At 43.4% G+C, this 144179-nt stretch overlaps 5 long non-coding RNA genes across 6 annotated transcripts; all 5 read right to left on the bottom strand.

Moving 5' to 3' along the window:
* Positions 1–4284: 4284 nt before the first annotated feature.
* LOC140695083 (uncharacterized) lies at positions 4285–29982 on the bottom strand. The gene is made up of 4 exons (XR_012070771.1): positions 29708–29982; positions 6989–7174; positions 6294–6437; positions 4285–4509 (listed from the first exon to the last, which is right to left on the bottom strand). It is a non-coding gene; the product is annotated as an uncharacterized lncRNA (long non-coding RNA).
* A 17015-nt stretch (positions 29983–46997) lies between these two features.
* On the bottom strand, positions 46998–65940 carry LOC140695085 (uncharacterized). The gene is made up of 4 exons (XR_012070773.1): positions 65837–65940; positions 59597–59793; positions 59167–59293; positions 46998–47245 (listed from the first exon to the last, which is right to left on the bottom strand). It is a non-coding gene; the product is annotated as an uncharacterized lncRNA (long non-coding RNA).
* A 39-nt stretch (positions 65941–65979) lies between these two features.
* On the bottom strand, positions 65980–68183 carry LOC140695087 (uncharacterized). 2 transcript variants are annotated; one of them, XR_012070775.1, is made up of 3 exons: positions 67092–67117; positions 66339–66436; positions 65980–66061 (listed from the first exon to the last, which is right to left on the bottom strand). It is a non-coding gene; the product is annotated as an uncharacterized lncRNA (long non-coding RNA). The 2 variants fall into 2 exon arrangements; XR_012070776.1 differs by lacking the exons at positions 65980–66061; positions 66339–66436 and adding exons at positions 66592–66655; positions 67935–68183 and having other exon boundaries at positions 67092–67213.
* Positions 68184–90435: 22252 nt separating this feature from the next.
* On the bottom strand, positions 90436–95888 carry LOC140695086 (uncharacterized). Its single transcript, XR_012070774.1, has 3 exons — positions 95682–95888; positions 95092–95229; positions 90436–90654 (listed from the first exon to the last, which is right to left on the bottom strand). It is a non-coding gene; the product is annotated as an uncharacterized lncRNA (long non-coding RNA).
* Positions 95889–98363: 2475 nt separating this feature from the next.
* On the bottom strand, positions 98364–106744 carry LOC140695084 (uncharacterized). The gene is made up of 3 exons (XR_012070772.1): positions 106471–106744; positions 99042–99201; positions 98364–98637 (listed from the first exon to the last, which is right to left on the bottom strand). It is a non-coding gene; the product is annotated as an uncharacterized lncRNA (long non-coding RNA).
* Positions 106745–144179: the final 37435 nt, after the last annotated feature.

Genomic DNA, 144179 nt, shown 5'->3' on the forward strand with positions numbered 1-144179 from the left:
TGGACACAAAAAAGTACAGTTTCTCCCCCAAGACACAAAGATAATAATTGGTAAAGGCAAGATTTGAACTAATCTGCCTGATTCTAAAAGCTAAGGTGGAAATCCCCTTTGACTTTGGAGGTAAAGCAGCACAACCTATCACCCTATCATTGTTCAGATCTAACTTTAGACAGCATGAGACAGCACCTCATTCCCTTGGAACTCGAGGGCAAACAATAACAATAAGGATTTTATATTCAGTATTTTCTTAAGTCTCAATTATATAAAGTGTCAGAAGATCAGCAGAAAACTCTGGGAAATATGAGTGGGTCCAGAGCTTTTTGCTGATAAGAAACTCATTCTATCAGGACAGAGTGACCTTCCCATGTGAGGCCTCATGTACATAAACTAAAGGCAGCTGAGCAATGAAAACTAGCAAGAACATGGAACTCAAGCAAGAAGGATGCCTGCCATCCCCTGCCCAGTTGCCTCTTCACCCACGTGGACAAGATGGCAGAAGATCCAGGTTCTTGTCCAAGTGACAACATAATGGATTCTCACCCATGAAATGTTATGACTCTATGCTGTCTTAAGTCCGTTCCAACTAAAATATGATAACACCAATATCTCAGCAGAATGTCTATGTCTCCACTTTCTCTCTTCTATTAGGAGACTATATCTATGGCTACAAAGCCAAAATTCAATTAAAAACACCATGCACGAAGCCTGGTGAAAGTCTGTGTAAGAGACATTGTTCTCACGCTCAGTGAGTGAAAACTCAGAAAAAGTGGTCCTTCTCCCTCTGCAAGTGGGAGGTAGCCTGATTGTGTGTGTGTGTGTGTGTGTGTGCACACGTGTGTGTGTGTAAATCAAATACAACGTATTCTGGGATGTGCACAGATTTTTTTTATGTTACTATTATTTCGTGAGAATGAGCCTACCTTTAAATTAATTTGAATCTATTATTCTGAGAGAGTCTCAGGCTCTTTTGGTGGAGGATGGGAAAGAGGAAAGGAAAGTAGGAAAGATGTAAATGAAGCAAAGCTGTAAGAGTACTGCTAGGGAAAGGCAAGGCATTATTTTTGTTCCTACTTGCATCACACACAAATTACGGACTGGCTTTCCCCCATGTCTTGTCAAGCACTGAGTTGCAGAAGAACAGGCAACAGCCCTTTTCTCACTGAGCTTGTGACTGTACGTGACATCTTATAGACACAAATTATTTAACCTGATCAAACACTCTAGCAGCAGGCTGTAATTCTCCTACTTTGAGAGACAAGGAAACAGGAAGTGAAAGACGGTATATAGCTTGACCAAAGTCAGAGGACAAGTAAACTAAAGAGGATGAATTCAAACTCAGATCTGAATGCAGAGTCTGAACTTCCCACTCCGAGGGCTGGAAAATCCTTAACACACAGGGTCCCCAGCTCCTCTGCATTGTTCCTGGCACCAAGCATTTCCCATGGCGATGGTCTCCAGTTCTCAGACACAGCGCTCTGTGCAGCCAATAACCTCCATTCGACCTTGATCATCTACCTGCCACGCCCACCAGGCTTCACCATACAGGCAGGAAAGCTGGCTTTCAAGTGCATACAAAGCCACCCCTGGTCTAACCTGGACTCTTCAGCAGCTTTTCCAGCATAAAGGCAGCCATGAAAGTGCTCACAGTTTGTACATGAGCCACACTACCTCTCTCCATCTCTCTCCCCACCTATACTACTTAGCTATGACCATTTTGAGAATCTTGGAAACAAATTTTTAAAAACAGAAAAGAAAGGATTGTGTATCGAGTACTTAACACTTACAATTTTAAATGAGAAGTTACAAAGTGAGTATTTACAAACCGAATCTGCCTTCCTAGGTGTCAGTTTTAACAGTTAAAAAATATAATAGCAAAAATTTCTCACTTAAAAAATTAACAAAAACATCAACAATAATCTGGAATAAACTCAAAAACAATGCCCATGTTGTATATGGAGGAAGTACAGGACTGTACTGAGGGGTAAAGTAAGAAGTGTGAAAGTAGAGACATCAACCTTTGTATGGAGGAAAACAGTTTTGTAAAGATTTACGTTCTCCTAAAGATAATTCAAAATTACTAAAAAATCCCATGACAACACTTATCCTTTTTTTTAACTTGAAAAAATTATATTAGAATTCTTCAGGAAAAATGAAGTCATAATACTAGCAAAGAAAAATAGGGATTGAAAAGCAAATCAAAAACTTTGCACTGTCAGATATTAAATAAATTTTTACAATATGTAAGATATAGTGCTAGTGTAGGAAAGTAAGATTGACAGAAATAAATCATGAGCTCAAAAAGAGACTCTAGTGTACATAAGTATTTTTACAGGTGGGATTTCAAATTAAAGAGCAAAGTAGGAATTCAATAATTGTCTTGGGACAATCACAGAATCCCCTTGAAAAAACAAATTCTATTCCGGTCAAAATGACCGCAAGAAAAATTACAGAAAGTGATGTAAATATTAGAAAGTACTAATAAGAGCAAATACAACTCTTTGCTCATATCAATTCAGCTTCTCCTCACTATGACAAGCACTATTATCATCTCCATCTTAGAGATTAAGGAAACCTACAGAAGAAATTTATACCATTATAAGAAAGCATTTCTAAGAATAATATCAAGAATAAAACCGAAAAAGAAGACATTTACTATCTAAAGTTTATTTTGGGCCATAACAAAAATGAACCTACTGAACAAAATGAAAGGCAAAAAATGACAAGGGAAAGCTCTGTGATACATGTTGATGAAGACAAGGGGCTAATGTTCATAATATACATAGAGCTGTCACAAAGCAACAAGAAGCTCCCTCACTTAAATATTTGCAAAGGACAAAAGGGATCATTCACTTTTTAAAAGTCAGATGGCTAATGAGTGAAAAATGCTCAATACCTCACTGGTCATAAAGTGCAAACTAAAACAATGAAAATCATTTTGCTCGTCATATTGGCAAATATTTTTAAAAGATATTCTAGCTAGTGTCCATCTTTGAGACAACAAACTGTGAGCGATCTTTTGGAGGACGACATGTCAATGGATATGTAAACCCTGGAAAACGTGTGTACACACAGGCTGAACTTCACTTTTAGGAATCGTTTCATTTACAAAAAGAATCAGTTCAAATAGATGTACTCATCAGAGAATTTACACAGCACTGTTTACATTGGTGGGAAGAAAAGCTGAAGTGGAATCATACCCACGGATAGAGAATTGGTTACATAAGTTATTCTACATCTTTTCATTCCCCACAGGAGAAGGAATTTCTAGATTCACTTTAAAGGAGCCTGTGATTTATGTAGTTGTCACATCCAAGGACTAAATTTCCAGAAACCTTAACTAAAGGAATACTTATACAAGATCACAGGAATGTTTGTACAAGAAGGATGCCAGTCAGACACCCTTTCTGACAGTGGAAAATGGAGAAAACTTAAGTGTCCACCATCAAGACAATGATGCGGTAAATCACGGTGAGCTGTGGCCACTAAAGTTCCGGTGTTTCGGCGTGGTCCAAGGCCTTGTCCACTGTTCTCTCCCACGAAAGGTGTCCTTACACAAGAGACCAAACCTGCACATCAGGAGACCACTCTACTCTATCTGAAAGGACCGGGTGAGTCTGGAGGGAGAGGACGTCTGTGATATATACCTGAGTGAATAAACCGAGCTGCAGAAAACATATAGTATGGCCTTATTTTTCAATAAAGCATATATACACACACATATACATAGATTTCTCATATACGTTTATGTATGTGTATATATATATGACATAGGCATAAAGGTCATGAAATATATACTCCACATTGTCAGCAGTTTTTACTCTCAGGAAAAAAGGGGAAGGGAAGTAGGGGACTTTCGGTACCACCACAGTTCTCTTTTCAGAATTTCAATTAAGTATACTTGGAATATAAAAGTTTACTTAAGTCCAAAGTAAAATGGACGAGGACTCCACAAGACAGAATGCTATAATGGTCATTAAAAATCATGCCAGCAGAGATAGAATACTGTAAAAAAATTGTCATAAGCTGAATGGAAAATGGAGGTCTCCACACAGCAAACAGGCACACAGTGCTTGCTGGTTTTTATGACAGAGGTAATACACACTGATGAAAAGAACAGAAAATAGATTTTAAAGTGTTAATTATTATCTCTGAATACTGGGAACAGGATAGACCCTTTTGACCCTTTTTTCAGAATTTTATATTAAATACACATTATTTTTCATCTGAAAAATGCATTTTTAGATGTCTAGTAACACACATTGGAAAAAATACATGAGTACTTACAGAAATAAATAACTAGGAGACACCGAAGCACCGTCACACAGTGCAGAATGGGTGATCCTGAATAACACTGCGCAGTTACATAAGGACTCAAAAATTGAAAGCACCCGCTGTAACAGGGCGCGTCCCCCTTCCATTTGTCAGTTGTGTCTTCAGGGCTGAGGCAGTTCTGAGCACGGCCAGTGTCAGTGCTGGTGTCTGGATGGATGCCACTGGAGGTGAAGGCACCTGCAAGCCGAGAGGAAGAACAGAAATCATCCTCTGCTTTTTCTGTCTTGTTTCTTTGTTACTTTTAAAGAGAGGCGGAAATAAGATAAACTGAATCTTCCCTACTGAAATTTCAGTATTGAAACAGTTTTTATATTGTTCACAACTTATATTCTGCCTATAACTGTCTTTTCAACAAAGCATTATATTTATTAAATGTTAATTAACTCAGTTAATTAACTACCTGTTGAAACCTATTAAAGAACATGAAATGCACTACGTGAAAGCACCACACCTGCAGTGACTAGCACAGCTGTTTTGACGGCAGTGCAGTCAGCCCCCACCATCACGTGGCCCTGAGCTCCTGATGCTGGGAAGAGAGCACGCTGCTTCCTCAGGCGGAGAGAAATGGTAAAAGTATTTTCTGAAATCTACAGCACTGACAAAACATAACTGCTTAATCCCAGGCTCCTTTGAGGCTGTCATTTTCCGTTTCTGGCCAACACCCGTCAATGAGCAGAACCACCCCATTCCCGAGTCATGGGACTCACGTGGGCAGCAGTTTTGGAGATATTTCCAGGTATAGAATGTAAACCAACTATACATAAAACTCTGAAAAAGAAAAGATGCAATAATCTGATTTTGGAAGACACTCAATATATTCTCCTAAGCCTTAGTAGTTGGAAAGTCTGGGCTTCTCCTAAGCCACTTATTTATTTCACAGACAGTAAGCATCTCCCACAAACCCTGTTTCCCTGTGTCTGCTGGGAGCCTCAGGCATATTGATGCTGTCTGTCTTATAAGGCACAAGGCAGAGGCGTGTGTCTCACGCCTGCAAATCTCACACAGGCTCAACTGCAAGCCTCACTGTCTGAAATTGGCCCCATTTTCTCACCTGTTTATTTGGTATCTGTTCTTCTTTAAGCTGCCTGAAATGCTTATTGAAACAAGTCAGAAGAATGAGTGGGTAGAGAAATGGACAGATGGACAGGTGAGAGATGGGCAGACAAACAGGGAGACTCCAAGAGAAGGGGAGCAAACAAAATTTCCTATGCAAAACCCTCTTCTAGTCAGGGAAGAAAACCACCACAAAGAAGTGTGAAGAGGCAGGTGGCTTAGGACTGTTTCCTGGATTCCATGAAATGTCACACCAAGAGATGAGAGGGTAGAAGTATAAATAATAAAAGATAAAAAGCATGCATGTTTGAAAAATATATCTACATTATGTACTTTCTAAAGAATAGATTCAAATCAGCAAGGCCCAATAACCCAATTCTTGGGTATTTACAGAAGTGAGAATCCCATCTCCAATCCACAAGGCATCCCTTCGGAGCACTGAGAGTCTACACGGTGTGGTCATAAAGGCATCACCGCAAAAGCTGTGCTATCCTGCACTTACGAGGAACGAGCAGGTGTGCTCGGGCTGCCCACTCACGTCATTTACACCCCACAGCACCTCTACGGGGTAGGGATGCCTAGCGAACCCCATCTCTACAGGACAGAAAACAAGTCCAAGAGAGGCTAAGCCGATCTACCATTTCTCCATCTCACAGGACTTGTCACTCCAGAGCAGGAATCGAACTCGGACCCACGTTTGTAACCACAGTACTACCGTAATTTATGTGCTTTTTGTGTGTATAATACATTTGTTTCTGGCATGAAAGGATATTTAATAAATGATCGGTTGTCTTGTCTATCTCATTAGCTCACAATCTTTATATTTTTGAATTGTACCCTTCCCCTGGAGAAATGAACGGAAAGAGCGGTGGTCAGAATGAGGTGGGGCTCCATTCTTTATCTGTTACCTCATCTCATCCAAGTCCCCAACCAGGGAGAAGGAGCAAAGGTTTTCTTCATCTTTTAATGAGAGGGCTCCAGTGATGGTGACTTACTCAACTCCAAAACCGAGTCTGGGGGAAGGGCACATGCAGCAACGAGAGCAGTATCACCTGTAGGAAGGCGAAAAGAGCTCAGGGGATGGCTCAATGTTTCAGCCTGATTTAATTTCAATCGATAATACAATAACACACTCTAAAAAATCTAGCATGCAATGGATTTGCTCTTTCTTGACATCTAGCAAGTTTCCACAGCCCACATGTAACATTATCATGAACTAGTGAAAGGATGAGTCCACAGACAAGAAAAATCAATGCCACAGGCACGCTGAAACCCAGGCTGGAAGAAAGGAAGGGAAAGGGCATAGTTAAGAAGAGAGGAAAGTCTGGGAAAAAGACATCATCACAAGGACTCTCAAGCATCATCCAGCAATCATATAATCATTCTTTCAAGAGAGAGTTACTTAGGTCCTATTTTGTGCGAGATTTTACAAAGGGCAAAGAGAGACCGCAGCGTCCATGGTGGCAGCAAGTTGCGGGGCTATAATACAATTCTAATCCTGGTACCTTGCACACTTGTCCTCAGTATAAAGGCAAAAAATAAATAAAATAATACTATGTAAACCATACACATTGCTGAAAAAAATTAAAGAATACCTAAATACCTGGAAAGACACACCACGCAGATTCCTGGATCAGATGACAGAATTCTTGGGATGGCAGTGCTCTCCAGAGCGATGCATACATACAACGTGGTCTCGATCACAATCCCAGCGGGCTCCTCTGCAGTAACTGACTAGCTGCTGCTACAATTCATATGGGAATTCGAGGGTCTCAGTAACCAAAACGTACTTGAAAGAGAAGTACAACATGAGAGGACTTGTAATTCTCAATTTCAAACCTTACATCTATATCTCCAAGTGAGATTAGAGGCCATTTTTAAGTTATTATTTTGTTTATCCTTATTTTCTAAATTCTGTACAACAAATATACCTGTTAGAATAAGAAAAATAAAAAGTAAGTTATCTTTTAAAACATGAACACCGATTCATTCATTGGGAAAAAATTATTTTAACTCTAAAGAAGTAAACAAATATCTAGTGAAAAAGGACTACTTAAAAACAAGTGTGCATTTACAATTTTCATAAATTGAAAACTGAAAAGCACAAACACATCAAGTTTCTAGGGAGACTGGTGAAACATATTAACAATTATTTTAAAAATTCTTATTGAAAAATGAAAACTCAATAAAGGGAAATTCGTGATTTACAGCCAACTGCAAACACATGGAAAGCAAAGGCCTAGAAATCACAGTTCCTTTAACTCTGCTACTAACGGAATAGGAGAGGAAATTCCTCACTGAGGGGACAGTGGAATCCCATCCATAAGATAGAATACACAGTACAAACTGCAGTAATATCGGGAGTGAATAACTTAGAAGAATTCTGAAGTTATAACATTGCTGAAAAACTATAAAAAACACTGACAGGCAGATTAAAACACACAGTCATATATATTATATAGAAACATATGCAGTCTGCTCCCATGTTGCATAGAAATACAAACATATTTGTTCATTTATGGGCACTTATGACTTTATCCCTGGTAGAATATTTCAACTAAATCAAATAATCAATATAACACTCCTCTTGTCAAATCTACTTGATAAGTTACTCTGCTATGTAACCATAAAGTGTCTAAGATAGATCTAAAATTAGTGAAAAAGAGCTTTGTATGGCTTCTTGAATTCTTCTCAAATTTCCAAGCTTAATTTTAAAATAGATCTGAGCAGTATTTCTATATTATCTTTTCCCTTGTGAAATGAACAGCACAGTCTGTTGTCAAAATTCTGTGCTTACAAATATTCACGAGCACAGTATCCTCACAAAACTGCTGGACAGCAAAGCACTATCCAGACACTGTGACCAAATAAATGAAACACAAGGAAGACAGTGACCCTATTCTGGAGGGCTTATAGTCTGTGTCAACACTGGGGTTTTTACTTGATTGGTTTGATTGGGTAGCAAAATAAAATCAATCAAGTACTTTCTTCTTTGAGCGTTCTGTAAGTCATGACTGTTTTTAGTGTCATGAGCAGGAAAGACTTAAGCATGACTTGATTAGGTCAACTAGCAACAATCATCACTGGAGAGTGAGTAATATAGAAGTTAACTGATAGCAATGCTTCTGCCTACATGAGCCCTATAATAAATCTACACTGACATCCGAAAGGAAAATAAGGAGATGAGGTCCCCAATGAGAAAACAAACTAACAAGAAATCAAAAAAGGAAAGATGTTTTCATTAATGATTCCAGGCAGTAGTGGAGCATGGTGGTGAAGATCACATATTCTGGGGAAAAACATGAGGGGTCTGAACTCCCACAGCACTGGGTAGCTGTGACACTGATATTTCAGTGAAATTTTCTGCACCTCAGTCTCCTATCCAAAGACGGGGGAAAACAACCGCACCCATCTCCTAGACTGTTTCTACAAATTTAGATATTTTATACATAAAAGCTTAAATAAAATACTTCAGATTTAAAATAATACCCCAAAACAAATGGAACAAAGAAAACAGAGATAAATTGGAGTTCATCAAAATTTAAAACTTTGCTTCAAAGGGCACCATTCAGAAAGTGAAAAAACAACACACTAGAGAAAATTTTTTCAAATCATTTATCTCATAAGGAATTTGTATCTCCAAATGAAGAAAAAAAACCCCTACAACTCAACAATAAAAAGGCAACTCAATTAAAAAATTAATAAATGTTCTGAAAAGGTATTTTTCAAGAAAAACATAGAAATGTCCAATAAGCACAATGAAATGATGTTCAATAGCATTAGCTGTAAGGAAAATCAAGTGAAAACCACTAGGAGAAGCCGCTTCACACTCACAACAATAGGTTATAATAAAAAAAAATGGTAACAAGCACTAATGAGGACACAGAGGAAGTGGAGCGCACAGCCCTTGCTGGTGAGGACGTAACACAGCGTGGCCACTTTGGAAAACAGCCTGGCAGGGCCTCAGAGAGTTGAACATTTCGTTTCTGACTTACCCAGCAATTCTGCTCTCTGGGCACACACGAAAGAGAAGTGAAAACAGATATCCACATAAAAAATCCCACATGAGTGTCCACGGCGACATTACTCATCACAGCCAAAAAGCAGAAACAACCCAAATTCCTATCACCTGGTGAATGGGTAAACAGAGGGGCCCAGCCATACAGTGGAATGTTATTCAGCAATAGCAAAGCATAGAATAGTGACTCAGGCCACAAAATGGACAAACATTGAAAACGTTACTCAGTGTGAAAGTAGTCGGTCACAATAGACGGTTCCACTTACATGAAGTGACTCGATTTACATTAAATGTCCAGCACAGGCAAATCCACAGAGAGAAAAGTGGCTCCTTGGGGCTGGGGGAGGATGGGGAAGATGGGAATGTCTGCTTATGCATACGGGGCATCCTGTTGGGGGGATGAAAATGTTCTAAGATTGAATGGGATGCACAATTCTGGGCATAGAGTAAAAACCGATGTACATTTTAATGGGTGAATTGTATTAAAACTGTTAAGAACAAAAGCATCTCGGGGCAGTACCTTCCAGAGTAAATGCAAATTGCTAACTTTTATTAGAGGAAAAAGAAACTGCCCTCAGCATGAAAGCAGGAGATCAGCAAATGTGAGTTAACCGAAATTGGACAAGAGCATTTCACTTGAAACAGTTGCTGAGTGTACACGAAATATTCAGAAATAGGAGAATCACCTTGACATCACGAAGAAGCATTCTGCTTCAAATGCAGATCAAGGATTCGGCAAGCCCTGCTGCCAGAAATGAGCAGAGAAGAATCCTGATTCATAAAACTAGCACCAGAGCCAACAAGGAAATGGTGGTGAGGAAAGCAGGCGGCGAATATCTGGAAGAGTTTGCTACAAATATTTTCTCCACCGAAAATTTAAAAATAAAATGAAAGTGATGAAATGCTGTGTTGACATCACGTGAATGGGCTTCCTTCAGTGCTCGACTGTTCTGTAACCCAGATTGATAGACTCAGGAGAATCAGCATGGCTCCTGGGGGTCCCCAAAGGACTGCCCACCAGCACGCTGACCACCATCACATCTGCCAGGGTTGAATTGCAGGGAAGAGACCAAGTTCTGAAAGGTACCGGAAATGTTGGCAAGGGAAGAAAAGGATGAGTTTAGTCCTGGGACAGAGGCAGTGTGAGCAGAGGCCAGAAGGCTGCAGGTGAACTGCAGTAGACCTGGGGCAGGAAGGGATCACGGGGGAGCATATCTCAATTCTCTTCTGTCTCTGCCTCCGGTAGGAGAGATAAAGCCTGCATCCTTCTCACCTGGAACTGTGGGTTCTGGCTGGCAGAAGTCTTACCGACACGGAATGATTATTCAAGACTCTGTGGAAAAAGTCAAGAAATCGAGAGGGAGTAGGGAGCCATCTCCATGAGCCTCTCAAATGTTCCCATATTTATTGTGTATAATCAAAGGAAAAATTCGTTAACAGTTGTGAGATAGTAAGGAGGAAATTCGGGAAAGACAGGATGAGGCAGAGATTGTAGAATATACAATGAGTACAAAGGATTAGTGTATGTTTAGGGAAGTCATGGGGTGAGGGGAACAAGATACACTTTTAGATATGTTCATTACAAAGCACACCACCAGACCAGCCAGGTCTTTGTTTTGAGGATAATAGACTAACAACACACAAGCCCAGCGTTTATAGCTGAGGGTCTCGGTCCTTGCTTTGCAACCAGCAGAGTGCTACCTAAAACCTCAACTACACAAGCAAAGCATTGTCTCTGCTTTTTAAGGAAAGGAGACTGGAGTGAAGATGCACAGGAACTTGCTTGCAAAGCAGTACCAAAGCATATTTTTTCTTCTTAAATTTCAGAGGCGACTGTGCTGTGTTATAATTTGTTAACCCAATCATGGGCTCCCACATGGAACCATTATGGAGGACACCCTAGGATGACTAATCCTGGATGTGGGTCTCTTCCTGCCATCTTCAGCCACTCTAGCAGGGTCTACGCACATCCGAGAATAACGATCCTACGGAACCACCCACTCTCTTAACCCCTGATGCTTGAAACTTAATTTTAGCTCTACACAACTTTCCGTAGAAAAGTTTCAGAAATAAAAGATATAATATTCCTTTTATATCTCATCATATTACTGATTTTTCTGATTGCTCTCTGCTGCTTCTACTTGGTAAAGCACCTCATTCTGCAGCTGAATTCAGTAATTTCCGTTGTGCATTTCTAGCCAGTTTGGGCTCGCTAAATTCTATTGGTCAAATATCGATATACTTAATTGATTTCTTTGTTCATCAATTTCAGCCAGGAGGAGAGGGAGTGTCACTCTTTTCCTCAGCCCACCCTCAACACTTTTCTCATCAACTCAGGCCTCCTGAAAACAAAACAAAGCATTTTTTTCCCTTCTACTCTTTCCACAAACCCAACAGGAAACATCAGTCTGGAGAAAGTATTCAACACAAATTTTAAAACAAAAATCTATAAACCTGAAGCAACTCCATCTCCGAATCATGATACACAATGACATGAGAGTAATTGTGTCAGGCACAAAGCATGAGGGAGCCTGACTACCTGATTTCTATTCTTCAAAGGAAGGAAGATTTTCGTATTTTTTATTATCATTCTTGGTCATTGTTTCTGATTATGCCAAAAAATAGTTTATGAAATAATTATGCACTGCAATAACAGATTTTTAATGTATCAATTTTAGAAGGCATTCAGAGGGGATAGGAAAACCCACCTCTGTAAAAAATGCAAAATTTCTTCCCCTGTTAAGAACACGTATACAAAATGCAACAGAGAATTCAAATTCTTGTGGAGAGGATCAAAACCACAGAATCAAAGCAAAGTCATTACAATGAGTCAATTTAAATTTCACTGGACAAACATGCTCAATGCATACAAATAATTTTAAAGGCACACTGCAAACCATTCACTTAATGATCTGCAGGCTAGAGGAAGAATTTCCCTCTTGAACAGACAACAGAAATCAGTAGGTTGTCCCACCAAACCAGGAGCAGAGAACAATCAGGTTTTTAACAGTTTTGATAAATCAGCATGTTCTAAAGATCAAAATCCAGAAATTTTAAACATTCATTCAAACCACAATGAAACAAGCACTTAAAGAAAAAAAAAACACAAAGAATCTAAGCACAGAGGTCATTTAGATAGATCAATGAGAATTTCTTGTACCGCTGGAAGAAAGAACAGGCTATAACCTTTTACTTGAAAAATAAAACTTCTTTTAAAGATAAATGCTAAAACATATTTCATCTTTCATGTTGCCTTAAAAAATCTGAGGTACTTGTATCTGATCAGAAAAGCAATTCTGAGTAATATTATGTTACAATTCAGTGCCAGTTTGCTCTAGAAGAAAAGAGAAAAGTTACTATTTCTCATTCTGCACAGTTTAAAGAACCTCCCTGTCTCTATATCCTCCCATTTCCTAAGCTCAACCTCCCTAACCCTTCTGAAACAAGTATGAGAAAGTCTTATTCCCAACATGCCAAATGACAAAAGAATATCAATTTATTTATGTAAATATATGCCTACACTTTGAAATGGAGGAGAAAGTTATCAGAAGTCTATATGGAACTTCTTTCTATCTTCCTGATATCACACACACAAACGTTCACACAGACACAGACACATACCCCCTGGATTACTGAGCACTTCACAAGCTTAGTACTTACAACTTGTAGAAGATAACTTTGTAGTTAATTTAAAATACAAAACTTTCAGCTTTTGAAAGTCTTCATCATCTGCTAAACCATCCAAATATCAAAGAGACCCAATTAGCCTTCTCTGTAGAATGTAATTTCCCTTGATGGCAAAACAGACCCTAAGAAGTACTGGATCAAAGATTCGTGTTTATCACTACCTATGATCGTTTTTAAGCACATTAACAGATTCAGAAATGTATGTCTCATCAACATTTATTCCTATTGAATTAGCATACGTGTTCAATTGTCTATACAGTGACTAGGTCCCATGATGCTGTTTAAGAGCTATTTTGTGTATAGCAATATTTATATTCAAGTGCAGAAAAGGAGGGTGTGTTTTACTCAGTTGTAGAGCACCTGCATAGCATGCACAATGTCCTGGCTTCAGTCCCCAGTACCTCCAAAAAAATAAATAAACTAAGTGCATATTTAAAAATAAGAATAGTGCAGCCACTATGGAAGACAGTGTGGAGATTCCTCAAAAGACTAGGAATAGACTTACCATATGACCCAGGAATCCCACTCCTGGGCTTGTACCCAGAAGGAAAACTACTTCAGGATGACACCTGCACCCCAATGTTCATAGCAGCACTATTTACAATAGCCAAAACATGGAAACTACCTAAATGTCCATCAACAGGTGACTGGATAAAGAAGATGTGGTATATTTATACAATGGAATACTTCTCAGCCATAAAAACTGACAACATAATGCCATTTGCAGCAACATGGATGCTCCTAGAGAATGTCATTCTAAGTGAAGTAAGCCAGAAAGAGAAATAAAAATACCATATGAGATCGCTCATATGCGGAATCTAAAAAACAAAAACAAACAAAAACAAAGCATAAATACAGGACAGAAATAGACTCATGGACCGAGAATACAGACTTGTGGTTACCGGGGGGGTGGTAGAGGGTGGGAAGGGATAGACTGGGATGTCAAAATTGTAGAATAAATAAACAAGATTACACTGTATAGCACTGGGAAATATACACAAAATGTTATGATAAATCACAGAGAAAAAAATGTGACAATGAGTGTGTATATTTCCATGAATGACTGAAAAATTGTGCTGAACACTGGAATTTGACACAACACTGTAAAATGATTATAAATCAATAAAAAATGTTAAAAAATAAAAATAAAAATAAATAAACAAAGTTGCAAAACAAAAAAAATAAGAATAAAGTTATAAAAAAACGCAGACTAAAAACTACTGCAACCTAGGTACTACAATTATACTAAAAAAACAAGTGTTTCTATCAAATATTCACTATATGCCAATCACAGAGACAACCCCAAGTCACCCCTGAAGCTTCACGTGTGATTCTCAACAACCCTACTAAGTAGACACGGATGAGAAACCCGGCTCTGCGGATGAGGAGACGGAGCTCAGAGGAGCCGGGGACGCTGACCGTCCTACTCCGTGTGACACCGCGTCAGCCCAGGGCAAGCGCTGACAGTGCTGCACTGAGGGGACACCCAGCTGCATGGAACCTTGGGGTACTGGGGAGTCCCAGAAAACACTAAAAATTTTTCAGTGAAAAACCAGCTCAAATATATTACACTGTGCCGCATCCCTTAAACAGGGAACGTGAACGAGACCTTTTTGATGCGTCCATGTTCTTTCTGCCATCATCAGTTACTTGCCCTCACTGCGTCACCAGTGATGATCTGGACCCCATATGAAGTGCACTCAGATGGAAGAGCTTTTAATGCTGTTTTATGAAGTTTGTAAAACTCTGTCTATGCCTCACACTGGTGGCCATCCATCACTTCTCACCAGTGTGGACGAACCACCTGAAATCATTCCTTTCTGCTTTTTAAAATCCCTTCATCTACTCCAGACTTTTCAATAGCAAAGAAGCAGCTAAACCACAGACAGTGGACAGCTTTTCACCAAATGGACTCGAACAGCCCATCTGACTACCTGGAAGCCCTTTTCTTCTATTAAACCCACTTCCAGGTATTTCATCATTTTCTGATTGGTTAACTGGGCCTCTGACTGGCCTACTCAGAGAGCTCCCAACCTCACATCCAGGGGTGGGAGAGGACCCTGCTGTTGGGGGAAATCAGTGAGGAAGGTGGACATCCTTCAGCCACGTCTACATGGGTAGAAGTGCCACAGCGTGCTCAGAAATTATACCGTCATCACCCCTGGGCTCCCATGGACTGGTTTCACATTAACCAAAGTCATGAGACACTGATGCAAGAAAACCAGAAACTTAGCTTATTAATGTAACAGAAGACGTGAATCTATGAACCAGACTGAAATATCAGAGTTCAACCATGAGTACATTTTCTCCTCCACTGCCCGATAACGGGCAGGCAGTCACATGGCAAGCATGGACAGAAACGGAGCAGGAAGGGTTTCTAGATTAACTCAATGAACTAAATTTCTATTATACGAACAGATCTACTGCCCAGAAGACAATTAACGCCAATCACGGTGCACTCTCCATGGACAGCGGCAAGACATGACTATGAGCACCCATGTAACTCTCCTTTCCCTGTCCTTTATAGGCTAACTGATGCACAGAGGTACAAAGATTCAGGGATGCTGATAACGCTAAACACAAAAAGCCCATCTCTGGGAGCCTCAAAACCAGACAGCCAGGGTTTAAATACCAGCTCTGCCAATTACTAGTTCTGTGATTTTGCCAACTTAATTACCCTCTGTGTGCCTCAATTTCCACACTGTAAAACTGGGATAACAATCAAACCTTCCTTACTCGCTTGTTGAGAAGATTGAAGGATTCATTTCTGTAAAATGCTCAGAAAAGAATGTAGCACATTTTGGGTGTTCAACAAATGTCAACTTAATATCAAAGTGATTTACAAGTCTCCCCTCTAATCATCTTATGTGTTTCCTGGCTAGCCTAAGTCCCAAAGAACATCCTTATTTCTCCTTTTATAAACAATTGGGGAGTAACCTTATGTTCCACCCCACCACCTGTTTAAACTGAGGGAGGGGATGCCTCCTAACCACTCTTTTGGGCCATGGAGGATGCTTCTCCCTTCACACCCCTGGCCCCTGGCCCACAGCTAGCACTCATCACACTAACAGAGTGAGGTGTGAGTCCGGGGAGACAAGCGGGGCATGTGAAACCCTTCCTTTCACTCCAGTGTTGGTCACCATTGGGAAGCACCTGGGATGCTCAGCTCCATGGCAGGAAAGCCCTGTGCAGGAAAGGGGCAGGTCCTCTCAAGGGAAGGCTCGCTGTGGCCCAGAGCTACATGGGACAGGGTGAGTCTGTATTTCTGGGACACAGTATCATGACACGCATTTTCCCACAGCCTTGAAGTTCATGGAGAACGTGGCTTCATCAGTAACAAAGAAGACATTTATCGCCTGTCTACTCTTTTGTGTCATCTCTCAGTTGGCTGCTGGAGACAACATGTGTATAAGTATTGGATCTCCTTAAGCCCCAAAATATATGAAGCAACAAATAATTCTGTGGCTTAACATTGGTTCAGGGCGACTGTGTAACTGTCCTGACTCTGCTGATGCTAAATTATGGGTATAGGAACTATGGAACCTCCTCAAATATCTTTCATCATAAAAACAGCTCTTCTTATTTTCCTGTTTCTTAGTAATTGCCAAAGACTCCCAAATGATGGCTTCACACAAAACAGCAGCTAAAGTTTAAGAGCCCTCTTGACATACTCACTGTGGTAAACACTGCACATAATTTCTAATTCTCACAATTCTACAATTCATATATGAATGTCCCCATCTCACAGACGAGGGAAAAACTCAAAACGAACTGTCTCAGGCTCACGTGGCTCAGTGGCAGCACGTGCAACCAAACCCAAGTCAAAAAACTACACCCCTTCGTATATGTACCAAATCTCCTACCACCAATTAACACACAGCGGCGGGGTCAAAACTCAGGGAACTCAATACACTTTTCACCTTTAACGTCGTCCAGATGCCGCTTCTAGCTGTTTTATAAAATCCCGGCTCACTGGTTTCTAACACTAGAAGAAAAGCCCGATTTTCCCATTGCTTGCACAGCAAGTCTGAAATGTTCACAGTGAGATGACAGAATAAATCTAAGATATAAGCAGAATAACTTTTCCAGGTAGACACACATAAAAGACATTGGGCTCTTCTGAAGCATTAAGTAAAGAAATCAAAATAAAATAAAGTTATTTAAGCCTTCTTTTACAAACAGGAATGTTAAGACTGTAAGAAGGTGCAACAGTGCCACCTATGGCTAAAATGACCTTCCAGGTTGCCGGGAAAGATGCAACACAAAAATTGCCTGTAGGATCAGAAAGGAGAATCAGATAACTAAAAGCTAATGTAGCATATACTGCACTTTGATTCGGGGGAAGGGAGGGATATTCAGTATTTAATTTGATACTGCTAATACTCCTGAATATAAACAGAAGACATAGGCTCATGGAAACTCATCTTAGAAGAGGAAAGAATCCAGTTCAGCCACTTCATTTTACAGGAGGGGAAACTGAGACATGGAATGTGTCCTCCTGGCAATCGGCAGCAAAGGCATCCTAGGCCTCATGTCTTGCACTATAGCAAAAACCAACAGATCTGTACTACGCCTATGTTCATAAAAGTCACGTTTGTATTTTTCCAACAGTAGGTTATCTAATATCTTGCAAAATACTTCTCAAAGATCCAGGATATCATACAAGTTTGTCGACATACAAAAATATTTATTTACATAATAAAACAGCATGAGCTTTATTCTCTCTATTAAAAAAGTAATGTGTCAAATCAATGTTTTGATATTTTAAACCTGTTAAGAGTGTAGAAAAAAATCAAAATTTTCTTTAATCACAAAAGAGAGGAGCTTATTCCCTGAAAATGATCAATGTGGATTTTTCTAAACTTAATTGATCTGGTCAGAATCCCACGAATTTAAATATCTGAGTGGATGGTTACACGGCAACATAAATTCTGATTTGTAACAATACATATTCTGTGTAAATAATCTTCAAGGTCATCTGATTAAGGCAATTTAACTAGTCCCTGTCTCACTAGAATGATACAGATTTCATTAAAACTTCATACTACACCAAAAAAAAAATGAATCCTTGTTACTTTAAACCATATTCAAATATATCATACATATACATATTAAATATGCATCAGAAATAAGCGACACTCTTTAGTATTCAGAGTTGATCAATCTAAAATATCTGTCATTGTGACAGCACTTTTATTAAGCACCTCTTGTGTTCTTTGTATACAAGGCGTCTAACTCTCACAGTCAGACAAATTAAACAATATTACTAAAATTTCACAAATGAGGAAATGTACTTAAGCCATGAAAACAACTTACATATTCATCAACAGGAAAGAAAAGAGTAAAGACTTTACTTACAATATTCACTGACAATCTTTTCTTCCATATTAAGACTACATAAAACCAATTCAGTCTTTGTAATTATTTCTGTCAATAAGGGCCACTAGAGAAAAACAAGTAACATCAATAGCAGTGGTTGGACTTTCAGAGCCCACTTCTCTTTTGCACTATAATTATTTTTAATGTTATGTTTTTAGTGCTTACAAAGCACTAAAATATAAAATTAACTTTTTAAGTAATTACCTGAGAATTATAAATTTGTGAAAATAAACAATTGTAATTTCTGCCACTCTGTCTCACCTTCTCAATGGTGTCTCTCCTTTGAAGGCATCATCAAGCTGAGATCACTAAACTCGGCCATTTATGGAGTCACAGGTGTTTGGGTAACCACTTAACGGGAGGCTGATTAGAGGAGCAATTAAGAAAGCATCCTGTGCAGCCTGGGTTCCAGCACCGAGCTAGCCACAGCCTGCTGCATGTAATTTGGGACAAGCTGCTCCATCTCTCAATCCCTCAGCTGCAAAAAAGGAGACACTGATACCTACAATCAAACACCTGCTATGAACTAAAACATGAGGAAAGCATTTTAGCCTTAGGTAGGTGTCCACTCACAGCGAGTTTGGTCATTATGATGATGAGGATGCCTGTTAATAAATTAAGCTAGACCACAAAGGAGAAATCACCTTAAAGGAGAAGCATTTTAAGTCAATGAGCATTTCTTTTTGGATGGATTGAACAATATTCTATTGATTTTTTTAATAAACCAAATTTTGTCCATTAATTATAGATTTACAGGTTCATGGACAAGTCTCCAGAAAAAGAATTAGAGGCCTCTAAACTCCGTAAATTAAGAAAGTAAATTAAAAAAAAATCAGGGAGGAGGTTATACCTCATGTGGGAGAGTATGTGCTCAGCATACATGAGGCACTCAGTTCAGTCCCCAGTAACTCCATTTAAAAACTTTGTTTTTTAAGAAATGGGGAATTAAAGCAAAAAGATGGAGGAATACAGACTTTTTTAGAGACTCATCTCAGATTTAAGATGGGGAAGATACCATCTATTTCTCAGAGGAAATTTTGAGGACTATGTAAACTGGATCTGAGATATCTAGTTCTTTAACATTATTCATGAATTCATATTACCAAGTCATAAACTACCTGATAATCAACAGTGGTGATACTGATCATAACAGCTGCCATCACGGATCGAGCTCCGGCTAGGACTGCTCTGTTCTGACATCTCTGCCCCTGAGGCCTCACCAGACTGACAGCACTAAACTAGGTCATTCATGAGCACCTCGTGTAAGTCCTCCATTTGTGCTTCTGACTCTCCCCTCACCAGCTCCTCTGAGGGAAGCACTGTTATCATCTTACCCACTCACAGATAAGGTGACTGAGGCACAGAGGCTAATCCCATTCCAGGTCACATTGGCATTAAAGGACGTCTGTATTTCTGCTGTTTTGCTTTTGACAAAGGAATCTGAGATATCAATTCAAGGCAGACTGTTAAATAATCAAGTCTGTCAGGTCTTCACCTCAAAGAGCAGATACTATAAATTCCTGATGTAGGATGAGGCTGCCGCCACAAACTGACTCAGCTTGAAATTAATATCCAAGATGAAACAGCGGATACACGTAAATATTCACGATTGTCAAGTCTGCTCACGGGTCTGGGCCCTTCACTGCCTGAACGGGGGTGCAATCCCCACCCGTGTCTGGGAGAGATGCACGGTGCTTCCCGGGCTCAAACAGGCTTCACGGGCTATTTCCTCCCACAGACTGGCCTCAACGATTAAAAGCTCTCAAGGTTTTTACATCATGCAAAACAAAAAGACATTTCTGCAGATGGAGCACTTTCTTAGGCTTAAATCTTTTTTTGCCTACACTCACCCAGGGGGAAAAAAGAAACATGACTCTGCAAAGTCTCTGACCCTCACCACTCACAGGAGTAGAACAGCCACAGCAGAAGATGGCTCTTCACATTGCAGGATGAGAACAAAATAAAGATGCCCCAACAACAGGCACTCCCAGACACAGCGCTCAGCAGTCTTCTGCACAATCACGGTTGTGTAGCACCCATCACCTTCTATTTCCAGAACACTTCATCACCCCTAAAGAATCCGCCTATCACTAGCAGTCACTCCCTAATCCCCCTCCAACCAGCCCCTTCCAGCCATCACCTGCTCTCTGCCTCTGCATGTGCCTTTTCTGGGCATTTCAGATCACTGAAATCAACAATATTTGACCGTTTGTGTCTGCTTCCTTTCAATTAACAAGCTGTTATCAAGGCTTGTATATTTTGAAGTGGTATCAGCATCTCTTTCTTTTTTTTTTTTTGAAAACGTTAAAGATTATTAGAAGGTGGTAAGCACTATCAAAAAGAGTAGAGTGGAGCATAAGTGATTGGGTTTCAAAGGGAAAAGTGTGGGTTGAACAGTCAGGGTGGACTTCCAAAAACAGGTGGCCTTTTTCATTTTCCTCTTTTTTTTTTTCTTTTTTATTCACTCTTACGTGTGAATAATCTTCCACTACATGGAGATACTACATTCTGTTCATCCATTCAGCAGCTATTTATGGACGAGTTCCAGAAAAATGAGTGTAAGGGTTGACTAGCATGGATGGCATTTAAGCAAAGGGCAAAATGTGCTTTCAAAAAAAAGCCAACAAACAGAGGCACAAGGAAATTCAGTGCGTTTCTGAGCAAAGTGCTTGCTTGCTTCGGCAGGACTACCGTGCAGGACTGTGGCGGATATTGGCAGGAGTCACGGTGTGGGAGAAACATGAGAAGACTCCCCACTGCAAGTAGCTCAGACAATTCTCCTCCCTCATCCTGTATTGTTAGAGCAATGTTTCTAGGTTACTCTTATTTCAAGTAATAGCACTTTAACTGCACATCTGATCATCTCCATCAGACCACCTTTCCTCCAAGCAACAGAAAAGCATTCAATGACCTGAGCAGCTCCAGGACATAATGGTGATGGATTAGGGAGTCCTGCAGCATTCCAGCCTGCAGGCACAAACCCCACATGTGCCCTGGTGATGTCCAGAAAATAAAATGCATGGAAATATCTCACTGTTTTTACACGACATCTGCCCTCAATTTGCCCCAAAATCATGCTCGCAAAGCACTAATCAACCCTCTCAATACAAAAATAAAAAAGCTAAGAAGACAAATTTAGGCTCTTTCATTGAAAACCAGCAACCATCACTGCCAGTATCTGAGCTGGAATGCTCCTGACTTTGAAAACCACTGCGCAGTTACTTTTCAAGCGTAAAACTCATATATGTATTCCATGTAGATGATATTGCAGTAGGATTTTTCTTTTCAAAATTTCCAGTTGCAACATTAGCACAAGAAAGTTTATGTATAGGCTTTAAAAAAATCAATTATCCTCCACTTTCTTAATTTTGAACTAATTATTATTTTATAAATGTGGCTATGCTGCGTATTATAAACCGTTTGATTTCTGAAAACAAGACCTTTATGACCTCACTATTTCAGAGAAAACTTTAACGATTCTTTGAGAGGTGGGGCCTGGGGCGCCCACTATCAGCTCTTTAAATACTGACAAGGATGTGCTATTAAGTAATGCAAAGGCTCTAACTCCACATTAGCTCAGAAAGCAAAGAAACTACACCAAAGACTTCCTTAAATATTTTATATATTTCTATTCTTTTGAATATTAAAGTTCTTAAATGATATGATTTTTTTGAAAAAGACAACAGCTGTATTAAATTTCCTCTCACCAAGAAAGCAATCTTTATGAAGTAAAAAACCCCTATGGAAATCGAAATGACAGGACGTTTCTAGCTAAGTGAACATCCAGATCTGAACACAAACCTAAATCCTATCAGATCTCACTCGAAGGAGCTCTACAAAGTCCTGGCAACCCTGGAAATTAGCTCTTTTGTTCCAAATGTTGGCTGAGCTAAGATCATCACACTAGGCAGGGAAGGAGAGAAGAGGAAAATCCACCTGGCGGCCTCCATCAGTTTTCTTCCAGCCACAAAATGCCTCTAGGTCGGCCCGCTAACAAGTCCCCCAATAAGGAAAGCCGGCATCCACACTGCCCCTGCCATCCCCAAGTAGCCCCGATGCCCATATCCCAGCCTGTGAATGGTCTTCTAATGATCCCCCAGTTGGTGGCACCCACCCCCTCTTCCCCGCTATACAAACACAGAGAGCCACGGCAGCCTTCCCAAATCACAAATTTGATTACATCAACCCCCACTTCAAACCCTTTAGAGGCTCCCTGTTAGAGTTCTAGCCCCACCCCAGACCCTGCTCGCCCATCCTCACCTAAGTACACAGGTCCCCAGTGACCACAGGGGCCCCTGACCTGCTCCTACTTCCCACTTGCTCCAGTCTCATTTTGACTGTTTCCCAAGGAAGCCTTCCCTCCCTCCAACTTCCACAATTTGTTCCTCTCTTCCTAGAACATTCTAGGCTAAGTCAACTTCTGACAATGCTAAGCTCTCAAGAAGCAAATACATTTTGCTTACTAATGTGGCTACACGCTCTCTCCCCTAGACTCACAGAAGTGCACGTGTAATGTATAAATGAATGACCGGTTGGGTCTCAAAGGGACAGACATAACTGCTCTCGCCCGTCCCGATCCTTCGGTCTGTAGAATATCAGAAGCAAAACCAGAAGTACCTTTCCTGAGGGTCACTTCTGTTGACACCCTTCACTGCCTACTGTGTCAGTTCTAGTAAAACTCAAATTCTTCCAAAGCCCTACATCCCGGACTCTCTCCAGTGTCCTCCCCAGCAGGGGCTCCCTCCACCCTGGACCGCACAGGGCACTCTCCACGGGTGCCCACGCCAAAAGCCTCCAGGCCTCTGCCCGGGCTGCACCTGCGATCTGAGACACATTCTTGACTCCTTCTCCTGGCTGACTCTTACTCTGTCCTCACAACTGAATGTAGAGCCCATTTCTTCCAGGAATTCCTCTCCGATAATGTCCTTTAGGTCTTGTCTGGTCTCTATCTATAGCAGCAGTACATGGTGACCAACTGGGTGTTTGCCCGCTCCTTTGAGACCACGAACACTTGGGAACCACGTGGGAAGGAGTGAGAGATTACAAGACGGTTGAGGGAAGCAAAACGCAGAAATCACAGTCCAAGTCCCAAATTCAAGGATACTTTCTCAGAAAAAAAGTATAAACTATTTCACACGTGTGCAATTTGGCTACTATTTTTGTGGCATGGGGACAGCAAGAACTTGGTGTTCTAGTCCAAAACCTAGGTTACATGCAAAGAAATGTATATATTCATATCCAAAGAAAACCAGAGCTGCTCAACAACAGTTTGCAGTTAGAACTGAAAGGAACTTTGATAAAGGCAATCTCTCTCTCTCTCTCTTCTTTCTTTTCTGGCATCATATAATTTTAGAAGTTTTTGCGTGACTAACAGAAGTCTACAGCCCGTGATTCTGCACTGAAGTGTTTGGGGCTGAGGAAGACCAGATTAGATTCACTCTGTAAATGCAATCACACCAACACACTGATAGGTGCCGTGGTGGTGAAACTGATGTTCCAAAGCAGGCAACCTTATTCGGTAAGGGAACTCTAAATAGAAAGGAAGAAATGCAATGTCCTATACTGAATTTCATTTGCTATATGGGCCATTAACTGATAGTATATCTTGACTAATGAAACCCAAAAATAAATTGTCAATGTCGGTTTTCTTCATCTGACCATTTTATGCTAACATCGGTTATTAAATCCTCACTCCATACGGAAGCTCAGGCCTATGCTGCAGCACAGTTACACCCCGTGGAAGAAAGCCGACCAAGGGAGAATTGGAGAGTTTCCCTTTAGAAGCTGCGAAGTGTGGTTTTACACCTGTATATCATTTGCAACCACATCATCGACAATGGAGTTAGACGTTACCTCTGTGGGGCGAAAAGCACTGCATGCTTCAGAACCATCAAAGAACGCTGAGCTTTGTGAAACAGTCCAGAGGCACTTAAATCATACTTTTTCTGAAAGGCTCCAAATCTGACCCACTTCACCATTCCAGGTATAACAGGGAAGTACTGGAAACAGTAGAGAGAACATGCCCTTGAAGTCTGACAAGGCTCTGCTTGAATCCTGCTACAGCATTTATCAACCGCTAAACAAACCAATTCCTTAACCCCTCTGAGAAGGCTTCCCAATCCCCAAAAGGGGGCTGTCAGCGCCTACCTGGGAGTCATGGATGTGAATGAAACACGCAAGTAGGGCGGCCGACTGCTACCTGACACGGGGCCTGGCAAGTTTCCCTCCGCTGCCCTTCTGCCCCTTTAAACTTGCACTGATCCCCCTGGTAAGGATCAAGTCCCCGGAACAGACTGCCCGTATCTTCTGTGTATCCCTGGATACATGACTTACACTTAGGAGGCCAGAAAAACAACTGCCTCCTCCCAAGTCACTAACAATATTCTTAAGAGTCTGGGTATTTTTAACTCTATTTTTCAGGGAGACTATTCCAGAAATTTCCAAGCACCATTCTCCAGGTTGGCTCCCCTCCCAGTGCCCATCCTTCTTACCTCAGATCCTCTGTCTGACTGCCTCCTGTTCATGGGAAAGCGAGTCCGGTAAGGTGGGGACTCCCTAGGCCTCCCTCCCTCCCTCACAGGTGACTGTGAATACCTTCACCCCACTCCAACTCCAGCTTCTGAGGATTCTAACCTTCCGTATCCTGCAGCCTCTGCACCTTCCTAAGACGCACACGTGGCCAAGACTCTCCCTTTGGATTTCTTTCTGGCTGGCCCTGCTGACCCCCAGGCCCCTTAAGGATAAATGGGATTGCTCTGAAAATGACAAACGCCGCTGGCTGACACACCAAAGCTGCATGGTCTGGGCTTTCCTCCAACCGAGGCACAGCCCTCCCCTCCCTCAGCCTCAGTCTGCAGCTCTCGAGATGATCTAATTCACATGCAAGGCTGTGAACACCAGCTAAGAATGACGACTCCCAACTTGTATCTCTAGTCCAGCTCCTTCACCTGAGCCCCAGTCTCATAGAGCCGAGTGCCTCTTTGAAGTCCTAACTTGGATGAAAAATGGCATCTTAAAAATGCCTCATGTCCACCATTTACTCTGGAATTCGATTCCTGGCAGGTACCTCCCAGACTCCCCATTTTAGTAACAGCCTCAGCACCCACCTAGTTGTCTCAGGTCACATTCAATTTCCACTGTTCCCTCCCCCCGGCCCTGCCCTGGAATCAGTCCTGTTATTTTCGCCAATAAGCTGATCTCAAGTGTGGTTTTGCAGGGACCATGGTCGGAACACCACAAGCTCACAGCATGGTTCACTAACAGTCCGCCGTAGGGTGCTCCCTGGAGGGGGAGGCATCTCCTGCCGCTGGTCACCTCAGAAGGCACTGGATTCTCACACAGGAGGCCCAGGAGAAGGGACTCAAGATTTTCCCGTGGTCTGAGCTTTGAAGGGCCCGAGGTCTGGGGGAGCTCCTAATTAGCAGACACACTTGCCAGTGAGCAGATGAGGATGGGGGAACCCACGCAAGGCTGTTATCACTCCAACTCCTGGGCTCTCGGGAGCCACGGGAAAGACCTGTGTCCAGTGTACAGCCCAGCCATCACAGATCCCAGCCTGCATTTGCCAACCCGGACAGCCTAGACTCCATCTACTTGCGACACTTACTTCTGTTCTGTTCCCCACCCAGAATGTGATGGACTCATTCAGATATTCTGGCCTGTCTCAAGCGAGACAAATTCAGTGAAAAATGAAGTGTCCACATTTGGACCAGAGCATGAAAGGAGAAACAAGGCCTCATGGTCAGCATGATGGTGGTGGCCACACCCTTCCACCGGGTGAGATGAACCATGGTGAGGGTGAGAATCCAGGGTCCTAGGTCGGCCAAATCATCTTCCTTCACGGTTGTCTGGGGTGTTGGAGACTGACTACCACAAACTAACGACACGGCTGTCAGTGGTGGATGTCAGCTGCAACAGAAACGGATTCAACTCTTTACTGCCAACATGGGTTAAAAGTAAAGGCCGGGGCAGGGAGGTCTGCATGGCTGCTGAGGCAAACCACAGACCCAGCTCTGAATGCCCACTGGCTGGAGCAGAGAGGAAGCTACGGCCCTGTTAGCTGTCCCTGTGTCCAACAGATCCAGGTGAGCCAGCTACTTAGGAGAAGGTCATGTTGTCCTGATACCCAGAAAAACCAGCCTCGTAAAGGGAACAAATAGTGTCATGGATTTTAGACCCAATTCTGCCCCTTTATGAAGGCAAAGTAAAGTAAATGGCACGGGGAAGTTGAATGCAAAAAAAAAATTTAAAGAACCAAACGGTGACTGCTTCCTCCAACAGCGTCCCCTGCAGCTGTCACCTCCGTGGCGGCCACTTCCTCACCAGTGACCGCCGGCCATGAAGCGCCGTCACGCACGTCACACAGCGACAGCCAGGAACCGCGTGCCGAGCACGTTTGTGTAAAAGCAGGAATCGAGCAAAATGCTGCAGAGTTTGACCTTACAAGTTTAAATACTCCATGAAAAGAATCCCTGAGCAGCCGACTAAATCAATTCGCATCTTACTTCTTCAAAACAATCAAACAAATTTAATAAGGGCGCATTTGTCACCAAATAAAAGGAGGACCAAACAGGTCCCTCAAAGCAAGGATTTTAACAGGTATCTAACACCAGTGGGTAATGTGCTAACAAAGCAAATATTCCAAAACATTAGAAAATACAAAATGACTAGGATAATACATGGATCAAGACAGATATTAAGATTTTGCTTTTTAAAGCGATGGAGACAGTATGGAGGGCAATCTGGCTATTTCCCATGCAGGGTGTGCACAGCCCACATTTTCAGATGCAACAACATGCTCACTGGGCAGTACAAATGAAAAAGGAATAAAGAAAAAGGAAAAGAGGAACAAGAGAAAATTAGAAACACACAAGAACAAAAATGATTTTGACAGCATGTACAAGAATTTACGTGAGTGTGTGAGGCCAGGGACGAGGGGATGGTGAGACCCACCCTCACCCCCTGCTCCAGGGAAAGCAGGGACCTGAGGGGAGCGGCGCTGCCGGGGGACCCCAACGTGGTCAGCGCCCCTAACCAAAATTCCACCTACAAGCTTCAAGGCAGCTTTTGAGCTACAAATTGTGGTCGCATTTCAGTCTGGACCGTTTCACTCACTTCCACCAAGAGTAGCAGGAGAGAATTAGGCTCTGCTCCTGTACCAAAGAATTGTTTAAATAATTAATGACTGTGGAATACTAAAAGCAACAATGGGGTAAAAGTGACTGGAGGAGAATGTGCTTGACCCGAGCTCACTGGCCGCGTTATCTCACTGACGTTCAGAAGCTGGCTGAGCCCTTATGGTACCAGAACAGACAGACCCAAAAGGAGGGAGGTTTAATGCGCTGCTGTATATCGATACTGGGAGCCATGCCTGGTACACGAGGTTCTGGGTAAACAATGGGGACAGTGTCAACCACTGTGGGCTAATTACACATCCGGATACTCCGCCAAGTCCCAAGGGCAGACTTCAAAAGACAAAAACAATCTGGCATTCTCTGGTGGGGCTGCAGACTCAGAGACAAGCATTTGTTGAGCAAAAATATCACCAGTGCCTCCTATGACAAAAGAGGAGGCACTGGCGTGGGGGCTGGGGCAGGGCTCCAGGCTTCCACTGCTCACTCACCAGTCTGTCCAGGGGGAGAAGTGGTCCCTGCTTATGTTGCACCGATGCACCTACCTTGACTAATGCCTGGGGCCTCAGCAGGTGTTGACAGGAGAGGTGAACGGAGCCAGACTTGGTGTAGCACGGTGCTGGCAGCTATGCCCTCAGCAGTGCCCAGGCTCCTATACATGCCAGCTCATCTTAAGAAGCAGATGGGGAGTGCGGGCATGTAGATCACAGGGCCCTGAGAGGACAAGTACAGATCATGGCTACAGCAAGCCTCTCCCCTTCCTTAAGTCATAGAGGTATGTCTGGGAGGAACAGAAAATTCATCCAGAGCCCGCTACATTGTCTCTCGCAGGTGGGACTCTTGTCCCCTGTGCTTCTCACCCACAGGGCTGGTCTAGACATTCTTTTTATCAATTCTCTAGCATCTTCTCCTCCCACTTACCAACAACCAGAGAGTAGGATCTTATCTTAGCTAAGTTCAAGAGTCACAGAGCACTTCCTTCACAGCGGGCCCAGAAACATGTGCCAGGTTCTCCGACCGTCACCTGTGGGACCACCATGAGCCCTCTCCAGACTCAAGGACAGAGGCCGTAGGCCGGGGGAACACAGCTTCCCTCACTCTCCCCAGCAAAGGTTTCCACGTCTCGGAAAAGGCATCTCACCCTCTTCTGCCTGAGGGACAGCACAACAGATACACCGGGAAACAGAGCTGAAGTTGGGGGGGTAGGCAGCCCAGAAGAGCTCGTCTGTACTTCCGAGGCAATGTGGGGCCGTTGACTTAATCACAGGGAAAAAGTGAGAATGAACATTTCCCTGCTCTGTCCCATACACCGTGATACGCCTTTCCCGGCATAAGGAGTTCATTCGGAAGTCCCCGGCGGTGTTTCTGATGTCCTAACTTGGCATGGAGGCTGTCGGGCAAGAAGAGAGGGCCTGAGCAGAATAGGTGCTGGGCCTGGGAGGCAGGAGACACCGGCTCCAGCCCCAGCTCAACCAGCTCCTCGTTCCGCCTCTCGGGGTTCAGCATCTCATCTATAAGCAAAGGGATGAGACTGTCCCAGGACAGGCTGCCCAAAAGAAATGAAATGAGAGCCATGTAAATAACGTTTCCCATTTGCCACGTTTAAAATGGTAAACAAAGAAACAAACCAACAAACAAAAAACAAATACTAGAAACTGATTTTAAGAACAGATCTTACTTAATCTACTGTATGTAAAATACTATCATTTTGACATGTAAGCAATATAGGAAGTAAAGAGAAAGTTTATATACTTTTACTAGACAAGCCTCAGTGTCTGATGTGCATTTGACCTACAGCACATCTCAGCTCAGTCCAGCCTCCTCCCCAGTGCTCCTAGCATCAGTGGCTTTTCCTACTTTATTGGACAGCAACCCCAGGGGTCCCACCATGGTCATGGCTGTAAAGCGGGAGTAAGTGTCCACACTAACCCTAAAAGGATCTCTCTGAAACAAAGGTGGATTCACTTTGAAATGTCTGTAAACCGGCGGGCTGCATCTCCATCCCCCCTTGGGTACAAGACAGACTTCTTCCTTGCTGATCCCTTTCTGGATGTAGGGAAGCAATCCGGCACAAAGCCAGGGTGGACTGGCCTCCAGGTAAACTTACCTGCTGTCTGTGTCCAGTCCCATGAAGTCCTCCTTCTCAAACGGGATGCAGGGGAGGGGGATCTTGTCCCCAGAATTCTTGGGGCCACCATCCAGCCACTTGGACTTGAGCAAGATGAAGAGTGACTCAGTGAAGTCCTCGATCCTCTTCTCCACCACCCTGCAGTCCTCTAAATTTGAAGGCAACGTCGGTGCGCGGCTGCTCGACTTCCTCCACATGCAGTACAAAGACAAAGAGCTGAGAGTCATTATCGAGGTGCCATACAGCTCCTCTGCACGTGGAGTTTCTCCAAGGCCTTGGCAGAGAGACAGTCGGTAATGGTGACAAGGCCCACGACCTTGCAGTGTTTCTGGAAGACGCTCCACCCATTCTCGGGCACATAGCGGTGCCTGTAGTGGATACAGAGTGTCCACTGGGAGCCACATGGGCTGATATGGCTCACCGAGGTGAGTAGCTGATAGATGCAAAAGAAATTCTCCTCTGAGATGATCTCCATGGTTTGGACTACAACGGGAAGAGTCTGGTGGTCCTCAGCACACTGCACATAGTCAGGGATGCTCATGTTGCAGGCCCTGCCGAGACAGGAGAGGAGATCGAGGTACATTCTCTGCTGTGTGCTACGGGCCCATCTGGGTTGCGGTGACCTGGTGTGTACCAGACAGAAGGCAAGGGAAGCCAAAGCAAATCCGGGGGTACAGTTTGTCCTCAGAGTCTGCACATGGCTACTGTAGCTCGGATCACATTACCCAGTTTTTGGTCTAGGCTTCCTGCCCCTGCAGAGAAGTGTCATTTCTTATTTTATATTTCCAAGCACCTAGCAAGGCTCTGATATAAAGTCACTACTCAAAAATGCTGAATAAAGAAATGAACAAAGGATATGCTTTCCCCAAACCCCTTCAGCAGAATATAAAGAAAAGGACCACAGTAGGATCAAAAGATCTGGAATTCTATTCAATTTATTTGAACCCCTTAGCTTCATAGTAATGGATAAGAAAACTTGCCTTGGGGTAGAGGGTACTGTTCATTGGTGGAGCACATGCTTAGCATGTACGAGGTCCTGGGTTCAAACCCCAGTACCTCATTTTAAAAAATCAAACAAATAAATACACCTAATTTCCCTCCTGAAAAAGTATTTTTTAATTCAAAAGTCAAAAAACACCTTGCAATTGACACAACATTGTAAACTTGACTATACATCAATTAAAAAAAAATCCTTGCCTTGCAAGAATATATCTGGATTACGGATGTTTGCAAATGTAAAATGCCTCGGGTACCACCTGCATAAAAAGTGGTGACTGTACAAATGTACTATCCCCCCTTTATGAGCTATTCTTCCTTTGGGGGAGTTATAACCTCTCAGAGCTAATTTTCTCAGTTTAAAAAATATAAAAATTACCTGGTTCTCAGTACTGCTGAAGAATCAGATAACCCTAAGAAAGCATCTGACCCACAGAATTTACTCAATAAATGTTTTTTGAATGAATGAATAAACAAGCAAAGTGAATGCTGCTCCCTGCCAAAGACCATCATAATGATACTTCCTGGAAATCCCAAGCCCACGTTCACCAGACTCTGCACTAACAATGTGGGTGACCTGGGCAGGCCTGTGTGCTTCTCTAAGCCCCAATTTAATCGTGGATAGAAATGAGGGCAATAACACAAACCTCAAATTGTTAGTGAGTCATTAATGAATTGTACCCCAATATTGCAAGATGGAACCATTAAGGAAAACTGGGCAAAGAGTCCATAGGCTCTCTCCATATTATCTCTTACTACCACATGGGAATCTACATTACATCTCAAAATAAAAAGTCTAATTTTTTAAAAAGGTTTTCGAGGTTAGGTGAGCTCACTGTCTCAAATAAGGAACACACAGTACAAATAGGACAATGCCCAGCCCATGAGATACACTCATTTAACATTCCCACTGAGCCCACTAGTCCCTCCAACTTCTAATGGTGTCCACTTCCAAGAGCCCATGTGACCATCCTTGTTCTAATTTTCTATTTGTAATTTTTTTCTTTTCATTAAATAGAAACACCCAATTCCATAGAATTCTTACCAGATATCATGATGGCAGCCCTTCAAAACCTGACCACAGAGATCATGATGGCAGCCCTTCTTGGTGAAACAATAAAATGAATAGCCATTTTCACAAGACCTCTGAGTAAATCTACTAGGGAACTTCATCCTGGACTGAGGAAGAGGACTGGGGAGGAGGGGGCATTCAGGGGCACAGAGAATCATGGGCCACCTGTCCCACGATGGACTTTAGACTCACCCTCCCCCTTCAGGAACTACTAAATACACACAGACAGAGTGCTATGGACAAGATTTTTTTTTTTTAAAACAAATCCCTGAATCTCTAGCAGGTCTTGTTTCTACCCATACACAAATGGCTTATGTGCATAATGTTTCACAAAAGCCTTAAAATATTATCACCCCAACTTGACACATCAAGAAACTGAGGTACAGTAGTTTATCACATTCTACAAGATTAGAGAGAGGCCACGTCAGACACCGTATTTAAATCCAAGCCCCTGCTCCAGTGCTCACACTAGAAAGTGTGACATACTGCCCCTTTCCTGCCCTCTCCCTGCAATCAATCTCTGAAGAGTCTTTTCTGTGTCACCTGGAATCACAATCACATTCATTTTCCACAAAGAGCTATGTCACTCCTTGGAGGACTTTTCAAAATCTAAAGGGTTGGTTTGAGAGGAGAGATTTGCATTTTCTGTTTCTCAAAGGAAACATGGCTTTAAAAGAAACTGAAAAGTAGTTATCTAGTCTAAGCCCTCATTGTGCAGAGAAAAAACCGGAGGCTCAGAAGAGATGAGGAAAGGGCCTTATTAACAAATATTGCCTCAGTGCAGCACCAAGCCAGACCTGGCACTTCTAGGGGAGGATCTGGAAGGCCCAGGAGAATGAGTGTTAGAAAAGAGAAAGAGAAGAAGCATACAAGGCCCCGTCTCTTCACCACCATAACATGAATTTCCACCAAATTACCCAGAATGGGTGCAGCCAATATTAAGTTTGTCAAAAGAGGTTATAGAATTCTCAACCATAGTGGAAATTCCAACATTTACTGTGCTTTTTTCCCAGTTCAAGCATCAATTCAGTGGGCACTCTGTACCAGGGACTACACGAGGCCTGGGGTTCTCCCAAATACAGATCTCTATTACCACGTGTGCAAACCACATTAAGGCCACCAGAAGAAAAGCGCCCACAGATAAGATGGAATTACTGAAACTGAAAGCAGCAAAAGAGCATATATTACTAGGAAAAACGGTGATCCTAGTAATGGACTCATGGACATAGAAAGCAAACTGTGTTTAGCAGGCAGGAAAGAGGGGATTAACAGATACAAATTAGTAAATATAAAATAAATGACAAGGACCTGCTACATAACACAGGGAACTATATTCAATTTCTTGTAGTGATTTATACTAAAAACAATCTAAAACATATATATATATACATATGCATATGTTTATAACTGAATCTCTGCTGTACACTTGAAACTAACATTGTAAATTGACTACACTTAAATAAAAACTAATTTTAAAAAATAAGTAAAAATAAATGCAATGCCATTAAGAAAAAATAAAAGAACTCTCTAATCCCCTTAACTGTAGGTGGTCGAGAAATCTAGCTGCAAACACCAAGTCCACTGGATCACTCCAGCACTGGCTGTCACTCTTTCTGACCATCAGAGAGTCACTTGCTTCACTGAGGTTACTTTTCTCTTCTGTGAAAGGCTACAGTTGCAACTAACGATGTATAGAATCTCATCATTCACAAGCCCAAAAAGTAGTGAGGACTTCACATGGGCCAGGCTCTGGTCAGATGAAAAGATAGGGTCCCAGATATATTGATGGGTAGAAGAAGTTTATGCCATAAAGGTATAAATTCTTCCTGTTTTGATAGACAGATTCATTTCAATTCTGGTTAGAATTCCTACCAGATTTTTCTTGGAATATAACAAGTTAATTTATGGTCAGGAATAGCCAAGAAATTTCTTTAGAACCACCACTTGGGAGGGGTGGATAGGTCATTCATTTCCACTGCTCTTTCTGAAGTGATGAAAACGTTCTGGAATAATAATGCATGCACCACTGTGAATATGCAAAAAGCTGCTGAATTGTTCCATTTAAATGGATGGAATTCATGGTGTGTGAACTATATCACAATAAAACTGTCCTATGAAAATTATTTCTTGACAATTATTTTTCAGTTTATACACTAGTCTGTCCCACAATTTAAGAAAAACAAAAAACCTAAACAAGCCAAACTATGCCAGGAGCACTTTAGGACTGCAATATCCCTGGGTCTCCAAGGCCTCTGGTGGTGCTGTTCCTGTTAACACACACTAGCTGGGCTGGGCTAGTTAGGGACTGTAACTATCTTTTGAAAATCGAGGATCACTCCTTTCACCCTGGGAGAGGGAAGGAAGGAGGATGTCACAGCCTCATGCCTTCAGCACATTTTTAACAGAACCAAGCCCTGCTTTCACCACTGCAATCCCTCTCACTATAAAAACACGTGACATCAACAAGCACCTCCATCATAACACCTGAAAGTGTTCAAGGTACTTACCTGCGGCAGAAACATGGAGGGGGGAGACAGAACCTCGCTTAGCAGTGACGCTCCCTTTTCCCAACTCCACCAGGAGAAGCTGGGCGTTAGAGCCGGAGGCTTTCAGCCCAGGTAGCAGCGCCCACGCCACAGATCTGGTCCTCAGGGAGCGGGAAAGGGAGAGCAGGGCAGCCCCGGGGTCGCGGGGCAGGGAAAGCGGGGAGGGGGACGCGGGCTGCAGCCTCGCTCGGAGGACAGCCCCAGCCCCAGTCCCAGGCGCCCGCCCCCGTCCGGGTCCGCAGATCCCGCCCGCCCGGGACACAGCCCGCCCAGGGACGGGGACGGGCCGACGGAAGAGGAGAGGAAGCCCGGGAGGAGAGGACTAGCGGGAGGGAGAGGGGAAGGGGACGCCAGCCGCGGACTGAGGGGATCCCGGCTGGGTGAGAGGTGGCAGGTGCACACCAGGCCCTGGACACTGTGGCCGGGGCGCCGGGGCAGGTGGCGCTGGCAGAGGGGTCTGGCCTGAGCAATTCATCTGAACACGGGCTGACTAGCGCCCTTGGGGTCTGTGACAGGCGGACCACCCTCCCGCAGCCGCCTGACCCCTTTCCTGGGAGCCCCCCACCTTGCACTTCCACAGTCAGAGGCCCCGGCCCCAGGCAGGAATCAAAGGCCTACCGGGCGACGTAGTTGAGAAGCCTTTGGGCCCGATCCCCGGCTCGGATATGGAGCTCCCAACCAGCGGACCACTTGGCACTGACTGCGCATGCGCAGGAGGGCCAGCGATCCTCTCTGGGTTCTGTGAGAGAAGGTGGGACAGCGAGGGAGGGAGAAGATGGGAGCGGGTGGAGAGGACGGGAAAATTGGAGGGATACAGATGGACAGGATGAGCAGAGAGAAGGAAGGGCTCTGGAGAAGGGAGGGTCTTAGCGGAGTTGGAGAAAAAAAGCTTTACCTCTGGGGCACCCCTAGGCGGCAGACCTGCCTCTGTACCCTTCTGTTACCCTTCAAGCCCCGCAGCTCAATTTTACCACCGTGATCCAACCCTCCGTCCGATGCTTCTGCAGAAACCCTAGGGAGATCACACCCGTTGCCCCCACGCGGAGCTGGGTTTTCTGTTGCTCTGAGAACCAAGCACCCGCAGGTGTTGTCGCTCAGAACTACCTTGGGAAGAGCACATATTCCCCTTTTACACGCTGGGAAACAGGCAGGCAGGATCTCTGCCTTAGCTCCACTGTCCCAGGTGTTGGGCTGGCGGGGAGCGGGATGGTACAAGATCAGAGCCCCAGACAGAGCAGACTGCCTGAGTGTTGGTGCATAGTCCCCATCCCTCCTGGGTAAACCATACCCACCCTAGTGGAAACATCAAGGGCTCACAGTAGTTCCCTGGGTGTGGGAGAGCTGTCCTCATGTGAAGGAAAAGTCCAGCTGGGCTAACAAGTTAAGTCACAAATCTAAGTGTGATAAGTGTCAGTTTACTGATCTAAATTCTGCTGGGCTATCTCGTAAATCTGAAGTTTAGTGTCAGTTTATTGGCCTAACAACCTAACTCGTAATTCCAAGCTCAACAAGTGTCAGTAATGTGATCTGTTACAAATTGATAAGCTCCAGTGTACTTATTCCTTGCTTTTTGTTCTTTGAGCCTTATTGGCTAATCCCCCCTTACTTGTAATTAAGCCTTTAAAACCTCATGTGCACGTCTTGGAGGTACTCAAAACTTCGGAGCCGAAGCCCCTCTGAGCCCACCGGCATAATAATTCTGAGTACTCCAACACTCCGATTGGTGCTTTTTTCTTGGCTGGCCTGTTTCCATAACACTCAGCTCCAGTGCCCAGCTTTCTAGGTAGATAGGAGTGTTACCAAGTCCAAATTCATTCTCCTCAGTGCAGGACAGGCCAATAAGTTGGGAGACCAGATGTTGGGGCATGGAATAGCAAGTTTCTGTAGACCTAGATGGCAAACTAATGTCCTGGAAAACCATCTCCCCAAGTCACAATTCAGGCTCCTTTCCTATGTGCTTGGTTAGTGCAAACTTCTTAGTGTAGGAATTCCTTCTTGTTAGAATCCTTTCTTCTTGCAGCTATCTGCGTGGGTCAGATCCCTGTAAACCTCCAACAAAAGAAACGTTATTTTCTATTCTGCAATTTGCTATCTTTTAATGAATGAAAAAGTGTTAAATATCCTTAAAGGTCAGAGCCTTCAGAATAGGGTCTCCTGTTTATTTCAGGCTCTAGGCAACATTGTTTTACAAGCAAGATGAAGCCTAGGTGACAGAGCACAGGGTTAAATTCAAAGGAACAAATCTAATATGGAGTCAGATTTGTTCTGTTATATTACCCGGCCAGAAGCCACTTGAGGATTTAAATCCCTTTAAGTTAAAAATAACTAAAATTTTAAAGGAATTTACATACATAGGTGGGAATGTGCAAAGCATTTCTGGAAAAGCACCCAAAGGATAGTAAACAGAGGCATCTCCAGAGAGGGCTGAAAGAACAGAGGATGAGGGAAAACTTCTTTCACTTGTGTATTTTTGTGCTCTGTTTGAGTTTTTTTTAAACCATTTCCTTGTATTTCTTTTTCAGATAAAAGAAATGTGTAATGGAGCAAAGGAGTAATTAGCTTAGCAAATACAGCAGCCATGGAATCACTAGTCATCACTTTTGATTTAAGCCAGAAAGCATTTTTTGACTCTCTCCAATGTGCTCTGTCCTGTTTTAAGACTTCTATTAATATTATTATTATTATTATTAATATTATTATTATTATTATTATTACTATTACTACAAGTACTACTACTATGACTATTACTATTATTACTATTATTTTATGAAATAATAACACGGTTTACCTCACCCCTGCCCATGGCTGGTGGAAAACCAACTGAGTTTTTCTTGAGTTGTTTTCCAAGGAGTAGAGATGAGTTTATAAACAGAACACATCTTCATGGCAAAACAGGCAGTGTGCATTACCAGCAGGCCAGACAGCAATGAAGGGTTTTCAATAGAGGCACCCAGAAGCTGAGAGAGAACGCCTCCAGGACACTACAAAAAGCTGCCCAAACTGCCATCTCCATGGTACTACTGAAATAGGAAAGAACAAATCTGACTCCATATTTGATCTGTTTCTTTGACTTTAACAAAGCCAAGTTAATATGCTCCGGTCTTTTGATGGGTTATGATGTCACAGAGAAAACGGACAGGTCAACAAGGAACCACTCTGCCGTGATCACGGAGCCGGGGAAAGGGACGGGCTGCAAGATGTATGAAGCAGCCACAACTGTGCCCGTGCTTCTAGGCAGGTATCCAAAATCGCCTCGACAAGGTGTCAAACATTTGTGCCCATGTCCTCATCAACAGACATGTATTAAAGACAAATGGAAACATATAAAAGGCCAATACCCTTGCTGGGTACACCGTCCAAAGAACAAATTCTCAGTTTGAGAACTGGCCATCTCGGTTCCATGGGATTCATTCTTGGAGAACCTTAAAAACCACTCTTCTGTCCTCAAGAATTGCTGCATATTTGTCCTATCTTTGGCTCAGGGATGCAGCACGTTCAAGTGAACTTTAATGTCTGCACAGATTTGACTGTCTTTTTCCAGGTTCACTTGTCCATTCCAAAGAGGCCTGAGCTAAGTCCATCCTCCGTAAGATCTATTCCCTCCAGTGACAGCTCATTGAGCCTGCAATTAAAAGCCAAGTGAACAAGACTGTCCTCAGCTAAAAAGTTCACCCATCTTTCACTGTTTCCTTAATCTCCTCTCCTGGCTAATTGCAACAGACTAACACCTCCCTCCACCAAGATACCCAACTATGTCATTTTTCTCCCCAAAGAGAAAATAAGGTCCATAAAAGAGGAGACAACTCCATAGTCACCTCTGAATTCTTAGCATATAGTAATGTCAATAAATACAACTCAGATTATTGTTAGTTTCCTTTAAAACCTTTCTGGTTATTTGAATGAGACCTTGGAAGAGAGGTGTTTGCTGTCCAGTATCTTGATCCACAAGACTCTGGAGGCCGTTTTCGGAACAGCTGTTCACTGATTCATTCAAAACACAACTTATCAATCAAGGAGTAGCTGTGCTTTTCTGCCAGGAGTTTGTGGTCACTCTCATGCCAGAACAGCTTTAAACTATATCCTTACTTTGGATTTGTTATTTTTCCCCTCTTCCAACAAAATTGACTTTTCTTACTTTCTTGTCTTGAGGAATTTTTTTTTCCTATTTCACCCTTTAGTAAACCAAGATACTCAGGATGGGCTTGGCCCATTATATGATCACCCATCCAACTCCTAGTGTGAGAGGTCTGGGGCTCACATCCTTCCCTCCTGTCAAGGCAACTGAAAATCAGTTCAGGAGCCAACCAGCACACCACGGCTTCTAACGCTCATGTATCTCTCAGAAACCCTGCTTTCCCGTTTGTCTTGGCTTCTGAGAATTTTCCCTCACTTTCTTGACAATGAGTTGTGCAGCTTGAAAGATGAGGAAGGAAGGTTTTATTTCTCAATCAGCATTTTAAGGAACTTGTGTAATGAAGGTTTTCAGGAGTTTCTAGTACCCTCCATTGCCGAGACAGAAAACACACTAGACATTTTCTAAATTTAGTTCTCATGTGCATTTTTTCTTTGCTTTTCTTTTCTTAACTGCTAACAGACATTTTTTAATTAAAAAAAAATAAGGCCCCCAAAAGAATAGAACACTGAAGGGGCAAACAAAATTAAAGGGCAAACACAGAAAAATGATAACTACTCTACAAAGTTAATATAATACATACACTATGTATCAGATCAGCAATTCTCAGTAACAGCTAATTGAAACATGACCATGAGGTAAAATTTCTCTCCTGTCAGGACATGGCCAACAGAAAATACAATTAAACCAACAAACTAATTTCCTAAGTCTGGCGAGGTACAGAAGTCTACAAGCTAAATGTGTCTTATTCTAGAAAAGAGGGAGTCTCACCAGCTCTTTTCTGTGGAGCCTGAGCCCACGGGAGGACGGTGAAGTGAGCTCTGTAAGTACCCAATTAGCAAAGTGAGTGATGAATAAATAGACGTGAGCTTTGATGACAGAGATAATACTACTATTCGTTTGTCCTTTAAAGTATGACTTCACGTTCAGTGATCAATACTTCGGTGTCCTTAGGAGTTGAGATTTTAGGAAAATGCACAACCTGGGCCCAGATCTCCTCTTTAAGCTCGTGACACTGCAGTTAGTTGTCTCAAAGGCAGCTCCAACTCCACATGCAAAGAGCTGACTTCACGGTGTTCCTCCCATAGCCGTCCTTACCAGGGCCCCTGGTCGGAGGGTAAGGTCTCCCTGCGTCTCCCAACTCAGGCCCATCACTCACAGATGTGAATGGACCCCTCCTTCAGGGACCAGATATCCTCAGACACCGAGTCCCACTACCCTCAACTGACCTACCAGATACTCACTGGCACTCACTCAGCACTGACCCTCTGCTGGAGATCACGCTGCACACTGCACAGTGTATCTCACTGGATCTCCACAATAGTCCTGGGAATTGGGTACATCACTGCTTCAATTGATTAGATAAATTGTTTCACTTCCTTGCGTGCGTCATTCAAACTGACACGGCTACTAAGCCACAAGCCTGGGCCTGAAAACCACTTGAAAATTGGACACTGCTACACCTCGCAGCCACCCTACTCTGACTCATCACATCATCTCCTGCCAAGCCTTCTAAATGTTTCCAAACATTCTAGAAGACAAATATGAACTATGAGAGCACCCCACTCTCCTACTTAAAATCTGTCAATGATGGTTCACTCCCCTTAGGAGAAAGCCCAACCAGGCCTGAGCACAGCCTAAGGCCCCAGCATCCGCTTTCCCTGCACGGCCGCGCCGCCTCACCCACCACGCAGCTCTACACGTGCCGTGTCTAGGACAGGGATGCTGACTCCGCACAACCCAGGGCTTGTCTCACTCGAACAATGATCACCTTCTTCAGTGTTCATCTTCTTCATTGCTGACTCTCACAAAAATGTTTTCTCATGATGAATCAATATCTTTTTCCTTACCACTGCCCATCATTAATAATGAGCTCCCCCCAAAAGAGAGAAGACCTAATTCTCAGTCTCCTTATCTGTAAAGTGAGAATAACAAGGAAATATGTGAGGTTTCAAGAGAAATAATATTCATGTGAGGCTGAGGGACAATTCCATCATACAGTAAGCATTCAATATGTGCTTACTTAATATTAATAAGAATATATTGCATTCTAGCAACCTTCAATCAATGTTTTATGACTTTGTCCAACAGACTACTGACAAACTGTTGGACGAACCACTTTGAGTAGATCAGCACAAGCATACTGGGAGAGGTAAGTGCTGACTCCAGTTACAGCTGCAGCCACCCAGCAGTACGGAGCGGGGGCAGTTTGCTCAAACTCTTACATGTTGCTTGAGCATTTAGTTCTCATTATAGAATAAAGACAGTTGTTCTTTAGTCAAAGCTCCTGAAACATAAATCTTCAAAGATTGATGCAAATTAGGTTTCAAGTACAACACTCTCACTAGAATTTATTTGAAAATTATAGTCTTAGCTACTCCGCACATCAAAAGGGCATAATCTTAATGTATCTGACTAAATACACTGAAAGGGTTGTTTAAAAGTAATTAAGAAGAAGCCATTCAGAATAAGCTCTCAGTATCATCTGCACAAAGACCCACCCAAGAGTCTCATTTCTCACTTCCACATAGGTGTTTTCAAGTAGCTTACCTTGGGTCTTGGTTTCTTATAACACGGGGCGGGGAATAGTTGTGGATAGATTTATGTAGCAAATATATACCTAGGGTATTTGCTGTGAAGGAATTCTAGAAATAAGAAGATTGATATATAGTACCACCCATAAGAAACTCAGCCTTTCCTTTAACAACAGCATTAAGAATAAAGTGAGAGATACATTTAACAAAAATTTACAAGATTTGTACATTGAACTTTTTGAAGTATCAACAAAATAAATTTTAAAAGATCTACATATATGGAAGACATTCCATTTTCATGGAATGATTGACAATATTATTAAAAATGTTAAGAATCCTCAAAGTGAACTATATATTCAGTGGAATCCCTATCAAAATTCCAGCTGACTTCTATGCAAAATTGAAAAACTGATCCCAAAATTCACATGGACGTGCAAGGGGCCCAGGACAGCAAAAACAACCTTGAAAAAGAAGAGTAAAGTTGGAGGACTCACTTTAAAGTGTACTAAAATGCTATAGTACTAAGTCAGTATGATACTGGCATAATTTTGGATAAATAAATCTAAAAGACAGAATAAAAACCCACGGGGAAAAACTTACATTTACAGACACTTTTCCACTAGGGGGCCAAAAACACTCCATTGAAAGAATAGTCTATTCAACTAATGGTTCAGGGACAGCTGGGTATCTGCAGGCAAAAGAATCAATCTGGAATCTGAACACCCATATTTTATATAACAAATAAAATTAATTGAAAATAGATCACAGACAGAAATGTAAAAATTAAACCTATAAACTTTCTAAAAGAAGACACAGTATAAATCTTTGTGTGCCTAGGATAGGCTTTGGTTTCCTAGATACAAAACCAAGAGCACAAGTGATAGAAGGAAAAAGCAGATAAAGTGGACTTCATCAAAACTAAAACCTTTTTCTTACAAAGGACATCATCAAGAAAGTGAAATGACAGGGGAAAAGGGTATCTCAAGTCAGAGAGTGCGTGCTTTGCAAAAAAATAAAATAAATCTTTACATCTAAATACCTCCCTTGTAAAGAAATTGTTTTAATGTTTAAAAAAAATATAGTTAAAGGACAATGTGCAGAATAGAAGAAAAATTTTGCAAAGCATGTATCTAATAAGAGAGTAGTATCCAGGATATATAACAAATGCTTACAACTGAACAATACAAAAAAATACACCCAATTTTTAAATTTACCACGAATTTAAATAGGTATACAAATGGCCAATAATCATATGAAAAGATGCTCAGCATCACTAGGGAAGTCAAAAACAAAATGAGATCTCATTTTACACCCACTAGGATGGTTATAACCAAAACATGGACAATAACAAATGTCGTTCAGGAGGCAGAGAAACCTCATATGTGGCCAGGGGAAAGGAACAATGTTGCAGCTTCTTTGGAGAAGTCTGGTATTTCCTCAAAAGCTTAGAGTTATATGTCTCAGCAATTCCACTCCTACATATAGAGTCATCTCTCAATATCCTTGGGGGGTTGGTTTCAGGAACCCCACACCCTGGATACCATAATCCAAGGATGTTCGAGTCCCTTTACAATCAACCATCTGGATTCATGTAGTGGAAACTACAGATATGGCGGGGCAAATGTACAGCCAACAGAATGAAAACATATTCTCATAAAAAATTTCACATCAATATTCATAGCAGTATCATTCAGAGTAGCCAAAAGTTACTAACAATATCCATCCATCAATGAACGGATAAACAAAATTACCAAGAATAGGCCCACAAACTTTTGGTCATTGAAACTTTGACAAAGGAGGTGAGAACATACAATGGAGTAAAGACAGCCTCTTCAGCAAATGGTGTAGGGAAAACTTAACAGCTGCATGTAAATCATTGAAGTTAGACTACTCCCTCACAGAATATACAAAAATGAATACAAAATGTGTTAAAGACTTAAACATGTAGACAAGACACTATAAACCTCTTAGAAGCAACCATAGGCAAAACATCTGACATACATCTCAGCAATGTTTTCCTAGAGCAGTCTACTCAAGCAATAGAAAAACAACCAAAAATATACAAGAGGGATCTAATTAAACTTACAAGCTTTTGCAGAGCTATGGAAACAGTAAGCAAAACAAAAAGACAACCAACCTATGGAATGGGAGAAAATATTTACAATAAATGAAACTGCTAGGGGCTTAATTCCCAGAATATGTAAACAGCTTTTACACTTAATAAGAAAGAAAAACAAACAATTCAATTCAAATATTGGCAGAAGTCCTAAAGAAACATTTCTCCAATGAAGACGTACAAATGGCCAGTAGCCACATGAAAAAATATTCAATATCATTATCAGAGAAATGCAAATCAAAACTGCAATCAAGTATCACCTCTCACCAGTCAGAATAGCCATCATTCAGAAGTTCACTGACAATAAATACTGGAAAGTCTGTGGAGAATTGGGAACACACCTACACTGTGGTGGGGATACAGTTTGGTGGAGCCATTGTGGAAAAGTGTATAGATGTTCCTCTAAAGACATAAAATTGACCTCCCAGATGACCCAGCAATCCCACTCCTGGGCATATATCCAGAAGGAACCCTAATTGAAAAAGACACCTACACCCCAATGTACACAGCAGCACTATTTACAATATCAAGACATGGAAGCAACCGAAATGTCCACTGAGAGATGACTGGATAAAGAGGTTGTAGCATATTTGTCCAATAGACTACTATTCAGCCATAAAATAATAATAAAATAATGACATTGGCAGCAACATCAATGGACCTGGAGAATGTCATTCTAAGTGAAGTAAGCCAGAAAGAGAAAGGAAAATACCATTTGAGATTGCTCACTTGTGGACTCTAAAAAAAAAAATAGAAAGAAACAAAAAAATAAACTTATCTACAGAACAGAAACAGACACAGAGACATAGAAACCAAACTATGGTTACCAGTGGGGAGAGGGTGTGGGAATGAATAAACTGGGAGTTCAAGATTTGCAGATACTGAGTATGTAAAGAATAAACAGCAAGTTTATAGTGTATAGCACAGGAGAATATATTTAATATCTTATAGTAACTTATGTTTAAAAAGAGGATGAAAATGAATACAGGTAGGTTCCTATTTAGCTGAAGTGTTGTGCTGTACACAAGAAACTAACACAAAATTATAAACTAACAAGACTTCAATGAAAATATTTTTAAATAGACCAAAAACGAAAAAAAAAGGAAAAGGATATTATCAAGCAAAAAGAATAAAGTACTGATTCAGGCTACAATTATGGATGAACCTTGAAATTTTATGCTAAAATAAGCCAGACACAAAAAGCCAAATAGTGCCCTTTAAAGTGAACTGTATCTAAGCGTTTATTGTACTACTCCTGTAAATTTTCCAGAGGTTTGAAATCTATCAATATCAAAATAAAATGTATTATGCATTAAAAACTTAAAACGCTTCCTCACAGGAGGGCTTTAATTATTAAATGCAGAAACGCATATAAAGCTCTTGGAAAAACAATTTGCACGTCCACACACAGTCACTGCTGTCACTGCCACTCAGAGGGTGGTGACAGCGCTGATGAGAGCTGCCTCCACTCGCTCCCCTGCAGAAAGGAGTGAAGGCCTGAGCTCTGACAGGCAGGGTGAGCGTGAACCTGAGTCATACACAGCCACTTTCCAGACTCTGCGTTACCCAACTTTCTTATACAAACTGCAACATGTAATGTAAACACGCTAGAGGGATGTATCTTACAACACAGGGAATACAGACAATGTTTTACAGTAACTATAAATGGAGCATCTATTGTACACCTGAAACTAATATCATATTTTAAATCAGCTATATTTTTATGAAAAATTAAAAAATATTTTTAAAATGCTATCACTTTAATATTCAATTCGGTTTTTAAGTTACTACTAAACAGCTCAGAATGTATAAAAGCATTTAATTTTGCTGTTTGCTTACATATTTATTTACATTCAGCCTCTTGCTAAAAGAGAATTTAAACAATTCTGTTAAACACAGCTTAACAACCATAACAACAAAAAGGCAAAACTGAGAGTGAAGAGGAAATGAAGATTCAATACTTAAATGAAACCAGGGGGAAGTAAACTCATAAAAATGGATTCCATGAAGTCAGGGCAAGTGTTAAGGCTGACTAGAAATTCAGCTGTAGGATTCTTGGCAGCGAAACCAAAAAGAAAAGATGATGGGGCGGGTGGTAGAGCGTGTGCTTAGCGTGCACGGGGTCCTGGGTTGAAGCCCCAGGGCTTCCACTAACAGGTAAATACATCTAATTAACTGCCCCCCTAAAAGATCACCAAAGAAAAGAAAAAGAGAAATTTCTTTCCCAAAGAACCCTGATATTAAATTTGGATTAAATATTAAAAAAAAGAAAAAAAGAAAAATTCAAAAGATAAGTGACACTGAAGGAAAACCACAGCTGGGCTAACAAGCTAAGTCACAAATCAAAGTGTGATAAGTGTCGGTTTCCTGATCTAAGTTTTGCTGGGCTACCTGGTAAATCTGAAGTTTAGTGTCAGTTTACTGGGCTAATAAGCTAACCCGAAAATCCAAGGTCAAAAGTTGTCAGTAACGTGATCTGTTCCAAATTGATAAGCTTCAGTGTACTGATTCCTTGCTTTTTGTTGTTTGAGCCTTATTGGCTAATAGCCCCATACTTGTAATTAACCCTATAAAACCTCATGTGCACGTCTTGGAGGTGCTCAGAGCTTTGGAAAAGAAACCCCTCTGAGCCCGCCAGCGTAATAAATCTCAGTACTCCAACCCTCTGTGTGATTCTTATTTCTTGGCTGGCCTTTTGTTTCCATAACAACACAAGCGATAATGCCCGTGAGATAAATCTGGGGAGGCTGCTGGTAAATCCCCATGTCTCACGTGGGAAAATCTGAAACATCCTTCTCACCACTCAGAGTCATCATAAGCCCACACCACACCTCCTGCCGTTAAATGCAGGAGCACGGTTAGGGCCCGGCCTTTGCTGTCTTTGTGTCATCACAGTGATACAGGATGGAAGGGGGAAGAGCACAGCCATTCAAGGAAGGCCGCAGCAATTGACATCAAAATGGTGAAGGATTCAACCCCCAATAGGCCTTGAGGCTCAGGATGAAGAGATTTAACTTCTAGCAGATCTTGAGCTTCAGTAAACATCCATTGTAATAGTAACCTGGTGAATAACATGCCCCAGGCACCATGGCAGTCCCAATGCTAGCCACAAAAGGTCAAAGGGTGGGAAATGGCCAACTCCCTGGGAATCCTAGCCCCTTGCCCTAAGGCTGGTCCTTCTACTTATTAGCATATGAAACCACCAAGCCCAAGAAAACAAGCAACACAGCGCCACCTCGTGGTCACCACTCTCTGTCCCTCTTTGGAGAAGACAGACCTTCTGTCTGTGGGGTGTGTACCTACTTCTAATCTGTGCATGAAACCCCCACACCTCGTGACGTTTCTCTTACATTTCAATGTATCTGTCTGAATATATATACCTTTACTCAACACTGGCTTGCTCTTGAATTCTTTACTGCATGAAGTCAAAGAACAAAATCTGGTGGGGCACATCCGAGGGGCTCAACGAAAGCCTGGGACACAGCCCTTCTCATGCCCAACGTTTTTTATTCTTGTATCAACAGGACTGGGCTGTGAAGGGAGGTCTGAGGCCCCAGCTAAGGGACAGAACCAGCTTCCAGGGTTCCAATTTGCGGGCAGCCTCTCCCCCAGCTTGGGCCTTGGGGTCTGCCCGGTTCTCTGTGTTTCTCTGTTGTGCTGACTCCCCAGCCATACAGCGTACTCCTAGGCCTGTCCCCACAAAACCCTTCTCTCCAAAATACAAGCACGTCATGTCACAATCCTCTTGTTCAACCAGGAAATGTTCAGCCCACTTTTTTCCTCCCCAATAAATTACCCAACTGTCCTCCCTCCCATCACATCACTTCTTTCTTTGTGAGAACTCTGCACTCGCCACACCCCATCATGAACACAGGTGTCTTGCTGGCTGTGACCGAGATGTTTGTTTCTCACACAGCAAGCGTCCTTTCACTTTCCCCTTGTTACCTTAAAAAAGCCTTTCCTGAGTCACCCACCCCTCTGATTATGAACTCACAATGTGCTGAAGTTGCAGTCACTATGTGCATACATCCCAGTTTTGGCTAGGTTTCCATCACAAGATCTTCATTAAGGAGCTGCATCAAGAAGTTATACAGGGTATTCTTACATCAGAGTGGAGGAACCTGCAAAAAATTTCAACGGCTTTGAAGAGAGTGTTAACCAGGGACAGAGATGTCGCGGGTCCTAGTCAAAAGTGTCATGAGGAAAAATGTTCTCCCAAGGCTCAGAGTGGCTTCTGAACACAGAATCCTCAGGGAGGAGGTGACAGGCAGTGATTAGGGTGGGTGATACAGGTTACGCTCCCCCAGCTGGGGAAGAATAGGTTTTTTTCTTGTTTTCCAAACAATTTCTTACTACCTTTTTCTCTTATTGCCACATACCATTTCCTACGAATTAAGCATATCAATGTCAGTCATTTGGGCCACTTGGGAGAAGCTACACGATGCCATTCACAGGGATGGGGCATGACAGCCACACCAGTCTGGGTTGAAAGACCAGTGGGGGTATTTGCAAGGTAATCACGGGCATGCAGCAAACTCCCCAGCTTCAATGACCTCATCTCAAACCTGGGGTCAAAAAAACTACCAAGCAAATTGCGTGACGATTATGGCCAATGTTTACTAGGTAAGTGCCCGTGAAAGCTGCCGCTTAATGAGGAATGAGTACGATCAATGAGGCCCTGTCTACCTGCCCACACGCGCCCTGCCTTCCTGCCTTGCTGCAACAGCAGAACTTGTTTAGCTGAGATGAACACCCCCAGAGCAGCCCAGACGGGAAAGCTCCCAGCTCTGCACGGCGAGACGTGTTCCTTTCCTTCTCAGAGCTGATCACAGTTTGCTGTCGTCTGTTTTTATGTTTATCCCTTTTGTAACTCCCTCTCCTCCGGAGTTTTTGCTCAAGCAGCACAGGGCCAGGTGTGTCTTGGGTCCTGCCGGATATTCTGGGCAGGGAAATAGCCAACTCCATATCTGGCTCTGGTGCTGAACGGAGAGAGCAGAAGGCCCAGGGGCCCATGCTGAACTGAGGCCCCTGCACCCAAAATTATGGTCTGACCTTGGGCAAATTACACAGTCTTCTTTACCCTGAGATTCCTCATCTGTCCATGAAAATAACTGCCCATGTCACACAGAGTTACAAGTATTAAAGGAAATCAACAAATTCACAACCTAGCCAAGGGGCTACAAGTGCATCCTCAACAGACAAATGCTGCCTTTACGGCTCTGATGCACGCTAAGCGGGGCGGCCCCACACAGTGAACACTGCTAAGTGCCAGGGTGTTAAATGCTTCATGTGTGCTATAATACTCTTTAGATCTTACAACAATCCCAGGAAGAAATGAATATTATCATGCCCATTTCACAGATTCACCAACAGGTTGAGAGTATGCATTCTATTCCAAGGCCCTATGGTGAAGAAATGGCAATTTAAACCGGAATCTGGGCCCAGGCCTTGGCTCCATCTCTCTCCCATCCACGTGACCACTTGCCTATGAATTCCACCTGTCCAATATAAAAGTTTGCAGCCGGCCATCTCTTAAAAGCAATGTGTGCCACCGTTTGTCAATGTTGTTTAATTACCATAAACTGTTCTCAGAAACCACTACAGTAAAGAAAGTTGGACTTAAGGAATTCTGCATTGCGTTCTCCTGCAATGTGCAGGATCCCTTTCCTACACCTCCAAATCCAAGTGTATGCTTCCTCCGTGTTTATGTTTGCACACGGCTTATTAAAGCAGAAGGTATCTGCAGTAATTCCATCTCGGTTGCTTTCCAAGTTTGCAGATTATCCATATTCGGTCTGTGAACGAAAATACTACAATGTGAATGAGAATACTGCAACCATGTCAGTAAACAAAGAATACTGATACCAAGTCATTAAAGGCTTCCGCCACTCCCCGGCGAGGACAGGCCTGCAGCCCAGCCACTGCAGCAACTCACAATGGTGCCCTCTGAGCAGACTCAGAATAAAAAAGGACGGGCTACTGGCCCGAGATAGCTAGGTGCTTGTCTAAAAAATGAATTCAGTGAGTCCTAATATTTGCTTCCTCCCATTCATACAAAATCACTAAATTCTTGAACTTGAGATACCTGGCTTTCTTTAGATAACAAGTAATCTTTTATTGTTCCAACAACCTGGTCTTTGTTGTAAAGCTCCTATATATCCTAGCTCTTCCTCAACCTCTTGGGAGCAGTCCCTCAGAGAGTTCTGAGAGACGGTCATCCTGGCTCGAGTCCTCCCGCCAAATGAAACATAACTCTTAACTTTTAGGCTGCACGTTTATTTCAGTCAACAGTTTTGGACACCATGAAGCACCACAGCAGATTTCTCTCCACCTGAACTCTCCAAGTAACCAGAGCCTTGGTACCAGCAGTGGCCCTTTGTGCTCATCCGCCTCCTCGGGGGGTCCAGATGAATTTGGCTGAGTCTCTCCTGGTTCTCAGATCTCACATATTGGTTGATGATCCTAAGTTTTATCTGGCGGTGTATCCAGGTACGTGGCCCTCCAGTTGAAAGAAACTGAGGTGAATTACCCACCCAGTGGAGACATCCCGAGTGGGTCCAAGTTGAAAGACACTGGGTTCAGGACTGAGTGGTTAGGTAAGAGCCTGGTCTAATGTTTTCCTCAATTTGGTTACCTCCATTGAATTTTTCAGGATAAAAGTAAAACTCTTATGAGGAAACTTTCAACTCCAAATTTTGGACCATCCTCCTGGCTGGTAACAGCATTCTCGGGTGACAGGGAATCTTCCAGGAGTGGTAGACACAAAGACTTCATGCCACAGAGTTGTCCCTGTGGGAAATCTTACTAGCAAATTTATTCTGAGAACCCGACCTTACAATGGGGAATAGAACTTTCAAAAAAAAAAAATACAGAACAGAAAAGAAAAGAAAAAGAAATGACAGATTGCCAGTCTCCAAGTAAAACCCCAGCCAGATTTATGTACATACAAACTTACAACATTAATCGGGAATAAGAAAAAAAAAAAAACTCACTCTGGAAATAACCAGGCCTGATAAAAACATTTTTTGGCATTCTGAACTTATAAAAACAAAATCCCCTTTAGTGGGAACTTGGATTTCTCTTCCTGTGTCCTTGAAATGTAAACGTTTTATCTTTCTCTGGATGTTTTAAGTGTGTGCATGTAAGTATATATATGTTTAGTTTAGTTTTTAAAGGAAACCTTGGACTCTGCCATACAAAAGGTTCAAGTATTGTGTACATACGGTGGCCACGCAAATAAATTGGGATTCTAAGCAATTCTTTGATTGTACCAATTTTCAGATATTTTGCCATCTTAAACTTTGTTGCATCAGCCTGGACCACGAAGGCTTTAAGCTTTTGGAGAGTAAACCTTTGAATTTTATTTAGGCAACACCCCGACTCTCATGTGGAAGGGCCTCTTCATCTTATTGGTTTAAAATCACTATATATATATATATATATATTTATATCTATATAAATTGATGGCCATATGATGGATTTTTTAATTTGGAAAAACTTTTTAATTGGTGAAAGTTTAAAGAGATCTCATTATAAACGGCTGTTTTATTGGTACCTATTAAAATAAAGTTTAAATGCAGAAAAATATATCTAATGGTTAACCTAACAACTCAGATATAAAAATATAACTGGTTTGAAAAGCTACATTTTTGTTTTTCCTTTCTGATAAATGTTTCTAGGGATGCTAATAAAAACTTAGTATAATTAATGTTAATTAGGTTGAATAACTGGAAAAAGGATTGTAAAAATGTCAAAAAAACAGATAAGTGGCTTATCCCAAAAGGATAAATATTTTTATATGGTTATTTTGAATGAGATAAATAAAATGGACATTTTTGGATTTACATACAGGGTTTTGATACTACACTACGTAAAGTTAAAAAAAAAGGGCCAAAGAGTTCACCTACTCCCCCCCAACATTAAAGTTCAAACAAGTCCGTTTTATTTACCACAGTTTAAAATATATTTATATGTAGACTGAAATACTTGATCAAGGATTGGGACAACAGACCAATTAATGAAATTAAAAATCGAGAAGGGCCTAAGCTCTTTGGCTGAAACTTGGGCATCCTAGAGACTTCTATAAAATTATATACAATGTACACCCACAAAAAAAAGGTTTCTGTCACTCCTTCTAGAAATAAGAATTATTGATTAAACTTAATAAATATAAAAATTAAAGGTATAAGATTTAATAAAATTGAGATAAAAGTTTGTGAAATTGGTATACTTAGATGGTCTTTATATAAACCTTTTGCTTATGTTGTGGGATAGATATGTTTCAGTGGAAAAACGCTTCCCCTTCTTGGTATTATAAGGCTGGGCACATGTCTATCCCTCTGAAAATATTAATTGAACAAATTAAAGGAAACCAATATAGTTACTTGAGACGTCCAATATAACATAAATCTAAAAAGTAATTTGAGTAGCTAAAAAAAAAATATAGTTTTACCCTGGGTTTAACTTATAACTCAAGGAAAAGAGACCTTAATAAATGTCTTATGCAAGCTTTGGAAGACAAAATAAAGAAAACCTTAGTTTTAAAACATGGAATTCTTTGTTTACAGCTCTTCTCACTGATACAAAAATGCCAATTAAGGAGATAAAATTGGGTCTGGGTGACAGAGCAGTTATCTGAGGACCTGGAAGAGAGTGTCTTTGTCTTGCAGATCAGAAATATAAATACAACAAACAGTGACCTAGGACTGAGCCTAATTAGCTCAACGAAATAAAACTTGAGGCCATGAAATTTTTGGCATTTTAGAACTCAGAACTCTGACGGGTCCTTCAGACTTTGTGAGGAAATCTTAATTATCTGTTTCATAAATAGTAAGCCTTAGTGATTTGAGCAAGCAAATTCAGCTTACTCCAACTATTATTATAAATATAAGTAAGTTTTAAAGTGAAGCTATGAGATCTCTAGCTTTTGTCTGTTTATAAGCCTGCATACAGATTATAGAAGTGAGATATTTCTACTGCTAAAAAAAAAAATTTCGAAGTCAAAGAGCTCTGCTTAATTGATGTAAAAATATAAGAGCTTAAAAATTAAGTATTTTTAAAATAAAAACTTAACAAATTGACTTTCAGTGTCATGTGAATTGGAAAATATTCAATATTAAGGTAATATTTGATATTGTTTAGTTTAAGTATGTTCTAATAAATATAGACATCTTTAAAATCATCCATCTTAACTATAATACCTTTACTGTACCTAGGTTTAATGAAAGTCAAATAAGATCCTGTTATATCTGTTGCAGATTTGTCAAAAAAAAATAACAGTAATGTGCTGTGGTAAAATTTTAAGTAAATTAAATGCAAATGAGATGAGAGCTTTGGGTAAATATTTAAAATATATTTTTAAAATGTATGCTTAAAATAATCTCTAAATGTTTGATATCTTTAAATTCTAGAGTTGTGCTAAATTAAGTTAAATGACAAGATTTTATTAAATATCAATGCCATTTTCAGATAAAATGATTGAAATATGAATTACTTAACATTTAACTTCCTCTTACAGTGAAACTAAAGGTGTTTAGAAATATTAATAAATGGTTGGTGTCACACAGAAATAGTCTCTATTAGTAAGGGAATGATCTCAGTATCCTAGGAAAGTAATATAAATGCGTAAAGGAAGATGTAAGAATGGAATAATACTTTGTTAATGAAAAATAGTGACTTTCTCCTGAAGCTGGTTACCTCTGAATGGAAGACAAAATAAAGGACACACTAATATAAGTATAGAAAGCTGTGGAAGGCTTGTGGAAAAGGAACCCTGAGGAAAGTTTTGTACGTGGTCAGAATTGGCTAAGTTTAGAATCAAATTGGGCAACGTAAATGAATCTTAGAAGTTAGCTGGAACAAGATTAGATTTGGTTTTCTCTCTGTTAAGAGGAAAAAATTTTCTTAAAATATTAATCCACCTTCAGTAACAGATTGTAAAACTTCTTATACCACTTAGCTGATCTGTTCTGCCTTTACATTTGACATATTTTCTTGTTAATGAATTAGTACTACATTACAGTGATCTATATGTTTATCTGATCAAGTGTTCTGAAATCTTTCAAAAAGCTCCCCAAATATAAAATTCTAATTAATTAAATAAAAATTAATTTAATTAATTAAAATTCTTTTAATCTCCAGTTAAGTTTGGGATGCTACAGAAGGCCCCTGAAACATCCCAAAGAGAGATTTTTAACTATAAAGTTTCATTTGGCATTTTAAATAACATGGAATTGTCAAATGAATCATAAAACTTCTAAGGTTATATTGAATGAGAAATATTATTAATATAGGTATTGTAGAAATTATATGGACTCCCTAAAATTCTGGTTTATCTGAAATGTTACCAGTGATAATTATGGGTATAGTGAACAGGTTTCTTTATTGATTATAGTGTAACGGTGTTTAACCATGCTTTTAAATCTTTTGTCATTTATAGACAGTTAATTGTTTTCTTCTGATGGTTTTGCAAAATGCTTTCTCTTCAAGGAGATTTACTGATTTCTAATAAATTTCAAACTACAGCACTGAACTAAACTGGGTAAGACATTTTAAAGTTCTAATGAAAACTCTCATTAAAAGAATTAGTTACATGGGACTGATTAACCAGCTGAATATGGTTATAATTTTTGATATTGTTTGAAATACTACTGCCTTTTAACCTGTTTCCCAGACATAAAGAATCTCTTCTCCTTAAGCTAGTTATGGTTCACAGCAATTTGATAAATTATAACTATGTATACAGACTTGGAACAGTTATCTTTTCTCTCTATCTGATCCCTCAAAAGACTAAAAATACTTAGGTCCCCAGTGGCTCTATCAGACAAATTAGGGAGATCATCTCCTAAGAGATATAGGAGTATAAAGGTATTTTAAGGATTTTAAAGAGAAAAGAATTTACCTAAATCTGTAAGGCAAAAATCCATGAAAAGCCTTGACGTGGCTTTCTTGGCCTTAGAAAACCTTATTAACATTCTACCCTGAGACTCCGTATTAAAACTTCCAACACAGTCAATTTAAAAAGCCTATATGATCAAATAATCAGATTTAATTTGTAAAGAAATTAATCTTGATTTGGCTATATTTGAGAAAACTGAGGGTAACTTTAGAGAGAAAAAAATTATATTTTAGTCGATATTAAATTCTAGTTTTGTTAATTGAGGTCCATATTTACTAAGACACTTCCCAGATCATTCCTTGCTGTTATGTCACACTGCTGTACAGTTTAATTGAATTATGAAAAGAATACTCTAGGTTTGATTCTGAAGCTCAGTAATCTATCCTTGGGTAAAATTCCAATGCCCCATGACCTGCAGCCAGGGGATTATACATACTGCAACAGGCATGACTTAAAGAACTGTCTCCAACCTGAATGGAAAGACCCTTTTTCAGATACTCTTAACTAGACCATACACACCAAAGCTGAAGGAAACGGAGTCTCGGATTCATTTCCTATCTGAAACAGCCCCTGCAGTGCACTGGCCTATAGAGCGCTGCTCACCTTAAAACAATGCCCAAATGGAGAAAAAGCTTCCATACCAGGATGAGAAGAAGACGACATCTGAGCTAGACTGCTGACCCAAGACACCGGACCAGGACTGTATACCAATTACTTTGATAATTTCTCCAACCTTTGATTATGAACTACTCCAATTGTTAAGTTTATGATAAATTACCTATGTCTAGTACTTCTGTGTTACCTTGGTGGGTTTCCCTAATACAAGGCTCTAACTAGGTAGCCCTCAGAAACATTATTCTAAAAAGAAATTATAGTTCTGTTTAGGCCACTGTTGATCTTACAAGGTGGGAGATTTCAACTGGCCAATTAATACCTGCTCTGACCCTGACCATAAATATGAACTTTCTCATAGGATCAAACTCAGAAACACAAGCAAAATTTTAACCCAAAAATACAACTTCTCGACTATTAAATTCTTACTCGTGACTTTATTAACGTTACTAGCTGTATTACTTATATCCTGTCTATTTTATAAAATTGTTGTCTATTACATTTCCCAATGTGTAACTAGGCCCACAAGATTGATGATGGCTAAACATCTTGAAGAAACAGATAAAATTTATAACCCTGAATAAAATAAATATAATAGTGTGATTCTAGGTATGGGAATGAGCAAAGAAGGTTAAACACTTCCTGGATCATAATAGAGTAGTAAGACAGGTGATCCAGAGAACTTTTAGTATCAACAGGGCCTGATAAAAAAAACTAACACCTTGAATGGCAACTCAGAAGATTCTTCACCTGAACTAGGAATGAGCCATCCTAGCACCGTGGGACAAAATTGGTCATGAAATGTCTCTCAAAATATTGGTCGAATTTAGGACCAAGGGGGAACACTGTGAATGAAAATACTACAATGTGCATGAAAATACTGCAACCATGACAGTAAACAAAGAATGCTGAATCCGAGTCATCAGCGGCTGCTGCCAACCCCCAGCGAGTACATGCCTACAGCCCGGCCTCTCAGCCACTCACAGTGGTGCCCTCTGAGCAGACTCAGAGTAAGAAAGTACAGGATACTGGCCCTAGATAGCCAGGGGCTTGCCAAAGGAATGAATTCAATGACCCAAATGTTTGATTCCCACCATACATAGAAAACCACTAAATACTTGAACTTGAGATATCTGGTTTTCTTTAGATAACAAGCAATATTTTATTGTTCCAATTACCTGATCTTTTTTGTAAAGATTCTATTTATCCTAGCTCCTCCCCTACCTCTTGGGAGCAGTCCCTCAGAGTGATCTGAGAGGCTGTCATCCCGGCTCGAGTCCTCCAGCCAAATAAACCAAATCCCTTAACATTTAGGCTGAACGTTTATTTCAATGAAGTCCCAGAATAGACACAACTCATCAATTGTGTAATGGAACACACTGAATCAGGAACCAAAAGCGTGTTTTAGTCCAGAAAATCTCCAGGTTCCTATTTCTTCCTGTCATTATACAATCCCTCCAGAACTCATTACTTTGCTGTCTGCTCCTCTGGCAACCAAACTCAGAGAAGAGTCAACTCAGCAGAGCACCATGCTGGGGAGAACCCCCCGCAGAAGCACTGCAGGCTGCCTTCCCTCCCGCACGCTCTGCTGACCCTTGGTGTCCTCCGTGGAGACCAGGCCAACACAGCTCTTCCCAACAGCTGCAAAGTCGCTCACGTTAAATAAATCATTTTATTTTATATGATATTTTGCGTATATACCCATCTCTGAAAACAGCTTTGCCAGAAGCCCAAATCTTCAACATTAATCTGCAAAGGCAAATCAGGTCCCAAGGGAAAACAAGTCTTAAGACGACGCTAAGGCCTCCAAAGTCCTCTCCACGACCATGAACCAAACTGCATGCAGGTCTGCAGCTGCAAGAGGCTACATGTCTGCTTTTAAAGCAACCCCTTTCTGCCCTCGGGTGCTACAATGCCCTTTTATGCCCTCCCATCACAGGGCAAGAGCAGCCGCTGCAGAACCTTGCAGGGCAGCACTGACAGGACTGGACAAAGGGGATCAGAGCTAAACAAAGCATTCTGATGACACGAGCTTGTCACTGTGTCTCTTTACAGATGTAGATATATATAGAGAGAAGTGGGGTGATATTGCTCAAAGTCACACAGCTAATAAGTGGCAAAGTATATAACTCTGCTCCTCCCTCCTGTGTGACGCCCAACTGGGACAACCACAGGGTTCTCTCGTGGCTGCCTGAACAGTCTTTTCCTATCACTCATGACACACAATAGTGTCTGAACTTAGCCTGCATTTGCAGCATCTTTTCCCTCCAGTTTCTCAGGAACAGGCTGTTCGGGCCTGTATGAATTCCGGCTTCCTGAAATTTCCGTGCTCAGGCTGGTCTTGCCTGTGCATCCGGTCCGCTGCTCAGAGGCTCTTCCTCCCCTGCAGGAGGACGTTTCTAATCTTCACAGGGACACAACCTCAGGGGAGCTCTCCTCTCGCCCTCAGCATGGCAGGTATCCCAGGCCTCATCCCTAGCAGCCCCGTTAGGACGGTGTCTGACCAGCTCTGCTAGTCAGATCAGCAGCCTCACTGCCAGGGATTATACCCAGGTCACACTGCAAACCTACTGCCCGCCTCACAGCCCCCAGCCAGCAGGTCACCTGGAAGTCACAGCAAGTGCCCCACCCAATCCAGCAGTCTCTTCTTTTGCCAGCACCACTGATGAATGGTTTCCAACCTTCGGTCAGTTTCGCACAAAACAGCACCTTCAACTGTGAAACGGGCGGTTTTTCTTCTGCACCTCATCCTACTGGAAACGTAAAGGGAAACCAAAAGGCCTTTTCTCAACCCTTTTCTGATGAAACCCTCCCACCCACAATACTCATATGCTCAAGAGCTTTGGATCCACATGATTTTCTTTCTCTTAGGCTAAGTGGCTCAAAAAACTAAGGGATTCTTTCTCCTTTGAGGGTATTAGCACTCAGTTTCTCGGCTTTAATCTGTTTTTGTCTCTCTCTTCAGTGACCCTAGCAGTTGCCACCTCTTACTCCCTTCAGCAGCCTCCCTCCCAACTTCAAGTCTAGGAAATCAGCTGTGATGAGGGGCACGGGGGCAGTCACAGAAGATGCAACTAAGGCACAGAGAGGCTACATAATTTGCCCAAGAAATCACCTTGAACCACCAACAGAGTGTGTCACGTCCCTCTGTTTAACTCTAATGCTAAGCAAGTTAACTTTTTGTAGATTATGTTTATAAACAGATGAGGTATGAAAATACATACAAGAACACACATCAACTCTAAGATATTCATTAACTCCACTATTTTGTTTCTATTTATTTTATTTCTATTAAAAAATTAAGAACCCCTGCAGTCAATATAGCAAAATGTTACTGTGTTTTAAATCCAGAATATACAGGGGTTGTGTCATTACTCATTCTTGTATGTAATTTCACAAGACAAAATGATTTGAAAGTCTCTCTCCCTGCCCCCTACTCACTACTGGCTCTCACCAGAGCTCCCAGACCACACATCTAACAGCCTTTCACTTTACCCACAGCTGAACTCATCAGTTTTCCCCCAGAACTCCCTCTGCTGCTTTCCCTCCTCAGAACACAGCAGGACCATTATTTAACTCATTAATCCACCCAGAAACCTGGGCCTTACTCCATCCTACCTTCACAGAAATCATTGATCCTTTCCTCTTTACCATCTAAACATGCCTTCAATCTGTTCGCTTTTACCCACTGACCGTCCCACCGCTCAAGTGGAAGCCAACAACACTGCCCACCTGGACTCATGAGTCTCCCAAGTGGCCCCACAGCCACTCTCCCCTACTTGAGACAAATGTGATTGTGTCTCTCCCACGCTTTTGGACTCATTTCAGACCCACTGTTCTTAGAAGAAACTTCAATTTCTTCACCTGGTGAAGGTCTTTGCCATGAAACTGTCAGCTCAGGAAGGGCAGGACACACCCTCGTCCCTCGGCTCCACCATCTGGCAGAGCATCAGCTTGGGAGGATTGAGTTCTTAGCAAACTACTTCACTTATCCATACAAATCCATGGTAGATTAGAAAGATTTTAGATGTTGAGCTTGACTATTAATTTGGGGATTTTGCGCTGGCAACCTGCAAGTATATATTCTAATTATTGTGTCTTCTTAAAACCATACCCAGATTAAAGGAGTATTTGTGGAATGTCTTTGGAGTAAAAGGGACTGTACTTTTACAGATTTTATGTTTTAAAATATGAACAACCCGGACAGGGTCAAAAATAGTACCGCCTCACAAGTGACAGAAGACAGGTGAGACGCATATAGCAACAGGTCACAAAGATGGTAAGAGCAAAGTTGTTTCTCCAACCCCCGAAAAAATTCCTCCAAGAACTGAAAACTCAGAAATTTGAAAGTAAAATACTATCATATAAAGAAAGAAAATAAATAATCCTCTTCATCAGGGTTTCTAGATCTGACTGCAGAGTTATTAGCAGGCCATACTGAATCCTAGCACAGAAAAATCAGATGGACTAGTGGTGAGTAAGTTCCAGGAAAACGGCAGTAACTCCTCCACTTGAAAGAGGACACACACTCACTTGTTCAAGGTGATTGTAAACCACATTCTGCAGAAATTCAGAAGATTCAGGCACCGCTTCTAGATGGTGATGACACGGAAGGACGGCTTGGATGCATGCTTCTAACTGAGTCACCGGCATTCTTACACTGCAGGGGGAAATGGAGGCCCTCAGCCAAGAGCACAGTTGTTCCTGTCATGTATCCCAGGCCGTGCCTCGGGGACTCAGTGTACTGTAGCAGTCTGGCCCCAGGTGAGGACCCGCAGCGTGGCCCACGCAAGCAGGAGGGGCACTGTGCTTGAGAAATCCCATCCCCCATGGGGGCAAGAGGGGCTGGTGGGGTTGTGTGAACCTATAAATGCTCATAGAAATACACCTGCATACATTGAAGTGATAAAATTAACTGTAGCAGGCTATTTAACAAAATTTCAATTGTCAGTGTTAATTTTACCATTCCATTCCGCTTGTCCCCTGCACTCTGAGACAGGCTTAGGCTCTCTCACACATGCAGCTCTGATGCAATAGTTGTGAAGTTATTTTATTTTGCTGCAAGTGTCTTCGCTCCCAGTGTCACTGTGACTGTCTCTTAACACAGTCAGATATCTTCCTGGATCTCTCCCTGAGTTCCTTGCTCCTGCTTCTCAGATCCTGAGATAAAGAACAGGTGAAGGCACATGACTGGAAAAGTCAATGTGGACTTGACCAAAGTCCTCAGTGACCCCCTAGGTGAGTGCTGCCCACCCCTTACCTTCGATTCTCAAGGTTCTGCCCAGGGTGACATCCAGCCAGGAGAGAGTCCTGGGCCCTATTAAAAGCTGTGTGGCTTGGGTGCAGGGAAAGCTGCAGGAGCTGGTTCCGTAGCCGGTCCCATCCACACCTCTGCTCCTCTCTCTCCCGAGGAAGAGCTGCCAAGCCCCCAGGCTCCCTGAGCTTCTGTCTTTCTCTTCTACTCTACTTCAAGCCCTTTTCCTCTTCCTTTATTCCCTGATTATCCCTAGCTAGAGTGATTTTTCTATCATAGAATCTGAAAAAATTTCCTGCAGCTGAAAAAGAGGTGCCAGAGGTCAACGCGCATATGGTGGTTCCTGAATAGAGCCCCTGGTTAGGGGGACCCTCACCAACACTCATGGGGCATCAGGCATGTTGCAGGGTCGACCACCACCAACAAGAGTTTGCTGTGACACCAAGGCACGCACAGCATCCCTGCTCACTAAATTGTAGTTGTAGTCCTTTATTAAGAAGCAAAAATAAAAAAATTGCTCATGTTTCTTACTAAAATTATTTATGAGGGAGAAAAAGAAATTGTAATAGAAAGAACAAATTTCACTCCATGTTAGATGTGTTCATTTGGCTTTAATCCTGTACCTTGTTTTCTAGGCTCAGACTTGCTATCTCTGCATCTTTTGTAAAAGAAAGTTGCCTTTAGCCTGAAATATCCAGGAGGGTCTATTCTCCGGGCTCTGATCTTTAAGGATATTTGCTCTTCTACACTTATGTATAGATGGCAAGTTGTAAAATAGTGAATAACCTTTCTTTATTTTGGAGGTTTTACAGGGGCACCATAATTTGACCCACATGGACAGCTGCAGGAACAAAGGATTTCAAAGACAAACAATTCATACAGCAAGAAGTTTGCAACAACCAGCCACATCCCCGCCACTTTTTAGTATAAAAGGAGACTGAATTCTGCCCTGGGGAAGAGAGTTCTACTGGATAACAATATGCCATTTTCTGGGTCTGCCAGCTTTACAAATAAAGTCTCTTTTCCTTACTCCAACATCTCATCTCCCGATTAATTGGCCTGTCATGCAGCAAGCAGAACGAGTTTGGACTTGGTAACAAATTGACTGCCTTAGTGGTAGTATGTCTCCACTGTTTCCTCATTTCCAGTATTTCACAACCTATCAATTTTATATGCTTTTTAACAACATGAACAAAAAACCTATTACAAGGAATTGATTCCACAGAAATAAAATTATTTCTACTCCTTCAAAACTTTTTTCTTTCCTATTTTATTTTGTTTTGCTTATTGAAAAGAAAATAAATTCAAATCTTTTTATTTCACGTATTTTTATAACTAGATATTGTAAATACTACAAAGATATTTAAATTGCAATAAAAATTGTTCATATATTAGTATAAAGATATATACACAATCAATGCAGATTAGGAAAGGAGTAGATATTTACTAAAAATCCACTGCACATCCAGTCTTTTACAAGCATATCCTGGAATATAAGCTCTATTATCCAGGGTCCCCCACCCCCAATCTCACTGCGGAGTCCCTTAGTAATCAACTACCAAGGCACCAGCATAGAACCATGAGATCACTATTTTAGGTATAAATGAGAGTATTAGCTCATTCAATTCTAAAACAGAAACCTTAAAATAAATACTGAACTTACTTACAGATAAACAAATTTGGACACAAAAAAGTACAGTTTCTCCCCAAATTCACAAAGATAATAACTGGTAAAGGCAAGATTTGAACTCATCTGCCTTCAATATAAAGCTAAGTTGGAAATCCCCTTCAACTGTGGAGGACCAGCAGCACAGCCTGTCACCCTATCTTTGTTCAGATCTGGCTTTAGACAGCCTGAGACAGCACCCCTTCCTATGGAACTCGAGGGCAAACAATAACAATAAGGATTTTATATTCAGTAGTTTCTTAGGTCTCAATTATATAAAGTGTCAGCAGGTCAGCAGAAAACTCTGGGAAATATGAGTGGGTCCAGAGCTTTTTGCTGATAAGAAACTCAATCTATCAGGACAGAGTGACCTTCCCATGAGAGGCCTCATGGACATAAACTAAAGGCAACTGAGCAATGAAAACTAGCAAGAACATGGAACTCAAGCAAGAAGGATCCCTACCATCCCCTGCCCAGTTGCCTCTTCACCTTTGTGGACAAGACGGCAGAAGGTCCATGTTCTTGTCCAAGTTACAACAACATGGATTCTCACCCATATAATATTACGACTCTATGCTGTCTTAAGTCCTTTCCAACTAAAATATGATGACACCAATATCTCAGCGGAATGTCTATGTCTCCACTTTCTCTCTTCTATTAGGAGACTATATCTATGGCCACAAAGCCGAAATTCAATTAAAAACACCATGCACGAAGCCTGGTGAAAGTCTGTGTAAGAGACATTGTTCTCAAGCTCAGTGAGTGAAAACTCAGAAAAAGTGGTCCTTATCCCTCTGCAAGTGGAAGGTAGCCTGATTGTGTGTGTGTATGTGTGCACACATGTGTGTGTAAATCAAATACAATGTATTGTGGGATGTGCACAGATTTTTTTTATGTTACTATCATTTCATGAGGATGAGCCAACCTTTAAAGTAATTTGAATCTACTATTCTGAGAGAGTCTCAGGATCTTTTGGTGGAGGATGGGAAAGGGGAAAGGAAAGGAGGAAAGAAGTAAATGAAGCAAAGCTGTAAGTATACTGCTAGGGAAAGGCAAGACATTAATTTTGTTCCTACTTGCATCACACACAAATTAGGGACTGGCTTTCCCACATGTCTTGTCAAGCACTGAGTTGCAGAAGAACAGGTGACAGCCCATTTCTCACTGAGCTTGTGACTGTACGTGACATCTTATAGACACTAATTATTTAACCTGATCAAACAATCTAGCAGCAGGCTGTAATTCTCCTATTTTGAGAGATAAGAAAACAGGAAGTGAAAGAGGGTATATAGCTTGACAAAAGTCAGAGGACAAGTAAACTAAAGAGGATGAATTCAAACTCAGATCTGAATGCAGAGTCTGATCTTCCCACTCCGAGGGCTGGAAATTCCTTAACACACAGGGTCCCCAGCTCCTCTGCTTTGTTCCTGGCACCAAGCATTTCCCATGGCGATATTCTCCAGTTCTCAGACACAGCGCTCTGTGCAGCCAATAACCTCCATTCGACCTTGATCATCTACCTGTCACGCCCACCAGGCTTCACCAGGCAAGAAAGCTGGCTTTCAACTGCATACAAAGCCACCCCTGTTTTATCCTGGACTCTTCAGTGGCTTTTCCAGCATAAACACAGCCATGAAAGTGCTCACAGTTTGTACATGAGCCACACTACCTCTCTCCATCTCTGTCCCCACCTATACTACTTTGCTATGACCATTTTGAGAATCTTGGAAACAAATTTCTAAAAACAGAAAAGAAAGGATTCTGTAACAAGTACTTAATACTTACAATTTAAATGAGAAGTTACAAAGTGAGTATTTACAAACCGAATCTGCCTTCCTAGGTGTCAGTTTTAACAGTTAAAATATACAATAGCAAAAAATTCTGACTTAAATAATTAACAAAAACATCAACAATTATCTGGAATAAACTCAAAAACAATGCCCATGTTGTACATGGAGGAAGTACACGACTGTACTGTGGGGTAAAGTAAGAGGTGTGAAAGTAGAGACATCAACATTTTGTATGGAGGAAAGCAGTTTTGTAAAAATGTACGTTCTCCTAAAGATAATTCAAAAGTACTAAAAAATCCCACGACAGCACTTCTTTTTTTTTTTAACTTGAAAAATTATATTAGAATTCTTCAGGAATAATAAAGTCATAATACTAACCAAGAAAATTTGGGATCGAAAAGAGAATCAAAAAATCACACTGTCAGATATTAAATAAATGTTTACAATATGTAAGATATAGTGCTAGTGTAAGAAAGTAAGATTGATAAAAATAAACCATGAGCTCAAAAAGAGACTCTAGTGTACATAAGTATTCTTTACAGGTGGGATTTCAAGTTAAAAAGCAAAGTAGGAATTCAATAATTGTCTTGGGACAATCAGAGAATCCCCTGGAAAAAACAAATTCTATTCCAGTCATAATGACCGCAAGAAAAATTACAGAATGTGATGTGAATATTAGAAAGTACTAATAACAGCGAATATAATTCTTTGCTCATATTAATTCAACTTCTCTTCACTATAACAAGTACCAACATCATCTCCATCTTAGAGATTAAAAAAACCTACAGAAGAAATTTATACCATTATAAGAAAGTATTTCTAAGAATAATATCAGGAATAAAACCCAAAAAGAAGACATTTACAATCTTAAGATTATTTTGGGCCACAACAAAAATGAACCTACTGAACAAAATGAAAGGCAAAAAATGACAAGGAAAAGCTCTCTGATACATGTTGATGAAGACAAGGGGTTAATGTTCATAATATACATAGAGCTGTCACAAAGCAACAAGAAGCTGCCTCACTTAAATGTGTGCAAAGGACAAAAGAGATCATTCACTTTTTAAAAGTCAGATGGCTAATGAGTGAAAAATGCTCAATACCTCAGTGGTCATCAAGTGCAAAGTAAAACAATGAAAAAGTACTTTTGCTCATCATATTGGCACATATTTTTAAAAGATATTCTAGCTAGTGTCCATCTTTGAGAGAACAAACTGTGAGCGATCTTTTGGAGGATGACATGTCAATGGATATGTAAACTCTGAAAAACGTGTGTACACACAGGCTGAACTCCACATTTTGGAATCGTTTCATTTAGAAAAATTCAGTTCAAAAAGATGTACTTATCAGAGCATTTACACAGCACTGTTTACAATGGTGAGAAGAAAAGCTGAAGTGAAATCATATCCAGCGATAGAGAATTGGTTACATAAGTTATTCTACATCTTTTCATGTCCCACAGGAGAAGGAATTTCTAGATTCACTTGAAAGGAGCCTGTGATTTATGTAGTTGTCACATCCAAGGACTAAATTTCCAGAAAGCTTAACGAAAATAATACTCATACAAGATCACAGGAATGTTTGTATAAGAAGTATGCCAGTCAAACACCCTTTCTGACAGTGGAAAATGGAGAAAACTTAAGTGTCCACCATCAAGACAATGATGCGGTAAATCACGGTGAGCTGTGGGCACTAAAGTTCCGGTGTTTCGGCGTGGTCCAAGGCCTTGTCCACAGTACGCTCCCATGAAAAGTGTCCTTACACAAGAGACCAAACCTGCATATCAGGAAAACCCTCTACTCTATCTGAAAGGACCGGGTGAGTCTGGAGGGAGAGGACGTCTGTGATATATACCTGAGTGAATAAACCGAGCTGCAGAAAACATATAGTATGGCCTTATTTTTCAATAAAGCATATATACACACACATATACATAGATTTCTCATATACGTTTATGTATGTGTATATATATATGACATAGGCATAAAGGTCATGAAATATATACTCCACATTGTCAGCAGTTTTTACTCTCAGGAAAAAAGGGGAAGGGAAGTAGGGGACTTTCGGTACCACCACAGTTCTCTTTTCAGAATTTCAATTAAGTATACTTGGAATATAAAAGTTTACTTAAGTCCAAAGTAAAATGGACGAGGACTCCACAAGACAGAATGCTATAATGGTCATTAAAAATCATGCCAGCAGAGATAGAATACTGTAAAAAAATTGTCATAAGCTGAATGGAAAATGGAGGTCTCCACACAGCAAACAGGCACACATTGCTCGCTGGTTTTTATGACAGAGGTAATACACACTGATGAAAAGAACAGAAAATAGATGTTAATGTGTTAATTATTATCTCTGAGTACTGGCACCAGGATAGATCCTTTTGACCCTTTTTTCAGACATTTATATTAAATACACACTATTTTTCATCTGAAAAATGCATTTTTAGATGTCTAGTACCACACATTGGAAAATTACACGAGTACTTACAGAAACAAATAACTAGGAGACACCGCAGCAGCGTCACAAAGTGTAGAAAGGGCGATCCTGAATAACACCGCACAGTTACATAAGGACCCACAAAGTGAGAGCACCTGCTGTAACAGGGCGTGGCCCCCTTCCATTTGTCAGATGTGTCTTCAGGTCTGAGGCAGTTCTGAGCACGGCCAGTGTCAGTGCTGGTGTCTGGATGGATGCCACTGGAGGTGAGGGCGCCTGCAAGCCGAGAGGAAGAACAGAAATCATCCTCTGCTTTTTCTGTCTTGTTTCTTTGTTACTTTTAAAGAGAGGCGGAAATAAGATAAACTGGATCTTTCCTACTGAAATTTCAGTAATGAAACCATTTTTAAAGTGATCACAACTTATATTCTGCCTATGACTGTCTTTTCAACAAAGCATCATATTTATAAAATGTTAATTAACTCAGTTAATTAATTCCCTGTTGAAACATTCTAGTAAAGAGCATGAACTGCAGTATGTAAAAGAACCACACCTGCAGTGACTAGCTCAGCTGTCTTGACGGCAGTGCAGTCAGCCCCCACCATCCCGTGGCCCTGAGCTCCTGATGCTGGTAAGAGAGCGCGCAGCTGCCTCAGATGGAAAGAAAAGGTGAAAGCATTTTCTGAAATCTACAGCACTGACAAAACATAACTGATAAATCCCAGGCTCCTTTGAGGCTGTCATTTTCCGTTTCTGGCCAACACCCGTCAATGAGCAGAACCACCCCATTCCTGAGTCATGGGACTCACGTGGGCAGAAGTTTTGGAGAAATTTCCAGGTATAGAATGTAAACCAACTATACATAAAACTCTGAAAAAGAAAAGATGCAATAATCTGATTTTGGAAGACACTAAAATATTCTCCTAAGCCTTAGTACTTGGAAAGGCTGGGCTTCTACTAAGCCACTTATTTATTTCACAGCCAATGAGCATCTCCCACAAACCCTGTTTCCCTGTGTCTGCTGGGAGCTTCAGGCACATTGATGTTGTCTATCTTATAAGTCACAAGGCAGAGGCGTGTGTCTCACGCTTGCAACTCTCACACAGGCTCAACTCCTAGCCTCACTGTATGAACTTGGCCCCATTTTCTCACCTGTTTATTTGGTATCTGTTCTTCTGTAAGCTGCCTGAAATGCTTATTGAAACAAGTCAGAAGAATGAGTGGGTAGAGAAATGGACAGATGGACAGGTGAGAGATGGGCAGAAAAACAGAGAGTCTCCAAGAGAAGGGGAGCAATCAAAATTACCTATGCAAAACCCTCTTCTAGTCAGGGAAGGAAACCACCACGGAGAAGTGTGAAGAGGCAGGTTGCTTAGGACTGTTTCCTGGATTCCATGAAAAGTCACACCGAGAGATGAGAGGGTAGAACTATAAATAATAAAAGAAAAAATTCATGCATGTTTGAAAAATATATCTACATTATGTACTTTCTAAAGAATAGAGTCAAATCAGCAAGGCCCAATAACACAATCCTTGGGTATTTACAGAAGTGAGAATCCCATCTGCAATCTGCAAGGCATCCCTTTGGAGCACTGAGAGTCTACACGGTGCGGTCATAAAGCCATCACCGCAAAAGCGATGCTATCCTGCACTTACGAGGAAAGAGCAGCTGTGCTCGGTCTGCCTACACGTGTCTTTTACACCCCTCAGCACCTCTACGGGGGAGGGACGCCTAGCGAGCCCCATCTCTGCAGGACAGAAAACAAGTCCAAGAGAGGCTAAGCCGACCTATCAATTCTCCATCTCACAGGACTTGTCACTCCAGACCAGGACTCGAACTCGGACCCACGTTTGTAACCACAGTACTACCGTATTTTATGTGCTTTTTGTGTGTATAATACATTTGTTTCTGGCATGAAAGGGTATTTAATAAATGATCGGTTGTCTTGTCTATCTCATTAGCTCACAATCTTTATATTTTTTAATTGTACTCTTCCCATGGAGAAAGGAACGGAAAGAGCGGGGATCAGAATGAGGTGGGGCTCCATTCTTTATCTGTTGCCTCATCTCATCGAAGTCCCCAAACAAGGAGATAGAGCAAATGTTCTCGTCATCATTTAAAGAGAGGGCTCCAGTGATGGTGACTTACTCAACTCCAAAACCAAGTCTGGGGGAAGGGCACATGCAGCAACGAGAGCAGTATCACCTGTAGGAAGGCAAAAAGAGCTCAGGGGATGGCTCAATGGGTCAGCCTGATTTCATTTCAATCAATAATACAATAACACACTCTAAAAAATCTAGCATGCAATGGATTTGCTCTTTCTTGACATCTAGCAAGTTTCCACATCTCACATGTAACATTATCACGAACTAGTGAAAGGAAGAGTCCACAGACAAGGAAAATCAATGCCACAGGCAGGCTGAAACACAGGCTGGAGGAAAGGAAGGGAAAGGGCATAGTTAAGAAGAGGCGAAATTCTGGGAAAAAGACATCATCACAAGGAATCTCAAGCATCATCCAGCAATCATATAATCATTCTTTCAAGGGAGAGTTACTTAGGTCCTATTTTGTGCAACATTGTACAGTGGGCGAAGCAAGAGCACAGCGTCCATGGTGGCAGCAAGTTGCGGAGCTCCAATACACTTCTGATCCCGGTACCTTGCACACTTGTCCTCAGTATAAAGGCAAAATATATAGTAAAATAATCCAATGTAAACTCTATGCAATGCTGAAAAAAATTAAAGAATACCTAAATACCTGGACAGACACACCACACACATTCCTGAATCAAATGACAGCATTCTTGGGATGGCAGTGCTCCCCAGAGCGATCCATATATTCAACGTGGACTCGATCACAATCCCAGTGGGTTCCTCTGCAGAAACTGACTATCTGCTGCTACAATTCATATGAGAATTCGAGGATCTCAGTAACCAAACCGTACTTGAAATAGAAGAAGAGTTTGAGAGGACTTGTAATTCTCAATTTCAAACCTTACAACTGTATCTCCAGGTGAGATTAGAGGCCATTTTTAAGTTATAATTGTGTTTATCCTTATTTTCTAAATTCTGTACAACGAATATACCTGTTAGAATAAGAAATTTAAAAAGTAAAGTATCTTTTAAAATATGCAAACCGATTCATTCATTGGGAAGAAAATATTTTGACTATAAAGAAGTAAACAAATATCTAGTGAAAAAGGACTATTTAAAAACAGGAGTGCATTTACATTTTTTGTAAATTGGAAACTGAAAAGCACAAACACATCAAGTTTCTAGGGAGAGTGTTGCAACATATTAATTGTTATTTCCAAAATTCTAATTGAACAATGAAAACTCAAGAAAGACAAAATCTTGATTGACAGCCAACTGCAAACACATGGAGAGCAAAGGCCTAGAAATCACAGTTCCTTTAACTCTGCTACTAACTCAATAGGAGAGGAAATTCCTCACAGAGGGGACAGTGGAATCCCATGCATAAGACAGGATACACAGTACAAACTGCACTAGAATTGGGGGTGATTTCCATAGAAGAATTCTAAAGTTACAACATTGCTGAAAAACTATAAAAACACTGACAGACAGATTAAAACACACAGTCATATATATTATATAGATACATATGAAGTCTGCTCCCATGTTGCATAGAAATACAAACATATTTGTTCATTTATGGGCACTGATTACTTTATCCCAGGTAGAATATTTCAACTAAAATAGATAATCAATAATACACTCCTCTTGTCAAAACTAGTTGATAAGTTACTCTATGTATGCATAATGTGTCTAAGATAGATTTAAAATTAGTGAAAAAGATTTTTGTATGGTTTCTTGAACACTTCTCAAAACACCAAGGTTAATTTTAAAATAAATCTGAGCAGTATTTCTATATGATCTTTTCCCTTGTGAAATGAACAACACAGTCTGTTGTCAAAATTCTTTCCTTACAATGATTCACGAGCACCGTATACTCACAAATCTGCTGGACAGCAAGGCACTATCCAGACACTGTGACAAATCAAATGAAACACAAGGAAGACAGTGACCCTATTCTGCAGGGCTTATAATCTGTTCCAACACCGGGTTTTTATTTGATTTGTTTGATTGGTTAGAAAAATAAAATCACTCAAGTACATTCTTCTTTGAGCATTATGTAAATCATGACTCTCTTTTTAGTGTCATGAGCAGGAAAGACTTGAGTATGAATTGATTAGATCAACTAGGCACAATCATCACTGGAGCCTGTGTAATAAATAAGTACATGAGATCTAAAATAAACCTACACAGATCTCTGCAAGGAAAATGAAGAGGTGAGTTCCCCAATGAGAAAACAAACAATCAAGAAATCAAAAAAGGAAAACTTTTTCATTAATGATTCCAGGCAGTAGTGGAGCATGGTGGTGAAGATCACAAATGCTGGGGACAAACATGAGGGTCTGAAATCCCACAGCACTGGGTAGCTGTGACACTGATATTTCAGTGAAATTTTCTGCACCTCAGTCTCCTATCCATAGACTGGGGACAACCACAGCACCCATCTCCTAGAACAGTCTTAAGAATTAAGTTATTTTTTATATAAAAGTTTAAATAAAATACCTCAGATTTTAAATATTACCCCAAAAGCTCAAGGAACAAAGAAAACAGTGATAAATTGGAGTTCATCAATTGTTAAAAATTTTCTTCAAAGGACACCATCCAGAAGGTGAAAAAACAACAGAGAGGAGAAAATTTTTTCAAATTATTTATCTGATTAAGTATTTGTATCTTCAAATAAAAGAAAAAACTCCTACAACTCAACAAGAAAAAGAGAACTCAATTAAAATGTGTATAAAGTATCTGAAAATGTATTTTTCAAAGAAAATATACAAATGGCCAATAAGCACAATCAAACGATGTTCAATATCATTAGCTGTAAAAGAAATCAAGTCAAAACCACTAGGAGAAACCGCTTCACACTTACTACAATAGGTTATAATAAAAAAAGGTGTAACCAGCACTAATGAAGACACAGAGGAAGCGGAGCGCGCAGCCCTTGCTGGTGAGGATGTAACACAGCGTGGCCACTTTAGAAAACAGCCTGGCAGGTCCTCAGAGAGTTGAACATTTGGTTTATGAATGACCCAGCATTTCTGCTCTCTGGTCACACAAGTAAGAGAACTGAAAACAAATGTCCACATAAAAATTCCTACAGGAGTATTCACGGCGCCATTACTCTTCACAAACAAAAAGCAGAAACAACACAAACGACTATCACCTGATGAATGGGTAAACAGTAGGGCCCAGATATACAGTAGAATATAATTCAGCAATAGCAAAGCATAGAGTACTGACCCAGGCCACAACCTGGAAAAACATTGAAAAAGTTACTCAGTGTGAAAGAAGTCAGTCACAATAGACAGTTCCATTTACATGAAATAACTGGTTTTACATGAAATGTCCAGCACAGGCAAATCCATAGAGAGAGAACAGTGGCTGCCTGGGGCTGGGGGAGGATGAGGAAGATGGGAATGACTGCTTGTGCAAACAGGGCTTCCTGTTGGGGGATGAAAATATTCTAAGATTGACTGCGATGCACAATTCTGGGCTTTGAGTAAAAACCGCTGCACATTTTAATGGGTGAATTGTATTAAAACTGTTAAGGACAAAAGCACCTAGGGCCAGAACCTTCAAATAGTAAATGCAAATTGCTAACTTTTATTACAGGAAGAAGAAACTGCCCTCAGCATGAAAGCAGGAGATCGGCAAATATGGGTTAACAGAATTGGACAAGAGCATTTCACTTGAAAGAGTTGCTGAGTGTACCCAAATATTCAGAAATAGGAAAATCAGCTTGACATCACGAAGAAGCATTCTGCTTCAAATGCAGATCAAGGATTCGGCAAGCCCAGCTGCTAGAAATAACCAGAGAAGAAACCTGGTTCTTACAACAAGCACCAGAGCCAACAAGGAAATGGTGGTGAGGAAAGCAGGCAGCCAAAAATCTGGAACAGTTTGCTACAAATAATTTCTCCACTGAAAATTCAAAAATAAAATGAAAGTGATGCAATGCTGAGCTGGCCTCACGTTAAAGGGCTTCCTCTGCTGCTCGACAGTTCTGTAACCCCGAATGAGAGACTCAGGAGAATCAGCATGGCTCCTGGCAGTCCCCAAGTGACTGCCCACCAGCACGTTTACCACCATCACATCTGCCAGGGTTGTATTGCAGAGAAGAGACCAACTTCTAAAAGGCACAGGAAATGTTTACCAGGGAAGAAAAGGCTGCTGTCAGTCCTGGGACAGAGGCAGTGTGAGCAGAGGCCAGAAGGCTGCAGGTGAACTGGAGCAGACCTGGGGCAGGAAGGGACCACGGAAGAGCAGATCTCAATTTTCTACTCTCTCTCGCTCGGGTAGGAGAGATAAAGCCTGCATCCTTCTCACCTGGAACTGTGGGTTCTGGCTGGCAGAAGTCTTACGTACAGGGAATGAATACTCAAGACTCTGTGGAAAAAGTCACGAAAGAGAGAGGGCGTAGGGACCCAACTCCACGAGCCTCTCAAATGATCCCATATTTATTGTGTATAATCAAAGGAAAACGTCATTAACAGTTGTGTGATAGTAAGCAGGAACTTGGGGAAAGAAGGATGAGACAGAGATTGTAGAATCCACCATGAGTACAAAGGCTTAGTGTATCTTTAGGTAAGTCATGGGGTGAGGGGAATAAGATACATTCTTTAGACATGTGAATTACAAAGCAGACCACCAGACCAGCTAGGTCCTTGCTTGGGGGATAATAGAGTATCTAACTGCACACAAGCCCAGCCTTTATAGCTGTGGGCCTGGGCCATTGCTTTGCGATGAGCAGAGTGCTATCTAAAACATCATCTACGCAAGCAAAGCATTATCTCTGCTTTTTAAGGCAAGGAGACAGGAGTGAGGATGTACAGGCACTTGCTTGCAAAGCAGTTACTAAGCATACGTTTTCTTCTTAAATTTGACAGGCGGCTGGGGTCTGTTACAATTTGTTAACCCAATCATGGGCTCCCACATGGAACCATTATGGAGGACACCCTAAGGTGACAAATCCTGGCTCTGGGTCTTTTCCTGCCAGCTTCAGCCACTCTAGCAGAGTCTAGGCACATTCCTGAATAATGATCATACAGAACCACCCACACTGTTAACTCCTGGTGCTTGAAACTTAATTTTAGCTCTACACAACTTAACGTAGAAAAGTTTCAGAAATAAAAGATATTATATTTACTTTATATCTCATCATAGGACTGATTTTTCTGATTGCTCTAAGCTGCTTCTTCTTGGTAAAGCACCTCATTCTGCAGCTGAATTCAGTACTTTCTTTGGGCATAACTAGCCAGTTTGGGCTCGCTAACTTCTATTGGTCAAATACCGATACACTTAATTGATTTCATTGTTCATCAATTTCAGCTGGGAGCAGAGGGAGTGTCACTCTGTTCCTCAGCCCAACCTCAACTCTTTATCATCAGCAACTCAGGCCTCCGGAAACCAAAAAAAGCTTTTGTTTCCCTTCTACAGTTTCAACAAACCCAACAGGATACATAAGCCTGGAGAAAGAATTCAACACAAATGTTAAAACAAAAATCAATAAACCTGAAGCAACTCCATCTCCGAATCATGATACACAATGACATGAGATTAAGTGTGTCAGGCCCAAAGCATGGGTGAGCCTGACCACCTGATTTCTATTCTTCAAAGGAAGGAAAGTTTTCCTATTTTTTACTATCACTCTGTCATTGTTTCTGATTAAGCCAAAAACTAGTGTATGAAATAATTAAGCATTGAAATAACAGATTTTTGTTGTATCAATTACAGAAGGCATTCAGAGGTGTTAGGAAAAACCACCTCTGTAAAAAATGCAAAATTTCTTCCACTGTGAAGAACACGTATACAAAATGCAACAGAGAATTCAAGCTCTTGTGGAGAGGAGCAAAAGCCACAGAATCAAAGCAAAGTCATTACTATGAGTCAACTCAAAATTCACTGGACAATCATGTTCAATGCATTCAATGAAATTTAAAGGCATACTGCAAACCATACACTTAATGATCTGCAGGCTAGAGGAAGAATTTCTCTCTTTAACAGACAAGAGTAATCAATAGGGTGCCCCACCAAACAAGGACCAAAGAACAATCAGGTTTTTAACAGTTCTGATATATCAGCATTTTCTAAAGATCAAAATCCAGAAATTTTAAACATTCATTCACACCACAATGAAACAAGCACTTAAAAAAAAAAAAAGAAAAGAAGCACATAGAACATGTACATAGATCAATGAGAATTTCTTGAGACGCTGGAAGAAACAGGCTATAGTCTTTTACTTGAGAAATAAAACTACTTTTAAAGATAAATGCTAAAACACATTTCATCATTCATGTTGCCTTGAAAAATCTGAGGCACTTGTATCTGATTAGAAAAGCAATTCTGAGTAATAGTGTGTTACAATTCAGAGCCAGTTTGCTTTAGAAGAAAAGAGAAAAGAAAAGCTACCGTTTCTCATATACTGCACAAAGTGTGAAGTGTCTCCCTGCCTCTTTCTCCTCCCGTTTTCTAAGCTCATGCTTCCCAACCCTTCTGAAACAAGTATGAGAACCTCTTATTCCCGCCAATATGCCAAATGACAAAAGAAAATCAATTTATTTGTGTAAGGATATGCTTAAACCTTGAACTGGAAGAGAAAGATATCAGAAGTCTATATGGAACTTATTTCTACATTCCTGAAATCACACACACAAACGTTCACACAGACACAGACACAGACACATACCCCCTGGATTACTGGGAAATTCACAAACTTAGGATTTCCATCTTCTAGAAGATAACTTTGCAGTTAGTTTAAAATACAAAACTGTCAGCTTTGGAAAGCCTTGATCACCTGCTAAACCATCCAAATATCAAAGAGACCCAATTAGCCTTCTCGGTAGAATGTAATTTCCCATGATGGCAAAACATACCCTAAAAAGTCCTGGATCTAAGTCTCGTGTTTATCACTAGCTATGATCGTTTTTAAGCACATTAACAGATTCAGAAACTTATGTCTCAACAGCATTTGTTCTTATTGAAATAGTATACGTGTTCATTTGCCTATACAGAGACCAGGTCCCATGATGGAGTTTAAGAGCTATTTTGTGTATTGCAATATTTATTTTTAAGTGCAGAAAAGGAGGGTGGGTATTACTCAGTTGTAGAGCACCTGCATAGCATGCACAATGTCCTGGCTTCAGTCCCCAGTACCTCAAAAAAAAATAAATAAAATAAGGGCATATTTAAAAATGAGTAAAGTTATAAAAAAATGCAGACTAAAAACCACTGCAATCTAGGAGACACAATTACAATAAAAAAAACAAGAGTTTCTATCAATTATTGGCTATTTGCCAATCGCAGAGACAACCAGAAATCACACCTGATAACCATCACGTGTGATTCTCAGCAACCCTACTAAGTAGACACGGATGGGAAACCAGGCTCTGCAGATGAGGAGACGGAGCTCAGAGGAGCCGGGGACGCTGACCGTCCTGCTTCCCGTGACACCACATCAGCCCAGGGCAAGCGCTGACGGAGCTGCAATGAGGGGACACCCAGCTGCATGGAACCTTGGGGCACTGGGGAGTCCCAGAAAACACTAAAAACTGTTCAGTGAAAAACCAGCTCAAATATAATACACTGTGCCACATTCTTTAAACAGGGAACATGAGTGAGACCTTTTTGATGCCTCCGTGTCCTTTCTGCCATCGTCAGTTACTTGCCCTCACAGCGTGACCAGTGATGAACTGGACCCCATATGAAGCGCACTCAGATGGCAGAGCATTTGAAGCTGTTTTATGAAGTTTGTAAGACTCTGTCTGTGCCTCACACAGGCGGTCATCCATCACTTCTCACCGGTGTGGATGTACCACCTGAAATCACTCCTTTCTGCTTTTTAAAATCCCTTCATCTACTCCAGACTTTTCAATAGCAAAGAAGCAGCTAAACCACAGACAGTGGACAGCTTTTCACCAAATTTCTTGAACAGCCCATCGGACTACCTGGAAGCCCTTTACTTTTATTAAACCCACTTCCAGGTACTTCATCATTTTCGGATTGGTGGACTTGGCCTCTGACTGAGCTACTCAGAGAGCTCCCAGCCTCACATCCGTGAGAGGACCCTGCTGTTGGGAGAAATCAGTGAGAAAGGCGTACATCCCCCAGTCATGTCTGCATGGCTAGAAGTGCCACAACGTGCTAAAAATTTATACCATCATAACCCCTGGGCTCCCATGGACTGGTTTCACATTAACCAAACTCATGAGACACTGATGCAAGAAAACCAGAAATTTAACTTATTAATGTAACAGAAGATGTGAAACTATGAACCAGACTGCAATATCAGAGTTCAACCATGAGTATATGTTCTCCTCCACGGCCCAAACACGGGCAGGCAGTCACATGGCAAGTGTGGACAGAAGCAGAGCAGGAAGGATTTCTAGATGAATTCAATGGACTAAATTTCTGTTATACCAACAGATCTGCTGCCTGGAAAACAATTAATTCTAATCACGGTGCACTCTTCGTGGACAGTTGCCGAGACACGACTGTGAGCACCTGTGTAACTCTCCTTTCCCTGTCCTTTCTGGGCTAATTGATGCACAGACGTACAGAAATCGAGGGATGCAGATACATCTAAACACCCAAAGCCCATTCTGGGAGCCACAATACCATACAGCCAGGGTTAAAATACTTGCTCTGCCACTTACTAGTTCTGTGACCTTGGTCAACTTACCCTCTGTGTGCCTCAATTTCCACACTGTGAAACTGGGATAACAATCAAACCTTCCTTACTCGCTTGTTGAGAAGATTGAAGGATTCATTTCTGTAAAACGCTCAGAAAAGAATGTAGCACATTTTGGGTGCTCAACAAATGTCAAATTAATATTACAGTGGTTTACAAGTCTCCTTCCTAATCATCTTCTGTGTTTCCTGGCTAGACTAATACCCAAAGGAAATTCTTATTTCTCCTTTTATAAACTCATGGGATGAACCCTTCTGTTCCATCCCACCACCTGTTTAAACTGATGGAAGGGATACCTCCTCCCCACTCCTCTGGGCCATGCAGAGTGCTACTCCCTTCACAGCCCTGACCCCTGGCCCACAGCTAGCCCTCCTCACATTAACAGATTGAGTTGTGATTCCGGGGAGACAAGCAGGGCATGTGAAACCCTTCCTTTCCCTCCAGTGTTGACTACCCTAGGGAAGCACCCTGGATGCTCAGCTCCATTGCAGAACAGCCCTGTGCATGATGGGGCTCATTCTCTCAAGGGAAGGCTTGCTGTGGCCCAGAGATACCTGGGACAGGGTGAGTCTCTACTTCTGGGACACAGTATCATGACACTCATTTATCCACAGCCCTGAAGTTCATGGAGAACGTGGCTTCATCAGTAACAAAGAAGACATTTATCGCCTGCCTACTCTTTTGTGTCATCTCTCAGTTGGCTGCTGGAGACAACATGTGTATAAGTATTGGTTCCCCTTAGGCCCCAACATATATGAAGTAACAAAAATTTCTGTGGCTTAACGTTGGTCCAGGGCGACTGTGTAACAGTTCTGACTCTGCTGATGCTAAATTATGGGTGTAGGAATTATGGAACGTCCTCAAATATCTTTCATCATAAAATCAGCTTTTCTTATTTTCTTGTTTCTTTGTAATTACCAAAGACTATAAAATGATGGCTGCACACAAAACAGCAGCTAAAGTTTATGAGCTCTCTTGACATACCCACTGTGGTAAACATGTTACATAATTACTAATTCTCACAATTCTACAAAGCAGATATGAGTGTCCCCTTCTCACAGACGAGGGGAAAACTCAGAACGAGCTGACTCAGGATCACATGGTTCAGTGTCAGCACGTGCAGGCAAACCCAAGTCAAGAAACTACACCCCATCATATATGTACCAAATCAACTCCCACCAATTAACACACAGCGGCGGGGTCAATACTCAGGGAACTCAACACACCTTTCAGCTTTATGGTGCTCCAGAGGCAGCTTCTAGCTGTTTTATAATATCCCGGCTCACTGGTTTCTAACACTAGAAGAAAAGCCCGATTTTGCCATTGTTTGCACAGCAAGTCTGAAATGTTCACAGCGAGATAAAAGAATAAAACTATGATATAAGCAGAAAAAATTTTCCAGGTAGAAAGACATAATGGACGTTGTGCTATTCTGAAGCATTAAGCAAAGGAATCAAAATAAAATCACATTGTTTAAGCCTTATTTTACAAACAGAAAAATTAAGACTGTAAAAAGTTGCAACAGCGCCACCTATGGCTAAAAAGACCTTCCAGGTTGCCGGGAAACATGCAACACAAAAATTGACTGTAAGATGAGAAACGAGAATCAGATAACTAGAAGCTTATGTAGCATATACTGCACTTTGCTTCGGGGGGATGGAGGGGTATTCAGTATTTAATCTGATATTGCTAATACTCCTAAATATAAACAAAAGACATAGGCTCATGGAAGCTCATCTTAGAAGAGGAAAGAATCCAGTCCAGCCACTTCATTTTACACGAGGGGAGACTGAGACCTGAGATCTGTCCTCCTGGCAATCAGCAGCAAAGCTCTCCTAGGTCTCATGTCTTGCACTGTAGTAAAAACCAACAGAACTGTACTAGGCCTATATTCATAAAAGTCACGTCTGTATTTTTCCAACAGTAGGTAATCTAAGTATCTTGCAAAATACTTCTCAAAGAGCCAGGAAATCATAGAAGGGTATTGAAATACAAAAACATTTATTTACATATTAAAACAGCATGAGCTTTATTACCTCTATTAAAAAAGTGACATGTCAAATCAAAATTTTGAAATTTTAAAACCTGAAAAGAGTGCAGAAAAAAATCAAAATTTTCTTTAGTCACAAAAGAGAGAAGCTTATTCCCTGATAATAATCAATGTGGATTTTTCTAAACTTAATGGTTCTGGTCAGAATCCCGAGAAATTAAATGTCTGATGGATGGTTACACGGCAACATGAATTCTGAGCTTACATTCTGTGTAAATAATCTTCAAGGTCGTCTGCTTAAGGCAATTTAAGTAGTCCCTGTCTCACTAGAATGACACAGATTTCATTAAAGCTTCATACTGCACTTAAAAAAAACAATCCTAGTTACTTTAAGCCATATTAATGTATATCATATATACACATATTGAATATGCATCAGAAATAAGCTACCCTTTTTAGTATTCAGAGTTGATACTTCTAAACTATCAGTCACTGTGAAAGCACATTTTTATTAAGCACCTCTACGGTGCTTTGTATACAAGGCGTCCAGCTCTCACAGTCAGACAAGGTAAACCATATTACTCAAATTTCACAAATGACGAAATATACTTAAGCCATGTAAACAACTAAGATATTCATCATCAGGAAAGAAAAGAGTAAGGATTTTACTTACAATACTCACTGACAAAGTTTTCTTTCATACTAAGACTACATAAAACAAATTCAGTGTTTGGAAATTTTTCAGTAAATAAGCACCACTAGAAAAAACAAGTAACATCATTAGCAACAGTTGGACTTTCAAAGACCACTTCTCTCTTGCACAATAGTTATTTTAAATGTTTTGTTTTTAGTTCTCACAAAGCACTAAATTAAAAAACTATTTCCTTTACAGTCATTACCTGAGAATAAAACATTTGTGAAAATGTACAATTTTAATTTATGCCACTCTGCCTCTCATTCTCACTGGTGTCTCTCCTTTGAAGACCTCATCAGGCTGAGATAGCTAAAATCGGTCATTTATGGGCTCACAGGAGTTCGGGAAAACACTCAACGGGAAGCTGATTAGAGGAGCAATTGAGAATTCATCCTGTGCAGCCTGGATTCCAGCATCGAGCTAGCCACCGCCAGCTGCGTGTCATTTGGGGCAAGCTGACCCATCTCTCAATCCCTCAGCTACAAAAAAGGAGACACTGATACCTACAATCAAACACTTGCTATGAAGTAAAATATGAGCAAAGCATTTTAGCCTCAGTTAGGCGTCCACTCACAGCGAGTTTGGTCATTATGATGATGAGGATGGCTGTTAACAAATTAAGCTCGACCAAACAGGAGAAATCACCTTAAAGGAGAAACATTTTAAGTCCATGAGTATTTCCTTTTGGGTGGACTGTAGAATATTCTATAGATTTTTTTTTAATAAACCAAATTTTGTCCATTAATTGTAGATTTACAGGTTCATGGACAAGTCTCCAGAAAAATAATTAGAGGCCTCTAACCTCTGAAAATTAAGATGTAAATTTAAAAAAAAAAATCAGGGAAGAGATTATACCTCATTTGGGAGAGTATGTGCTTAGCATGCATGAGGCCCTCAATTCAGTCCCCAGTAACTCCATCTAAAAACTTTGTTTTTTAAGAAATAGAGAATTAAAGCAAAAGGATGGAGGAATACGGAAATTTTTAGAGACTCATCTCAGATTTAAGATAGGGAAGAAACCATCCAATTCTCAGAAGAAATCTTGAGGACTATGTAAACTGGATCTGAGATGTCTAGTCTTTTAACATTATTCATGAAATCATATTACCAAGTCTTAAAACTACCTGATAACCCACAGTGGTGATACTGATCATAACAGCTACCATCACGTATCGAGCTCCGGCTAGGACTGCTCTGTTCTGACATCTCTACCCCTAAGGCCTCACCAGGCGGAGAGCACTAAATTCGGTCATTTATGAGCATCTCGTGTAAGTCCTCCATTTGTGCTTCTCACTCTCCCCTCACCAGCTCCTCTGAGGGAAGCACTGTTATCATCTTCCCCACCCGCAGATAAGGCCACTGAGGCACAGACACTAAACCCGTTCCAGGCCACATTGGAATTAAAGGACGTCTGTATTTCTGCTGTTTTGCTTTTGACAAAGGAATCTGAGATATCAATTCAAAGCAGACTGTTAAATAATCAAGTCTGTCAGGTCTTCACCTCAAAGAGCAGATACTATAAATTCCTGATGTAGGATGAGGCTGCCGTCACAAACTGACTCAGCTTGAAATTAATATCCAAGATGAAGCAGCGGATACACGTAAATATTCACGATTGTCAAGTCTGCCCACGGGTCTGGGCCCTTCACTGCCTGAAAGGGGGTGAAATCCCCACCCGTGTCTGGGAGGGAAGCGCGGCTCTTCCCGGGCTCACCCAGGCTTCATAGGCTATTTACCCCCACAGACTAGCCTCAACGGTTAAAAGCTCTCAAGATTTTTACACCAGGCAAAACTGAAAGACATTTCTGTAGATGGAGCACTTTCTCAGGCTTAAATTTTTTTGCCTACACTCAGCCAGAGGGAGAAAAGAAACAGGACTCTACAAAGTCCTGACCCTCACCACTCACAGGAGTAGAATGACCACAGCAGAAGATGGCCCTTCACATTGCAGGATGTGAACAAAATAAAGATGCCCCAACAACAGGCACTCCCAGACACAGCGCTCAGCAGTCTTCTGCACAATCACAGTTGTGCAGCCCTCAACACCTTCTATTTCCAGAACACTTCATCAGCCCAAAAGAATCCCCCTATCACTAGCATTCACTCCGTAATCCCCCTCCACCCAGCCCCTTCCAACCATCACCTGCTCTCTGCCTCTGCATGTGCCTTTTCTGGGCTTTTCAGATCACTGAAATCAACAATATCTGGCCGTTTGTGTCTGCTTCCTTTCAATTAACATGCTGTTAGCAAGGCTTGTATATTTTGAAGTGGCATCAGCATCTCTTTATTTTTTATTTTTTTTGGAAACGTTAAAGATTATTAGAAGGTGGTAAGTACTATCAAAAAGAGTAGAGTGGAGCATAAGTGATTGTGTTTCAAAGGGAAAAGTGTGGGTTGAACAGTCAGGGTGGACTTCCCAAAACAGGTGGCATTTTTCATTTTCCTCTTTTTTTTTTCTTTTTTATTCACTCTTACGTGTGAATAATGTTCCACTACATGGAGATACTACATTCTGTTCATCCATTCAGCAGCTATGTATGGACGAGGTCCAGAAGAATGAGTGTAAGGGGTGACTAGCATGGATGGCATTTAAGCAAAGGGCAAAATGTGTTTTCAAAAAAAAGCCAACAAACAGAGGCGCAAGGAAATTCAGTGCGTTTCTGAGCAAAGTGCTTGCTTGCTTCGGCAGGACTACCGTGCAGGGCTGGGGCGGATATTGGCAGGAATCACGGTGAGGGAGTCACCTGAGAAGACATCCCACTGCAAGCAGCTCAGCCAATCCTCCTCCCTCATCCTGTATTGTTAGAGCAATGTTTCTAGGTTACTCTTATTTCAATTAATAGCATTTAACTGCACGTCTGATCATCACCATCAGACCACATTACCTCCAAGTCACAGAAAATCATTCACTGACCGGAGCAGCACCAGGACATAATGGTGATGGATTAGGGAGTCCTGCAGCATTCCAGCCTGCAGGCACAAACCCCACATGTGCCCTGGTGATGTCCAGAAAATAAAATGCATGGAAATATCTCACTGCTGGAACACGACAGCTGCCCTCAAATTGCCCGAAAATCATGCTGGCAAAGCACTACTCAACCTTCTCAGTACAAAAAAAAAAAAAAGCTAAGAAGGCAAATTTAGGCTCTTCCATTGAAAACCAGCAGCCACCACTGCCAGTATTTGAGCTGGAATGCTCCTGACTTTGAAAACCACTGCGCAGTTACTTTTCAAACGTGAAACTCATATATATATACCACGTAGATGATATTGCAGTAGGATTTTTCTTTTCAAAATTTCCAGTTGCAAAATTAGCACAAGAAAGTTTATGTTTAGGCTTTAAAAAAATCAATTATCCTCCATTTTCTTAATTTTGAACTTATTATTATTTTATAAATGGAGCTATGGTGCGTATTTAAAACCTTTTGATTTCTGAAAACAAGACGTTTATGACCTCACTATTTCAGAGCAAATTTTAACGATTCTTTGAGAGGTGGGGCCTGGGGTGCTCACTAACAGCTCTTTAAATACTGACAAGGATGTGCTATTAAGTAATACAAAGGCTCTAAGTCCACATTAGCTCAGAAAGCAAAGAAACCACACCAAAGACTTCCTTAAATATTTTATATATTCCTATTCTTTTGAATATTAAAGCTCTTAAAACATATGATTTTTTTTGAAAAAGACAACAGCTGTAATAATTTTCCTCTCACCAAGAAAGCAATCTTTATCAGGAATAAAAACCCCTATGGAAATCGAAATGACAGGACGTTTCTAGCTAAGTGAACATCCAGATCTGAACACAAACCTAAATCCTATCAGATCTCACTCGAAGGAGCTCTACAAAGGCCTGGGCAACCCTGGAGATTAGCTCTTTTGTTCCAAATGTTGGCTGAGCTAAGATAATCACACTAGGCATGGAAAGAGAGAAGAGGAATGTCCACCTGGCAGCCTCCATCAGTTTTCTTCCAGCCACAAGGTGCCTCTAGGGCAGCCCCGCTAACAAGTCCCCCATAAGAAAAGCCGGCATCCACACTGCCCCTGCCGTCCCCAAGTAGCCCCGAAGCCCATATCCCAGCCTGTGAATGGCCTTCAAATGATCCCCCAGTTGGTGGCACCCTCCACCTCTTCCCCGCTACACACACACACAAAGCCACGACAGCCTTCCCAAAGCACAAATTTGATTACATCAACCCCACTTCAAACAGTTCAGAGGCTCCCTGGTAGAGTTCTAGCCCCACCCCAGACCCTGCTCGCCCAGCCTCTTCTCAGTACATAGGTCCCCAGTGACCTCAGGAGCCCCCTGACCTGCTCCTACTTCCCACTTGCCTCCAGGTTCATTTTGACTGTTTCCCAAGGAAGCCTTCCCTCCCTCCAACCTCCACAATTTGTTCCTCTCTTCCTAGAACATTCTAGGCTAACTGACAATGCTAAGCTCTCAAGAAGCAAATACATTTTGCTTATTTATGTGGCTACACTCTCTCTCCCCTAGACTCACTGAAGTGCACGTGTTATGAATAAATGAATGACGGGTTGGATCTCAAAGGGACAGACATACCTGCTCTCGCCCGTCCCGACCCTTTTGTCTGTAGTATATCAGAAGCAAAACCAGAAGTACCTTCCCTGAGGGTCACTTCTGTTGACACCCTTCACTGCCTACTGTGTCAGTTCTAGTAAAACTCAACTTCTTCCAAAGCCCTACACCCCGGACTCTCTCCAGTGTCCTCCCCAGCAGGGGCTCCCTCCACCCTGGACCGCACAGGGCACTCTCCCCGGGTCCCCACGCCAAAAGCCTCCAGGCCTCTGCCCGGGCTGCACCTGCGACCTGAGCCACATTCTAGACTCCTTCTCTTGGCTGACTCTTACTCTGTCCTCACAACTGAATGTACAGCCCATTTCTTTCAGGAAGTCCTCTCTGATAATGTCCTTTAGGTCTTGTCTGGGCTCTATCTATAGCAGCAGTACATGGTGACCAACTGGGTGTTTGCCCGCTCCTTTGAGACCACGAACACTTGGGAACCACGTGGGAAGGAGTGAGAGATTACAAGACAGGTGGGGGAATCAAAAAGCAGAAATCACAGCCCAACTCCCAAATTCAAGGATACTTTCTCAGAAAAAAGTATAAACTATTTCACACGTGTGCCATTTGGCTACTATTTTTGTGGCTTGTGGACAGCAAGAACTTGGTGTTCTAGCCCAAAACCCAGGTTACATGCAAAGAAATGTATATATTCTTATCCAAAGGAAACCAGAGCTGCTCAACAACAGTTTTCATTTAGAACTGAAGGGAAATTTGATAAAGGCAATCTCTCTCTCTCTCTTCTTTCTCTTCTGGAATCATATAATTTTAGAAGTATTTGCGTGACTAACAGATGGCTACAGCCCGTGATTCTGCACTGAAGTGTTTGGGGCTGAGGAAGCCCAGATTACATTCACTCTGTAAATGCAATCACACCAACACACTGATAGGTGCCGTGAGTGGTGGAGCTGATGTTCCAAAGCAGGCAACATTATTCTGTAAGAGAACTCTAAATAGAAAGTAAGAAATGCAATGTCCTGTACTCAATTTCATTTGCTATATGGGCCATTAACTGATAGTATATCTTGACTAATGAAACCCAAAAATAAATTGTCAACTTCGATTTTCTTCATCTGACCGTTTTATGCTAACATCGGATATTAAACTCTCACTCCATATGGAAAGCTCAGGCCTACGCTGCAGCACAGTTACATCCCGTGGAAGAAAGCCGACCAAGGGAGAACTGGAGAGTTTCCCTTCAGAAGCTGCAAAGTCTGGTTTTGCACCTGTACACCATTTGCAACCACGTCATCATCAAAGGAGTTAGACGTTACCTCTCTGGGACGAAAATCACTGCGTGCTTCAGAACCATCAAAGAATGCTGAGCTTTGTGAAACAGTCCAGAGGCGCTTAAATCATACTTTTTCTGAAAGGCTCCAAAACTGACCCACTTCACCATTCCAGGTATAACAGGGAAGTACTGGAAACAGTAGAGAGAACATGCCCTTGAATTCTGACAAGGCCCTGCTTGAATCCTGCTACAGCATTTACTAGTCGCTAAATGGACCAATTCTTTAACCCCTCTGAGAAGGCTTCCCAATCCCCAAAAGGGGGCTGCCACCGCCCACCTGGGAGTCATGGATGTGAATGAAACACGCAAGTAGGGCGGCCGACTGGTACCTGACACGGGGCCTGGCTAGTTTCCCTCCGCTGCCCTTCTCCCCCTTTAAACTTGCACTGTTCCCCCGGTAACGATCAAGCCCCCGGAACAGACTGCCCGTATCTTCTGTGTATCCCTGGATACATGCCTTACCCTTAGGAGGCCAGAAAAACAACTGCCTCCTCCCAAGTCACTAACAATGTTCTTAAGAGTCTGGGTATTTTTAACTCTATTTTTCAGGGAGACTATTCCAGAATTTTGCAAGCACCATTCTCCAGGTTGGCTCCCCTCCCAGTGCCCATCCCTTCTCACCTCAGATCCTCTGTCTGACTGCCTTCTGTTCATGGGAAAGCGAGTCCGGTAAGGTGGGGCTCCCTAGGCCTCCCTCCCTCCCTCACAGGTGATTGTGACTAACTTCTCCCCACTCCTCACTGCAACTCTAGCTTCTGAGGAGTCTACCCTCCCGTACCCTGCAGCCTCTGCACCTTCCCAAGACGCACACGTGGCCACGACCCTCCCTTCAGATTTCTTCCTGGCTGGCCCTGCCCAGCCCCTGGCCCCTTAAGGATAACTGGCATTGCTTTGAAAATGGCAAACGCCACTGACTGACACACCAGAGCTGTATGGTCTGGGCTTTCCTCCAACCAAGACACAGCCCTGCCCCCCTCAGTCTCAGTCTGCAGTTCTCGAGATGATCTAATTCACATGCAAGGCTGTGAACACCAGCTAAGAATGACGACTCCCAACGTGTATCTCTAGTCCGGCTCCTTCACCTGAGCCCCAGGCTCATCGACCCGAGTGCCTCTTTGAAGTCCTAATTTGGATGACAAATGGCATCTTAAAAATGCCTCATGTCCACCATTTACTCTGGAATTCCATTCCTGTCAGGTATCTCCCAGACTCCCCATTTTAGTAACAGCCCCAGCACCCACCGAGGTGTCTGAGGTCACATTCAATTTCCACTGTTCCCTCCCCCAGGCCCTGCCCTGGAATCAGTCCTGTTATTTCCATCAATAAGCCCATCTCAACTGTAGTTCTGTAGGGACAATGGTCGGAAACACACAAGCTCACAGCATGGTGCACTAACAGTCCTCCGTAGGGTGCTCCCTGGATGGGGAGGCATCTCCTTCCGCTGGTCACCTCAGAAGGCAGTGGATTCTCACACAGGAGGCCCAGGAGAAGGGACTCAAGGTTCTCCCATGGTCTGAGCTTTGAAGGGCCCGAGGTCTGGGGGAGCTCCTAATTAGCAGACACACTTGCCAATGAGCAGATGAGGATGGGGGAACCCACGCAAGGCTGTTATCACTTCAACTCATGGGCTCTCAGGAGCCATGGGAAAGGCCTGTGTCCAGTGTACAGCCCAGCCATCACAGATCCCAGCGTGCATTTGCCAACCCGGACAGCCTAGACTCCATCTACTTGCGACACTTACTTCTGTTCTGTTCCCCACCCAGAATGTGATGGACTCATTCAGATATTCTGGCCTGTCTCAAGCGAGACAAATTCAGTGAAAAATGAAGTGTCCACATTTGGACCAGAGCATGAAAGGAGAAACAAGGCCTCATGGTCAGCATGATGGTGGTGGCCAAACAATTCCACCAGGTGAGATGAACCAGGGTAGGGTTGAGAATCCAAGGTCCTGGGTTGGACAAATCATCTTCCTTCATTGTTGACTGGGGTGTTGGGGACTGACTACCACAAACTAATGACACGTTAGGGGTCCCACGTGGTGGGCGTCAGCTGCAACAGAAACGGATTCAGCTCTTTACTGCCAACATGGGTTAAAAGTAAAGGCCGAGGCAGGAAGGTCTGCACGGCTGCTGAGGCAAACCACAGACCCAGCTCTGAATGCCCACTGGCTGGAGCAGAGAGGAAGCTGCTGCCCTTTTAGCAGTCCCTTTGCCCAACAGATCCAGGTAAGCCAGCTACTTAGGAGAAGGCCATGTTGTCCTGATACTCAGAAAAACCAGCCTCGTAAAGGGAAAAAATAGTGGCATGGATTTTAGACCCAATTCTGCCCCTTTATGAAGGCAAAGTAAAGTAAATGGCACGGGGAAGTTGAATGCAAAAAAAAAAAAAATTAAAGAACCAAACGGTGACCGCTTCCTCCAACAGCGTCCCCTGCAGCTGTCACCTCCATGGCGGCCACATCCTCACCAGTGACCGCCGGCCAGGAAGCGACGTCACGCACGTCACACAGCGACAGCCAGGAACCGCGTGCTGAGCACATTTGTGTAAAAGCAGGAATCGAGCAAAATGCTGCAGAGTTTGACCTTACAAGTTTAAATACTCCATGAAAAGAATCCCTGAGCACCCGACAAAATCGATTCGCATCTTACTTCTTCAAAACAATCAAACAAATTTAATAAGGGCGCATTTGTCACCAAATAAAAGGAGGACCAAACATGTTCCTCAAAAGCAAGGATTTCAACAGGTATCAAACACCAGTGGGTGATGAGCTAACAAAGCAAATATTCCAAAAAATTAGAAAATAAAAAATGACTAAGATAATAGATGGATCAAAACAGCTGTTAAGTTGTTGCTTTTTAAAGCGATGGAGACTGTACGGAGGGCAATCTGGCTATTTCCAATGCAGGGTGTGCACAGCCCACATTTTCAGAAGCAACAACATGCTCACTGGGCAGTACAAGTGAAAAAGGAGTAAAGAAAAAGGAAAAGAGGAACAAGAGAAAATTAGAATCACACAAGAACAAAAATAATTTTGACTGCATGTACAAGAATTTATGTGAGTGTGTGAGGCCAGGGACGCGGGGATGGTGAGGCCCAACCTCACCTCCTGCTCAAGGGAAAGCAGGGGCCTGAGGGGAGCGGCGCTGCCGGGGGACCACAACGTGTTCAGCTCCCCTAACCAAAATTCAACCTACAAGCGACTAGGCAGCTTTTGAGCTACAAATTATTGTCGCATTTCAGTCTGGACCGTTTTACTCACTTCCACCAAGAGTAGCAGGAGAGAATGAGGCTCTGCTCCTGCACCAAAGCATTGTTTAAAAAATTAATGACTGTGGAATAGTAAAAGAAACAATGGAGTAAAAGTGACTGGAGGAGAATGTGCTTGACCCGAGCTCACTGGCCGCGTTATCTCAATGACGTTCAGATGCTGGCTGAGCCCTTATGGTACCAGAATAGACAGACCCACAAGGAGGCAGGTTTAATGCGCTGAACCACTGTGGGCTAAGTACACATCCGGCTACTCCGCCAAGTCCCAAGGGCAGACTTCAAAAGGCAAAAACAAGCTGGCATTCTCTGGTGGGTCTGCAGACTCAGAGACAAGCATTTGTTGAGCAAAAATGTCACCAGTGCCTCCTATGACAAAAGAAGTGGCACTGGCGTGGGGGCTGGGGCAGGGCTCCAGGCTTCCACTGCTCACTCACCAGTCTGTCCAGGGGGAGAAGGTGGTCCCTGCTTAGGTTTCGCTGATGCACCTACTTGACTAATGTCTGGGGCCTCAGCAGGAGTTGACAGATGAGGTGAACGGAGCGAGACTCTGTGTAGCACGGTGCTGGGAGCTATGCCCTCAGCAGTGCCCAGGCTCCTAAACATGCCAGCTCATCTCCAAGAAGCAGATGGGGAGTGCGGGCATGTAGATCACAGGGCCCTGTGAGGACAAGTACAGATCATGGCCACGACATGCCTCTCCTCTTCCTTAAGCCATAGAGGTATTTCCGGGGAGGAACAGAAAATTCATCCAGAGCCTGCTAGGTGGGCTCTCGCAGGTGGGACTAGTGTCCCCTCTGCTTCTCACTCACAGGGCTGGTCTAGACATTCTTTTTATCAACTCTCTAGCATCTTCTCCTCCAACTTACCAACAACCAGAAAGTAGGATCTGATCTTAGGTAAGTTCAAGAATCACAGAGCACCACCTCCAAAGCGGGCCCGGTAGCACATGCCAGGTCTTCTGACCGCCACCTGTGGGACCACCATGAGCCCTCTCCAGACTCAAGGACCGAGGCCGTAGGCCGGGGGGACACAGCTTCCCTCACTCACCCCAGCAAAGGGGGACCACGTCTCGGCAAAGGCATCTCACCCTCTTCAGCCCGAGGGACAACACGATAGATATATGGGGAAACAGAGCAGAAGGTGGGGGGTAGGCAGCCCAGAAGAGCTCATCTGTACTTCCGAGGCAAAGTGGGGCCATTGACTTAATCACAGGGACAAAGTGGGAATGAACATTTCCCTGCTCTGTCCCATACACCGTGATACGCCTTTCCCTGCATAAGGAGTTCATTAGGAAGTCCCTGGCGGTGTTTCTGATGTCCTAACTTGGCATGGTGGCTGTCGGGCAGGAAGAGACGGCCTGAGCTGAAAAGGTGCTGGGCCTGGGAGGCAGGTGACAGCGGCTCCAGCCGCAGCTCAACCAGCGCCTCGTTCTGCCTCTCGGGGCTCAGCATCTCATCTATAAGCAAAGGGATGAGCATGTACCAGGACAGGCTGCGCAACAGAAATGAAATGAGAGCCATGTAAAGAAAGTTTCCCAGTTGCCACGTTTAAAATTTGAAACAAAGAAACAAACCAACAAACAAAAATCAAATACTAGAATGTGATTTTAAGAACAGATCTTACTTAATCTACTGTATGTAAAATACTATTATTTTGACATGTAATCAATATAGGAAGTAGAGAGATAGTTTATGTACTTTTACTAGACAAGCCTCAGCGTCTGATGTGCATTTGACCTACAGTACATCTCAGCTGAGTCCAGCCTCCTCCCCAGTGCTCCTAGCATCAGTGGCTTTGGCTACTTTATTGGACAGCAACTCCAGGGGTCCCACCATGTTCCTGGCTGTAAAGCGGGAGTAAGTGTCCACACTAACCCTAAAAGGATCTCTCTGAAATAAAGGCGGATTCACTTTGAAATGTCTGGAAACCGGCGGGCTGCACCTCCCTCCCCCCTTGGCTACAAGATTGACTTCTTCCTTGCTGATCCCTTTCTGGATGTAGGGAAGCAATCCAGCACACAGCCAAGGTGGACTGGCTTCCAGGTAAACTTGCCTGCTGTCTGTGTCCAGTCCCATGAAGTCCTCCTTCTCAAACGGGATGCAGGGGAGGGGGATCTTGTCCCCAGAATTCTTGGGGCCACCATCCAGCCACTTGGACTTGAGCAAGATGAAGAGTGACTCAGTGAAGTCCTCGATCCTCTTCTCCACCACCCTGCAGTACTCTTAGATTGAAGGCAACGTCGGTGCGCGTCTGCTCGGCTACCTCCCCATGCTGCACAAAGACAAAAAGCTGAGAGTCATTAAGCGATGCACCATACAGCTCCTCTGCACGTGGAGCTTCTCCAAGGCCTTGGCAGAGAGACAGTCGGTAATGGTGACAAGGCCCACGACCTTGGGGTGTTTCTGGAAGATGCTCCACCGATTCTCGGGCACATAGCGGTGCCTGTAGTGGATACAGAGTGTCCACCGGGAGCCACAAGGGCTGATATGGCTAACCGAGGTGAGTAGCTGATAGATGCAAAAGAAATTCTCCTCTGAGATGATCTCTATGGATTGGACCACAACGGGACGAGTCTGGTGGTCCTCAGCACACTGCACGTAGTCAGGGATGCTCATGTTGCAGGCCCTGCCGAGAGGGGAGAGGAGATCGAGGTACATTCTCTGCTGTGTGCTACGGGCCCATCTGGGTTGCGGTGACCTGGTGTGTACCAGCCAGAAGACAAGGGAAGCCAAAGCAAATCCAAGGGTACAGTTTGTCCTCAGAGTCTGCATATGGCTACTGTAGCTCGGATCACATTACCCAGCTTTTGGTCTAGGCTTCCTGCCTCTGCAGAGAAAGGTCATTTCTTATTTTCTATTTCCAAGCACCTAGCAAGGCCCTGATGCAAAGTCACTGCTCAAAAATGCTGAATAAAGAAATGAACAAAGGAAATGCTTCCCCAACCCCCTTCAGCAGAATATAAAGAGAAGGACCACAGTAGGATCAAAAGATCTGGATTCCTATTCAATTTATTTGAACTCCTAAGCTTCATAATAATGGATAAGAAAACTTGCCTTGGGGTAGAGGGTACTGTTCATTGGTGGAGCACATGCTTAGCATGTACGAGGTCCTGGGTTCAAACCCCAGTACCTCATTTTAAAAAATCAAACAAATAAATACACCTAATTTCCCTCCTGAAAAAGTATTTTTTAATTCAAAAGTCAAAAAACACCTTGCAATTGACACAACATTGTAAACTTGACTATACTTCAATTAAAAAAAAAGCCTTGCCTTACAAGAATATATCTGGATTACGGATGTTTGAAAATGTAAAATGCATAGGGTACCACCTGCATAAAAGGAGGTGACTGTACACATGTTCTATCCCTCCTTTATGAGTTATACTTCCTTTGGGGGGGTTATAACCTCTCAGAGCTAATTTTCTCAGATTAAAAAATATAAACATTACTTGATTCTCAGTACTGCTGAAGAATCAGATAACTCTATGAAAGCATCTGACCCACAGAGTTTACTCAATAAATGTTTGTTGAATGAATGAATAAACAAGCAAAGTGAATGCTGCTCCCTGCCACAAACCATCATAATGGTACTGCCTGGAAATCCCAAGTCCACGTTCACCCGACTCTGCATTAACAATGTGGGTGACCTGGACAGGCCTGCGTGCTTCACGAAGCCCCAGTTTAATCGTGAATAGAAATAAGGGCAATAACACAAACCTCAAATTGTTAGTGAGTCAGTAATGAATTGTACCCCAACACTGCAAGATGGAACCATTAAGAAAACTGGGCAAAGGGCCCATAGGCCCTCTCCATATAATCTCTTACTACCACATGGGAATCTACATTACATCTCAAAATTAAAAGTCTAATATTTTAAAGAGGTTATCGAGGTTAGGTGAGCTCACTGTCTCAAATAAGGAACACACAGTACAAATAGGACAATGCCCAGCCCATGAGATACACTCAGTTAACATTCCCACTGAGCCCACTAGTCCCTCCAACTTCAGAGCAAGAGGATGGGTCCTCGTGGCAACAGGCCACAGCACCTGAAGCTAACAAAGCTAATGGTGTCCACTTAAAAGAGCCCCTGTCACCACCCTTGTTCTAATTTTCTATTTGTAATTTTTTTCTTTTCATTAAATTGGAACTCCAAATTGCATAGAATTCTTACCAGATATCATGATGGCAGCCCTTCAAAACCTGACCACAGAGATCATGATGGCAGCCCTTCTTGGTGAAAGAATAAAATGAAAAGCCATTTCCACAAGACCTCTGTGTAAATCTACTAGGGAACTTCATCCTGGACTGAGGAAGAGGACTGGGGAGTAGGGGGTAAACTGGGACACGGAGAAATATGGGCCACCTGTCCCACAATGGACTTTAGACTCACCCTCACCCTCCAGGAACGTCTAAATACACACAGACAGAGTGCTATGGACAAGAATTTTTTTTAAACAAATCCCTGAATCCCTAGCAGATCTTGTTTCTACCGAGACACAAATGTCTTATTTGTATAATGTTTCACAGAAGCCTTAAAATATTATCACCCCAACTTGACACATCAAGAAACTGAGGTAGAGAAGTTTATCACATTCTACAAGATTAGAGAGAGGCCACGTCAGACACCGTATTTAAATCCAAGTCCCTGCTCCGTTGCTCACACTAGAAAGTGTCACATACTGCCTCTTTCCTGCCCTCTCCCTGCAATAAATCTCTGAAGAGTCTTTTCTGTGTCACCTGCAATCAAAATCACATCAATTTTTCACAAAGAGCTATGTCACTCCTTGGAGGACATACCAAAATCTAAAGGGTTGGGTTGAGAGGAGATATTTGCATTTTCTGTTTCTCAAAGGAAACATGGCTTTAAAAGAAACTGAAAAGTATTTATCTAGTCTAAGCGCTCATTGTGCACAGAAAGAAACGGAGGCTCAGAGGAGAAGAGGAAAGGGCGTTATTAACAAATATTGCCTCAGCGCAGCACTAAGCCAGCCCTGGGCACTTCTGGGGGAGGATCTGGAAGGCCCAGGAAAATGACTGTTAGAAAATAGAAAGAGAAGAAGAATATAAGGTCCCGTCTCTACACCACCATACCATGAATTTCCACCAAATTACCCAGTATGGGTGCAGCCAATAGTAAGGTTGTCTAAACAGGTTATTGAAACCTGGAATTCTCAACCATAGTGGAAATTCCAGCATTTATGTGCTTTTTTCCCAGTTCAATCATCAATTCAGTGGGCATTCTGTACCAGGGACTACACGAGACCTGGAGTTCTCCCAAATAAAGATCTCTATTACCACGTGTGCAAACCACATAAAGGCAACCAGAAGAAAAGCGCCCACAGATAAGATGGAATTACTGAAACTGAAAGCAGCCAAAGAGCATATATTACTAGGAAAAATGGTGCTCCTATAAATGGACTCATGGACATAGAAAGCAAACTGTATTTAGCAGGCAGGAAAGGAGGGATTAACAGATACAAATTAGTAAATATAAAATAAATGACAAGGACCTGCTATATAACACAGGGAACTATATTCAATTTCTTGTAATGAGTCATACTAAAAACAATCTAAAACATATGTATATACATATGCATATGTTTATAACTGAATCTCTGCTGTACACCTGAAACTAACATTGTAAATTGACTACACTTAAATAAAAAATAATTTAAAAAATAAGTAAAAATAAAAGCAACGCCATTAAGAAAAAATAAAAGAACACTCTAATCCCCTTAGCTGTAGGTGGTGGAGAATTCTGGTTGTAAACACCAAGTCCACTGGATCACTCCAGCAATGGCTGTCACTCTTTCTGACCATCAGAGAGTCACTTGCTTCACTGAGGTTTCTTTTCTCTTCTGTGAAAGGCTACAGCTGCAACTAACGATGTATAGAATCTCATCATTCACAAGCCCAACAAGTAGTGAGGACTTCCCATGGGCCAGGCTCTGGACAAAGGAAAATATAGGGTCCGAAATATATTCATGGGTAGAAGAAGTTTGTGCCATAAAGACGTTAATTCTTCCTGTTTTGATAGACAGATTCATTGCAATTCTGATTAGAATTCCTACCAGATTTTTCTTGGAATGTAACAAGTGAATTTATGGTCAAGATTAGCCAAGAAATTTCTTTAGAACCACCACTGGGGAGGGGTGGATAGGTCATTAATTTCCACTGCTCTTTCTGAAGTGATAAAAACGTTCTGGAATAATAATGGTTGCACAACTGTGAATATGCTAAAAGCTGCTGAATTTTACCATTTAAATGGATGTACTTCATGGTGTGTGAACTATACCACAATAACGCTGTTATATGAAAAAATATTTCTTGACAAATATTTTTCTTTTTATACCACTAGTCTGTCCCACAATTTAAGAAAAACAAAAAACCAATACAAACCAAACTGTGCCAGGAGTTCTTTAGGACTGCAATATCCCTGGGTCTCCAAGGCCTCTGGTGATGCTGTTCCTGTTAACACACACTAGCTGGGCTGGGCTAGCTAGGGACTGTAACTATCTTTTTAAAATTGACTGTCACACGTTTCACCCTTGGAGAGGGAAGGAAGGAGGATATCACAGCTTCATGCCTTCAGCTCATTTTTAACAGAACCAAGCCCTGCTTTCACCACTGTTAATCCCTCTCACTATAAAAACACGTGACATCAACAAGCACCGCCATCATAACACCTGAAAGTGTTCAAGATACTTACCTGCGGCAGAAACACTGAGGGAGGAGACAGAAGCTTGCTCAGCACTCATGCTCCCTTTTCCCGACTCCACCAGGTGAAGCTGGGCGCTACAGCCAGAGGCTCAGTCCGGGGAGCAGCACACACGCCACTGAGCTGGTCCTGAGGGAGGGTGAAAGGGAAAGGAGGGCAGCCCTAGGGGGGAGGGAAAGGGGGGGTGCGGGCTGCAGCCCCGCTCGGAGGCCAGCCCCAGCCCCAGCCCAAGCCGCCCGCCCCGTCCGGGTGTGCAGACCCCGCCCGCCCGGGACACAGCCCGCCCAGTGGTGGGGACGGGTCGGCGGCCTAGGAGAGGAAGCCCGGGAGGGGAGGACTCGCGGGCGGAAGAGGGGAAGCGGACGCCAGCCGCGGACTGAGGGGAGCCCGGCTGGGCCAAGAGGCGCAGGGGCACACCTGGCCCTGGACAGCTGTGGCCGGGGCGCCGGGGCAGGTGGCGCGGGCAGAGGGGTCTGGCCCGAGCAATCCAGCTGAACACACGCTGACTGGCGCCCTGGGGGGCTGTGACACGCCGACCGCCCTCCCGCAGCCGCCTCACCCCTTTCCCGATATCCCCTCACCTTGCACTTCCACAGCCAGAGGCCCCGGCCCCAGGCAGTAGCCAAAGGCCTACAGGGCGACAGAGCTGAGAAGCCATTGGGGCCGATCCCCGGCTCGGAGCTGGAGCTTCCAACCCGCGGTCCAGCTGGCAGCAACTGCGCATGCGCAGGAGGGCCAGCGATCCGCTCTGGGTCCTGAGAGAGAAGGGGAACCGAGGGAGGGAGAGAATAGGGGAGGAGGAGGGGAGGCGGGGAAAAGTGGAGGGAGACACATGGACAGGAGGAGCAGAGGGAAGGCAGTTATCTGGAATTGGGAGGGGAGTAACAGAGATGGGGAGAAAGCGTTTTACCTCTTGTGGCACCCCGAAGGAGGCAGCAGTCCTGCCTATACACCCTTCTCTTACCCGTCATTGCCCACAGCTCATCTTTTACGTCCCTGGCCCAGCCCTCCAGCTAAGGTCTCTGCAGAAACCCTACGGGTATCATACCCGTTGCCCCCACAAGGAGCTAGGTTTACTGTTGCTCAGGGAACCAAGCACCCGCAGGTGTTGTTTCTCAGAACTACCTTGGGAAGAGTACATATTCCCCTTTTACACGCTGGGAAACAGGCAGGCACGATCTCTGCCTTAGCTCCACTGTCCCAAATGTTGGGCTGGCAGGGAGCGGGAGGTAAAATGTCAGAGCCCCAGAAGGAGCAGACTGCCTGAGTGTTGGTGTAGAGTCCCCATCCCTCCTGGGTAAACCACACCCCAACCTCGGGGAATAATCAAGGGCTCACCGTAGGCCCCTGTGTGTGGGAGAGCTGCCCTCAGTCCCAGTGTCCAACTTGCTAGGTAGGTAGAAGTGTTATTGAGTCCAAATTCATTCTCCTCAGTGCAGGACAGGCCAGTAAGTTGGGAGACCAAGTGTTGGGGCATGGAATAGCAAGTTTCTGTAGACCTAGATGGCAAACTAATGTCCTGGAAAACCATCTCCCCAAGTCAGAATTCAGGCTGCTTTCCTATGTGCTTGGTTTTTGCAAACTTCTTGGTGTAGGAATTCCTTCTTGTTAGAATCCTTTGTTCTTGCAGCTATCTCCCTGGGTCAGATCCCTGTAAACCTCCAACAAAACAAACGTTATTTTCTATTCTGCAACGTGTTATCTTTATATGATTGGAAAAGTGTTAAATACCCTTAAAGGTCAGAGCCTTCAGAATAGGCTCTCCTGTATATTTTAGGCTCTAGGCAACATTGTTTTACAAGCAAGAAGAAGCCTAGGAGGCAGAGCACAGGGTTAAAGTCAAAGGAACAGATCTAATATGGAGTCAGATTTCTTCTTTTCTATTACTGTGGCAGAAGCCACTTGAGGATTTAAATCCCTTAAAGTTAAAAATAAGTAAAACTTTAAAGGAATTTACATACATTGGTGGGAACTTGCATAGCATATCTGGAAAAGCACACAAAGGATTGTAAACATTGGCATCTCCAGGGAGGCATGTAAGAACAGAGGATGAGGGAAAACTTCTTTCACTTGAGTATTTTTTGCTCTGTTTGAATTTTTTTAACCATATGCATATATTTCTTTTTCAGTTAAAATAAATGTGTAATGGAGCAAAGGAGTAACTAGCTCAGCAAATACAGCAGCCATAGACTCACTGAGTCATCATTTTCGATTTAAGCCAGGAAGCATTGATTGTCTCTCTCCTATGTGCCCAGTGCTGTTTTAAAACTCTTTTATATATTTTTTTAATAAAATAATAACATGCTATCCCTCACCCCTGCTCAGGGCTGGTGGGAAACCAACTGAGTTTTTATTGAGTTGTTTTCCAAGGAGTAGAGATGAGTTATAAACAGAACACAACTTCAGGGCAAAACAGGCGGACTGGTTTTCCAGCAGGCCAGATAGCGATGACGGGTTTTCAATAGAGGCGCACAGAGGCTGAGAGAGAAAGCCTCCAGGACCCTACAGAAAGCTGCCCACAGTGCCTTCTCCATGGCACTACTGAAATAGGAAAGAACAAATCTGACTCCATATTAGATCTGTTCCTTTGACTTTAAACCTGTGCCCTGTTTCCTAGGCTTAGTCTTGCTGTTTCTGCACCTTTTGTGAAACAATGTTGCCTAGATCCTGAAATATACAGGAGACCCTATTCTCAAGGCTCTGACTTTGAAGGATATTATCACTTTTCCATTCGTATAAAGATAACAAGATACAGAATAGAAAATAACATTTGCTTGTTGGAGGTTTACACGGATCTGACCCAGGTGAAGAGCTGCAAGAACAAAGGATTCTAACAACAAAGAATTCATACACCAAGTTTGCAACAACCAAGCATTCCCGCTTCCCCTTTTTAATATAAGAAGAGCCTGAATTCTGACTTGGGATGATGGTTCTCCAGGACATTGGTCTACCATCTTCTCCGCTGGCTTTACAAATTAAAGCCGCTATTTCTTGCCCCAAATCCTTGTCTCCTGATGTGTTGGCCTATAATGCACGAGTAGAACAAGCGTGGACTCGGAAACACAAACATACATTGAAAGTACGCATTTGGTATATTAAATGACCTGCTTCCACTCGTATTCCTGAGGTTTTCTTCTCTTGACCACTCCTACTATATTTATGAAAAACCTGTCATGTGGACACATTTCCTTCTCTAGCCACTACCCTTCCATGTAAAAACTGATGCCAAGAAGGCAATGGAAGTTGCTAGAAGGTATTACCTGGCCAAAAAAGAGCAGAAGTGGGTTCTGGCTGATGTTCAGGAGCAGGCCGTGGCACCTGACAAGATGTCATAAGTACGGATAGACAGCTGGGCACCAAAGGAGAAGCTTCTAAACTTCCATGAGGGAATTGTTGGATAGGAAGGAACAGTCCCAGACTATAGCTCTGATCCCACCACGAGCTTCCTGGGCAAGGCTGGGCAAGTCATTTAAATTCTCTAGACCCTTGCTGTCCAACACGGGAGCCACCAGCCACATGCAGGATTATGATGTTATTCTGTAGCCAGACAGAATTATAAATAAACACTTTATTGCAAAGGGTCAGCAGGTATAATATTTAAAAACATTTTTGGTTATCTTGCCCTAACAAGTTATTTTTGTATGTCTAGCTTTCTGTGGGTTGTAATGCCTGCAACTAATGTTTCCCTTACAGTGAGGTATTTTGAAATTATAAGTTACTGGACACAGTACACTCATATCACAGTTGAAAAAAAACTGATCTAAATAAGCAAGGTGATCTGACTTAGTAGTTATGAGCAGGGGCTCTGGGGCCAGCCTGCATAAGTATTAATTCTCACTCTCCCTCCAGGGAGTTCTGTGTGAATCTTGGACAAATTATTGTTGCTGTTGTTGTTGTTGTTGTCATTGTCATTGTTATTATTTGTGCCTCTTTTTCCTTACCTTTTAAATAGCGAGGAAAATGTAGACTCTATCCCCTACAGTGTTGGCAGGATTAAATGAGTAAACGTCTGTGCTGCCCACTTCCCTGGGTTTCAGCATTCTCCAGGCAATCAGTGCCAAACGCAGTGGCATTCTCCACTGTCTTCGTCAGTCTGGGATTCTGTAACAAATTACCGTGTGTCGGGTGGCTTAAACAACCAGCATATTCCTTATGGTTTGGAGGCTGAGGCTTTCAAGGTCAATGTATCTGGGAGAGGATTGCCAGCTCGAAGATGGCTGTCTTCCCACTATCTTCATGGCCCAGAGAGGAGAGAGAAGCAAGCACTTTGGGGCCCTGTATAAGAACACTAATACCATTCATGAGGGCAATACTCTCATGACCTCATTTTATCCTACTAATCACCTCCCAAAGGCCCCGCATCCTTATATCATCAACCTGGGAGATGAGGTTTCGACATATGGATTTTGAGGGGATGCATTCAGTCCACACATCGGCTAACTCTCCCAAACATGCAGTCATCAAACCTGTAGCTAATTTCAAAATAATGTTTATATCTCTCTGCCCATTTCCATTCCTACATCTACTAACACTGAAGCCCTGCTACATTTTATTTCTTATTTTCCTTGTAGAGGTTTAATTGATTCCTCTAACTCCAAGGATTCGCTCACTCCAGTCTGCTTGACAGCCCTGCCAGGTAGGACTTCCTTAAAACACCTTCCCACTTCACCTGGTTGTTTTTTAGGTGTAAATGTCAGAATTCTCTCCACACCCCATCCTAGACCTTTAATCCCTTACACTACCGCTCACTATGTTATTTTCCTATTACCACTGTAACAAATTCCATTAAGCTTAATAGCTTAAACCAGCACAGACTTATCAGCTTATGGCTGTGGATGTCAGAGATCCAACACAGTTCTCATTGGGATAAATTCAAGATACCAGCAGGGTTCCTTCCTTCTAGAGGGTCTAGAAGAGAATGTTTCCTTTTTTTTTTTTCCAGTTTACAGAGGTCACCCACCTTCCTTAGCTTGTGCCCCTCAACTTCCTCCATTTTCATGGTCAGCAGCCTTTCTGAACATTGCTCCATCGCTACACCTCCCTCTGATTTTAAACTCAGCTGGGAAATATCCTCCAATTTAAGGACCCCTGTGATTACATTCAGCCCACCTGGACAATCCAGACTACTCACCCTATTGTCTCATCTCAGGATCCCCTTGTCCCATCCCACTCAGGCAGTATGTATGTGGCTGTGACATTCACCTTGTGTAACATTTCCTCATGAGCAATTTATGGTTCAAGGCACTTATAAGTGACTTTTTGTTTTTCTTCCTTATCCTTTCTACATTCAGTTTGTCTGTTGAGATTATATGAATCCTTTTTATTTGTGCCCCTGCACTAATCTATAATAATGTATCATGGGTTTAAAGGCTAACTAATAGACAATTTAGGAGACAGAAATCCTCTAAGATTTTTAATCCTAAAATATCTGTCATCCCTTTTGCCATGTACAGTAACATGTCACAGGTGGCTACCCTGTGGCCGGGGAGGGACATGATTCTGCCATCACACTCCCCTCATTCTTACCAATGTGCTGATCAACTAACCAAGGATCTATGCTCTCCAACTCACTCACTTCCTCCTCCTTTGCATTGACTATCCTGTTCCCACCGCTTCCTTCATTCACCACATCAGGATTTCATGACCACATTCTCCCCTAAATGAAATGGGTATCTTGCATCTAATGCCTGACAGCTGTTCTTATTGTACATGCACACACTGACCTACACATAATCCCGTCCATCTCTTTATTTTCCTAGAATCTTCCAGAAGAATCAGTTCCATGATGATAATGATGATACTGACAATGATGACAGGGGCCTCTCAAGGATTCTGATAAAGAGGGAATCGATAAAGGGAGGGAATCATTGCAAAATTGCCCCAGAAACAGGCTTAAAGGTAAATAACTCTTATAGTGTTTAATGAAATTGACTAATATTTAACTATTTTTAAGACTTTATATCACTGAATTTAAAATTTTAACGGGAATTTTCATTCACCACTAACCAAGATTCAACTCTGGGACCAAAATCTAAGGATTTCTGTCTTCTAAAAAATTGTCCACTAGCCTTTTAAACACGTGATCCTTTTAAAAAGTTTAGTGCTGGGCTGAAAATAAGCAGGATTCATATAATCTCACGAGACACAGTGAATGTGGAAAGACTAAGAAATAAAAATAAAAAGCCATTCATAACGTCTTGAACTTTACGTTGCTCACAGGGGAAAATGTTTGCCAATGTGTGTGTCACATCAACATGACGACTGAGTGGGATGGGGAAGCTGATCTTCCTCATCAGTCATTTATGCTGATTTGTTAGATGCCAAAACAGTTTCCTCATTGAAATTGCTTCTAACAAGTATGGAAGAATTTAGGTTCTACCAAAAGCAGGCTGAACATTTTCCCCTGCTTTCAGGTCTCTGGACTGAATGTCCCCACAAGAAGGACATGATTATGTTTCATAGGGAAGTCTTCCTGAGAAGCAACAGGCTTTTCTAGGGCAGAACTGCAGGGCCCCCCATGGAGGGCTGGAGGAGGTCTAGAGGGGACACTGGAAAAATAGCAGGAGTGAATTCAGATACTGCTGCTCAGGTCGCCAAAGACAGCATTGCTATCTTTAAGGATATGACATTCTCCCAAATTTTCCATGAGTGAAGGAGCCTGTGAACACTAAGCAGGTTGTTAAGACACAGCAGCACATAATTTGCGTGACAACACAATTAGAGTATGATTTGATATTTGCAAAATAACTAGCCCATTGTTCTTTGAAACTGCAGCAGTAGCAATAGAAATAAAAAAGACTGAGCCGTCTTGGAGACAACAATCAATAAACAATTCTAAATCTGCAGAATTCCTTGACAATATTCAAGCAATGAGCTAGATGTGTGCTGCAGATACCTCTTACTGCAGGGCTCACTCCTGCAAAGCATAGAACTAGTTTCTCAGCACACAGAGGGAACCAAGTCAAGATTCCTAATCTTTTGAGATTTACTAAATGGCTGGAAAGATCAGACAAGTACATACAGGCAAATATGATTAAATGGAATCAAATAATATCAAATGTGATTTGAGCACAGACGAAAGAGAAATTCCTTTCACCTGGGATCTAGAGAGACTTCTTCAGAAAATGTGGCTCTGGAGACGGCCAAAGACATGGGTGGAATTTTGGCAGAACAGGATGTAAGGAATTTAAAAACTTATTCTATAATTCATATAAAAATTCAAAGGATCCCAAAAATCCAAAACAACTTTGAACAAGAAAAACAATGTTGGAAGACTTGCACTATCTGATTTTCAAACTTTTTTTTTATAAAGCTACAGTAATCAGAAATTAGGGTGTTGGTGTAAAACAGGAAAATAGAATAATGGAACACAATAGAATGTTCAGAACTAAACCAAGACTTATACAGACAATTGATTCTCAAAAAGGATGCTGTGGAGAAAGGATCTTTTCAGCATGTAGTGCTGGAACAATTAGATAGTGATACGCAAAAAAAAAAAAATGAACTTTGATTCACACCTCACAAAATATACAAAATTTACCTCAAAATGGATCATAGATCTTAATAGGAAATCTAAAACTATAAAACAGCTAGGAGAACAAGCATAGGCTTAAGCTTTATGGCCTTGGGTTTGGCAAATTTTTCTTTGCTATGACACCAAAAGTATCATCTATTTTAAAAAGAAACTGATAGAGTGAACTTTATGAACATGAAGACTCTTCAATGCTCTTCTAAACACTGCTAAGCAAATGAAAAGACAAGCCATAGACAGAAGCTATTTGCAGATCATATATCTGATAATGGTCTCTCTTTGTATCTGATCCAGAATAAAGAGGTCTCAAAATTCAATAATAATTCAAACACCTGAATGAATGAGGCCAGAAAACACACTTCAGTAAAGATATCCAGATGGATAATAAGCATATGAAAAGATGCTGATTAAAGGTGTCATTAATGATTAGAGAAATACTTTTAAAAACCACAGTGAGATACTAGTTCACATACATACTAGAATGAATACAGTTAGAAAGACTGACCTTACAAGGTGCTGGCAAGGAAGTAGAGCAACCAGAACTGATACACACCACGAGGAATTTACAATAGTACAACCACTTTGGAAAAGTCTTTAACAGATTCTTTTAAAAAGGTAAACACCTATGTACCATATAATCCAGACATTCCTCATCTGGTGCTTTAGAAAGGAAAAGCATATGTCCATACAAAGACTTATAACCAAATATTCACTGCTATTTTATTTATAATAGCACAAGTTGTAAATAACCCATGCATCCATCAAGAAGTAAATGCAGAAAGAAATGATGGTCTATACAAACACTGCTCACAATAAACTCTTCAGTAAAAACTCAGCACTAAACAATACTCTACTATAAGACAAATAAGCTATTAATACAGCAACACAGATGATTCTCAAAATAATTACACTGAATGAAAGAAGTCAGACAACATAGAGTAGATACTGCATGAATCCATTCATATAAGGATCTTGAAAATGCAAACCAATATGTTGTGATAGAAAGCAGATCAATGGTTCCCAGGGGAAGAGACAGGGAGGGAGGGAGGGACAAAAAAAGTCAGGAGAGAAGCTTTGTGGGTGATGGGTATGTTCACTGTCTTGAGTGTGGTCATGGTTCCTTGGGGATATTCTTACGTCAAAACATATTAAGCTGTACACTTTAAACGTGTGAAAATTATTTTGCCAAGTATACCTCAAAGCTGTTTTAAGAAAAAAGGCACTTTAGTCCTGATCCACCTCAGCGCCTGATTGGAGTGACATGATCAGTCCCTCACACTGTCTGCCTAACGGGAAGGTAGAAAAGCTCTCACAGAAGATAACATGGATTTTTCATTTGCAATGTCTGCCATGTAATAAAGAATTTCTAGACATGCAACATGTCCAGACTATATGACAGATAACATGAGAATAAGGAGCATTAGACAAAGGATGCAAACCCCAGGTGATGTAGGCATCAGAGTTACCAATAAAGGCTATAAAATACTTTTAATATATTCAAGAAAATAAGGAAATGATGGGAGAATAGATAACAGGGTAGAGACTTTCACCAGAGAAATATACTGGAATGTATTTTTAGGAAAAATCAAACTGATACTCTAGAACTGAAGCTTTCAGCTCTGGAAACAGGTAAACAGAGCTAATTAGGATCCCTTTTAAGTAAAACTTTCAGTAATTCTGGGTAAAATATAACAACAAAGTAACACAGAGCTAACTATGGAAAGAGAAGTTCCCTGATGACAATACAAAGAGGACACTTAAAGCCCAGAGTGGTCATCTTGTGAGCTGATGCCACCGCACCCTGGAGGGAAGGGGTTTTCATCTGCACATAAATAAGGATACAATGTCCATGTAGGAAAAAGGGTCCATACCAGATGTAGAAGACTCTTCCTCTGTATCTATATAGTCAGAGACAGAGATGTAAAGTGGCAGCAGAGGTCACAGTGACACAGGGCCCTGGGCCAAGGAGTGTGAGCACCTCTGCAAGCTGGGAAAGGTAGGATGATGAATCCCTCCCAAGAGCCTAGGTGTGGAACTTAGCCTTGGCCACTCCTTGGTTTTAGCCCACTGACATTGACTTTGCACTACTGCACCCTAGAACAGTGAGAAGATGAATGTGTATTGCTTTAAGCCACTGAGTCTGTGGTCCTTTGTTACAACAGCAATAGGAAAGGAACTCAGGAACCAATATGAACTTGAACCACAGGCTGCCTGCTGTGCTGGCAGGGAGTCCTTTGTCTCTGATCCTGGGGGAGTGTCCTGTCCTCTGGCAGCATCCACAAACTACCTCATGCTAACTTGGCAGTTTGCAGAGGGTTAAATCTTATCCCTGCACAGTTCTTGATATTTAGTTAATAAAAATGATGGTGTCATCATGGGTACTTTTCCATCTTTTAAATACCCTTCAGTCTTCTAATAAAGCTACTTCTAATTAAGAGACCATGTAAATAGTTTTCAATCTTCATAATAAATAACTGTGGTTTTATCTGGTTACTTAAATTATGAATAATAATGTTCACATTTGTAAAAGTTATTAAAATCAACATTGTTTAATGAAAATATCATTTCTTTTCGCATGAACATGTATTAACTACAAGAAATGTTCCATGCTTTCTTCTACGATTTACTGTTAGAGCCTTAAAGAATAATATTTTCCTCAAAAGATATTACGGCAAAGGGATTTCTTTTGGTGGAACTGTTCCGGCATCAAATCTGGTGCATGTCTCAGGCCACTGGCAACATAGAGATGATAGAAATTAGGAGGCATTATAAACACAGAATCATTTTTAAAGGAATTAAAAAAACTGGATGTGTGTAAACAAAGAATCAGAGAATATTCTGGTGAAATAAATGTATTTTTCAGCTTAAGCAAGACATGGGGTGAATAAATCTGAAATGAAAAAACCACCCAGAGATTAGCAGCGAGTCATGCACGCAGTGTGAATGATCAAAACCAAGTTGTTTCCAAACCAGTGTGCAGGCTTGATGCCTTCATGAATCAAATCTGTGTGGCACCAGGCCACCTCGAATACATGTTGATGAGGTATTTATAAGCCCTTCACCATCCCAAATCAAAGCCCACGCACGAGCCACAAGACCATCACCTACACATTTGGAAAACACACAACATGGTGAATAGCACTTTTCTTGTTCAGTAGCCGGTGGCAGCGAACTGTCAGCAGACAGAGATACAGGGACACAGAGGCACCTCCCCTCACTCAGCTGATAAACTTCCGTGCATCCCTGGGGACAGGATTGTCATAAAATGCACCATGGATTGATCCTCCTCCTAGGAAAGGAACCGTAGTGCTGTCATTAGGTTTGAGCAGGCGTGGGTGGAGGATCTCAGAAGAGTTGTTTCAGCACACCAATAGAATTCTTGGCCACCGTGACCACGAAAGACAAGTCCCCTGCCATCCCGGTAGGCACTTGGGCTCCTGACAAAAGCTGGGCTCAGTAAAGGGTTGAGTAGAAGGCACAGACCTGAGGGATGCCCCAGCAATAGGCAGGAGGTAGGGCCTGGTTTATACTGCTCTGGGTGTATCCCAGACTCATCCGAATACGAAATCAGAAATTTGCAAAACAGCAGAGCTGGGGTGGATCATCTACTCCAGACTCCTCACCTTACAGTTAAAAGGGTGGCAACCCTGACAGGCAAAGCAACGTGCTAAAGGCAGAGCGTGGAAGTGGCAGTGCCAGATGAAACGCAGCGTGCAACCCCCGTTCAAGGCCGCTGACTCTGACGACGGGGCCAAGGTTTCCAATGAGGAGAATAAGACAGTGTAAATACTTTGTTCCCCCTAAAACCCCAAATGTTTTTTAAAGGCACAAAAACTCACCTTAACTAGATCTCTTCTGAGGGGGCTCTCTTCTGCTTCTTCGTCTTTCTGTCTCCATTTCCCTCTCTCAGACACAAACACATTCAGTTTTGTGAAAGGGGACTTCCTTCCATACAAAGACAGACTTCACATCTTCAGAAAGATACCTGAGAAAGCACGTTTCTCAATTCAAGTCTTTGTGTGAGTTCTGGGCAACTGGCTTATTTTCTAGAACAATCGGTAGTTACAAAATCAGGAAATCATCTTCCACAAAGGCAGAGTTCTGGTCCGTGTTGATAAAGTTGGGGATGTCACATTTCATGAGTCTGTTCGGCTCCTCCTCTGGCCACCTGCTGCATCTGATGGCTTCCTGGAGCCGAATAACACTGTAAAGGGCTATGGTAGGGATACCAGCTTTGGCCTTGTCCAAGTGGTCCACTTCATTGATGTAGCAGTGAAAGAGGGACCTAGATTCATCATTGCACTGCCAGAGAACACCTTGGGCAGCAGCGGTCTTCCAAAGTCTGACACAAAGCTGTTGAGTCTAAATCTCTTCTCGGGAGACTCTGCATTGCTACAAAGAAAACCAAAATAAAATATCGTTCACAGTGTAGCTCGGTGACCTGAAGAATCATAGTTTTTGCCATCTACTGAGAGTAAATCCCTGCACAGAGCATGCTGACATGCACTGGAATTGAAAGACATCACTTCTGAACACATAAAATTAAACTCAAGGCAAAAGTCTAAAGTGAGGGCCCATGGACCATCCTAAAAAGACATCGTTCCCTGAGAATCCTCAATATTGGTGCCTCGCACACCAGTGTTTCTCCGTGGGACACTCAGATCTCTTCATCAGGATTCGTTAAAGTGCTTCTTAAAATGCAGAATCCTGGGGTGCACACCCTCAGAGTCTCCAGAGGTAGCGACTGGTAGTCTGTATTTTCATAGCCACCAGGATAACTAAACATGCTCAGGTTTAGCACCGCAGTCTACATCGGGTCACCTGAGCATCGACAATTCTGTCTCACGGGATGGGGGGTGCCATGTGTGTCAGGGTGCTGTCCTACCCATGTGTCTCCCCTGATTCTCAGAACTGACAGTGCTGCCCCATTGGGCACGAAATACCACCGTTTCACAATGCATACGCAGGGCGCCCGACTGAAAAACAATCAGTGATAGGAGAGGGGACAAAACTCAGCTTCCTGTTACCTTGTTTCACTTACTGTGGGACGAGTGATCAATTCAAGGGTAATAAATCAGTGAATGAGTGAATAACATGACTCGCGTTAGTCCCACGAGTGCCTGGAAGAGCAAGCCTGGGCACATTGAGAACCATAACAGCCCATCTACTTAAATGTCATCCTCCACAGATCTATGTAAAGGTTACTTCCACCCAGGCAGTGACTCCAGAAGGGCAAGAATCATGTATGAACACACTCTCAAATCCAGAACAGAACCTGACAACAATTAGGCTCTGGAGTCTGTGTTTAGCGAGTGTGGAATCTCAGTGATTCCAGCTCTTACACCTTGCCTTCCCATCCCACCACACACGATATGGCCCTTATGTCCAGTTCTCCCGGGGCTGGGGCCACGGAACCCATTTATAGGACTGGAAGAATCTGATCATTTAAACCATCCCCCAGATTATCATCAAGAGTCACCTGCATTTCAGGGATCAGTAATCCCAGAAGCTTTGCAGTTCAGGCAGCTGAGGGATTTTTATATCAGCTCTGTCTTCTACTGTGACTGCCTGGGTGACATCAGACAAGGAATTCTGAAAAGCCTGAACTTTTCCTTTCAGGAATAATCTAATTAACAAATCTCGTTGACCACTCAACAAATGTGATGTGAAGATCAATGATTTTACACAGGAGTACAACATTCACTAGGTCGTGGATTTAGAATCAGAGGAAAATCATTTTAGAAAGATTGACAGAATGTAGCTTTAATGCGAATTTAAGTATTCTTACCTTTCAGTAAATCATCTTCCCCTACTTATCACTTCACCCAAGTTTAAAAGATGTCTGAGAACAGGGATGAGTGTGCCAGCAATCTGAGACCCAATAACCTAAAATGTCACCTAGGAAAAAGAGGGGAGTAACACATTTTTAAAAAGCATGGCGAGGATGGCGGGGCCATCCCCAACCCCAGACTAAGAAGCTCTGAGTAATAGCTTTCCTGCCTGCCTGGGGCATCAGCTGATGTGAAAATCCACCCAGAAACCTCACTGTCCAGCAGCTCTTCCATAACACAGGCTACACTTTCTCAGAATTAAGAATTGCGTCCAGTAACCACTTCGCTGAAGAATAAAGACAAAGGAGAACAAGAGAGTTCTGCCCCTCCCAAGGGAGAGCCCAGACCTCGGGCTGCATGCACTGCGCCCACCTCCCTGGAGAAGAATAAACTGGAGAAGGGCGTTCTGCGAAACTGGGGCAGCAAAGGTTGAGATGGGAACAAATTGACCAGCTGGCCAGGGACAGCCCCCTCCGTCGCTGCCTTGGCGGCTGCCTCAGCCCTCTCAGCCCATCCTGCCCACCTCTGGTGGCTAAGCTGTCAGGGAAATTGCTTTGCGATCTGGAGCAACAGAGGCTGCCCACAGGCCAATCTGCGGAAAAGATGGGCGCTAAACCCCCAGCTCCCGAGTGACAGGCTCCATACCCCCGCCAACACCCCGACGCCCCCGCACCCTACCGCAACCCCGGGGAAATATGACCCGAAGAAGTGTGACCTGGGAACGAGGGGCAGCAGAGGCCGCCCCCACGTCAGGCCTGCAGAGAGATTGGAGCTTATCCTCCAGCTCTCCAGGGGCAGCCCCTGTCCTCTCCACCTCCTGATCTCACCGCGCCCACCTTCCAGGAGCAATCAGACCAGGTGTGGGGTGTCAGGCGAATCTTGCGCCAGAGAGGACGTCCCCAGGCCAGGTCAGGGGAGAGGAGAAGAAGTGGCCCCATTAGGCGGGGCAGCCGGCCGTCGCAACTGCCTCTGCCCCTCGACCGCATCGGGCCCGTCTCCCAGGAGCAAGCTGACCTGGAGACGGGCATCCGGCTTCTTGGGCAGCAGAGGACGCCCCCAGGATTGGTCACGGGGAAGAGGAGAGCAAATTGACAGGCTCCGCGCTGCAGGTCTTCTACCCCCGCCATCGCCACCCCCGCACCTTAAAGGCACCGCCCAGGGCGCCCCTCCCCCAGCAGGCTGAGTGGGACAGGTGCGTCTGGTGACCTGGGGCAGGAGAGGCCACTCCCACACCAGGCCATCGAGGAGACGGGAGCCAATCCACCAGCTCCCCAAGGCAGCCCCTACCCCCGCAGCAGCCACCACTCTTGCCCATGACCTCACAGTGGCCTCCTCTAGGGAGCAGGCTGACCTGGAGATGGACGTCCGACGAACTTGGGACAACAGGGACTGCCCCCAGGGCAAACCATGGGGGGAAGTGGGAGCAAATGGACAAGTTCCATGGGAAAACCTGCCGCTGCTGCCACCACCCCCAAAGTACCAAGTCCAACTCCCGGGGTCAGGCCGACTAGGATACACGCGTCTCATAACACAGGGCAACAGCGACCGCCCCCAGGACAAGACGCGGGGAAGATGGGAGCAAATGGTCCGCTCCCCCGCTGCAGGCCCCCGACCACCGCCACCCCTGCACCCTGACTACCCTGCCTCCCGCCCCCAGCAGGCAAAGTGGGACAGGGGTGTCCCGGGACCTGGAGCAGCAGAGGCCGCCTTCAGGCCACGCGGTGCAGACATGGAGCTAATCCACAGTCTCCTCCGGGGCAGCCTCCCTATGCCTGCAGCCACCACCTTACCAGCCCCCTGACCGCACCGCACCCATCTCCCAGGAGCAAGCTCACCTGGAGTCGGACCTGAGGCAAATCTCCGGCGGCAGACGTCGCCCCCAAGCCAGGCCGTGGGGGAGAGAAGAAATGGAGCAACTCCCTGGAACACATCCCCTGCCCCTGCCGCCTCCGCCGCCGCCTCCCAGGAGCAAGTTCATCTGGAGACCCGCGTCCCGCCTCTAGGGCAGCAGAAGCCGCCCCTGGCTCCGCCTCTGGGGAGAGCGGAGCGAATTGATCGGCTCCCCCGCGGCAGCCTCCCTCCCCCCGTGGGTCCCGCACCTTAACGGCCCCGCCCCCACTCCGCACTCAGCAAGCTGAGTGGGACAGGAGTGTCCGGCGACCTGGGGAAGAAGAGGCCGCTCCCAGGCCCAGCAGCCGGGACAAGGCAGCTATTCCACCCGTTCACCAGGGGTAGACCCGCTCCGCCCCTCTGCCGCTGCCACTGCCTTCTGACCTAACCGCCCCACCTCCCAGGAGCAAGCTTACCTGGAGTGCAACATCTGGCGAATCTCCGGCGGCCAAGCCCCACCCCAGGCCAGGCTGCAGGGAAGAGAAGAAATCGATCGGCTTGCCCGGGCAGCCTCCCAACCGCCACCGCCGCCGCCGCAGCCCAAAAGCATTGCAATAGCCTACCGGGGTCAGGCTGACTGCAAGGATGTGCACTTGCCTTCTTATCCTGGCCAGGTCCCTGAGCACCTCCCTGCATCCCTACACTCCCTGCACCTCTGCACCCCTGCTACTCTCTGCAATTCTGCATCCCTCCACCCCCACATCCCCTGAAATGCCTGCGCCCTCCACAGCCCCTGCACCCCTGTCACCAGTTACACTTTTGCACTGCTTACACTCCTGCACCCCTGCATGTCCCACACACCACTTCTTGGGCCTTTGGCAGAGTCTCTGCTGTTAGACCAATGCACAGTGACTCACTCTTTGCCAGTATATGATGCATCAGTGGACGTCAGGGTTTGCCTGCAGGAAGGTACATGTTCCCGGTCACTAGCCTGGGCCACTAGGGTGATCTCTGTGAGGTCACCCAGGACGGGTTCAGAGATGCTGTTCTCTGGGAAGAGAGGAGTTGAAACCGGTCTTGAGGGCAGAGCTGTGCTCACCAGGCCGTCCACGCTTCATGTTTTACACAGGGCTTCGGAGAAGTGAAATGGATCCGGCCAAGTAATACCGGCCTGCTGTGAGCCCACCTCAGTCCTGGGCTCTGAGTCAGACCGACTGGCTCCCTCAATCAGGGCCCAGTTTGGGCACCTGAATGGTCCCTTTGAGGCATCCCAACAGTTCTCAGGATGAAGTCTGGCTGCTTCCACCCCATGGCCCTCCCTCCTACTGTGCTGGCCTCAGGAAGGTTCCTTATATGGGGAAGAAGGCAGCCCACACCCTACCCCACCCCTCACCTTTCTCTAACCCAGGCTGGTGCTCTCTCTGCCCCTCAGAGTCTGGGAAGCCATCCCTCTTCAGTTATGTCCCTTCTGAGATGGACTTGCTTCCACTCAATTCTAGGCGAGGATGCACCATGGAATGCACTGGGTAAGAGAACCAAAATAAATAATTTCTTCTGTGAGGTTGTCTGTTTATCTACTGGGGCTGGGCTGTGTGTAGTTTGCTACAGCTATTGGTGTGAGAGGCTAAAACAGCCTGTGTGTCCTTGTTTTCATCTCCCCGCTGTCTTTGGGTTTTCCCTAGACACTCCTGAGACATTTACTTCTGTTAGTATTATTCCTGTTATTACACACGGGCCCTACTGACATGGAGGTAAGGTGTTGGGGGAGCGGGACAGAGCAGGGCATCTGCAGTCCTGTGATTAGTTCTCATTGAGCCTGTGCCCTGAGCTGTGACCTCCACAAGTGTGTCTCTTTCCCCCCACCCCAATTTGGGTGACACAGAAGGGATTTCCCTTCTCCCAGGTTGGTTAGGCTCTGGTAAAATAATTTCTCATTAAAAAAACAAACAAAAAACAACTTCCCCCAATGAAACAGAATGTTCTGGGTGTATTTCAATACAGTTATTTTCTCCTCTCCAGGCAGGAAGCATGAGGAGTTATCCTCTGACCTTCATTCTGAGAACAGGACACGGTCCTGGATGTAAAATACATGAAAAAGAGCATGGGGCCCCTCTGACTGGCCCCCTGGACTTGTCACACTCTGATTTCCCCACACTGAGCCTCCTGCTGGCCTCAGGGACCTGTTAAATCTGCCTGCCCCCGGGGTTCTTACAAAAGCAGGTTCTGCCTTGGGAGCTGTGACTCTCCAAGCCTGCCCGCTGTTCCCTTTGCAACCTCTCTGGGTTGGAAGCAGCTTTCCCCCTCAGTCTTCTGGGATCTAAGAAGAGCAGTGGGTTTGCAGCTCCCTCAGATTTGGTGTTATTTTCAGGACAGGAGGAAGAACTTCTGAGCTCCACACGAGCTGGACCAGAGGCTGGAATCCTCCCTTCCTCTGCCACCGTGCAATCAGTGGCTGTGGTTCTAGCCGAGTTTCTGAAGATGTGGACTTAAACACACATATCCCAGCCCTCACAGGAGCACACAGTCCCATAAATCCCCCTAGTTTCCACTGGTAACTATGGAGCCGATGGGGACACGGGTTTTGGGACCACAGAGGCCTGACTGCACGACTTGCTCCGTGGCCTATTTACGTAGTTGCTCCGGGCCTTGTCTGAAGTGGCTTGTTTACCACACCTGGTACGTGGGAAACACAAAATAAGTACTAGAACCTTCACTTTTTCTCCCTCCAGGGCCTTCAAACGTAGAAAGTAATAAGTGAACTCAGACAGCCTAGTCACCACAATGAGGTCCGTCCAGCCTGGCTCTCCTGAGTGATGGGCACTGACTTGCACCTTAACTCGGAACAGTAGGGGAACTGCCTTCCTCTAACTGGGCCTCTCCCCACACCAGGCACGCCCGCAGCTCAGACGGGGCCAGCTCCCCAACTGAGGTGTGTGCTGGTGGCTTCAGTGTGACCTGGCCCTGCCGGGACATGAACCTGCAGTGAGTGAGGTGGAGGGTCGGGTGGAGGGGGGTCCCTTCTGGGGTGGCAGGGGGCCCGGTAGCACCCCTCCCAGCCTGGTGCCTGGGGCTCCCTAACACCTCCTACAGCTCCTGGGTTGGCTCCGGTCCTGGCCACTCCACACACCCTCCCAGTATCTTTTCATTATGTCCCTTTTCTGCTTTTATCAGCGAGAAGTGGCTTCTGTTGCTTGTTCAGTGAAACAGTACATCGGGAAACCAGACTACTTCTAACATCAGTAAAATACCAACCTCGGTCAGCTCGCCGGGCAGACCGTGCAGCACAAAGGCCTGAACAGGGCTGTGCGAACGGCTTACGTGAAGGGTCCTCAGCATCTGTCTTCAGAGATACAGAAGCTGATGGTTCAGGTAAAACCTCAGGGTGGGATTGAGGAATCCAAAGCTGGTTGGTTTCAAAGGCTAACTGGTCAGACCAGACCCCTGAGCTGTGGTCAGAAGCCTGGCTCAACGTCACGCAGACTCAGCGCCCTAAGTGCCGGGTGGGGCTGGTGCTGTTCCCTTTGCAGGCTCTCGTTGGGGATTCACTGTAGCCCCTTAAATACAGCAGAAATTCCAACCCCATTAGCCCCCACCCTGAGTGTTCCATGACACAAATCCCGGGAGTGTTTAATTTTCATCTTTGTTTAGGAGGATGAAGGTGGTTCAAAAGAAGACATAAATTCACACTTAGTGACACAAGGTCACAGCCAGTACTTCCTCCACGGAGAGCTATGTGCTCCCACAGTGGTGGCTGGGGGCTGGGCAGAGACCCTCTGCTGGTCCCAGAGGGACTCGCTCATCTGGCCACAACTCATGGGTTGGACAGAAGATCCAGAGGGTGACAGAGCATCTTTCCTGGGAATTTGGAACTGACACATAGAAATCAAGTTCACTCATCTGGAGTTTGGCGGAGGGGAGGGGCGGTGGTTGGAAATCAAATGAAACCAGAGCATGAGAGAAACTTAGAAGTGAAAGAGCGAGAGACAGAGAGACTGAGCTTGTGAGAGCAAATAGTCAGAAAGAAGGCAAACAATCAGGGGACAGAAGAATTCCAGCTCCTGACTGTGTAGTCTGTCCCAGCCCATCAATGACCCCGCGAGATGTTTAATAACATTCCAGTTTTGCAGATTAGGAAACAGGCTGAAAGAGGTGGGGGCTGGGTTTGGGTGCACAGTTAATTCAATTGCCACTGGACCCCACACTTCCCATTGCCTGAAGGCACCCTAATCCTCACTGGGACCCCTGTGGTCCCCTGACAGCCCAGCACCCTGATCAAAGGGACCCTGCGGGAGTGGGAACCCCTCTTGAGTGTGGAGAGTTCCCTGCCCCGAGATGCCATGCATCAGCAAGCTCCCGCTCACCCCAGGTTAACATCAGCCCAGCTGTACAGTCTCCCAACCCGCTTCCCTCCCTGCCAGGCACCCCCATCCTTACCACCGAGTGTACTGCAGGAATTCAGGCACAGGGATGCCCAAATCAACACGAGCCCATCGGCAATAGAAAAAGCAGACTCCCAGGCCCACCTGGGTTGCGAGGGGACAGAAGGTGTCCTCAACTTTCATGTGTCTAAGACAATCTTCTTCAGCTGGAGGTTCTAGAGAAAAATAAAAGGTCCAAAACATAGTTCGGTGAGGAATTCCTCCAAGGACCTGACTCCAGTGTCTACAACCATGTGTACCTACCCCCGGAATTGGGGTGAAGGTGGATTATTGATCAGCACAACCCCTGGTGGCCCAGCTCCTTGGCTTGGCTGCCCAGAGGGGGCTGGGGGAATGGGTAAGGCCAGGGCACTCAGGAAAAGCACAGAGGACCTGACCTCTCCCTTCTGCACTCGTAAACCCTTCCCCAAATCTCAAGGCATTGGACAGAGATCCGCCACAATAATGAGATGCTCCCATCTCTTCACTCACTCCTGTCGGTTCACTTACATGCTGAGCATCCACTGGGTCCCAGGACAAGACACATAGGATGGCTGATGGGACAGGCTTGGTCCTTCCCCCTGGAACCTGTTCAATCTGATCAAAGAATGATCACTTATAAAGAGTTTCTCAAAATTATACAGAGACCAAAGACCAACTGCAGAGTGAACCAAATTTAAAAATATATATGAAGATCCCCCAGTCTCCCCGCCTAAGGTTAACAGCATAAAGCAAAAAGTTCTTGCCTTTAATCAGCAGGGAAGTTGTCACCCCCTCTCAGGTGGAAAGGAGAGTTATTCTTTGAGCACGTCACAGAAGTGCTCCATTGGATTGGACCAGGGCATCTACATTCATTCAGCAAATGTGTATAAGCTCCTACTACATACGGGAATCTCCTAACTAGACCGTTCCCAAGGCTCTCGGGCTTTATCAGTCAACAAAATAGACATGACTCCCCATCACTGGGGGCTCAGAATTTTAGCAGAGGAAACAGGCAGCATGTTGGGGTAGCAAGGGTTTGGATAAATTTTTAAAAAAGAGTGATATGAGCAAACTCGGGTGATGGCGGTGGGGTGGGAGGCAGGCAGGAGAGAATAAGGCAATCCTGGCAGATCTCACGGAGTAATGAACTTGAAGCAGAATAGATCCGGAGGAAGAAGGAAGAGCCGGAGCCAGAGGCCCCCAGAGTGAGGGGGAGAGTGTGGGCAGAGAGGCAGAGCACGCCGGGTCCTGAGGCCTTTGTGACGACTTTGGCTCCTAATGACATGGTGACCCGTTTAGTGAGTTTTGAGGGGAGGGGTGATGTAGTCCAACTTATGCTTTTGTGTTTGTGTTTTTTGGGGGGAAGTAATTTATTTATTTTAATGAATGTGCTGGTGATTGAACCCAGGATCTCAAGCATGCTAAGCATGCGCCCTACCACTGAGCAACACCCACCACCCCCAATGTATGTTTTTACAGGCTCCCTCTGACTCTGTGTGGATGAGAGATTGTAGGAAAGCAAAGATGGAAACAGAAGGCTATTGGTATCCAGGAAAGGCTGAAGGTGGCTCTTAGGAGGGCGGGGAGCAGAGAGCAGGTATTTAATTAAGACAGAATATCCAGAATTTTCTAACAAGCTGGATTTGCTGTCTGTGAGTGTAAAAGAAAGAGAGAGAAAGGACATGGTTCCAACATCTGGGCCTGGACAATGGGAGGGATGTCCTCTCCGGATGGGAAAGGGGATGGGAAAAGGTGGGGCTGAGCAGGTGGAAAGGGGCTGGTATCAGCTCAGTTCTTCAATGTCATGGTTAAGGGGTGTGTTACATATTGCCACAGAAGTGCCTAATAGGTAGAGGAATCTGTTTTCTTTTTCTTTTTAACATTTAAAAAATATAATTAAACATATTAATTGTATTATGTGAATGATTTGGGAATTTTGTTTCATGCCAAGTTATATGTTATATATAGCCAAATGGAGCATATATCAAAAAGGGGAGAAATGAGGGCTTTCACATAAACTGACTGTCCGTAACGTAGGTAAAATTTCAATAAAACCAGTCTTCAGGGCAAAAACCTCATCTCGGTGTTACATAAAAATAAATGAAAAACGACTATGTTGATGTACCATTATTTCATGTTACATAATAGCCCCAAACTAACAGTGTTTAACTATGAGGCTTGTAGAAATACTATTCGCTTTATTCACATAAATACAGAAGTGCAGAAATGTTCTAAGGTAGAATTAGCATCTTAGTGGAAATAATACATATTTGAGCATTTTACATGATATATATGTACTGATTCAAAATTTGGAAAAGTAATTTCATAGTAGAACATATGGATGAATGTGAAAGCAAGATGAATGAAAGGAAAAGAATGTGATGTGAGTCTCAGGGATAAAGGCTCAGATGGAAAGGGGAAATCAGGGAATTTTGGAGAAATCGAGAAATTGATGGCATGCCAATTTCCAAGGCTGGGTTGCTTCCACCAAAGGAATAGCAGAGAGAGAGAGGAGAGGCCCAGGAACCCACCCTGGGGAACACCCACAGTATATGTTTGGAAAAAACAGGAGACATTGGCAAAGGACCAGCCAGCAGGCCAAAAGCAGAAACAGACAGAGAGATGGGCTGGGGGTTGAGTGAAGCAGGAACACGGGGTAGGAGGGATGGAAGAGCTGGGTCAAATGCTGCCGAGGGGCCAAGCATGATGAGGAGTCAAAATTGACCACTATATTTAGCAACATGGGGTCACTGATGGCCTTGACAGGGCAGTTTCCATAGAGCGAGGGATCAGGCGAAAAGCCAGAATGGGTGTAAAAGGGGATGGCCCAAGAGAAGATGCAGACAGTGAGTTTAAACAACTCCTTAAAGATTTGCTGCAAAGACACAGGGTGGCAATTGGTGGGGGTGAATTAGGGTCAAGGAGTGCTGTTGGTTTAAGAGGATGGACGTTTATATACTGATGGTGCCAACTAGCAGGAGAACAAAATAGATGAGGCAGTGAAAGAGAGGATGGTTTGGGGAGTGACAACCCAGAGAAGATGGGAGGGATGGGGCCTCGGGGACTTTTGGAGGAACTGGCTTTCGATGCCACTTTTAATAAGCGGTGGGGCACCGAGAGTGAGGTCACAGACATCAGAAGGCGAGCGGATGTGCTGGGAGTTGCTTGTGAAATTTCTCTTCTGTTGGCTTGTTTGCTTGTTCAAAGTAGAAAACTAACCTTACCAGCTGAGGAACAAGGAGGAAGAAAGAGTTACTGGAGCCATGAGCAGAAGATAAGAAAGAGCCTTCCAGGGAGAATGGGACAGTAAAAAGGGCAGGGGGAGGCGGGGGAGTGCGCTCCCAGAAAGTTACATTTTCTCTTTGACGTCCCCAAATGTGTGACGTGTTATTACCCTTCCTGCTGTCTACAAAATAAAAATTAATTATGGTTCAGAGGAAATGCTATTTCATTCTAAGAGGCTGCCTGTTTCTCAGGAATGGTCATCTTAAACTGCAAATATTACAAACAATGTTGAAAAGATGAACCTGTGTACCTAAAATCCCCTATTTTCTATTAATCTGTTTACTACTTAGTTCCCCTATCAATAACACATAACAAATACTGCCATGATGGAGGTACACCGATGCTTAAAAGGAAATGAGATCTGTATCCTTTTGCTAAATTCCATGGCTTCCTTAATATGCAGTTCCACTTGGAATTTAGGAATGTCTGGTATAAGAAGTGAGAAACAGTTTGAGAAAATCCCGGCTCAGAATTATACATCACAACCACATCTCACAAGTATATACAGCCGTAAAAATGTTTAAAAGCAAAACTCCGTAACTACTCTTAAAGACCTTTGCAAACCTGGGCCTGCCAAGATGTTTCCAAACTGGAAAGGAACTCCAATCTCTTGCCTGGTACCGGACCAGAGGCTGGCCAGCCTTTTCTGTAAAAGCAAGAGAGTAAATATTTTCAGTTTTGCAGATCATTTTGTTGTAACCATGCAGGTAGGCAATAAGAAAGCTAAGAGCACTGGGAGATAGGAAACAAACGGGCATGCCCACACTCTCCCTTCCACTCAGGGCAGCTTCTCTGTGGTGGGGAGCTTTGCCACAATCACTTGCTTCTTTTTTCCATTGGTTTCTTTGTTTCCACCTTACTGCTCGAGCTCAGAACTTCAGGTGGGCCTGGTCCTTCAGCATCCATGCAGAGAAGGCTGAGCGGGGTTGGGAACCCCACCTGATGGAGAAGAGAGATTACTGGGAGGGACATTGTGGAGGCCACCATGACACGAGACAATCACACCTTCCGGGGTGAAAGGGAACGAAGACAAGGGAAGGACACAGTAGTGGGACCCCTAGGTCGCCTGCCAGGCTTGTTCTCCCTCCACGGCAACCATGGGGGCCTGGGGGGTGTTGGGCTTCAGCTACGGTGATTAGGATGAAGGGACTCAATATAAAGGACCCTCCAACTCCTCACTAGGTTCCAAACGCAGCCCCTCTAAGTCCACCCTCTGAGTTTCTGGAACTCTGCTGGAAGAATACATGAGCAGGCCAGAACCAGAGCCCAAGCCAAACATGACAGGGGTCTCGTGGGGCTGTAACCCCATGCTCAGTGGTCGGGGACTCCTTGCAAATCTGCAGAAATCCCTGTTCCACTTCATTCCTGGGAGAAACCCCAGATCTCCTCCTGCTCTGTCTGTTCTTCTCTTGAGGCTATTGTCCTGGAGGGATGCTGAGTCATTGAACCTGGTCCTCCAAACGTACATAAGCAGCCTGTTCAATAAAACAAATTATGCACTTTTTCACATTTGCCAGTTTTTTGATTCCAGAAAGGCTGTGGGACTCATTCTCACAGTCTCCTGTGCCCCCACCACATGGTGGCCCTCTGCTCATGTAAACACGATTTCCCACAACTGCACCCTGCCTCCCAGCTTGTCAGAGGGGAGTGTCCCACAAAGACACAGGTGTTTGTGAGGATCCTGTCCCCCAGCAGAAAACCTGCTCCTGGAGCCACGGTCAGGGATCTGGCCTCCTAAGCCGCTCAGCTCTAATTCAAAGCCTAAAGTGGGGGCCCCGAACATTGCTGAATGACTTTCTGAATCACCTGGACTGGAGGGGACTGATTTTCTTTCCAGGAATGGAGGTAGCGCAGCCTCCATTTTCAGGGCTGACCTTGACGATGGATCTAGTTCCCCCGACTGCAACACAGGAAGGAGTGGCCCTTCCATCCCACAGGTTGGAGACCCAACCCAAGGGAGTACTGAAGCAGTGCATTGCTGCCAGGTCCAGCATCCCTGCAGAGTGGCCTCTGCCCTTGAATGACCCCCTTCCCAGGGCCTTTCTTGCCCGGACACCACCACACCCCAGGCTGTGCCAGAGCTCTGGGGCTCTGCGTGTCCAGGGCACACAGGTGGCACCTGAGCCAGGTGTCCCCTGGGCCTCAAGGGAGAGAGGTCTGCTTCTGCATCAGGGGAAGGTGACCCCACAAGGCTGGCAGGACACTCTCAATATGGACCTCCAGGAGCCCTGGGAGCAGTTTCCCTGCAGGTGTTAAGAGCCATCATCAGGAGGGCAGGCCCCTCTTTGTGCAGACCATCCAGCAGTGCTGGGCCCACGTGCTGACCTCAGAAATCTACATGCCCCCACGATTCCCCAGGCAACCTCACAACTTCGTCACTTGGTGACCTGGGTACCACGAGCTCCTTGGCCATCCCATGAGGGTGGTCCTTGCAGGCATGGTCTCCAGGTTCTCCTGTTGAGAAATCCCCCTGGGTTTCTGTGGTCACAGAGCAGACACCAGAAGATTCTAGTCCTGCAGTGACCCCCACAGCAGTCAGCTCCCCTGTGCATGTCCAGGGACAAATGACAGCAATTTATTGCCAGGAACCGTGATTCCATACTAAGTTCAGGATCCTGGTAACTCACTCTGCACCCCAAAAAGCTTCCATGAGAAATGTGTGTATTGGGATGCCTGTGCCCCTAGAAGAGCTGTTCCTGAGGGTTCCTGGGACCCTCCAGCCCCTCTCAAGGTTCTCAGATCCTGGGTCTAAATTTCTATCTGCCTCTTTTGGTGTACGGCCACCTGTGTCTCGTGGTCACGGGTCACTTTATTGCATGACTTGGCATGTTCTTAGTGCTCGTCCTCCACCCCTGCACTAGACTCCCAAGATGTTCCCACTGACCCTTGGCTCCCTGGGTGGCTCAGGGGGCCCTAAGTCTGCACCCTTCACTCTCCTCCTCTACCCCCACCTCTGGGGCCACCCCTAGGTGGACTTGGAGGTGTTTGTAAATGAGTCTTACACAAGGACATATCTGGACAAAGCAGGACCCCACCCCCGGAAAACTCACCTGCTCCCTTCTCAGAAGAGGACCCCACAGCCCCACATTGCCTCCCAGGGGTCTGCTCAGGACACAGTCCCCCAGTTCTGGGCAAGGTGTCTCCCTGGAATCCTTGCTTCCAGGAAGAGTCTCTCTGTCCTTCTTCAGAGTTTAGAGGTGTTCCCATGTCCCTGACCACCAAGATGCCCAGCACAGTCCCTTCAGTGACCTGGAGAGACAAGGAACTTATGTGGCCACAGGTCTCACAGGACACACCTGCTGGGACCCCAGGCTAAAGGGCTGTCCTTCTGCCTTCTCAGGTGTGGCTCCCGTGGTATCTTTTTGCAGGGGGCCCAAACGGGGAGTGTGGCCCAAAGCAGTTCATGGGGCTCTCTGGGCAGGGAAGACTTGGGCCAGGTGGCCTTGCCTGGTTTCCCTGCTGGGCCACTCTGAAAACCCCCGCTCCTCTGGCTGTGGCTGGAGGCCCCTCAAACCTCAGGGCGGGGCTCTTTCTCTCAGCCTCCACTGACTCCAAAGCCACGCTGGTGCTGGCGAGGGGAAAGAGCTTTCTTGCCTTCTTTTGGCCAAGTTGCCACAGGTGGATGCTGCGGGGAGCTGGAGAGAGAGGTAGCACTTGCTCAGATGTGAGTGGTTAAGCAATTTGACACCCTGTCAACTAGCCTTAAACATTGGAATGAGGTCTTTCCCGGTAAAGCTGGAAGTTACTTTCAGTAACTTGTCTAAAGATTTCTTTTTTTTTTCCACTTAAAGACTCATAAAACCTCTCCCAGGTCATTCCTGGTATGGACCATTATCCAGGGATCAATCAGGAAATGCAGGAGGAGAGGGGTGGGGGTGGGGGAGAGGGGAGGTTAGATCAGAGCCCACGGAGAGGAGATGCCCCTCCCAGGAGCCTCACACTGGGCAGTGGCTTCTGGCATCCAGCTCTCCTGTTCTCAGGCCCATTCCATCTGCGGGGTTTTCCAAAAACATAATGGTGGAAGGGCCATGGAGGACACCTAGAACTTCCAGAATAGACAGGGGGAGCAGAGTTACCATGCTGGCCCTGGGTTTGGAGACAGACCTGCAGTGGAGACCACAGGCTTCTGAGAAGCCAGTTTCGAAATAAAGGCAGTATGCACTGGAATACCCGGCTCGAGAGAGTGCTTCATCATAGACATGTAATTTACATAGTTCTCACCACTAAATTCTGTGTTCCCAACACGCTACATGAATGACGGCTTCAACACACATTCATTTCTGAGATGTGAAAAAGTGTAGAGCCGCTCTTTCATCCTGCATAATGGGCATGGCTACACTTAAGAACACTTACCAAGATTTCTCAGCAAGAGCCAATTTCGAAATAAAGGCAGTTTGTGCAGGAAAACCCTGTTGGAGTGAGGGCTTCCCCATACACATGTAAGTTATAGAGTTCCCCTCACCATGAAACGCTGTTCCCAACATGCTACATGCATGAAGGCTTCGACACACATTCAGTTCTAAGCTGTTAGCATGTGGAGAGCCGCTCTTTCATTCAGCACAAAAGGCATGGTTACACCCAGGAAGATTTACCCAGATTTCTCAGCTGCTTCCTTCAGCCAGATTCAAAATAAAGGCAGTTTGTGCTGGGAAAGCCTGTTGGAGCGTGTTCAGAGCTGTTTCGGGCTCTGTCCCAGCTGGAGGGTGCAAAGCCCAACCTCCAGAAAGAGGGACCAGGACCCCACCCGCCAGGTGGTGTTGCCTTTGTAGGGGAACAGTGATCTTTGGGTAAGATATATTGCGGCTCTCTCTAAAAACTGCTTTGACTTAAGTTTGCATCCTAGTCACCAGTTCCAGGACAACAGAAAAGGCATACCCTACATCCCTTTGCACTCAACTCTTCCCAAAAGAGCAAATATTTGTCCATGAAAATACCAGCTGCTCTTCTAAGGCCCACTAAATACCCAGCAGTGTGGGCGGTGCACTCTTGATCAGGGACAGGAGGAGAGGGAACAGCGGTCCTCCTGCAGGCTTGGCCTGGTGTGGCAGCTGCGCTGTGGGTGCGTGGTGGGGAGGGAATGCAGGGAATCCTGTTTGAGGGGCCTCTGTGCACGCCTGCATTATAGTCTGAGGTTTCATACAAAGGCTCCAGGCATCCTAACTGGTTAGATACAGCCCCCACCCTTGGGCTGGAACCACCAGGAGATAAGTACCTGTAACAGGGACGGTGCCTGGTGTGGGGAGAGGTCATGGGACACTCCGGGGGCAGGGGCGGTGGTGCTGGGGAAGGCAGGGGATGCAGTGAAGGGTGGAGGGAGCAGGGTCCTTTGCTTGGGGGTGCGAGTTCTTTGGGAGACCACAGGGAATGGCACACATCATCCCCACCCTATACCCCAAATTCCTAGCCCCGCCAACACAGGGGCTGCTCTGCACCCTCTCAACGTGGCTCTCCTGTAAGACCGCACCCAACCAGGCATCTGGCACCCTGCCCTACCTCCCCTCTTGGGACAGATCCCGTCTTCTTGGAAACTGCCTAGCAGCGCGTATTCAAGGCCGGCAGCCGGCCTGGCGGATCTGCACTTCAGGTGCCCTACCTGGCCAGCCGTGCCTGCCTGGGCTCAGTCCTCTATCTTGCCCACAGGTAGCCTGGGTCCACTTCCGGTGCAAGCGGAGGCCGCGGAGCCCAGGCTGAGCCCCGCACACAGACAGGTGAGGGTGCCCCCGCCCCGCTGCCCCGCCGCCGCGCCCACTGTTGGCAGCATTGCCCCAGCCTCCGGCCGGTGCCACCTGCAGCTGAGGACCTCCGCGCAGCCCCGCCCGCCCCGGCCCCGCCCAGCTGCCCCATAAGCCTCCCCCCACCCCCGTCCTGGCCGCGCCCTTGCTCCCATTGGCTCCGAAAGTTCTGCCCTTGCACGTCTAGCCTCGGGAGGACGCAGACGCAAGCGCTAGGGGAGGGCCCCGCGGCGTTGCCATGGATACAGACACCGCACTCCTCGCGGGCTGGCGTGCGCTTCTGGGGCAGGCAGCGGGCTCCGGAAGTGTGCAGCTGCCCGGGGCCATGGCGGTGTTTGCTGCTGGGGATGGCGGCTTGCTTGGCCGGGCCACTAGTTCTGGCCGCGTCAGTCGGCGGCCGACATCCTTTCTGGGGCGGCGTCTCACAGACGGTAAACGTACGGCAGCGCCGTTGGCGGGGCCAGTGGACATGGACCGGGGTGGGATCCGGGTTGGTGTGGCGGCCGGGGAGGGCTGAGGTCATGATGGCAGCCCTTCTTGGTGAAACAATAAAATGAATAGCCATTTTCACAAGACCTCTGAGTAAATCTACTAGGGAACTTCATCCTGGACTGAGGAAGAGGACTGGGGAGGAGGGGGCATTCAGGGGCACAGAGAATCATGGGCCACCTGTCCCACGATGGACTTTAGACTCACCCTCCCCCTTCAGGAACTACTAAATACACACAGACAGAGTGCTATGGACAAGATTTTTTTTTTTTAAAACAAATCCCTGAATCTCTAGCAGGTCTTGTTTCTACCCATACACAAATGGCTTATGTGCATAATGTTTCACAAAAGCCTTAAAATATTATCACCCCAACTTGACACATCAAGAAACTGAGGTAGAGTAGTTTATCACATTCTACAAGATTAGAGAGAGGCCACGTCAGACACCGTATTTAAATCCAAGCCCCTGCTCCAGTGCTCACACTAGAAAGTGTGACATACTGCCCCTTTCCTGCCCTCTCCCTGCAATCAATCTCTGAAGAGTCTTTTCTGTGTCACCTGGAATCACAATCACATTCATTTTCCACAAAGAGCTATGTCACTCCTTGGAGGACTTTTCAAAATCTAAAGGGTTGGTTTGAGAGGAGAGATTTGCATTTTCTGTTTCTCAAAGGAAACATGGCTTTAAAAGAAACTGAAAAGTAGTTATCTAGTCTAAGCCCTCATTGTGCAGAGAAAAAACCGGAGGCTCAGAAGAGATGAGGAAAGGGCCTTATTAACAAATATTGCCTCAGTGCAGCACCAAGCCAGACCTGGCACTTCTAGGGGAGGATCTGGAAGGCCCAGGAGAATGAGTGTTAGAAAACAGAAAGAGAAGAAGCATACAAGGCCCCGTCTCTTCACCACCATAACATGAATTTCCACCAAATTACCCACAATGGGTGCAGCCAATATTAAGTTTGTCAAAAGAGGTTATAGAATTCTCAACCATAGTGGAAATTCCAACATTTACTGTGCTTTTTTCCCAGTTCAAGCATCAATTCAGTGGGCACTCTGTACCAGGGACTACACGAGGCCTGGGGTTCTCCCAAATACAGATCTCTATTACCACGTGTGCAAACCACATTAAGGCCACCAGAAGAAAAGCGCCCACAGATAAGATGGAATTACTGAAACTGAAAGCAGCAAAAGAGCATATATTACTAGGAAAAACAGTGCTCCTAGTAATGGACACATGGACATAGAATGCAAACTGTGTTTAGCAGGCAGGAAAGGGGGGATTAACAGATACAAATTAGTAAATATAAAATAAATGACAAGGGCCTGCTATATAACACAGGGAACTATATTCAATTTCTTGTAGTGATTTATACTAAAAACAATCTAAAACATATATATATACATATGCATATGTTTATAACTGAATCTCTGCTGCACACTTGAAAATAACATTGTAAATTGACTACACTTAAATAAAAAATAATTTTAAAAAATAAGTAAAAATAAATGCAACGCCATTAAGAAAAAATAAAAGAACTCTCTAATCCCCTTAACTGTAGGTGGTCGAGAAATCTAGCTGCAAACACCAAGTCCACTGGATCACTCCAGCACTGGCTGTCACTCTTTCTGACCATCAGAGAGTCACTTGCTTCACTGAGGTTACTTTTCTCTTCTGTGAAAGGCTACAGTTGCAACTAACGATGTATAGAATCTCATCATTCACAAGCCCAAAAAGTAGTGAGAACTTCACATGGGCCAGGCTCTGGTCAGATGAAAAGATAGGGTCCCAGATATATTCATGGGTAGAAGAAGTTTATGCCATAAAGTTATAAATTCTTCCTGTTTTGATAGACAGATTCATTTCAATTCTGGTTAGAATTCCTACCAGATTTTTCTTGGAATATAACAAGTTAATTTATGGTCAGGAATAGCCAAGAAATTTCTTTAGAACCACCACTTGGGAGGGGTGGATACATTTCCACTGCTCTTTCTGAAGTGATGAAAACGTTCTGGAATAATAATGGATGCACCACTGTGAATATGCAAAAAGCTGCTGAATTGTACCATTTAAATGGATGGAATTCATGGTTTGTGAACTATATCACAATAAAACTGTCCTATGAAAATTATTTCTTGACAATTATTTTTCAGTTTATACACTAGTCTGTCCCACAATTTAAGAAAAACAAAAAACCTAAACAAGCCAAACTATGCCAGGAGCACTTTAGGACTGCAATATCCCTGGGTCTCCAAGGCCTCTGGTGGTGCTGTTCCTGTTAACGCACAATAGCTGGGCTGGGCTAGTTAGGGACTGTAACTATCTTTTGAAAATCGAGGATCACTCCTTTCACCCTGGGAGAGGGAAGGAAGGAGGATGTCACAGCCTCATGCCTTCAGCACATTTTTAACAGAACCAAGCACTGCTTTCACCACTGCAATCCCTCTCACTATAAAAACACGTGACATCAACAAGCACCGCCATCATAACACCTGAAAGTGTTCAAGGTACTTACCTGAGGCAGAAACATGGAGGGGGGAGACAGAACCTCGCTTAGCAGTGACGCTCCCTTTTCCCGACTCCACCAGGAGAAGCTGGGCGTTAGAGCCGGAGGCTTCCAGCCCAGGTAGCAGCGCCCACGCCACAGAGCTGGTCCTCAGGGAGCGGGAAAGGGAGAGCAGGGCAGCCCCGGGGTCGCGGGGCAGGGAAAGCGGGGAGGGGGACGCGGGCTGCAGCCTCGCTCGGAGGACAGCCCCAGCCACAGTCCCAGGCGCCCGCCCCCGTCCGGGTCCGCAGACCCCGCCCGCCCGGGACACAGCCCGCCCAGGGGCGGGGACGGGCCGCCGGACGAGAAGAGGAAGCCCGGGAGGAGAGGACTAGCGGGAGGGAGAGGGGAAGGGGACGCCAGCCGCGGACTGAGGGGATCCCGGCTGGGTGAGAGATGGCAGGTGCACACCAGGCCCTGGACACTGTGGCCGGGACGCCGGGGCAGGTGGCGCTGGCAGAGGGGTCTGGCCTGAGCAATTCATCTGAACACGGGCTGACTAGCGCCCTTGGGGTCTGTGACAGGCGGACCGCCCTCCCGCAGCCGCCTGACCCCGTTCCCAGGAGCCCCCCACCTTGCACTTCCACAGTCAGAGGCCCCGACCCCAGGCAGGAACCAAAGGCCTACCGGGCGACGTAGTTGAGAAGCCTTTGGGCCCGATCCCCGGCTCGGATATGGAGCTCCCAACCAGCGGACCACTTGGCACTGACTGCGCATGCGCAGGAGGGCCAGCGATCCTCTCTGGGTTCTGTGAGAGAAGGTGGGACAGCGAGGGAGGGAGAAGATGGGAGCGGGTGGAGAGGACGGGAAAATTGGAGGGATACAGATGGACAGGATGAGCAGAGAGAAGGAAGGGATCTGGAGAAGGGAGGGTCTTAGAGGAGTTGGAGAAAAAAAGCTTTACCTCTGGGGCACCCCTAGGCGGCAGACCTGCCTCTGTACCCTTCTGTTACCCTTCAAGCCCCGCAGCTCAATTTTACCACCGTGATCCAACCCTCCGTCCGATGCTTCTGCAGAAACCCTAGGGAGATCACACCCGTTGCCCCCACGCGGAGCTGGGTTTTCTGTTGCTCTGAGAACCAAGCACCCGCAGGTGTTGTCGCTCAGAACTACCTTGGGAAGAGCACATATTCCCCTTTTACACGCTGGGAAACAGGCAGGCAGGATCTCTGCCTTAGCTCCACTGTCCCAGGTGTTGGGCTGGCGGGGAGCGGGATGGTACAAGATCAGAGCCCCAGACAGAGCAGACTGCCTGAGTGTTGGTGCATAGTCCCCATCCCTCCTGGGTAAACCATACCCCACCCTAGTGGAAACATCAAGGGCTCACAGTAGTTCCCTGGGTGTGGGAGAGCTGTCCTCATGTGAAGGAAAAGTCCAGCTGGGCTAACAAGCTAAGTCACAAATCTAAGTGTGATAAGTGTCAGTTTACTGATCTAAATTATGCTGGGCTATCTCGTAAATCTGAAGTTTAGTGTCAGTTTATTGGCCTAACAACCTAACTCGTAATTCCAAGCTCAACAAGTGTCAGTAATGTGATCTGTTACAAATTGATAAGCTCCAGTGTACTTATTCCTTGCTTTTTGTTCTTTGAGCCTTATTGGCTAATCCCCCCTTACTTGTAACTAAGCCTTTAAAACCTCATGTGCACGTCTTGGAGGTACTCAAAACTTCGGAGCCGAAGCCCCTCTGAGCCCACCGGCATAATAATTCTGAGTACTCCAACACTCCGATTGGTGCTTTTGTCTTGGCTGGCCTGTTTCCATAACACTCAGCTCCAGTGCCCAGCTTTCTAGGTAGATAGGAGTGTTACCAAGTCGAAATTAATTCTCCTCAGTGCAGGACAGGCCAATAAGTTGGGAGACCAGATGTTGGGGCATGGAATAGCAAGTTTCTGTAGACCTAGATGGCAAACTAATGTCCTGGAAAACCATCTCCCCAAGTCACAATTCAGGCTCCTTTCCTATGTGCTTGGTTAGTGCAAACTTCTTAGTGTAGGAATTCCTTCTTGTTAGAATCCTTTCTTCTTGCAGCTATCTGCGTGGGTCAGATCCCTGTAAACCTCCAACAAAAGAAACGTTATTTTCTATTCTGCAATTTGCTATCTTTTAATGAATGAAAAAGTGTTAAATATCCTTAAAGGTCAGAGCCTTCAGAATAGGGTCTCCTGTTTATTTCAGGCTCTAGGCAACATTGTTTTACAAGCAAGATGAAGCCTAGGTGACAGAGCATAGGGTTAAATTCAAAGGAACAAATCTAATATGGAGTCAGATTTGTTCTGTTATATTACCCGGCCAGATGCCACTTGAGGATTTAAACCCCTTTAAGTTAAAAATAACTAAAATTTTAAAGGAATTTACATACATAGGTGGGAATGTGCAAAGCATATCTGGAAAAGCACCCAAAGGATAGTAAACAGAGTCATCTCCAGAGAGGGCTGAAAGAACAGAGGATGAGGGAAAACTTCTTTCACTTGTGTATTTTTGTGCTCTGTTTGAGTTTTTTTTAAACCATTTCCTTGTATTTCTTTTTCAGATAAAACAAATGTGTAATGGAGCAAAGGAGTAATTAGCTTAGCAAATACAGCAGCCATGGAATCACTAGTCATCACTTTTGATTTAAGCCAGAAAGCATTTTTTGACTCTCTCCAATGTGCTCTGTCCTGTTTTAAGACTTCCATTAATATTATTATTATTATTATTATTATTATTATTATTATTATTATTACTATTACTATTACTACAAGTACTACTACTATGACTATTACTATTATTACTATTATTTTATGAAATAATAACACGGTTTACCTCACCCCTGCCCATGGCTGGTGGAAAACCAACTGAGTTTTTCTTGAGTTGTTTTCCAAGGAGTAGAGATGAGTTTATAAACAGAACACATCTTCAGGGCAAAACAGGCAGTGTGCATTACCAGCAGGCCAGACAGCAATGAAGGGTTTTCAATAGAGGCACCCAGAAGCTGAGAGAGAAAGCCTCCAGGACACTACAAAAAGCTGCCCAAACTGCCATCTCCATGGTACTACTGAAATAGGAAAGAACAAATCTGACTCCATATTTGATCTGTTTCTTTGACTTTAACAAAGCCAAGTTAATATGCTCCGGTCTTTTCATGGGTTATGATGTCACAGAGGAAACGGACAGGTCAACAAGGAACCACTCTGCCGTGATCACGGAGCCGGGGAAAGGGATGGGCTGCAAGATGTATGAAGCAGCCACAACTGTGCCCGTGCTTCTAGGCAGGTATCCAAAATCGCCTCGACAAGGTGTCAAACATTTGTGCCCATGTCCTCATCAACAGACATGTATTAAAGACAAATGGAAACATATAAAAGGCCAATACCCTTGCTGGGTACACCGTCCAAAGAACAAAGTCTCAGTTTGACAACTGGCCATCTCGGTTCCATGGGATTCATTCTTGGAGAACCTTAAAAACCACTCTTCTGTCCTCAAGAATTGCTGCATATTTGTCCTATCTTTGGCTCAGGGATGCAGCACGTTCAAGTGAACTTTAATGTCTGCACAGATTTGACTGTCTTTTTCCAGGTTCACTTGTCCATTCAAAAGAGGCCTGAGCTAAGTCCATCCTCCGTAAGATCTATTCCCTCCAGTGACAGCTCATTGAGCCTGCAATTAAAAGCCAAGTGAACAAGACTGTCCTCAGCTAAAAAGTTCACCGATCTTTCACTGTTTTCTTAATCTCCTCTCCTGGCTAATTGCAACAGACTAACACCTCCCTCCACCAAGATACCCAACTATGTCATTTTTCTCCCCAAAGAGAAAATAAGGTCCATAAAATAGGAGACAACTCCATAGTCACCTCTGAATTCTTAGCATATAGTAATGTCAATAAATACAACTCAGATTATTGTTAGTTTCCTTTAAAACCTTTCTGGTTATTTGAATGAGACCTTGGAAGAGAGGTGTTTGCTGTCCAGTATCTTGATCCACAAGACTCTGGAGGCCGTTTTCGGAATAGCTGTTCACTGATTCATTCAAAATACAACTTATCAATCAAGGAGTAGCTGTGCTTTTCTGCCAGGAGTTTGTGGTCACTCTCATGCCAGAACAGCTTTAAACTATATCCTTACTTTGGATTTGTTATTTTTCCCCTCTTCCAACAAAATTGACTTTTCTTACTTTCTTGTTTTGAGGAATTTTTTTTTCCTATTTCACCCTTTAGTAAAGCAAGATTCTCAGGATGGGCTTGGCCCATTATATGATCACCCATCCAACTCCTAGTGTGAGAGGTCTGGGGCTCACATCCCTCCCTCCTGTCAAGGCAACTGAAAATCAGTTCAGGAGCCAACCAGCACACCACGGCTTCTAACGCTCACGTATCTCTCAGAAACCCTGCTTTCTCGTTTGTCTTGGCTTCTGAGAATTTTCCCTCACTTTCTTGACAATGAGTTGTGCAGCTTGAAAGATGAGGAAGGAAGGTTTTATTTCTCAATCAGCATTTTAAGGAACTTGTGTAATGAAGGTTTTCAGGAGTTTCTAGTACCCTCCATTGCCGAGACAGAAAACACACTAGACATTTTCTAAATTTAGTTCTCATGTGCATTTTTTCTGTGCTTTTTTTTTCTTAACTGCTAACAGACATTTTTTAATTAAAAAAAAATAAGGCCCCAAAAAGAATAGAACACTGAAGGGGCAAACAAAATTAAAGGGCAAAGACAGAAAAATGATAACTACTCTACAAAGTTAATGTAATACATACACTATGTATCAGATCAGCAATTCTCAGTAACAGCTAATTGAAACATGGCCATGAGGTAAAATTTCTCTCCTGTCAGGACATGGCCAACAGAAAATACAATTAAACCAACAAACTAATTTCCTAAGTCTGGCGAGGTACAGAAGTCTACAAGCTAAATGTGTCTTATTCTAGAAAAGAGGGAGTCTCACCAGCTCTTTTCTGTGGAGCCTGAGCCCACGGGAGGACGGTGAAGTGAGCTCTGTAAGTACCCAATTAGCAAAGTGAGTGATGAATAAATAGACGTGAGCTTTGATGACAGAGATAATACTACTATTCGTTTGTCCTTTAAAGTATGACTTCACGTTCAGTGATCAATAATTCGGCGTCCTTAGGAGTTGAGATTTTAGGAAAATGCACAACCTGGGCCCAGATCTCCTCTTTAAGCTCGTGACACTGCAGTTAGTTGTCTCAAAGGCAGCTCCAACTCCACATGCAAAGAGCTGACTTCACGGTGTTCCTCCCATAGCCGTCCTTACCAGGGCCCCTGGTCGGAGGGTAAGGTCTCCCTGCGTCTCCCAACTCAGGCCCATCACTCACAGATGTGAATGGACCCCTCCTTCAGGGACCAGATATCCTCAGACACCGAGTCCCACTACCCTCAACTGACCTACCAGATACTCACTGGCACTCACTCAGCACTGACCCTCTGCTGGAGACCACGCTGCACACTGCACAGTGTATCTCACTGGATCTCCACAATAGTCCTGGGAATTGGGTACATCACTGCTTCAATTGATTAGATAAATTGTTTCACTTCCTTGCGTGCGTCATTCAAACTGACACGGCTACTAAGCCACAAGCCTGGGCCCGAAAACCACTTGAAAATTGGACACTGCTACACCTCGCAGCCACCCTACTCTGACTCATCACATCATCTCCTGCCAAGCCTTCTAAATGTTTCCAAACATTCTAGAAGACAAATATGAACTATGAGAGCACCCCACTCTCCTACTTAAAATCTGTCAATGATGGTTCACTCCCCTTAGGAGAAAGCCCAACCAGGCCTGAGCACAGCCTAAGGCCCCAGCATCCGCTTTCCCTGCACGGCCGCGCCGCCTCACCCACCACGCAGCTCTACACGTGCCGTGTCTAGGACAGGGATGCTGACTCCGCACAACCCAGGGCTTGTCTCACTCGAACAATGATCACCTTCTTCAGTGTTCATCTTCTTCATTGCTGACTCTCACAAAAATATTTTCTCATGATGAATCAATATCTTTTTCCTTACAACTGCCCATCATTAATAATGAGCTCCCCCCAAAGAGAGAAGACCTAATTCTCAGTCTCCTTATCTGTAAAGTGAGAATAACAAGGAAATATGTGAGGTTTCAAGAGAAATAATATTCATGTGAGGCTGAGGGACAATTCCATCATACAGTAAGCATTCAATATGTGCTTACTTAATATTAATAAGAATATATTGCATTCTAGCAACCTTCAATCAATGTTTTATGACTTTGTCCAACAGACTACTGACAAACTGTTGGACGAACCACTTTGAGCAGATCAGCACAAGCATACTGGGAGAGGTAAGTGCTGACTCCAGTTACAGCTGCAGCCACCCAGCACTACGGGGCAGGGGCAGTTTGCTCAAACTCTTACATGTTGCTTGAGCATTTAGTTCTCATTATAGAATAAAGACAGTTGTTCTTTAGTCAAAGCTCCTGAAACATAAATCTTCAAAGATTGATGCAAATTAGGTTTCAAGTACAACACTCTCACTAGAATTTATTTGAAAATTATAGTCTTAGCTACTCCGCACATCAAAAGGGCATAATCTTAATGTATCTGACTAAATACACTGAAAGGGTTGTTTAAAAGTAATTAAGAAGAAGCCGTTCAGAATAAGCTCTCAGTATCATCTGCACAAAGACCCACCCAAGGGTCTCATTTCTCACTTCCACATAGGTGTTTTCAAGTAGCTTACCTTGGGTCTTGGTTTCTTATAACACGGGGCGGGGAATAGTTGTGGATAGATTTATGTAGCAAATATATACCAAGGGTATTTGTTGTGAAGGAATTCTACAAATAAGAAGATTGATACATAGTCCCACCCATAAGAAATTCAGCCTTTCCATTTACAACAGCATTAAAAATAAAGTGAGAGATACATTTAACAAAAATTTACAAGATTTGTACATTGAACTTTTTGAAGTATCACCAGAATAAATTTTAAAAGATCTACATATATGGAAGACATCCCATTTTCATGGAATGATTGACAATATTATTAAAAATGTTAAGAATCCTCAAAGTGAACTATATATTCAGTGGAATCCCTATCAAAATTCCAGCTGACTTCTATGCAAAATTGAAAAACTGATCCCAAAATTCACATGGACGTGCAAGGGGCCCAGGACAGCAAAAACAACCTTGAAAAAGAAGAGTAAAGTTGGAGGACTCACTTTAAAGTGTACTAAAATGCTATAGTACTAAGTCAGTATGATACTGGCATAAGTTTGGATAAATAAGTCTAAGAGACACAATAAAAACCCACGGGGAAAAACTTACATTTACAGACACTTTTCCACTAGGGGGCCAAAAACACTCCATTGAAAGAATAGTCTATTCAACTAATGGTTCAGGGACAGCTGGGTATCTGCAGGCAAAAGAATCAATCTGGAATCTGAACACCCATATTTTATATAACAAATAAAATTAATTGAAAATAGATCACAGACAGAAATGTAAAAATTAAACCTATAAACTTTCTAAAAGAAGACACAGTATAAATCTTTGTGGGCCTAGGATAGGCTTTGGTTTCCTAGATACAAAACCAAGAGCACAAGTGATAGAAGGAAAAAGCAGATAAACTGGACTTCATCAAAACTAAAACCTTTTTCTTACAAAGGACATCATCAAGAAAGTGAAATGACAGGGGAAAAAGGTATCTCAAGTCAGAGAGTGCGTGCTTTGCAAAAAAATAAAATAAATCTTTACATCAAACTACCTCCCTTGTAAAGAAATTGTTTTAATGTTTAAAAAAATATAGTTAAAGGACAATGTGCAGAATAGAAGAAAAATTTTGCAAAGCATGTATCTAATAAGAGAGTAGTATCCAGGATATATAACGAATGCTTACAACTGAACAATACAAAAAAATACACCCAATTTTTAAATTTACCACGAATTTAAATAGATATACAAATGGCCAATAATCATATGAAAAGATGCTCAGCATCACTAGGGAAGTCAAAAACAAAATGAGATCTCATTTTACACCCACTAGGATGGTTATAACCAAAACATGGACAATAACAAATGTCGTTCAGGAGGCAGAGAAACCTCATATGCGGCCAGGGGAAAGGAACAATGTTGCAGCTTCTTTGGAGAAGTCTGGTATTTCCTCAAAAGCTTAGCGTTATATGTCTCAGCAATTCCACTCCTACATATAGAGTCATCTCTCAATATCCTTGGGGGGTTGGTTTCAGGAACCCCACACCCTGGATACCATAATCCAAGGATGTTCGAGTCCCTTTACAATCAACCATCTGGATTCATGTAGTGGAAACTACAGATATGGCGGGGCAAATGTACAGCCAACAGAATGAAAACATATTCTCATAAAAAATTTCACATCAATATTCATAGCAGTATCATTCAGAGTAGCCAAAAGTTACTAACAATATCCATCCATCAATGAACGGATAAACACATTTACCAAGAATAGGCCCACAAACTTTTGGTCATTGAAACTTTGACAAAGGAGGTGAGAACATACAATGGAGTAAAGACAGCCTCTTCAGCAAATGGTGTAGGGAAAACTTAACAGCTGCATGTAAATCATTGAAGTTAGACTACTCCCTCACAGAATATACAAAAATGAATACAAAATGTGTTAAAGACTTAAACATGTAGACAAGACACTATAAACCTCTTAGAAGCAACCATAGGCAAAACATCTGACATACATCTCAGCAATGTTTTCCTAGAGCAGTCTACTCAAGCAATAGAAAAACAACCAAAAATATACAAGAGGGATCTAATTAAACTTACAAGCTTTTGCACAGCTATGGAAACAGTAAGCAAAACAAAAAGACAACCAACCTATGGAATGGGAGAAAATATTTACAATAAATGAAACTGCTAGGGGCTTAATTCCCAGAATATGTACACAGCTTTTACACTTAATAAGAAAGAAAAACAAACAATTCAATTCAAAAATTGGCAGAAGTCCTAAAGAAACATTTCTCCAATGAAGACGTACAAATGGCCAGTAGCCACATAAAAAAATATTCAATATCATTATCAGAGAAATGCAAATCAAAACTGCAATCAAGTATCACCTCTCACCAGTCAGAATAGCCATCATTCAGAAGTTCACTGACAATAAATACTGGAAAGTCTGCGGAGAATTGGGAACACACCTGCACTGTGGTGGGGATACAGTTTGGTGGAGCCATTGTGGAAAAGTGTATAGATGTTCCTCTAAAGACATAAAATTGACCTCCCAGATGACCCAGCAATCCCACTCCTGGGCATATATCCAGAAGGAACCCTAATTGAAAAAGACACCTACACCCCAATGTACACAGCAGCACTATTTACAATATCAAGACATGGAAGCAACCGAAATGTCCACTGAGAGATGACTGGATAAAGAGGTTGTAGCATATTTGTCCAATAGACTACTATTCAGCCATAAAATAATAATAAAATAATGACATTGGCAGCAACATCAATGGACCTGGAGAATGTCATTCTAAGTGAAGTAAGCCAGAAAGAGAAAGGAAAATACCATATGAGATTGCTCACATGTGGACTCTAAAAAAAAAAAATAGAAAGAAACAAAAAAATAAACTTATCTACAGAACAGAAACAGACACAGAGACATAGAAACCAAACTATGGTTACCAGTGGGGAGAGGGTGTGGGAAGGAATAAACTGGGAGTTCAAGATTTGCAGATACTGAGTATGTAAAGAATAAACAGCAAGTTTATACTGTATAGCACAGGAGAATATATTTAATATCTTATAGTAACTTATGTTTAAAAAGAGGATGAAAATGAATACAGGTAGGTTCCTATTTAGCTGAAGTGTTGTGCTGTACACAAGAAATTAACACAAAATTATAAACTAACAAGACTTCAATGAAAATATTTTTAAATAGACCAAAAACGAAAACAAAGGAAAAGGATATTATCAAGCAAAAAGAATAAAGTACTGATTCAGGCTACAATTATGGATGAACCTTGAAACTTTATGCTAAAATAAGCCAGACACAGAAAGCCAAATAGTGCCCTTTAAAGTGAACTGTATCTAAGCGTTTATTGTACTACTCCTGTAAATTTTCCAGAGGTTTGAAATCTATCAATATCAAAATAAAATGTATTATGCATTAAAAACTTAAAACGCTTCCTCACAGGAGGGCTTTAATTATTAAATGCAGAAACGCATATAAAGCTCTTGGAAAAACAATTTGCACGTCCACACACAGTCACTGCTGTCACTGCCACTCAGAGGGTGGTGACAGCGCTGATGAGAGCTGCCTCCACTCGCTCCCCTGCAGAAAGGAGTGAAGGCCTGAGCTCTGACAGGCAGGGTGAGCGTGAACCTGAGTCATACACAGCCACGTTCCAGACTCTGCGTTACCCAACTTTCTTATACAAACTGCAGCATGTAATGTAAACACGCTAGAGGGATGTATCTTACAACACAGGGAATACAGACAATGTTTTACAGTAACTATAAATGGAGCATCTATTGTACACCTGAAACTAATATCATATTTTAAATCAGCTATATTTTTATGAAAAATTAAAAAATATTTTTAAAATGCTATCACTTTAATATTCAATTCGGTTTTTAAGTTACTACTAAACAGCTCAGAATGTATAAAAGCATTTAATTGTGCTGTTTGCTTACATATTTATTTACATTCAGCCTCTTGCTAAAAGAGAATTTAAACAATTCTGTTAAACACAGCTTAACAACCATAACAACAAAAGGCAAAACGGAGAGTGAAGAGAAAATGGAGATTCAATACTTAAATGAAACCAGGGGGAAGTAAACTCATAAAAATGGATTCCATGAAGTCAGGGCAAGTGTTAAGGCTGACTAGAAATTCAGCTGTAGGATTCTTGGCAGCGAAACCAAAAAGAAAAGATGATGGGGCGGGTGGTAGAGCGTGTGCTTAGCGTGCACGGGGTCCTGGGTTGAAGCCCCAGGGCTTCCACTAACAGGTAAATACATCTAATTAACTGCCCCCCTAAAAGATCACCAAAGAAAAGAAAAAGAGAAATTTCTTTCCCAAAGAACCCTGATATTAAATTTGGATTAAATATTAAAAAAAAGAAAAAAAGAAAAATTCAAAAGATAAGTGACACTGAAGGAAAACCACAGCTGGCCTAACAAGCTAAGTCACAAATCAAAGTGTGATAAGTGTCGGTTTCCTGATCTAAGTTTTGCTGGGCTACCTGGTATATATGAAGTTTAGTGTCAGTTTACTGGGCTAATAAGCTACCCCGAAAATCCAAGGTCAACAGTTGTCAGTAACGTGATCTGTTCCAAATTGATAAGCTTCAGTGTACTGATTCCTTGCTTTTTGTTGTTTGAGCCTTATTGGGTATTAGCCCCATACTTGTAATTAACCCTATAAAACCTCATGTGCACGTCTTGGAGGTGCTCAGAGCTTTGGAAAAGAAACCCCTCTGAGCCCGCCAGCGTAATAAATCTCAGTACTCCAACCCTCTGTGTGATTCTTATTTCTTGGCTGGCCTTTTGTTTCCATAACAACACAAGCGATAATGCCCGTGAGATAAATCTGGGGAGGCTGCTGGTAAGTCGCCATGTCTCACGTGGGAAAATCTGAAACATCCTTCTCACCACTCAGAGTCATCATAAGCCCACACCACACCTCCTGCCGTTAAATGCAGGAGCACGGTTAGGGCCCGGCCTTTGCTGTCTTTGTGTCATCACAGTGATACAGGATGGAAGGGGGAAGAGCACAGCCATTCAAGGAAGGCCGCAGCAATTGACATCAAAATGGTGAAGGATTCAACCCCCAGTAGGCCTTGAGGCTCAGGATGAAGAGATTTAACTTCTAGCAGATCTTGAGATTCAGTAAACATCCATTGTAATAGTAACCTGGTGAATAACATGCCCCAGGCACCATGGCAGTCCCAATGATAGCCACAAAAGGTCAAAGGGTGGGAAATGGCCAACTCCCTGGGAATCCTAGCCCCTTGCCCTAAGGCTGGTCCTTCTACTTATTAGCATATGAAACCACCAAGCCCAAGAAAACAAGCAACACAGCGCCACCTCGCGGTCACCACTCTCTGTCCCTCTTTGGAGAAGACAGACCTTCTGTCTGTGGGGTGTGTACCTACTTCTAATCTGTGCATGAAACCCCCACACCTCGTGACGTTTCTCTTGCATTTCAATGTATCTGTCTGAATATATATACCTTTACTCAACACTGGCTTGCTCTTGAATTCTTTACTGCATGAAGTCAAAGAACAAAATCTGGTGGGGCACATCCCAGGGGCTCAACGAAAGCCTGGGACACAGCCCTTCTCATGCCCAACGTTTTTTATTCTTGTATCAACAGGACTGGGCTGTGAAGTGACGTCTGAGGCCCCAGCTAAGGGACAGAACCAGCTTCCAGGGTTCCAATTTGCGGGCAGCCTCTCCCCCAGCTTGGGCCATGGGGTCTGCCCGGTTCTCTGTGTTTCTCTGTTGTGCTGACTCCCCAGCCATACAGCGTACTCCTAGGCCTGTCCCCACAAAACCCTTCTCTCCAAAATACAAGCACGTCATGTCACAATCCTCTTGTTCAACCAGGAAATGTTCAGCCCACTTTTTTCCTCCCCAATAAATTACCCAACTGTCCTCCCTCCCATCACATCACTTCTTTCTTTGTGAGAACTCTGCACTCGCCACACCCCATCGTGAACACAGGTGTCTTGCTGGCTGTGACCGAGATGTTTCTTTCTCACACAGCAAGCGTCCTTTCACTTTCCCCTTGTTACCTTAAAAAAGCCTTTCCTGAGTCACCCACCCCTCTGATTATGAACTCACAATGTGCTGAAGTTGCAGTCACTATGTGCATACATCCCAGTTTTGGCTAGGTTTCCATCACAAGATCTTCATTAAGGAGCTGCATCAAGAAGTTATACAGGGTATTCTTACATCAGAGTGGAGGAACCTGCAAAAAATTTAAACGGCTTTGAAGAGAGTGTTAACCAGGGACAGAGATGTCGCGGGTCCTAGTCAAAAGTGTCATGAGGAAAAATGTTCTCCCAAGGCTCAGAGTGGCTTCTGAACACAGAATCCTCAGGGAGGAGGTGACAGGCAGTGATTAGGGTGGGTGATACAGGTTACGCTCCCCCAGCTGGGGAAGAATAGGTTTTTTTCTTGTTTTCCAAACAATTTCTTACTATCTTTTTCTCTTATTGCCACATACCATTTCCTACGAATTAAGCATATCAATGTCAGTCATTTGGGCCACTTGGGAGAAGCTACACGATGCCATTCACAGGGATGGGGCATGACAGCCACACCAGTCTAGGTTGAAAGACCAGTGGGGGTATTTGCAAGGTAATCACGGGCATGCAACAAACTCCCCAGCTTCAATGACCTCATCTCAAAGCTGGGGTCAATAAAACTACCAAGCAAATTGCGTGAAGATTATGGCCAATGTTTACTAGGTAAGTGCCCGTGAAAGCTGCCGCTTAATGGGGAATGAGTACGATCAATGAGGCCCTGTCTACCTGCCCACATGCGCCCTGCCTTCCTGCCTTGCTGCAACAGCAGAACTTGTTTAGCTGAGATGAACACCCCCAGAGCAGCCCAGACGGGAAAGCTCCCAGCTCTGCACGGCGAGACGTGTTCCTTTCCTTCTCAGAGCTGATCACAGTTTGCTGTCGTCTGTTTTTATGTTTATCCCTTTTGTAACTCCCTCTCCTCCGGAGTTTTTGCTCAAGCAGCACAGGGCCAGGTGTGTCTTGGGTCCTGCCGGATATTCTGGGCAGGGAAACAGCCAACTCCATATCTGGCTCTGGTGCTGAACGGAGAGAGCAGAAGGCCCAGGGGCCCATGCTGAACTGAGGCCCCTGCACCCAAAATTATGGTCTGACCTTGGGCAAATTACACAGTCTTCTTTACCCTGAGATTCCTCATCTGTCCATGAAATTAACTGCCCATGTCACACAGAGTTACAAGTATTAAAGGAAATCAACAAATTCACAACCTAGCCAAGGGGCTACAAGTGCATCCTCAACAGACAAATGCTGCCTTTACGGCTCTGACGCACGCTAAGCGGGGCGGCCCCACACAGTGAACACTGCTAAGTGCCAGGGTGTTAAATGCTTCATGTGTGCTATAATACTCTTTAGATCTTACAACAATCCCAGGAAGAAATGAATATTATCATGCCCATTTCACAGATTCACCAACAGGTTGAGAGTATGCATTCTATTCCAAGGCCCTATGGTGAAGAAATGGCAATTTAAACCGGAATCTGGGCCCAGGCCTTGGCTCCATCTCTCTCCCATCCACCTGACCACTTGCCTATGAATTCCACCTGTCCAATATAAAAGTTTGCAGCCGGCCATCCCTTAAAAGCAATGTGTGCCACCGTTTGTCAATGTTGTTTAATTACCATAAACTGTTCTCAGAAACCACTACAGTAAAGAAAGTTGGACTTAAGGAATTCTGCATTGCGTTCTCCTGCAATGTGCAGGATCCCTTTCCTACACCTCCAAATCCAAGTGTATGCTTCCTCCGTGTTTATGTTTGCACACGGCTTATTAAAGCAGAAGGTATCTGCAGTAATTCCATCTCGGTTGCTTTCCAAGTTTGCAGATTATCCATATTCGGTCTGTGAACGAAAATACTACAATGTGAATGAGAATACTGCAACCATGTCAGTAAACAAAGAATACTGATACCAAGTCATTAAAGGCTTCCGCCACTCCCCGGCGAGGACAGGCCTGCAGCCCAGCCACTGCAGCAACTCACAATGGTGCCCTCTGAGCAGACTCAGAATAAGAAAGGACGGGCTACTGGCCCGAGATAGCTAGGTGCTTGTCTAAAAAATGAATTCAGTGAGTCCTAATATTTGCTTCCTCCCATTCATACAAAATCACTAAATTCTTGAACTTGAGATACCTGGCTTTCTTTAGATAACAAGTAATCTTTTATTGTTCCAACAACCTGGTCTTTGTTGTAAAGCTCCTATATATCCTAGCTCTTCCTCAACCTCTTGGGAGCAGTCCCTCAGAGAGTTCTGAGAGACGGTCATCCTGGCTCGAGTCCTCCCGCCAAATGAAACATAACTCTTAACTTTTAGGCTGCACGTTTATTTCAGTCAACAGTTTTGGACACCATGAAGCACCACAGCAGATTTCTCTCCACCTGAACTCTCCAAGTAACCAGAGCCTTGGTACCAGCAGTGGCCCTTTGTGCTCATCCGCCTCCTCGGGGGGTCCAGATGAATTTGGCTGAGTCTCTCCTGGTTCTCAGATCTCACATATTGGTTGATGATCCTAAGTTTTATCTGGCGGTGTATCCAGGTACGTGGCCCTCCAGTTGAAAGAAACTGAGGTGAATTACCCACCCAGTGGAGACATCCCGAGTGGGTCCAAGTTGAAAGACACTGGGTTCAGGACTGAGTGGTTAGGTAAGAGCCTGGTCTAATGTTTTCCTCAATTTGGTTACCTCCATTGAATTTTTCAGGATAAAAGTAAAACTCTTATGAGGAAACTTTCAACTCCAAATTTTGGACCATCCTCCTGGCTGGTAACAGCATTCTCAGGTGACAGGGAATCTTCCAGGAGTGGTAGACACAAAGACTTCATGCCACAGAGTTGTCCCTGTGGGAAATCTTACTAGCAAATTTATTCTGAGAACCCGACCTTACAATGGGGAATAGAACTTTCAAAAAAAAAATAAAGAACAGAAAAGAAAAGAAAAAGAAATGACAGATTGCCAGTCTCCAAGTAAAACCCCAGCCAGATTTATGTACATACAAAACTTACAACATTAATCGGGAATAAGAAAAAAAAAAAACTCACTCTGGAAATAACCAGGCCTGATAAAAACATTTTTTGGCATTCTGAACTTATAAAAACAAAATCCCCTTTAGTGGGAACTTGGATTTCTCTTCCTGTGTCCTTGAAATGTAAACGTTTTATCTTTCTCTGGATGTTTTAAGTGTGTGCATGTAAGTATATATATGTTTAGTTTAGTTTTTAAAGGAAACCTTGGACTCTGCCATACAAAAGTTCAAGTATTGTGTACATACGGTGGCCACGCAAATAAATTGGGATTCTAAGCAATTCTTTGATTGTACCAATTTTCAGATATTTTGCCATCTTAAACTTTGTTGCATCAGCCTGGACCACGAAGGCTTTAAGCTTTTGGAGAGTAAACCTTTGAATTTTATTTAGGCAACACCCCGACTCTCATGTGGAAGGGCCTCTTCATCTTATTGGTTTAAAATCACTATATATATATATATATATATATATATATATATATATATATATATATATATTTATTTATTTATATATATATAAATTGATGGCCATATGATGGATTTTTTAATTTGGAAAAACTTTTTAATTGGTGAAAGTTTAAAGAGATCTCATTATAAACGGCTGTTTTATTGGTACCTATTAAAATAAAGTTTAAATGCAGAAAAATATATCTAATGGTTAACCTAAGAACTCAGATATAAAAATATAACTGGTTTGAAAAGCTACATTTTTGTTTTTCCTTTCTGATAAATGTTTCTAGAGATGCTAATAAAAACTTAGTATAATTAATGTTAATTAGGTTGAATAACTGGAAAAAGGATTGTAAAAATGTCAAAAAAACAGATAAGTGGCTTATCCCAAAAGGATAAATATTTTTATATGGTTATTTTGAATGAGATAAATAAAATGGACATTTTTGGATTTACATACAGGGTTTTGATACTACACTACGTAAAGTTAAAAAAAAAGGGCCAAAGAGTTCACCTACTCCCCCCCAACATTAAAGTTCAAACAAGTCCGTTTTATTTACCACAGTTTAACATATATTTATATGTAGACTGAAATACTTGATCAAGGATTGGGACAACAGACCAATTAATGAAATTAAAAATCGAGAAGGGCCTAAGCTCTTTGGCTGAAACTTGGGCATCCTAGAGACTTCTATAAAATTATATACAATGTACACCCACAAAAAAAAGGTTTCTGTCACTCCTTCTAGAAATAAGAATTATTGATTAAACTTAATAAATATAAAAATTAAAGGTATAAGATTTAATAAAATTGAGATAAAAGTTTGTGAAATTGGTATATTTAGATGGTCTTTATATAAACCTTTTGCTTATGTTGTGGGATAGATATGTTTCAGTGGAAAAACGCTTCCCCTTCTTGGTATTATAAGGCTGGGCACATGTCTATCCCTCTGAAAATATTAATTGAACAAATTAAAGGAAACCAATATAGTTACTTGAGACGTCCAATATAACGTAAATCTAAAAAGTAATTTGAGTAGCTAAAAAAAAAAATATAGGTTTACCCTGGGTTTAACTTATAACTCAAGGAAAAGAGACCTTAATAAATGTCTTATGCAAGCTTTGGAAGACAAAATAAAGAAAACCTTAGTTTTAAAACATGGAATTCTTTGTTTACAGCTCTTCTCACTGATACAAAAATGCCAATTAAGGAGATAAA

The sequence above is a fragment of the Vicugna pacos genome, unplaced genomic scaffold (genome assembly GCF_048564905.1).
Source record: "Vicugna pacos unplaced genomic scaffold, VicPac4 scaffold_132, whole genome shotgun sequence".
NCBI classification, from domain to species: domain Eukaryota; kingdom Metazoa; phylum Chordata; class Mammalia; order Artiodactyla; family Camelidae; genus Vicugna; species Vicugna pacos.